Here is a 144,179-nt window from a genome sequence, read left to right on the forward strand (position 1 = left end):
ATATGACGACGTACATTTGTTTAATAAGCTCAATAATAACATAGAAGCTGGATATCCCAGTTAAATGGTCTCTTTGCTCCTCCTGTAGATGTACAGGCCCAGTCTGAGCAGGTGTATCTCTAAATGTGCTTTTCACTGTTGACCAACACTGGAAAAAGCATGGCATGAAGCCACAGGGAAACCCCACACTGGGCTCACAGCCAAAAGTTTCATTCCCGCATGTACACACAGATAGTCACACCCTGATGAGTATTACTAGAGGTAAAATCAATACACATTTCAAACTTGACTATAGTACATTTCATACTTGACTAAAGTATACACACTCACATTAATGGTTTTATTTATTTAGGCCTACTGTACATGCTCAAGTTTATCCTGCTTTGGTCTGAATTCACTTTAAAACTAGCTCAGCAGCTTTAGGAGAATTTGCATACTTGGCCAGAAATTAACTTTGGGATTTTGTAACGTAAAATTTCTACAGATTCATGCTGAAGAGCTTTAAGTATTTCGGTTAGTCATAAGAAAGCATAGACATGAGGTTACCTTGTAGAGAGTAACCTGCAGCTACCCTCTCAGTGTGGTTATTCCCTGTAATATAAGGGCAATGGTGGGAAGTGAGTGAGCGAGTACAAAGCATTGGCAGCTAGTAAGGGGCGTGGATATTGAAAGTTCCCATCTATAAAAATGCTGATTGAGGTAGTTGAAATGTCCTGTGTGGCCATACAACAATCCCCATATCTCCTCGTCTTACTCACACATCACTTACTGTATGTCCTGCAAATGTGTTTGAATGCAAATGAGAATGTGTGACATAACAAAGTCGACGTTTAACCTTTCCTCTCTCCACCTTTTCTGGTGTTAAAATGTAACCTGTGTGTGAGACAATTTGAATCTTTGTGACATGTTATTCAATATTTTTGTAGAATATTATAGAATTAATTTAAACTAGATTGTCCTAAATGTGGAATGATTAAATCATGTTGAAGGATGAAACTTAATTACCGTATAACAGAATTATAGGAGTGGAGTTTGCTATAAGGATGAGCCATGATTAAGCCTGGAAGTGGTACAACTTGACAGTTTCCTTTGCACTCTATTTTAGCAGACTCTCTACTGCCTCCTATTGGTTTCAGACAGGGTTGGGGAGAAACTGATTTCATGTGAGCCATTAAATGTAATCTGATTACAAACAACTGTAATCTGTCAGGTTATCAGAAAAAATATTGTAATCAGATTACATATACTTTTTAAAAACTAGACTACTTCATGGATGACTTCTACATTCCGATAGGATGTTTGCGAAAAAAAAATACATTGACGCCTTTCTTTTTTTCTCAATGACATTCAATTCAACATTGAAAAAAGGCCCAACTTTGTTCCCCCTGGGCAAGTCTGAACACAAGTCAAAGACCACTATGATGGATCCTTTTTGTCTTCTTCTAATGCCTCTTAAAGGGAAAGTAATCCAAAAGTAACTGAAATTAATCAGATTACGTTGCTGAGTTTAGGTAATCCAAAAGTGACGTAACTGATTACAATTTTGGACAGGTAACTAGTCAAACAGATTACATTTATAGGTACCTTACCCAACCTTGGTTTGGGATCACTGAATGTTGATGGCCCTACACAGTGGGACTTAGCAGCTGTAATCTATCATGGGCCACATGAACACAACCAGTCACAAAGGCTGCTCCAATTATTGCCAAATTAACAATCTGATTGTTCAAAAGACCAATTAGTGGCAAAATATCAGAATTGGGCTGGCTGTATAAATGCAGTCTATGGTGTTGTTGTGGTTTAGAGATGGCCTACATAGCTGTTTCTCTGGGGGATTCAAGGGGATTTTGGCCTGGTAGGCTGACTGGCTGATCGTTGTGTGGAAAAAATTAGCAAACAAGATGCTATCTTCTGAATTTAGCTGATTGTGTTGTCTCCCCCTGAACCACAATGGTTACAATAGGGGAAAAGTGTGAATGCAAAATGACTCAACCTTCATAATGAACAGTCCCTCTAGAACATGTATACCAAACATTAGGAACACCTTCCTAAAATAGATGTTATTTTCCTTCAGAACAGCCTCAACTTATCGGGGAGTGGACTTTGCAAGGTGTCGAAAGCAATTCACAGTGATGCTGGCCCATTTTCACTCCAATGCTTCCCACAGTTGTGTCAAGTTGCCTGGATGTCCTTTGGGTGGTAAGACCATTCTTGATACACGCATGAAAGTGTTGAGTGTGAGCAGTGTTGCAGTTCTTGACACAAACCAGTGCGCCTGGAACCTACTACCATACCTGTTCAAAGGCACTTAAATATTTTGTCTTCCCCATTCACCCTCTGAATGGCACACATACACAATCCATGTCTCAATTGTCTCAAAGCTTAAAAATCCTTCTTTAACCTGTCTCCCCTTCATCTACACCGATTGACGTGGATTTAACAAGTGATCATAGCTTTCACCTGGATTCACCTGGTCAGTCTATGTCATGGAAAGAGCAGGTGTCCTTAGTGTTTAGTATACTCAATGTATGTCATCACCTGTTGACTGTTTGATTACAATTTATTTTAGGTCTATCTTGTAAAACTAGAACTCTATAAACCGACCCACCGACCCAATTGTCAGTCAATGACATAGTGGAAACACGTACACTACCGTTAAAAAGTTTGGGGTCACTTAGAAATGTCCTTGTTTTTGAAAGAACAGTACTTTTTTTTTGTCCATTAAAATAACATTAAATTGATCAGAAATACAGTGTAGACATTGTTAATGTAGTAAATGACTATTGTAGCTGGAAACGGCAGATTTTTTATGGAATATCTACAAAGGCGTACAGAGGCCCATTATCAGCAACCATCACTCCTGTGTTACAATGGCACATTGTGTTAGCTAATCCAAGTTTATCATTTTAAAAGGCTAATTGATCATTAGAAAACCCTTTTACAATTATGTTAGCACAGATGAAAACTGTTGTTCTCATTAAAGTAGCAATAAAACTGGCCTTCTTTAGACTAGTTGAGAATCTGGAGCATCAGTATTTTTTGGGTTTGATTACAGGCTAAAAATGGACAAACAAAGAACTTTCTTCTGAAACTCGCCAGTCTATTCTTGTTCTGAGAAATGAAGGCTATTCCATGCGAGAAATTGCCAAGAACCTGAAGATCTCGTACAACGCTGTGTACTACTCCCTTCACAGAACAAACTAGCTATAAGCAGAATAGAAAGAGGAGTGGGAGGCCCCGGTGCACAACTGAGCAAGAGGACAAGTACATTAGAGTGTCTAGTTTGAGAAACAGACGCCTCACAAGTCCTCAACTGGCAGCTTCATTAAATAGTACCCGCAAAACACCAGTCTCAACATCAACAGTGAAGAGGCGACTCCGGGATGCTGGCCTTTTAGGCAGAGTTGCAAAGATGGTTGCTGATAATGGGCCTCTGTACGCCTATGTAGATATTCCATAAAAGAATCTGCCATTTCCAGCTACAATAGTCATTTACAACATTAACAATGTTTACACTGTGTTTCTGATCAATTTGATGTTATTTTAATGGACAAAAAAATAGCTTTTCTTTAAAAAAAAGTTACATTTCTAAGTGACCCCAAACTTTTGAACAGTAGCGTATGCATATAAGGGAATGGAACAAAGCACTCAATTCTCACATCTCGTCAAGTTCAAAGTAGTTGAGAAGCTCTCAAGTCACATATCCATATTCAAATCTATAGTATACTACAACACTGTCATTCCATTCACTATGTCTACAATCAAATCAAATAACTAAAGACACTGAACGAAGATTCTCTGAACGATGCTCCACACATTATATTTCACCGTTTATTGCTTAGTTTGCATACTGTGCATTCCCATCCTATAGACTCTGCCTGTGTAATGGCATAAAGACAGGTTTTTTTTTTTAAGTATGGGCCTATGGGGAAAACGAGTGCTATCATACATTAGATTTACAGTAAGGGTAATTTAAGTCTTTGGCATACAACATCGCCTATCCTTATAAGGTAAGGATGAACCTGTAGACAGATAATTGTTGCGAACTCCTACTTTGTTGCTAGGTAACTCCACCCACGGGAGTCCCCCAACTAACAGGGACTCCCCGCCCTACAAGTGTCTTAACCACACACCATTTTGTAATGGAAACCGTTACAGCGGACCTGTGTAGGCACACTGAAGGAGTCGAAAGCGAAAGCCACAAAAGAAACTGTGTTTACTGAAGACCCAAGCAGCTTATTTTTCAATAATATCATTGGCTCCATATAAGGGAATTCATAGATAAGGGTGTATGTGGTCTATCTGCCATTTAAGTGAGTTAAAGGGTGTGTGGTGTAAATAAGACGAAGTCCATCTTGCCTTATGGTCTTCGTAATCTCCCAAAAAGCACAAACAGACAGAGAGTGGGACAAAACACAAATTGCTATATACAAATTGTAATGAGAAAAACTAGCTTATTTGTTTAAGACTCAATTACTGTAGGCTATTGCCTGTTGTGTTTAGATTAATGACATGGGGCCTCATTTATCAGTCCTGAGTACATTTCGTACTAAAATCTGGCATAGGTGGAGATTGTAGGATTTGCGTGCGCAACAAATGATTGGGATTTATCAAACTGTGGCATGGAACATACAGGGCCTTCAGAAAGTATTCATACCTCTTGACTTATTTCCGCATTTTGTTGCCTTACAACCTGAATTCAAAATGGAAAGACTTGAAAATTGCTGTTCACCACCGCTCCCCATCTAACTTAACAAGAGTTTGAGAAAATCTTTACCGGCCCTTCTGGACAAATCAGTTAAAATTACACTTACTTACCTTACGGCCCATGACAATCACATCAGATCCGATGTGACATTACTTCGAATTCTGGATCCGGGCCCGCTCATGATCGGGGATCGGGTCTCAGGTATTCGGTACAGGTTTATCAGTTAAGACCTCTACTGCATATGCATGTTTTTATAGATAAATTAGAGCCATACTACACTGAACAAAAATATAAACGCAACGTGCAACAATTTCAAAGATTTTACTGACTTAGAGTTCATATAAGGAAATCAGTCAAATACATTCATTAGGCACTAATCTATTCACATGACTGGGAATACAGATATGCTGATCCAGAACATCCCAAACATGCTCAATGGGTGAAATGTCAGGTAAGTATGCAGTCCATGGAAGAACAGGTACATTTTCAACTTCCAGGAATTGTGTACAGATCCTTGCTACATTGATCTCATGCTGAAACATGAGGTGATGGCAGCGGATAAATGGCACGACAATGGGCCTAAGGATCTCGTCACAGTATCTCTGTGCATTCAAATTGCCATAGATAAAATACAATTGTGTTCGTTGTCCGTAGCTTATGCCTGCCCATACCATAACCCCACCATGGGGCACTCTGTTCACAACGTTGACCTCAGCAAACCGCTTTCCCACACAACGCCATACATGCTGTCTGCCGGTACAGTTGAAACTGGGATTCTTCTCCAGTGTGCCAGTGGCGATCGAAGGTGAGAATTTGCCCACTGAAGTTGTCTACGACGCTGAACTGCAGTCAGGTCAAGACCCTGGTGAGGACGATGAGCAACCAAATTAGATTCCCAGAGATGGTTTTTGATAGTTTGTGCAGAAATTATTCGCTTGTGCAAAGCCACAGTTTCATCAGCTGTCCGGGTGACTGGTCTCAGACGATCCCACAGGTGAAGAAGCCAGATGGGGAGCTCCAGGGCTGGAGTGTTTGCGGGTGGTCTGTGGTCTGCGGTCGTGAAGCCGGTTGGACGTACTGTCAAATTCTCTAAAATGGCTTATGGTAGAGAAATGAATATTCAATTTTTTCAATTATCTTTCAACAGCATTCCTGCAGTCAGCATGCCAATTGCACGGTCCCGCAAAACATCTGTGGCATTGTGTTGTGTGATAAAACTGCACATTTTAGTGGCATTTTATTGCCCCCAGCACAAGGTACACCTGTGTAATGCGGTTTAATCAGCTTTTTTGGTATGCCTCACTTGTCAGGTGGATGGATTATTTTGGCAAAGGAGAAATACTCACTAAAAAGGGATGTAAACAAATTTGAGCACAACATTTGAGAAATAAGCTTTTTGTTCGTATGGAACATTTCAAGGATCTTTTATTTCAGCTCATGAAACATGGGACCAACACTTTACATGTTGCATTCCTATTTTTGTTCAGTGTATATTTGTGCTCTTGTGAATGAGGATTACAACTCCACCTGGAAGGCGCAAGTGGTTCAATATAAAAACATTACTAGGTGCCAAATAAAGTAACAAGGTTGATGATTTGGAACCTTGTGTGCAACAGGGAGTGGCAAATGAATCCAAACTTCACAAAAACGTTGTACGCTCGACCCGCTCACTTTTCCACCACAAAATTGCCAAAAAGACTAGAACCAGCTCACCTGCTTTTACACTATGATTTGACTAACAGATGTTCAATGTTTCTTTTGAAATAAATATTTAAAAAGGAATAAGTTTCATCATATTAAAAAGTGAGTTCAGTTAACGCAACAGGGTTGACCTTAAAATGAGGGAGAGACGTAAATGAATAACTAAATAATTATCTTCAGATAATAATAATAATTAATTTGCCAAAGCAACAAAATATCTAGGGCTTTACAATGACGGAGGAACGGAGGGATTGACGGAGGGACACTAGCAAGCTTTTATTCAGGGGCGGCAGTGTAGCCTAGTGGTTAGAGCATTGGACTAGTAACCGAAAGTAACCGAAAGGTTGCAAGTTCAAATCCCCGAGCTGACAAGGTACAAAATCTGTCGTTCTGCCCCTGAACAGGCAGTTAACCCACTGTTCCTAGGCCGTCATTGAAAATAAGAATTTGTTCTTAACTGACTTGCCTAGTAAAAAAAATAAAAAAAAGATGTATTGACTTCTCCATGCGGTCTATATTAAAAGGGCACTTCATTTAATAACAGGCTTTTAAAATTCAATATTGGTGCACAATTTCCACTTAAAATATCAAAGGGATGCAAAAAGGCACTCTTTTCGTGGAACTACCTATTTGTTGTGTAGCAAGAATAAACCAGTCATGGCTGAAAAGGAGAGACACGTCCTGCAACATGACAATAATTTAGGCCTATAAAAAAAAATGTTAAAGCAAAAGAAACATATTAGGATTCTTGCTGCTATCTGATCTCCTGATGTATCCGTTTTACAATTAGACCTACATGTTTTTATTAGCCTACCATTATTACAATACACATGAATCAAACACCTCCATTGCCTCCAAAAATAACAATATTTGCTTGGAATACAATTGGTCAACCACTAGAAAATGTGAATCTTCTGCATATGGTATGAACTGTACCTGCGATACGCACACTTCCCCATTAAGTTCAACATTTATCAATACGGGAAAACTGCCACAAGCACGGTTTAGAGTATTTTTCCGTGCGCAAGCACCTTTGATAAAAGAGGCTCCTGGCTGTCTTCTATCATTCTTAAATTCTGATACTGAAAAACACTTCCATCTAGAGGATAAACTGGAGTATGGCAGTCTAGATTAGGCATCAAATTGTCAATAAAAACAAATCAAGAAATGTGAATATTTTATTCCTCAGACAAATGAGATATCACTGATCAAGGAAAGTCTCACTATCAAACAGAGGAATGGGGAATATTTACATCGTAACAACCCAGATGGAGATATATTCATGTTTGCTGCTGAAAAATAGAACCTGAATAAATAAGTGTCTTTCAATGGGACGAAGTGTCACTGTCAACAAGAAGTGACCTTAGTGCTCCTCAGAAAATGACCCTTACTTCTTCTCCACCAGCTGTGGTTCAGAGAGTTTCTGGATGGCCAGCTCCTTCACCAGGTTCTCCACACAGCTCTTGAACAGAGGCTCCGGCTCCTGGGACACAAAACAATAGAGTCCAGTGAGAGAGAGTATGGGACAGAGTAGATACAATCTAAAAATGTGTCGATATCGACCGTGTATGTTTACCCTGGCAGGGTGATTACTGAGTGACACCTGTTCTTATTGACTGAAACGATGCGGTTACCTTGTGCTCCAGTTGTCTCTGTTTCTCCACAGCCTCATCCACACTCAGGCCAACCCACTCAGCCTCCTCTGCAGGGATCTCAAACTGCTGCTGGGGGCAAGGGAAGAGGGGCGAGGACAGAATGAGAGGGAGAGATAATGTAATGAGATCTTTTAACTATCTACAGACTGACTTTATGAACTCCTGCATCATCTCCTATAGCAACTTGATGAACGGTCAAAACAAAAAAAAGTATGTTGATACTTCAAACTGTCATGGTCCAAAACATAACGAACCCACTTTGTACTTGGTGTAGATGTTCTCCCTCTTGGCAGGGTCCTCTGGGTAGAGCTGGGTGTCTTTAAAGGCCAGCCTCAGGAGCATGGCCCGCCTCAGGTCCATTCCTAGCTTGGAGTTCAGGTCCTCCTTTGGTGTCTGGAAGAGAATCAAATCAAGTCACTGGATGATGAAACCCATGTTAAGTATCATCTTCTCAAAACACTGCATGTTGGGGAATTTACATATATTCACACACAATAGCTAAAGATGACAACATGCAGCCTCCTCTCTCTCACCCTCAGGATGTAGTAGTCAAAGCCGTAGGCAGCATCAATGAGGTCTAGTGCGCGAGCCGTTACGGTGATGGTGAATTTGTGGTTGAGGATCTCACTGTACAACTCTCTGGTGAACAGCTGTGGCTTCCAGACTCTTTCCAGCCTGGTGGAGAGCTGAAGAAAGAGACATTGTTATGATACATGCTCAGATATAGAATAAAGTGTGTATGTGAATACAGGGAACAAAACAAATGTTAATTAATGCCCTGCATAGTACTCACTTTGTCATTGTTGGCATATCTGAAGCCTGATATCCATCCCTCACCTCCCCATAGGCCATCCTGGGACTCTGGGGGGTAGTAGATGGGGATGGGGACGTCTTGTACCCGCTCCTTGTGCCCTGTTTTGGGGTTGGCCCTGTACTTGATTCCCAGGGCCTTCCAGTGGACCGGGGTGGGCTGCGTGGTCTCCTCCAGAGAGCGGAGGTAGTGTTTGGGGAGGCGGGCATAGATCCCCTGCTTCAGTTTCATGGCTTCCCAGATTTTGGGGGGGTACTTGTGGAGAGGCATGGTCACTGAGCTGGTGTTGACACACGCCTAGTTAGGGAAACATAAAAATATCATAGGGCAAAGATTAGTCTTATTTACAGGTCCTTTCTTATTTCGTTAAAGGAATATCGTTGCATTTAAATGTGCTTGTGTTAAACTCGTTGTTAGACAACATCAAGGTACGGTCGGTGTAGCTAGCTAATTTAGCTATCTATGTTGATGCTGGATTGTCCGGCAGTCAACGGCGAACAATACCACACGTTGCTAGCTAGATAGCTAGCTAGATAGGACAGCAATGAAGCCATTTATAATAGAATTCCAAAATTGTTGCCAAATACTAGTTTCTACTCAGCTCAAATAGCAATTTACCTTTGAATTGGATAAGCGACAAATTACACCATCAGATGAAGCTTATTCCTCTCCACGTTACTTCATAATCAAGGACATGCACACATTTCCGTAAAAGATGGTTCCGCCCACTCACTCTAACAAGAACATTGATTGGTTAAGAAAAAATACGTTGAAGTGGTGATTGGTTTATCGGGCTTGCCAGTCATTATGTACATCCGGTCTGGTTCGTTGAAGGATGCAAACCATATGGGCCGCGGCGCGCGCAGCACCTGACTTTTGATTGACGGGGCATCTTTTCATCTCCTTTTAGTCATTTAGCAGAAGCAGTCAAGTGCTTTGCTCAAGGGTCGGGGATTCGAACCCACGGCCTTTCAGTAACTGGCCGAAAGCTCTAATGTGTGACAGCTAGGCTACCTTTCATCAATACGAAACTGTATTAGAAAGCATGACTATTTTGAAATAAAACCTTCCAACGAAACAACAATTGTAGCCATTTAATTTCAAGAGCTCTACAAGGTATGGATTTTTGTTGTTGCGTAGAATTCTCTTATTAGCGAACTGCGATGAATATTATAAGTGGGGGGGTCAAAGACAACACAATTTCGCGGTCAGATATCACGCCCGAAAGGTGGAATTGAACCACTCTGCCGCTAAGCAGCTACAGGTTTGAAGCCTGCACCTCGGACCACCGAGGCTCATCCGGGCATTTAAAAGAGAGTTTCCAGTGACAATTTATACCTGACAGTCTACATAAGTGTTTCAGTCTCGGTTTCCAAATTTTGTGTCGAAAGCAACCATACTATTTAGTATAGGGAATGTAAGGATTTGCTCAATTGAAAATAACAAGCGTTTTGCTGACTCTATAATGAAAGAAATACAAATATTAAACGAAGTTTGTTGTTAAAGGAGGGTTTTTCGAAATAATGCAAAATAGCTCAGATTTTATTGGCTGGTTGATAACAAAAGGGGTGGAGTTTCTATAGTCTGAATCCAGGGTCACCGTCAAATAATGTCTGATCCCTGGCTCTGACCCAACTCCCCAAGGGTGTCTCATGTGTAAAATAGGACCAATGTAAGCACCCACCTAATTATCTTACTTTATTATCTCTGTTGTGAGGTATCTTATGGAAAAATACTGTAAATGCAGGCCTATTACTGTATATGGTTGGCAGGACACTGAAGGTAGAATTGCCCATCATAAAGAGACATTTTGACAAAATGCACAAGTGGTTGCAGCAGTCTAGGGCACTGCATCTCAGTGTTAGAGGTGTCACTACAGTCCCTGGTTTGAATCTAGGCTGTATCACCGGCTGTGAGTGGGAGTTCCATAAGGCGCCGCACAATTGGCCAAGTGTCGTCCATGTTTGGCCGGGGTAGGCCGTCATTGTAAATGAATTTGTCCTTAACTTTTGTTCTTAACTGACTTATAAAATAAAAAATAAAAATACATTAGGCTATGTTAATCAGTGTCTCTAACGTAGGAAGAACATGACATTGGTTTTCTCATTTGTGGGTTCATTCATTTCAGACATGTTTTGTGCACAAAGGAAGCAGAATGTCTTTGGTTAAAATTATTTTATTCCAGCGCCTTTGGTGAAGATAGGCACACAACCTTATAAAAGCAATCCATATGATATTTCAGGATCATGCGTTGTATATTTGTATATACTAAACAGGGGTTCCCAAACTGTTTTGGCCCACCAACACCCAATTTTGATATCTGAAAAATCTTGTGACCCCAACAATGTGAAAGAAATTATGTAGCCTAATTAACAACCAATTTTTACTCTTTTATTTGGGGCTATGGCAGTCAATTGAAAAACATTTAAACAGTATTTCTGATTGTCGTCTCATCTCACCATCACATACTTTTTAATGTGGGGCTATGATAGTCAATTGCAATTTAGTCTGACATACTATCTCTTATCTCACCACCACCAATGAGATGAGTATGTCGCGTTGGAGCACCTTATGCCGCGTTTAAACCTACTGGGAACTCGGAACTGGGAATTAAGAAACATTGTTGTTATCGCTTTAGTACTATTTTCACAAGTATGTGGTACAATTTCACAACTCTTAGTACAAAACTCAAAACAGAGCATAAAAAAAACTAAAACCTTTAAGCATATTTACGATTGAATAAGTACACCAACACAAAATCACAGGGTAACTTTTTTCACCAAACCTAATCAGTGTTTCATCTAGAAATAACTTTCATACAAAGTATATTCCTTTCACAATGCAATGCTCACAATACTTTTCATATGATTCTCTTCTCATGTTTAAATACATTTGATCATCACTGCACTTGATGGTCAACCACTTAACCGTTTGGTAAACCTATAGATTTTAAACTGGTTTGTCTACTATATATGGCTTTTGAGAACTACAGAAATAAAATGTGTGTTTGTAAAGTATAAACATCTAAATTACATGTATGATACATGATAACCATACATAATGATTACTCGTTATTGCTAATTGATTTCAACATGGAGCAGGATAGACAGCAAGGGAGAGGAAGAAATCAAAGAGTTTGCGGACATGGGGCTGTCAGAGAGGTGGGCATGGGCCCCATCAAAGAGATGTGCATGGGCCCCATCAAATAGGTCAAAGAGGTGGGCATGGGCCCTGTCAAAGAGGTGGGCATGGGCCTTGTCAAAGAGGTGGGCATGGGCCCCATCAAAGAGGTCAAAGAGGTGGGCATGGGCCCCATCAAAGAGGTCAAAGAGGTGGGCATGGGCCCCATCAAAGAGGTGGGCATGGGCCCTGTCAAAGAGGTGGACATCAGAGAGAGGGAGGCAGATGGCAGGGAACTGTTGTGTCTAATGAAGTCCGGGCGACTGTCATTGACCATGTGGTAAACAGAGGCCTTACCATGGCAGAGGCAGCAGATTAGTTCAGCCCAATCTGAAAAGATCAACTGTCAATTCGATCATGAGAACATTTCGCCAAGAAAACCGTAAAGTCTGCAGGATATGCACTATGCTTTACTATTACATGTACAGTCGATTGCATATTGTAATGCATGTAAATTCACACAACATGTTACAGTATTCTTACCAGTGGAGGCTCCTCAGAGGAGGAAGGGGAGAACCCTCCTCAGTGAGTTTCATAAAAATGAAAATTGTTTAACATTTCAAAAGTGATCCTTTTTGGATAAAACTATTCTAAATATAATAATGTCAGCAAAAAATGTATTAAAACACATTATTTTGCAATGAAAGTCTACAGTAGCATCAACATCACTCTATAGGGTAGCACCATGGTACAGCCAGAGGAAAGCTAGCTTCCGTCCTCCTCTGGGTGCATTCACTTCAGTACGAAACCTAGGAGGCTCGTGGTTCTCACCCCCTTCCAAAGTCTTACACAGTAGTTATGACAATTTCCAGAGAACTTCTTCCAACCTATCAGAGCTCTTGCAGCATGAACTGACATGTCCGCATTGCAGTGCATAACATGTGGTGAGTAGCTGACTCAAAGAGAAAAATACAATAATTTAACAGTTTTTAACAAATTAATTTCTTACAAAATGAAGGACAAGCAAAAGAGTGATAGAGAGAGAGAATTCGTAATTATGCCTTGTTTCAGGAAACTAGGTATATGTCAGGGTCACTACTCCACAGGAGAGCCATTTGAACGTAAACAGTTTTTAAAAAATCTAAATGCATTTTTTGGGCAGAAATGCCTTCTGAAACATGTGAACTTTAATGTGCCTTAATAACAAACTTGTATGTAAATATGAATACAATTGTTAAATTACGAGCCTAATTGGTTTAGCCACAGAAAAAGGTAGCATCCTTCCATCTAGCCATGTTTGGCTGAGATAATGAGTCGGCTGGACATGTCGAAAGATGAGTTTGGATTGGTCTGCCATATAGCACGCTTCTGTCTATTTGAGCTGGTCAGTATGTGTGGGTAATCTTGTCTAATCCAGCTTTAAAAAATATACATATCTCGTAGTAGAACTGCATAAGTGTTGCTCTCCACTTTTCTGGAGGACAGTTTTGAAATCAGTGGAATTAGAGTACGAATTAGAGATACCTGTCTCCGGATTACATCTTCAAACTAAAGGCAACCATGGCATCCGTGACAGGGAGAAGCATCCATGATGTATAAGGTCTAGTCTAGCTAGCTACATTTTCAGATATTACACATTTCTAATTTTGACAAAAGTTACGTGTATGATCGTCTTATTCGTATCTCAGAGCCATTTGCTTTTCTAGTTATAGCCTAATGTTATCTAGCTAACATTGAACCTGGTTGGTTAGCTACCTGCAGATTCATGCAGGGTAGTAACGTCATGAGTTGGGATTATGGTTCATTGTTTAGCTAGCTAGCACATTTCTTAACAAGACTCCACTATGCAAGTAACCATTTCAACAGAATGTCACTGCGACAACTGTTGATAGACGTAGCTGGTAAATTAGCTCTGGTTATCTACTCTGATGTCAGAGCACTCTCGTCTGAGTGTGCCAGATCGCAGAATAACTGACAAATTTACGAACACTCAACACCCGTTGAATATGGCCGGTGTCAGTAAACGTTGGCAAAAAGTGTAAATTGTTGCCAGCAGCACAGTTGCAGTCACCAACGCTCTGGATAACATAAAAACAGCCTAACCAGCTCTGCTAGGGCGAGTAAACTGGTCAGTGAGCTGTTCTCTCATTTGTGTTTAGAAGTAGCTAGCAAGCTAGCCAACGTTAACCAGTTAGCTTGGGTGCTTGACTGCTGTTGTTAGGGCAGAACGCTCAGATCAACCCTTAAAGAGATGGGTTTGGCTAAAGCTTAAGAGGGTGTGAACAATCCTGAATGGGTGTAGAAAAAGACAAAGAATAGCTCTCAAGTAGGTACCAAAAAAGTTCAAAGGCCATTTTCTCAAAAGTGAGGTTACAAGTTTATCCATTTTCAAAGTAGATTTACTTTCCAATTGTTCCTCAAATGCAGTGAGGAACTACAATTTTGTAGTTCTGTGTCTCTGCTTTAATCCAATGTAAAGAACACAATTTCAAATTTTCCTACATAAAAATGAATCAAGGCGGTCGGTCACAATTTGTTTGACTTTTAGTCTCACTTACAGTACTCAGCTAGCAAATGCAGCTAGCTAGTTTAGCCTATTCAAACAGAAGGATGCTATGTTAGCTAGCCTGCTGACTATCCAACACAACACTGGAACTCTTCCAACTCAAGGTAAGCTTTTGGTTTGATAAATGCCTGCCAGTGTAAGTGCTAAACTGCATACTGACTGTACACTGTAACGTTACTGCATGATTGTAGCGGGTTTACTAACGCGTTAGTTCTATTAGCTATGTTGACTATGATGTTACTTAAGCAAATATGGTGACAACGATGTAGGCTGTGTATAGTGGTTATGATATGGTTTGGCTTGGAAAGTTTTTTTTGCCTGGTCACATATAGCTGATGTGTTGTACATTGAAGTCCACAAGCAAAGGGAAAAGGTACGAAGAGGAGAGCGCATAGATGCGAGAAGGAACACAACCTGCTTGCTAAGAAAGTGAACTGTGTTTACACGTGATCAGGGGTGTATTCATTCGGCTGATTCTTTTGAAATACATTTCATGAAGGGAAGCAAACCAAACGGTGTTAAACATACCTGAATTTGTCCAATAGAAACTCTCATTTGCAACTGTTGGACTAATGATTACACCCTATGTTAGTATTAGCCATGGATGAGGCATGCGACATCAATACAGACCAATGTCAAGCTTGGATTCGCCATGCCAAAAGGCTTTTCCCACGGTGCATGAAGAATGAGGACATTCACTGTGATGTGGATGATCATTTATGGCTAAATGCTCAAGACAGGCTTGATGCAAATGAATGTGTGCTTGTTTTATTTTCATTCATTTCATTTGTTTAATTTAATTTCTTACAGATAGTACACCTATGTTGGTATTATATATATATATTTTTTTTTTTGCATGAATGATTGTAGAGGATGTCTTCATTGATCACACGTTTGATTACACATTGGATAGATACTGTATTACGGAAATGATAGATTTTCTGTCAATTTCGTTGGGTAACGTAAGTGTATTACCTAATGTGAAAACGGTGTAATCTACTGTAATTTACAGTACTGTAGCATATTACTTTCAGCACTTCTAAGGGCGATTTGAAACATGTACTTTGCATTGTTTACTATTGGATTAGCTGGTAGTTAAAACGACTACATTGAAAAGATATAATGATGTTGTGTTACGGTGATAACTAACAGCACTTAAAGCTGTTTGTGTGTGTGTGTCTCTGTGTGTGAGAAAGTGTTAAACTTCGAGAACATTGATAAGAGGGAGTACTTAAACGCACTTAAAGGCCTACTTAAACATTGGGAGCATTAATAGCTAGCTGTATGTTTCCGTGACTTCTGTTGTTTATGGTGAAAATACTCCCAAAATATTCTGATACCATTAACTTGATTCATTCCTGTGATCGTTTGACACCACCTGAATGTTCAATGTACACAAAATGTGAATGACAAGACAGAACTATGTCATCAATGTGCAATAATGGAAGTGAAAATATGTTTGAAATGGCATTATTGAATAAATTCTTCATAGGGTGAGTGACTTGGCTTACAACCTACTGTGTCATTGGTATGGCACCGTGTTAATACAATGAAATACAATACCGGCATAATGATGTACTACATGCATAGATTATTCATTATATACAGTAAACATACAGGCACTTTCTGAGCACCCATAGGAATGATGTTAATTATCCCATCCCAAGACACACACACAAGCATAATGACTACTGTGATTTTTACTCTTTACCTGAGCGCCTAATTCTTACATTAGGCTATCTAGCTCTCTAAAATGACCTCAATGACATGGGGACGAAGTCTTTCAGAATATTCTGACAATAATAATATATTATATTCATTCCCCAGGCTGTATCTTCATTTCCCAAAGTGGTTTACTCCCCTTCAGTCCTCAACATCTCACATCACATTCATATGAAGGAAAGAAGGCAAGGAGCCCACTCTTCATTACTGAGATACATCCTAGGGCAAAGGTCCTTCCCTCAAATAAAGGCGTTCTCTATGATCAGCACGTGAGGCTCCTCAGTTTCCCCAGCAGGGGGTGCCAGTGGCTCTGTAGACCCTTCCTCCAGAGGAGCACAGCACATCCTCCCAACACAGCCCTTCCCACAGGCCAGGCTGCAGGCCAGGTGTGAGGGCAGTGGGTGAATCTCCCTATGGATGATGGTGCGGTTGGTGTTGTTGTTATCCATGTTGCCGTTGGCTGAGGGAGTGGAGAGGAGGAACTCTGGTTGTACAGTACAGCAGCTCACACCTACACTCTGTAACACCTTGGTGACCCCCGACATCAGATCACCACACCTGTGGGAATAGATGCATATTGAGGTAACTGTATTACGGACCTTCCAACACCATCTCCCCAACATCAACATTCATTGTTTTGTACTATAAAAACAGATAAAAACCTGTGTATCTGGAACCCAGCGTGGCAGTGGACATGTACAGACGCCACTAGGCAGCTCTCTGTCAGCTGCCACACGTGGAGATCGTGCACTGCCTGCACCCCTGGCACACTGGCGATCCGCCGGCCCAGATCAGACACACACACCTGGGATGGGCTGGCCTGGAGCAGCAGCCAACCGTAACGGCACACCTGGGGCAGAGCGGTGGCCAGCAGCACCACCACAGCCACCATGGAGAAGCCAGGGTCCAGGTAGATGAAGGGGCCACAGGCCCCAGAGCCATGCAGGCAGTCTGGGCCCAGGAGTAGCAGGGTAAGCCCGTTGGTGAGGGCCAGGATGGAGCCCAGCAGTGCCTGGGTGAGGGTGATGAGAGATGGGAGAAAGGCGGGAAGTTGAACCCTGAGCCTTGTGGGGCTTTCTAACTTTAGGGCTGAGACTGTGGTGGGGTCTGTCTGATTATCTGAGGAGACAGGATAAAAGGGGTAAGGCAGGAAGAACTAGACAAAACTGAAATAGTTAGTCTGTCTGCCACTCATTAAATGGCTTAAGATTATTAGCATAGAACATTTGAAAAATGTCTTAGTTTCACTTAAAAAGATTTCATTTTTGTATACCCAGTACCCAGTAGTTCTGAAAGTAGTGTTCACGAGCCAAAAATGTGCAGATATGTGCGCCACGTCATTGCTCTCTCTGTCGTGCTGCTGTGCGTGTGCATCATGTGCATCTTGCTAGCTGTCACTCATATGGCAAAAGTTCATTGGTTGAACTCGAATTAGTGGGGGGCTGGCCCAGGTGGGGGGAGAATGGTGCAGCACAGCTTCCAGAAAAAAAGTTGCTTTCAAACTAGGGATTTTGTGGCTAATTGAGTTAAAACAGTCATTCTGCTCATAGATTATGCATGTGTGAACTACACATTGATACTTCCAGCCCACTACTAAAAAAATACTTAGCCAAAGTTCTGGACCATGTCTCTAAGGTCCAAAAATTTGACAGCAATGCCATCAAATTAAAGTCAGTTGGGAACAGGTCTTTGATGTCCCAATACCTTGGCATCGGATCTATGAACTGATATGTGTAAAACAACAATTGACACACATTCATCCATTCATTGCAATCTTAAGATATTTTATACTTGCTACAAAAAGAATGCTCAATATATACACAACATTCCTCCGGTGCAGCCTGGAGGATACATAAGCAATAGAGCATATTCTAGTACTGTCCATCGGTGGCTGGCTTTTGGAGTCAGGTCCAGGAATGATTATGTCCTAATATCAGGGTTCAGATGGACCAAAATATTGTTGGGGGGGGATCTGAAAAATTACAATCAGTCAATGGGTAATACCATTGTAGTCTTCGGTAAAGTATTTATTTTATAGGGCAATATCGGTAAGGTTCAGAAGCCTCGTAAGACGTCGCAGTAAAATAGAGGGATGTAATTGCAAAAGGAAATAGCAAAATGGTAATATACTTGGAAAGATGGGTTAATCTGTGGACACCAGTGGGTTGGAGTTCAAATCAGATTTAATGGTTGATTGGCCGCTGTGATTGGCCATCCAGCATTTGCAGGAAGAGGAAATTAGGGACATACACGTATGTATAATCCTTTAACTACATGTACCGTACATGAGTGAAAATAGCTGTAAGTAGCAGTACAAGTATTGTTGCGTGTTAGTTTACTCTAATCAGGGGAGGAGTGTAGGGTTAAATAAAACCACAATAAAAGGGAATTAGAAATGATGCAAACAATTCAATTGAATAAACCCAAAATCTATCTGCAATATTAAAGTTGATCTACACCCTAGTCCTCCTTTTGATTTGCTGTTAAATTCCAGACTAGGGCAGCTAAGACCACAAAATGCAACATCTTCCCCAAGCATAGAAATGACTCATCTACCAAATACCAAAATGTACTGGGAAGGCCAAAGACAGGAAAGATAACATTTCTCACCTCTGTGTCCCACACACTTAGACACCTCAGAGTTGGGGTACTTTGGATGACAGCCACTGGCCTCTTGATTTGGGAAGTTGTTTGGTGTCTCTGCAGTTCTGAAGTCTGCAGGGAGTGTGTGTGAGTCTGCAGGGGGTGTGTGTGCTCCATGGCAGTGGTCTGAAAGGGGACCCTGAGGGGCCACGGTACGGAGTAGGGATGTCTGGGGTGGGTGCTGAGAGTCACTGTCAGGGTTCAGGACACTGGAGGTTCCAGGGTTACAGAGTACAAGTGTTCCATCTTGGATGGCACCATCCAGAGATGTAGTGAGGTTACTGAGGTCATTCTCTCCACCCACTCCAGTGCTGTCTTTGGTCTGGACCTCGGCCTTGACTGTGGTGTGTTGGAATGAAAAACAAACAGACGTTCATTGCTTATATTCCAGTTAACCTGCTAGAATAATGCAGAACTTGTACACAATTCTCTCCCACACTGACATTAATAATAAAAGCAAAAATGCTCTGTGCCTTTTCCATTCACACCAAGGACAGATCTCTCCTCCCCCTCCCAGGCAGCTCTAGTCTTGGTCCCAAGCCAGCTACCCCAGCTGAGCCCCAGCACCAGGAGGTTGTAGAGCAGGCTGACAACCCCCATCACCGTGGCCAAAAGAGGGCGCTGTATAGGGTGGGGCTGCAGGGTGTGGCTGAGGATATCCAGAGAGACAGAGACACACAGGGCAGCCAGCAGGAGAGCTGAGATCAGAGCCCCCAGGGGCTGGACCCTCGCTTCGCTGTAGGACAGACCACACAGGGAGGCCTGAGGGGGGAGGCGTCGGGGAAAAGGGTTGGCTGGAACAGACAGGGTGGGATGGGGATAAGAGGTTAGCTGGTTGGACTCAGAGTGGTCAGGGGAGAAACAATGGGTGGTTGTAGGGGTGAGAGGTTTGGAGGGAAACTGGGAAGTGGTGGTGAGGACAGGGGTTGAGAGGGGAGGAGAGGGACAGGAAGCTGAGCTGGAAGGGATGGGGGAGACACAGGAGATGGTTAAGGCATATGGGGGAGATTTGACAGGTGACTGAGTGGGGGTGGAGGTGATGGAGGTAGAGGTGGAGAGAGGGGAGGCAGGTGGCGGTTTTGGGGGGCCTCTGCCCAGGGTGGGTTGAGCAAGAGGAAGAGCCATGTGCATGAGGATGAAGAGGGTGTGGAAGACGTCCACCATGGTGATTAGGGAGTCACAGAGGCGGCTGACAACAATCTCACACAGCAGGAGCAGGAAGGTCAGGACCAGCATGCACCTGTGCAGGGAACTGCCGTGGGGGAGCCCCAACCTGCAAGCCATCTCACCTGTCAGTCGATACAGACACATGAAAAAAAGTAACATTTCGTGCTCAATATTGATGGAGCAGCCCATCAGATGCAAGTTAATGTAATAATTGTATAGCATTTTCTATCAATGTTCACTGTTGCAAAGGTACAACATACACTCTTTAAAAAATGGGTTCCTAAAGGGTTCTTCGGCTGTCCCCATAGGAGATCCCTTTTGGCTTCCATGTAGAACTCTCTGTGAAAAGCGTTCCACCCGGAACCAAAAAGGGTTCTCCATTTCTCCAATGGGGACAGCCGAATAATGCATTTAGGGTCTAGATAGCACCCTTTTATCTAAGACTGTACAGTTAAAAACAAAGTTACAGACCAGGCAAATCCTGTAACCTTTAGTTCTAGCTAATCTGCCCTGTGCTATAAATTGACAAATTTGATTTGAAATGTTTCAAAGGAGCTTTAGCACGTCTCTTGTTCAGTGGAATGTGTTACCTTGCAATGGTCCAAACCAAACTCAATAACACTCTAGCCTAGCTGATCCTAAAAAGTCATATAGGAATTAGTTTCACAGCATGAATAACCTGCTTGGAGCACACACACACACACACACACACACACACACACACACACACACACACACACACACACACACACACACACACACACACACACACACACACACACACACACACACACACACACACACACACACACACACACACACACACACACTCTGACTGAAATACATAAATCAAAATGTGAAAAACTATTACTGGTGGTAGCCTAATGCAATGAGCAATGATGTGCTTCTAAATCAGAGCAATTCAAATTAGGCTAGTCTGACGACAAAAAAAATCCCTGACAAATGGTTTGCCACTATCGCTTTTAAATAGTGTGAATTAATATTTATATTATTGTTTTAGAGTTTCTTTACCTTTGACGCGCGGTAGATCACAGGCGTCAAATAATCACCTGGTAAATGGTGGCGAGGCAATACGTCCACATTCGCGCTTCTGCGTGCCGAATTAAAACGTTTCCTCATGTGTTCTGCTCTCTCTCTCTCCTCTCCCTCTCTCTCTCTCTCCTCTCTCTCTCTCTCTCCTCTCTCTCTCTCTCTCTCTCCTCTCCCCTCTCTCTCCTCTCTCCCACGCCCACCAAACTCCCAGGTTATAATCGCTGTCATGTGAGGGGATTCGCTCTCATCATCCTTCATTATCCCCAATCTGCTGTCCCGTTCCCTTGTGTGGGTTAAGAGGAAAGCCCACCCACCCATTTAACCCGTTACTGCCAACACATCAAGAAAAGGTAATGCTGAGTGAAAGTAATTTAAACCTGACCAAAGATTATACTATAGTGAACAAAACTATAAACGCAACTTGCAACAATTTCAACGATTTTGTCTAGTTAAAGTTCATATAAGGAGATCAGTCAATTTAAATGAATTAATTCGGCCCTAATCTATGGATTTTACATGACTGGCCATGGGTAGGCCCTCCCACTTGGGAGCCAGGCCCACCAACAGGGCAGCCAGGCTCAGCCAATCAGAATTATTTTTTCCCCGCATAAGGGCTTTTTCACAGAGAAATACTCCTCAGTTTCATCAGTGGTCCGGGTGGCTGGTCACAGACAATCCTGCAGGTGAACAAGCCGGACGTGGAGGTCCTGAACTGGCGTGGTTATACATGGTCTATGGTTGTGAGGCCGGTTAAACGTACTGCCAAATTGTCTAAAACAATATTGCAGGCGGCTTATGGTAAAGAAATGAACATTACATTCTCTGGCAACAGCTCCGGTGGACATTCCTGTAGTCAGCATGCCAATTGCACACTCCCTCAAAACTTGAGCCGTCTGTGGCATTGCGTTCTGTGACAAAACTGCACATTTTAGAGTGAACTTTTGTCTACAGCACAAGGTGCACCTGTGTAATGATCATGCTGTTAAATCAGCTTCTTGATATGCCACACCTGTCAGGTGGATGGATTATCTTGGCAAAGAAGAAATGCTCATTAACAGGGATGTAAACAAATTTGTGCACAGAATTTGAGAGAAATAAGCCTTTTTTGTGCGCAATGGAACATTTCTGGGATCTTATATTTGAGCTCATGAAACATGGGACCAACACTTTACATGTTGCGTTTATATTTTTGTTCAGTATATATAGTATCAATAATAATAAAGCTGTGTCATAACGTCAGGGGGAAAGTTCCTAATAATGTCATATTCATCATAAAAACTCATTGTCATGCTTGAGCGACCACATCTTGTTCTCCAAGACCTGAGTGGATTCTTGTGGCCACCCAAATGGCAAGTTGTGATGAGACAGAGTATAAACAATAGACACTTCAAATTTTTTTTTTTTAACCTTTATTTAACCAGGCAAGTCAGTTAAGAACAAATTCTTATTTTCAATGACGGCCTAGGAACAGTGGGTTACCTGCCTGTTCAGGGGCAGAACGACAGATATGTACCTTGTCAGCTCGGGGGTAAGAACAAATTCTTATTTACAATGACGGCCTACACCGGACGATGCTGGGCCACTTGTGCGCCGCCCTATGGGACTCCCAATCACGGCCGGTTGTGATACAGCCTGGAATCGAACCAGGGTGTCTGCAGTGATGCCTCTAGCACTGAGATGCAGTGCCTTAGACCGCTGCGCCACTCGGGAGCCCGAGTCCAACTCAAGATTTATTGACAACCGGTCAGCAAGAGAAGCATATGAATAGCATACAATCTTCAAAATACATGTTAGATTACATCTTACATTCAGCAAGCTAGGGGACTTTCCTTGGTCTCAGCCTATGAACTTCATACAGGATTGTCCAGGTTTGTGTTGTGATGGTCATGCTGACATGCCATCATCATAAATAGGAGGCTTAGTCGTGCCCTGGACATATTATGCTATTACAAACAAAGGAGAACCCTTAGATTGAGAAGATCAATTCACCATCCCATGAGCGCCCCATACTGGATACATACTAACCCACATGAGCACCACATACTGAAAAACACAAACCTATCCCTCTGTAACAGAGTGAGAATTCCAACCTGACCTGGGTGCGAACTCACAGCCCTTTTCTTCCCCTCCATCCATGCCAGTGTAGATGCAGCGGTGCCAGGGCCCCATCTCAGACAGGTCCTCCCTGCCAGGAGCTTGGTGCAGTCCAGTGAGCCAACAGGCTAGATGAGGGTTGACACCACAGAAAAGTCCCTTTCACTCTTATACCAACACGCCTGCACATTCCTCAGGCCCAGGGAAAGGCCTGGCAAGGAAACATTGGATCACTTGCCACTGTCCTTAGAAAATAAACTCCTTATAAAGGTTGAATAGTTGGATCCTACAGATTTTATGATCCTTTAATAAAAGAGAATAAGGTATGCGTGACAACAGCCAGAGCAGTAGGTAATTAGGTAGCATGTTATCCCTCACATACCTTCTCAGGTTACAGCTGCTCTTTCAGCATTGCAGTCACACTCAATCCAATCTTTGCAAAAACACAAACTGAATCTGTGTCCAGAGGTTGGCTGACTGACAACTTGCAAAATATTACATAATACAAGACATACCATAATATATAATATGAACAACAACGTGGAGTATTTGTTCATCTATAAACCTGTAATAATCATCTAATAACCTATAATAATCTAATAACCTATAATAAACCTATAATACTCCACATAGCCTTCCCAGCACCTGTCGATTCTATGGGACATCTGTGGATGTGCATAATTTCCCTCTACCCTCTTTTCAACGTCTTGTGCTTACTCTGCATGTCATCACAGATATGAGAGTGCTGTTTGGGTATGTTGTCTGCAGTGGTGGAAAATGTACCCAATTGTCACACTTAAGTAAAAGTTAAGATACTTTAATAGAAAATGACTCAAGTAAAAGTCAAGCAGTAAAATACATGACTAAGTCTAAAAGTATTTGGTTTTAAATATACTTAAATATCAAAAGTAAACGTAATTGCTCAAATATACTAAAGTATCAAAATATAAGTGTAAATCACTTCAAATTCCTTATATTAAGCAAACCAGACGACACCATTTTCTTGTTTTTATTTATTTAAGCATAGCCAAGGGCACACCAACATAATTTACAAACAAACCGTGCTGTATCTATTATTTTCTTCAGGAATGTAGTGAAGTAAAAGTTGTCAAAAATATAAATAGTTAAGTACAGATACACCCCCCCACCCCCAAAAAAGACGACTTAAGTACTTTAACACCACTGGTTGCCAAAGGCAAACAATTGCCATAAGGGACACACGAGACTGAATGACTTTGGTCTGTGTACTGACACTCAAATAGTTTAATAGCCAACACTGCTGACCCTTAACTTTCCAAGACAACCACATTAGTTGATCAACTAGACACCAGATTGTTGACTTATTGTTATGGCACTCCTCTGTCCGACCTCCGGTTTCACTTAGTGAGCTGGGACAGAAAACTACAGCAGCGTCAACCACAACAATTGTACTAAACACAGCTGAGAGACACGGTCGACACTGTGCAGGTGGTCAATTGGGTTTCGGTCTTACAAATGCTACACAACTCACCAACACAACAACTGGGGCATATACAGAACATATAATGAATACATTGAAATATGTATAACGCTTTTCATTACAGAAACTCTAAATCAGGGAAAATAAATATAGATGCAATATACAATAACAACAACAGTGGGCAAGCAATCTAGGCTATGAAAATGACAGTCTGTAGAAGTAGGTTTTAAGGCCCTTTTAAGTTCTCATGGATGGAGTGGCTCTCGGATGGTCAGGGAGAGCATTCCATAGGCGAGGGGCAAGGCAGCATGGAGGCTCGGTCCCCCATAGTTTGGAGAGGTGGAAAAGATCCTAGCTCAAAGGGCAAGGCAACAAACATGAAACCAAGAGACATGAGAAATTAGGAAACCCTTTATTTCAACCAAGATTATACACAAAATCCATAAATGCAGTAAAACTTGAACCCAAATAAACAAAAACATGACATTGTACCTTCATAGATAGTTTAGAAGAACACATTATGAGATGTAGGTGAATCTACAAAAACACCACAGGTCACAATATTGCACAATATCATTGCTTATATGATTCTACCTCATAGTCTGCCTGTACTCTAAAGACAACACTAATGTATTTCAGGTGAGGTGTACTGAGAGCAGAAACCCACTGCACTACTTCTAACTTTACTGAAATGAAAAGGTGAACGGGGAGGCTGAGAAAAGCAGACTTAGAACTGAAGGTCACTTTTAATTAGTTTTCAGTGTTGCTTTCCTTGTGGATTTAAGCCTTTTCATGGGTGGCAGTTTGGGCTGGGGAAAAGTAGAACAAAATAAACACTTGCATAGATACAGTAGGGAAGGGACGAAACATGAAGGAAAAAGAGCTATTACATGTTAATGTTCGCATGGGTGTTGAGTTAAATTTATTCCAGTCGGTCCTGCCCTTAGTCTCTCTATCCAATCCAGATCACGCGTGTCTACTGTACAGAAAGAGAATGGTCCTTAAATGTATTTTTACCCTCTGTAATTCAGGGAGCTTTGGAGATGCTGAGTTTCGCTTATGAAGTTTATGTTTAAGGCTTTCTCTAGCCCCCTCTCCTCTCCTCTTTCTCATGATCTTTCTTCATATAAGCAGCTGGGGGGGGGGGGGGGGGGGGGGGGGGGGGGGTTGGATTAGTATTGGCTGGAATTCCTTCAGAACCAGATTAGTAATGAAAAAAAAAACAGAATTACCCCCCCCACCCCCACACACAATCCCCCACGCCCCATGAGCCTGTCTCTGAGGGTGGCGGTGAACCGCCTCACCCCTCAACGTCCCATCTTAAAGTTTGGTCACATTTTTGGAAAGTTCAGATTGAGCCATGCCATCCCAAGAAATCAGAAGAAAAGACAGACCTTTTTGAGTTTTAACATAGTAGGGAATAACAACATCCATACCAGAATTGTACTGAATGCTTGGCCAAGATGCCACTTCATACTTCAAGTATGCCATGTCATAGTAGGACACGATCGCTGATCCGAGTGGTCTAAATGTTTTTTTTTAAAGAACCATCTCTATATCAGTACACATGTCCTATTGGCAAAAAAAATGAGAAAATGATAGAAATCCATAGAATACATTGAAATTCGATAAAACAATGGCAAGCATCAAACAGATCCTGTTCTCTCAATACCTCTCTTGAAAGAGGGGTCACTAGTCTGGCCAAGCTATCGGTCAGCTCTTGTACTGGGCCTTGGACCTGGTATGCAAATCAGAATTCCACTACTGTTATTTGTAGTTCCACATTGTGTCCCGTGGATTCTGTGTGAAGTGGATTACTACTTTTGTCTTTTAGATCTCGGGACAGGTAACATGGTACCCTCTTACATTAAGCCTCTTAATTCCTTCAATACAAAGCAGTATCACCTTGCCTAATACAACTCAGACCAGGTCACATCCCATCCGAACGAAAGACGACAGGACAACACCCATTGAGATACACAGTATTCTTATTCCATATCTCTGACGCACCAGAGATCATCACACCAACCTGATACCAACAAAGGTGATAGTCATTTTGCATAGGCAGTCTCTCACTCCATCCATCCCTGCCTTCCTTCCTCTCTCTAGTCTGGTTCTAATGTCTCAAAGCTCCAGAACTTGTTAAAATGTGGGTTAGAACACTCTTGGAGCAGGCTTATGAAACACTACCAGCAGGCTTATGAAACACTACCAGCAGGCTTATGAAACACTACCAAAGGCCTACAAAGACCTTAAAAAAAAAAAAAAATTCTAAAACTGATGTGCTGTGACATTGTCAGTTAAAGCCATACCATTTCCTTCCTCGTATAGAAAGCCATTTTAGGTCCATGTCACCTTGACCAATAAATTATTCTTCTCTACATCTGAATAACTGGAATATGGCCATTGGCTAATTTGCTTAAACATACAAAAAGAAAAAGAGAAACATGGAAACACTAGCAGCATTTAACGTGCTTGTTGATGGGATGGTACTAACCAGCAGAATAGCAGTGCAAGATAGACTTTCAGACCTACAGTACTTTGTCCTAAATATGATGGTCCGTCAAATTAAATATTTTCCGAAAATTCCAAATCATTTCCACGCAGAACATCCAATGCAGTTCCCAAAGAGAGTATTTCCAGTGAAACACTCCGTCACTTCATTAGTCAGTACATGCATTTATTTGAGAGAGGAACAAGTGATTTGCCATACATATGTGATTACCAGCACATTTCGATTAATTTAACAAATAATTAAAAATGACTAAAAATGAAAGCATTACAAACAGCAGGGGAGGCAGCACAGACATGATTACCCGTGCTGAGAAACAACCTGGTTGACTAGGGGAGGCAGCACAGACATGATTACCCGTGCTGAGAAACAACCTGGTTGACCAGGGGAGGCAGCACAGACATGATTACCCGGGCTGAGAAACAACCTGGTTGACCAGGGGAGGCAGCACAGACATGATTACCCGTGCTGATTAACAACCTGGTTGACCAGGGGAGGCAGCACAGACATGATTACCCGGGCTGAGAAACAACCTGGTTGACTAGGGGAGGCAGCACAGACATGATTACCCGGGCTGAGAAACAACCTGGTTGACCAGGGGAGGCAGCACAGACATGATTACCCGGGCTGAGAAACAACCTGGTTGACCAGGGGAGGCAGCACAGACATGATTACCCGTGCTGAGAAACAACCTGGTTGACCAGGGGAGGCAGCACAGACATGATTACCCGGGCTGAGAAACAACCTGGTTGACCAGGGGAGGCAGCACAGACATGATTACCCAGGCTGAGAAACAACCTGGTTGACCAGGGGAGGCAGCACAGACATGATTACCCGGGCTGAGAAACAACCTGGTTGACCAGGGGAGACAGAACCGTGGGATTGAGACAAGGGGCTCTATTCAACCAAAACCTATATACAGAGGATCCCGCAGCTGAGACAAACCTGTCTTCTTCTTGCACTGTAAGAAAGCACCTTTTTTTGCCTTACCCTGGAACCTTCTAGATACCGGTTGAATAGGGCCGTTGGTACCTGGCCCATAGGTTCACAGTGGTGGGCATTCAGGCTCACATATGTCCCAAGATGGTATAAGACAGAGGTACCCCTGTGTTCACTCAAAACTTTTACCCACCTGTTTGTGTTCATATCAATGTCCTCCTGGCCTACAAGGAAAACACCAATATCCCCAGCGCTCCCAGGTGGCCTTAGCACAGTGGTGTTTAAGATGTCAAGTTTCAACACAGGAAGCCTCTCAGTCAGCACAGGAAGTCTCTCAGTAAACCATCCCTCACGTAGCTCCTCCTTAGGAAAACGTTCATTTTCATAACTGCACTCTCCCCACCTCCTTATTGCCATATCCGTTGATACTGCCACCCAGCATACACTTATCTACCCCCCCCCCCCTCCCCCCCAAAAACCGAAACATAATAATTGCTCTAATTTGAATCTGAAATATACACCAAAATGGGGAAATCTTTAGAAGCAAACCCCACGGAAAATAACTAATAAAATGAGGAAGAGAAGGAGAGAAAAATAAATCACACGAAGAAAAGGCTCATACAACTATAAAATAAATACAAAACGACTGATTTCTCCAAGCAGCAAAACAAAAAGAGATGGAATTAAACCTAGTCGAGTCAAAGGCAACATTTATCCTGTGTTGAGTTGGGAAATGAGATGGCACAGTGTTGTACCTGCAAAATACAAAGAAAGAGGGAGAACTTGGAAGGAGAGAGACGGTCAGACCTGCTTTTTATTTATACTCCTATTGAGTGTCACACTACATTTAAATCACTCTGGTCGGAGACCCAAAAAAAAATATCCATCTGGAAAAGAACGTCTGATAACTGTCCAGTCGAGAGAGAAAAAAAAAGAAAAAAGGGTAGACTTCCTCCGTAATGAACGGCATTACTCCGTCAAGGCAGACATTTTGTTTTCCAACATTTACAGAGGTTTCCAGAAAGCTTTAGATTGGAGTAACTCCGCTATCTGATTCTTAAAGGAAACCCAACATAATTTGTGACTGAGACCGTGTGCTTTTGGCAGATGACAGATGGTTTGGGTGTTCCCAGGGCGTTGCTGGAGAGACACTGGAGGGGACGATTCCTGAGGGGGCCAAAGCCAACGGAGGGGAAGGAACAGAAAAGAAAGTGATCACTTTGGCAGAGATCCCTTACGAGGTGGTGGTGGGGGGCAGGTAAAACTGTAACACACACATTCCTTGGTTATAAAACCATCTGTGCCCCACTGTCATTGTCAGAGAATGACACACAAAGCCAGTGGGTCCTCTTGTCTGAGTCCCACACAGCTGTGCACACTCTTTCGTCCAGCAGAGGGCAATAGTATGGTTTTGTGTCAGTGTGCAAACCCACGACACTATGAAGAACACACGTTGGGGTGGAGCTGGGGGTGAGCAGAGTGTGTCCTGTGTCTTTGGTTAGCGCAGTGATAAACCCCCTCCGTCCCTCTCTTTCCCCCCCCCCCCCCAGCATGAGCGTGGTTTCCTGATTGACGGAATGTAGTGACAGGCAAAAGGTTAGTGTGATTTTCTTAGTGTCCATTCTTGTTTATTTTGTTAAACTTTCTTTACAATACAGTGTGCGCGCGTTTCAGTTGAAGTGAATTCCTTATATGCTGTGACGAAGCTCAATGATTATTGTTTTGGGTCTTTTTTTCTTTTTACTTAGATGACAACTGGTCCTCTGTTTTCATAGAGAGGGGGTGGTGAGGAGTTCGTGGTAACGACAACAAAATCGGAGGAGCAACAAGCCGATTCACCGAGACAGAGACGAGTCCTGTGTTCCTCTCTCCTAAAGAACCACTGCAGAACAAACAGATAAGACCGACATTAGAGCACACATTGCATTACTTGATATAGATCGGCCAATCTATTTTTGGGGTGTGTTACCACAAATGTGTCTAGTGTGTGTGGACTGTACATTGTAAAGAGATCCAGGAGATTGAATAAGTGTAGGTGTACCATGACACAGCTATGGTGCGTCTCTCCCAGTCTCCAGGCTGGCCTCCAGCAACAGCTCCTCCAGGTCCTGACCACAGCTCAGCTCTGCTGTGACACTCACTGCAAAATACACACACACACACACACACACACACACACACACACACACGTTCTGTCAGACTGTGTGCGTGTCTGCGAGTGTACCACGTGTATACCGTATGCATGTGTCGGTCAAACCCGTTGTCCCACTACAGTCAGGGTGTTCCCTCAGAGCCTGTGACTCACCGTGCTCCATCACACAGCTGCCAGGCCCAGGCTTGGGGCCCTCGGGGTCCAGCAGGTGAAGGGCGAACTCTGGCTTCAGGCCATTGGGAAGGGCCGAGCCCACCACCTCCTCCACCTCGTCCGTGGAGCTCTCGTCTGGAGACTCCTCTGCCTTGGGAGGGGAGCTACGGCCCTCCACCTCCAGGGAAGTGTCTGTGTCGGCTGGAACAGGTGAGGGCTCAGCGGGAAGAGTGGTCTGTGATTGCTCCTCTGGTTGAAGCTGCCGCTTCTGTAGTTCCTCTAGAACAGGATGTTGTTGTTGCAGTTCCACCTGCACAGGAAGTGCCTGTTGTGCTAGTTGCTGCTGTTCCTCCCACAGATACAGTTCTTGTTCAGTTTCTGCTTCTGCTACACTCTCCGTTGCTCCCTGCTCCGGCGGACTCTCTGGCGCCACCTGTCGCTGTGCCCGTGGAAGTGTCTCTGCCGGTTCCTGTTGTGGGGGCAGAAGCTCAGAGTCTGGCTGCACTGTTTCAGGCTGTGACTGGAGCGGTGCTGTTAGAAGCAGACTCCCCAGGGGCTTCGTGTTAGTCTGTGTAGCTAGCTGAGGTGCTAACGGTTGCGGCGCTAACGGTTGCTGAACTGTGTCACGAGCCTGTTCTGGACTCTGGTCCTGCTGTGGAAGCCGTTCTGACTGCATGTCATCTTCTTCCTCTGTGTCGGTTTGAGACTCCGCCTGTTCACAAAGTATCTCTTCTACTGGGTTCTGACTCTCCTCCTTTTCCACAACCACCTCCTCCCCCTCCCCCTCCTCTTCCTCTTCCAGCGCAGCTTCAGTGGACTGCTGCTCAACAGCAGACTGTTCTAGCCGGGGCTCTGTAGTTGTCTCTACCATCTGCTCTGTCTGTTGGGGTGATGCTAGTGTTGCTGCTGCTATTTCTGTAGGAAGGGAGGGTGAGTGTGATGTCTGGGCTGCTGTTAACGGGTCATTAGGAGTCTCTACTACTGTCTCCTCTGAAGGGGGTTGCTCTGGCGCAACAGGACTCCGCTCCATCGGTTTAGGGTTGACTGTCTGTGGGTCGTCTGAACTCTGGACCAGCTCCTGTGTCAGTGGTGTGGGCGCGGCCTGGGGTTGTGTTCTCACCTCCTCCTGTGGGGGTTGTGAACCAGGATGTGGTTGCTGTGTGGTTTCCTTCACTAGTGACACCACCGACTCTTTGGAGACCTGGGGCTTGGTCAGGCCAATCTTCCCCAGGACCTGGAACTGCTGTTGGTCAGATGGGCTCTCTACTCTGGTCACCATGAAGATCTTGTGGCCCCTCCCGGGGCTCGACACAGAGATACAGCGGCCCGGCGAGGGGGGTGTACCGGGGGCCCCCGTGGACTCTGTGACGGTGATCCCTGAAATGACAGACCCCGTAGCAGGTGAGGCAGAGGGGACGGGGGGTGTCTGTGAGGCATTGAGGGGGTGCTGAGTTGTCGCCGCCCGGAGTGAAGGACCAGTGTGTTTGGGGGCGGGGGAGACGGAGGGAGCTTTAGAGAGAACCACCTCTTCATCCTCTTCTTCGTCCGTGTCCGAGTCGGACTCCAAATGCAAAGGCAACACCACTCCCTCAGAGCTCACTGCTAATTGGCTTTCAGTCAGGCGCTCAGTGTCTTTCACTCCTTCCTCTCCTCCCTCACACTCACTGTCTTTCCCATCGTTATCAACAAGCTCGCCGGAATCAGCTCCGTCCTCCTCTATGGTTCTGTCCTCGGTGGCGATCTCGGCCATGGAGGCCGAATGCATCTGCTGCTCGGTCTCCTCCTTCTCCTTGGCTAGGATGAAGTTCCGCTTGCAGCCATTCTGGATCTCAGCCAGCAGGGAACGCTGCGTATCGATGAAGCTCTTCACCTGGGAGGCAGAAGGAAAACAGAGGAATGAGAACTAGGTGAGATCAGGGCTTTCTATATTGATGTTCCCTGTCTACTCCAACCCTACTCCCCCCTTCCCTACAAATTCATTTGACCATTTTTTCCCTCTTGGACAACAGAACTCATCTTGACAATGTATTACAAAGGACAACTTGCATACAGTCCCCACTTCTCTCTGTACATCTCCTTTTCCCAATTTCCCCCCTCTCTCTCACAGTCTCTTTCTTGGGCTCTCGGTCCAGGTCGAGGCGTAGGAGGGAGGTGTTGACTTTGAGGGCCAGGGAGAGGGCCATGAGGCCCCCCGTCTTGATCTCATTCTCCCTCAAGTCCAGACGCAGCAGCCGGGGGCTCTCGGCGATGAACTCAGCCACCGCCACGGCACCTGACATACAGCACAGGGGGAGAGGTGGTGGTACAGGGGAGAGGTGGCGGTACAGGGGGAGAGGTGGTGGTACAGGGGGAGAGGTGGTGGTACAGGGGGAGAGGTGGTGGTACAGGGCTCAGCTCAATGCCCTTTCACACACTAACAGCTCCGTTTACATAGACAATGAGGGTTTTTATTTTAAATAGCTGTAAATAGCTAAATAAGGACACACACACCCTCGCAAGACAGCTTGGTGGACGCCAGGCCCAGCCGGAGCACCGAGCGGTTGGCGATCAGACTGTCCTTCAGCTTGTGGACCCCCTCGTTCCCCACAGAGTTATGGCCCAGATTTAGGGTCTCCAAACTCTGGGTACAGGGCTAAAGAGGGAGAGAGAGAGGAACAGATTTTAAACATAGCATGGGATAGGGGGCAGCAAATATACTGTGACGTATGATGCAAAGTACAACACACTACAAACAGAGGGCTGTATCCATCACCTTGAAAATGTATATGTACACAGCGCAGTCGGAAAGAATTCAAAACCCTTCCTGTTTCCACATTTTGTTACGTTAGTCAATTTTCTAAAATGTATTGAATAAAAACAAATATCAATCTACACACAATATCCCATAATGATAAAGCTATTTTTTTTTGCAAATGTATTTAAAAAAAAGAGAACAGAAATACCTTATTTACCGTAATTGCTGGACTATTAAGCGCACCTGAATATAAACCGCACCCACTGAATTCTTAAAAAAATATGTATTTTGTACATAAATACGCCGCACATGTCTATAAGCCGCAGGTGCCTACCGGTAACATTGAAACAAATGAACTTTACACAGCCTTTAAAAGAAACACGGCTTGTAACAAAAATTAAAACCGTAGCCTACCAAGAAAGTCATTGGTCACTATCTTCCTCCTCCTGTGCACTGAAACCTCCTTCGGTGTCGGAGTTGAATAGCCTCAGAATTGCTTCATCCGATGTTGGATCGTTTTCATTGTCGCTCTCGTCACTTTCATCCGGAGGCAAATACCCCGCTGAGCTCATGCTGCCCCTTCAACACGCAGCAGTCCAGCCTTTCGAAACCCGTTGATGATAGTGGATTTTTTGACAATGCTCCACGCTGTCAGGACCTACTGGCAGACTTGACCATAAGATGCTCTTCGCCTGCGGCCCGTTTTAGTTAAGGATTTCTCCCCACTTGTCATCCAAGCCTCCCACTGAACAAGGAGCGCCACCTTAAATGCACGATTTACACTGATGTCGAGTGGCTGCAAATACTTTGGGCCATCTGCTTTTCTTCCCTCTGAAAGCTTTTGTTGTCTTTCTGCACTGAGTCAGTTCCTCACGCTGCTGTTTCCAACGTCTTATCATCGACTCATTAAGGCCAAGCTCCCGTGCAGCAGCTCTATTTCCTTTTCCAACAGCCAGATTTATCACCTTCAACTTGAAAGCTGCATCATATGCATTTCTCCGTGTCTTTGCCATGATGAGGGTGACAAAATGACTACCGTAATCAGAATGATGGGAAGTTTGAGCGCGCTCGATTTACGTCACATTATGTGACGGTGCTCAGTTTTTTGGCGACATGAATCTTGTGAAAGAGGGAAAAATCCATAAATTAGCCGCGTCATTGTATAAACCGCGAGGTTCAAAGTGTGGGAATAAAGTAGCGGCTTATAGTCCGGAAATTACGGTACATAAGTATTCAGACCCTTTGCCATGAGACTCGAAATTGAGCTCAGGTGCATCCTGTTTCCATTGATCATCCTTGAGATGTTTCTACAACTTGGAGTCCACCTGTGGTAAATTCAATTGATTGGACATGATTTGGAAAGGCACACATCTGTCTATATAAGGTCCCTCAGTTGTGCATTTCAGGGCAAAAACCAAGTCACGAGGTTGAAGGAATTGTCCGTAGAGCTCTGAGACAGGATTGTGTCGAGGCACAGATCTGGGGAAGGGTACCACAAAATACATTTTGCAGCATTTAAGGTCCCCAAGAACACAGTGTTCTTTCTTAAATGGAAGAAGTTTGGAACCACCAAGACCCGACCATCCAAACTGAGCAATCGCGGGAGAACAGCCTTGGTCAGGGAGGTGACCAAGAACCCAATGGACACTCTGACATGGCTCCAGAGTTCCTCTGTGGAGATGGTTGTCCTTCTGGAAGAGTCTCCCATCTCTGCAGCACTCACCAATCAGGCCTTTATGGTCGAGTGGCCAGACGGAATCTACTCCTCATTAAAAGGCACACGACAGCCTGCTTGGAGTTTGCCAGAAAGCACCTAAAGGACTCAGACCATGAGAAACAAGATTCTCTGGTCTGATGAAATCAAGAACAAACTCTTTTGCCTGAATGCCAAGCGTCACGTCTGGAGGAAACCTGGCAACATCCCCACGGTGAAGCATGGTGGTAACAGCATCATGCTATGGGAATGTTTTTCAGGAGCAGGGACTGGGAGACTAGTTAGGATCGGGAGACAGGGAGACTAGTTAGGAAAGAAGAACGGAGCAAAGCACAGAGATCCTTAATGAAAACCTGCTCCAAACCGCTCGGGACATCAGACTGGGGCGAAGGTTCACCTTCAAACAGGACAACGACCTTAAGCATACAGCCAAGACAACACAGGAGTGGCTTCGGGACAAGTCTCTGAATGTCCTTGAGTGGCCCAGCCAGAGCCCGAACTTAACCTGATCAAACATCTCTGAAGACACCTGACAATAGCTGTGCAGCAACGCTCCCCATCCAACCTGACAGAGCTTGAGAGTATCTGCAGAGAAGAATGGGAGAAACGTCATACCCAAGACTCGATGCTGTAATCGCTTCCAACGGTGCTTTAACAAAGTACTGAGTAAAGGGTCTGAATACTTACGTAAATGTAATATTTCAGTTTAATATTTTTCATGAATTAGCAAATATTTCACAAAATCTGTTTTTCTTTTGTCATTATGGGGTATTGCGTGTAGATTGATGGGGGAAAAAAAACAATTTAATTTCAGAATAAGGCTGTAATGTAACAAAATGTGGAAAAAGTTGAGGGGTCTTGGTTACTACATGATTCCATGTGTTATTTCATAGTTTTGATGTCTTCACTATTATTCTACAATGTACAAAATAGTCAAAATAAAATAAAAACCCCGGAATGAGTAGGTGTCCAAATTTTGACTGATACTAATAATATATATATATAGTAAAAACAAATGAATTGTACGTGGTGCCTATATGTACATGTCTATCCCATTATGAGAGTGTATCGGAGGCAGTCATGGGATCTCGTGCATGAGCGTTAGATGAATGTCCAGAGCGTGTGTTCTGCACCACTAGATCCAGTCCGTGATGGGAACGCTAGCCGACAGGCCTCTCTGAAGACCCGGAATCTCGTGTCTATGTGCCAACATTCCCAGAAGGCCTCAGTATTCCAGACACCCCTCAACGTCCCGACAAAGGGACATCTAAAAAGGGACATCATTCTAGGTTCCTCAGTTCTTAAAGAGCAGCTGCTGCGATTTCATTTCTGTATTTTGATATGACAAGGAAGTATCAGTCGTACCAAACCTGACCACCTGGGGGTCCGACTAGACTTCATTCTAGTTGGGTGATATACAGTATATTCAGAATATCATCCACCCAGCCCAAAAAAACACTTTCCCTCAGGCCTGCTGACTAAGTCCTCCGCGCGGGCAAAACAGTATCATTCTCTATGTCAAGGATAAAAGGACTGTTGGGAGCACCACTACTATGTGTATGAGCCACCCTCCCACTGACCGACAGGCCCGGATATAGACGTCACCACCATGCTTAACTAAAAAAGGCCCCGTGCTAAAAGACAGGCCCAGTGCAGCCGTTTTGATCTTGGAATGTTGACTGCACTGGGCCTTCAAAGCTAGGCCCAGTTCTCCAGGCAACCAGATCAGTGATAATGGCCTGTACCCAGCTTCTCTGTCCTGATAGGACGAGCCGAGACAGGCTGGGAAGGGGGAGATAGCAGTGGGAGGGAAAGGACACACCAAGGAGTTACATTGCACAGCTGCTGATATCACTGGAAGTAAAACTTGACTCGACATCAGTCACATTAGCCATACGAGTGGGATTCTTCAGAGCGAGTTCAATTAAATGTACAACTTGCAGTGTTATGAACCTCATGTACAGAATGGTGTCCAATGTAACTGCCAACGCATGTCTATGGTTCCACAGGGAACCCATAGGGATTCATTGTCTGTTTTATACATCGTTTCTGTGGGAGAGATGTGAGGCAGGCTCCAGACACAAAAACACAGGACTGCTTAAATCAGCCGAGTCCAGATACCCAGGCAAACCACAGTTTCCTCAACCCCATGGCTGCATCTCATTTTGTGGCGTGTGTGTTTACCAGTGCAGCTGCGAGGTAGCCCATGCCGTTGTGTGTTAGCTGGTTGTTCCAGAGCACCAGAGTGACCAGGCCTTTCCTCTGTTCCTTCAGGCCTTCACAGACATAGGCCAGACCTGCACACCACACAGAGGGAGAGGTAGAGAGAGAGGTTAGGGGTAATGGCTGAGCGTGGGGTTAGTTTGTGATTCAAATGACATGTGTGGTTAGAGAATGCGGTTCTTCCGTTCTTTAAAACGTGTCCAGATGATTTGTTACAAGGAAACAAGAGACGGAGAGGCACTCATTTTGTACTTTGGACTGCAAGACGGAAAACTCAACACTGGTTTATGAGGTTGTCATGACGTGATAGAGAAGGTGAGAGAGAGAGCGAGATGATAGCAGTGAGCTGTATCCCTACCAGAGTCCAGTATGTGGTTGTTGCGGAGGTCCAGTATCTGGATGTTGCAGTTGAACTTGAGCAGGTTGCCCAGCTGTGCAGAGTCCTGCAGGCCGTTCAGCTTGTTATCAGCCAAGTACAGCTCCCGTAGGTTCATGTTCATCTTCAGAGCCGTGGCTGGAGAGAGGGAGAGATGAGAGATAGGGAAGGAGAGGCAAATGAGTGAAGGATGAGGAAATGGAAGCAAAAACTTCTCGGTTAACACAGTGATGACGCCCTGCCTCCCATCGTCCCGCAGCGTTACCCAGCAGCATCAGTGGTCGTCCAGAGAGCCCAGCGTTCTCTAGGTGCAGCACAGCAAGACTGCCGCTGATGCGGAGCGCCCGTGCCACAAACGGGGCAGAGTGATCCAGCAGGGGTGTGTTGCGGGCGTCCAGGTACTGCAGAGAGCTCGTCTGGGGGCAGAAAACACATGCAGTAATGTTTAATTCTAGTTAAATGTATTTTATAAATCCCTTTTCACATCCGCAGTTGTCAAAGTGCTTTACAGATACCCAGCCTAAAACCACTTTATTTGTATGAATTGTGAGTGCAAAGAAAGGAGCCTCATTCTCTAGATCTCATACCCACGTCGTCATGAGTCACTGGCACATTCTTCTTACAATCAAAAAGGTAGAGAGAAAAAAAAACATGGTCTCCTCCGTGTAGACATACTAACCCATAACGACAGACAGTTTTGCTTGTGCCTTCGGGAGGCCTGCGATCTGCAGCCCACGTACTGTCAGCTGTGGCTAATATGGACGGCAGGTAGTCTAGCGGTTTGCGCATTGGGCCAGTAAACAAAAGGTTGCTGGTTCGACTCCCCGAGATGACATGGTGGGAAAAAAATATGTCAATGTGCCCTCCAGGGGCGCTGGCCGTGACCCCGGCCGCGACCCCATTCTCCAAGGGTGTCTCAGAGAGAGTTGAAATATGCAAAAACAAAAAAATCATTTCAAATTTGCACATAATACACATTTGTGAAATAGGACAATTATAAGTGCCCACCAAATGATTATATCTGAACACCTATGTGCTCACAAACAGACTTGTGCAGAGGATGTCTTTGGAAAATATATTGGATAATCCTCCCAGCATCCCTGGGAATGGGAACACCCCCCCCCCCACCGGGTTTAACTGTGACCTGACCTCTCTTCCATAATCCAGGAACTTCCCGTAATCTGTAATCGGAGCTCTGATAGTGATGACTCACGTCACAGCGCCAGTTAAGAGCATTACACCTTGCTGTCACTGGAAAGAGACATTATTCTCTAACAAATACGTGCTACGCCCAGCCTAGCGATGATGCATAGCCATATATCCAGACACACCTGTACACACAACCAGGAATGTATAGTACCCACTGCAAACGCAAAGGACGTCAAGCGGCTTGCTTCGAGAGTACTGCTTCCCCGTGATTTGGCTCAAAGAGGCCTCGGAACTCAGGACCTCTGCCTTGCAAACACATGACCTCGCTCCTGAAGCGTCTCTACCCGTCACGCTATTGAAAAAGGCCTTTTAACTGCGCAGGGGGCTGAGGACTGAGTTTCACATATCCCCATCTGCTACACAAACACACAAGCCAAAAAGCACACTTGTGTACGTACACTAAACCTCCTGCATGCCCGAGCGCCCGATTGCAGCCCCAGGGGGTGCTTCAGTGGAGACCGCAGGCATGTCTCATCCTCACACATACCCAGGGGAGATTGTCTTTCTAAACCCACATGGGTTTAGTGTTAATGAAACAGGGGATAGGCTACGTTGCAAATCCAGTTGATGGAAATGCATTCAATACCCTAAACATGCTGCTGGATTCTACTCATTGTCCTTTAAAAAAACACCCATCACTTGCATATTATGATGGCTAAATACTGCACAATTTAAACACCTGACCCGTAATCCTCAAAAGTCTAAATATTGGACTATAAAATGGTGCCTTCCTGTACTATACTTATGCCATAAAATGTATTCTATTCTACATGGGCCATTTACTTTATGTTCCTATTTTATTTCTTCTCATCTTTGTTTGCATTGTCTAGAAGGAACCTGCAAGTAAGCACTTCTTTGGACGATATCTACCACGTGTACATACGACTTAATAAAACGTGAAACATTTAGAAAATCCCTATCAATTAGTAGTGACAACATCACGCATCACATCCACTATTTTGCCATTGATTCATCGCTCGACAACCCCCTGCCCAGCGGTCAAGACCTCTCACCTTTCTCATCATGTGGGCTGCGGCCTGCCAGCCGCGGGTGCCGATGTGCTTGTTGAAGGAAATGTTGAGGTGTGTGGCCGACTCATAGTACTCAATCATGTCAAAGAGAGCGGACGCACCCTGGGAGGAAGAGAGGAGAGAGAGGAAGATCAAATGTTAGGCCACACTTTACACTGGCCTTACATCCCAACTACTAAGATAAGATCATGAAAGAGAAATATTCCCTACAAGTGTTGCCATACGTTCTAAATGGGAGGAAGGGCCGACAGTGTTGTGCACAACCTCCGCTACTATGGAAACGGCCAACCGCCTCAAGGGTGAGACCACTGGTTGGTTGGTGCGAGAGACGGACCAAAGGAAAATAGAGAAATAGGCCTATATGGTAGAAGCTGACACTACTACTCAGTCATCAACACTCCAAAAGGTCTGGGATTTTTACCCAGGATACCTACACCCAGCATACTCATGAGCAGGCGATCATTGTGAGTAGAAGGGAATCTACACACACAGGCAGAGGCCCCATTTGCCTGAAACAGCAGAAATAGTCAAGTCATGAGCCCGGTGGGTAAGTATCTGGCTGGCTGCAGAATCTGCATGCCGACCTCAATCTAGGAATCAGCACATGACTGGGGCCAGGACAGCACAATCTGCACAGGGAACCTTTCCTCAACCCTCCAGAAATCATTAGAAACTGTGGAATCATTCATGCAAATAATACCGTGCCTTTGGAATTAATTCACGCAAATCAAACAAAACAGGGTCTTCGAATTAAATAAGTAGACAAAACAGTCGAGCTAAGACGATGTTACCTCAGGTTCTATTCGACCAGAACCACGACCGTCCAAAAGTAAAGAAACTGAATGCCCCTGGCTGGCTGGTGTAGCTCCAGTAAGTCACATTAACAGAGAGCCTGATGTAGTGAGGCAGCTGGAAAAGGGTAACACAAGCCACTACACAGAGACTGGGCTGATCCATGGCTCTGTCTCAACCACTGCCTCTCATTCACCCACTCCTTCGCTCCCATTCCCTCTGTCGCCCAGGTAGGGCCATCGACAGCCAGCCCGACAAACCCACTGTCCCCATCTAAACTCGACCGTCTCTCCCCTATAATGCCCCCCCCCCACACCGAGAGACTCCGTGAGAGAGCCACTAAAAAATAATGTCTTTAACGAGCGAGTGTGAGGGAGCTCAGCAAGTCAGTTCAGTGACATTTTCAGGGCAGTCAGTGTGTGTGTGGGGGGGGGGGCGCCTGCACTCGTACCACGATGTATTTGTTTAGTACTGTCGGTGTATCTTTGCATGCATGAACATGCTTATGTGGATAGCAAATGGGGGCATGCACCGTCCTCTCCGCGTGCATGAATGTGCACTCATGTATAGGTCTACAGTATAGTCTGTGCAAGCATGGACAAAAAGTGTGTGCATTTACAGCACTTGACTGAGTAGCACATGGAGCCAAGCCTACAAAATGTGTGTTTGAGGAAATAAGAAGGTCAGAATAGGCAGCGTCAGTTTGTGTCCCTCTGGCCTACAGCATAGCTCCGGTTCTGACCGCCTGGTCTGTCTGCGTCTGACCGCCTGTCTGTCCGCGTCTCAACCCAACCTCATCTAATGGTGTTTACATTCACAGAGCTCTTAGACTAATCGCGCGACCCTGGGAGACACTGCACATCCTGCCAGAGGAGAGCGGGACAGGAAACAGACAGGGGGAATGAGAGGACAGGGAAATAAGAGGGAAATAATGAGAGTGAGGAAAAGGAGTTGAAGAGAGGAAAGAGGGTAAAAAAAATATTTTTTTTTAAAGGAAGATGGGAGGGGAAAACCAGGAAGGGAGAAGAGGGGGAAGGAGAGTGAGAGAGGTGGATAAACGTACATCTTCATCCAGGCTGGTCTGCTCCAGGTCCACCACTTTAAACTGGACCCGCTTGAACACCTCCTCCAAGGACTCACACGCCTTATAGTCCAGCTTCTCACCTGGAGGGACACAAGCAGTCACGCCTTGAAGACAGACCTGTGTGCGCGCGTGTCTGTTGTACGCGGTGCGTGTGTATTCAGTATACACTTACCTTTAAGGTCCAAGCATTCATTTCGATGAGTTAGGTCTTTCAGCTCCTAAGAAAACGAAGGGAAACAGAACAACCCTCAGTAAGACACACAAAGCCAATCACTCAGAGAGACAACACAGTAGGACAATGTCACCATAGAGACAGACTTTGACTTTCATCACATAAAAAGGGGACCAATATGAACCCACGTAAATGGAGAAAAAAAAACTCCTGTGTACACAGACCTAAACCGTTGATACAAAGAACAGGTCGGCAGGACACGATTGCTCAATGGGGATTAAAGTGTGTGTGTGTGTGTGTGTGTGTGTGTGCGCCCGCTCTTGCGTCAGCAGAGTACAACATCAAGCCAAGACCTGCCTGAACAGACAGAAAAACAGCAGACAAAGCATTTCTTCTCTTATCTGAACCAGTGTCATAGTAGGATGGCCAATAATAATATCCAGCATTTTATCTGTTGACCGTCCCAGATCCCTACATAGGTAAAGGTCGACTCTTCCCGTTCAAACTCAGTGTGTCTGTTACACACACACACACACACACCTGGCTGAAGCACGGCAGCCATTTTGTGCCAATAAGATGCACGAAATCAAAGGGAAATAGTGCCATCTAAAATGTAGCAGGTCCATGAAACCTGAGCTGGACACATTGTGATTACAGTGTGTTAGAGAGGCCTGTGGCGGGTATTGCCCTCAATCACATCTCTATACGACCCACAAGTCTGTTTACGCAAGTGTCCTCACTCCACAGCAACCAATTCTATTCTGCACAGTTAGTGTCATAACGCCGCTGCATTCAAAGGGGGGGGGGGGGGGGGGGGGCTATTCCAATCTACCCTTCCCCAGCCCACCCTCCAACCCCGTCGCCCTCCCTACCACCCCCCCCAGCAAATCCCACTGCACTACACGATGAACATGAACTCAATAACCTCACCTCCCCCACCGGCTGCTTGTCAGATAGGTCTGTTTAGCTACTGTTATCAACGGTGACTATGTCCTCATATCAAAAGCAAAGTACACCGAAGTGTATTTTCAGGGTATGTGATCTACACAACCAAGAGCAACATTAGGGCCATCCGTTCGTAGGTTACGGTCAATACTTAAAAATTGCAGATGAGAAATACAGCTAAGTCAGTGTGAAACAGTGTGAGAAACTACAGACAGCAGAAAAACAATGGAAAACAGACCAAAGTAAATAGTCCCCTGGCCCTATAGCCTTCAGGTGGTTTTGACTGTCTGCAGGCGATACTGACAGACACTTCAGCCCAGACAAACACACCCTTCTGGAGAAAATTAAAAAGTCATTGTACTTTAAACTACAGCTGGTTTAGTCACTTGCCATGAAGAATACACAGCCATTAGCACAATATACCATGTTACCAGAAGCCTACAGCAGATGCATGTGAATGCGACAGTGTGAGAGGAAAGACAGACCTATTCAGGTATGTGAGAGTGCGTGTGAGCAGCACACAGTGAAGACGCGTAAGACCCACTGAGGTACTGCATAGTGTGTGTGTGTGTGTGTGTGTCACCCATTCAGGTACAGATACATTCATCTGAGTGAGCGACTTTCTGGGGCTGATGGTGTGTGACCCTCCGTGGCGTTCTGGGATTGGCAGAGGTCCTCCACTCTTCTACCTGGGGTGATTATGTGTGTGTGCGCGTGTGTGTCTCTCTGAGAGGGGCGAGCGAGAAACTACGGAAAGGGAACACGATACGGCACTGCACAGGCCTCCACAATAGGATACAATAGGACTGTGTGGCCGCAGGTATGTCTGCCCCTGAATAATGAGTAGTCCTATACACCTGAATGAGTCACGAGCACGCCAAAGTGAACATCTGTGGCCTTATGAGTGTGCGTATTCTTGAGCGTGTGTGCGTATGTGCGTACACATCTATAGTTGTGCGTGTGTGACAGAGGGGGAGATTGAATGTCCTCGTGCCGACGGGGAGCAGCGGAGACAGAAATGTGACACAGTGCTGCCAAGCGTCTAAGCCCAGGGGCTCTGGTTGGGGCTACTGAGGCTCAGGTATTCCACACACAGACGCTGAATAGGCTAGAGCCCCTTAAACACACACACACTTAATGTAGGTAACCTGTAGGCCCCTGGCAGGACACCACGTGCACAGTACACACTAAATAAAAAAGTGTATTTAATGGCAGCCATTTTTTGGGGGGGACGGGTATGTTTATACAGCCGTTTCTTTCAAGGATGACTAAGCAGAAAAACCGGGCCGTGGATCAGAGCAGACCAGCAGCCAACACACTGACGACGGTGTATTCACTGGCTGTTAACCCCACAGTGGAAAGTTACCCGGGCTTTATTTAAGGCACGAGCAGAAGGCCAGTTTAGCACAGTGATGAGTCTTTCCACAAGTGTGCGCGATGTCACCCTCTCGCTCACCAATGACTAAACGCCGCCTGAGTGGGGTGACGGGAGATTCCCTGAGCCTCCGTCACACACACACACACACACAAGAGAGAGAGAGAGGAGGCGGATTGAGCAAGGTTTTTCTTGCGAGGAATGCGCGAGGTAGAGAGGTGCAGGAGGGGTAGACAGGCGACAGACAGTACAAGGGGTTGAGAGAGAAGGAAAGGGAGGCAATTCTTCCACCGAGAACATGTGTGTTTGCACAGTACGTGTGTGTGTGTGTGTGTGTGTGTGTGTGTGTGGGCAGTGCGAAGCGCAAACATCCAACAGTGATAAAGGCTTGTCAGTAAGCATTTCGCGGTAAGGTCTACACCTGCTGTATTCGGCGCATGTGACAAATACGACAACACTTGATCACGTGTAGCTGCACTCACCATCCCACTGCCGGCCCCTTCTGTCACTCACCCTCTGACTCTTCCCTATGAGCTCATCCTCACACAACTGCGGATTTAAACCGCCATCCCACACGCACACACCCTGACGCCCATTGTCTTCCTAAGACGAGACACACAACAGAGAAAGACAAACCTGCTCAGGAGACTTCAGGAAGCTACAGAGGGTATTTAAAAAAAAATTAAAAACACGCCCATACTTCTGTACGCAAGCAACAGGGTGTGTATTGACCACCAACAGAAGGCTATTGACCATCGACAGAACGTTAACAGTAGGCTGCTTTAGCTTATGCATGTGTGTGTGTGTGTGTGTGTGTGTGAGTGTGTTAAGGGAAGGTGGATGGGCGGAAAGAGTTCTGGGGTGGGTCTTGAAGAGTAAATATATATATAAATAAATGTAACCTTTATTTAACCAAGCACTTCCGCAAACACTCAAACTTTCCAATGACACGGCACAGCAGACGGAGACATGCTGGAGTGTGTGGTCGCTGGACAGGAAACCGTGGCAACTTACAGTAGGAGTCACACACACCCTCTCTTATGCTACTTATGGCTGTGCCTCGGTCTGGCTCTTCATTTCCATCTGTGATTGCATTTTTGTCCATTTTCTCTCTCGTTCTTCACAAGCAAACATCATGGTATCAATGCGGCATTGATCGACCTCTCACGCGAACGGAAAGGAAGGAAGACTACTGGACAGTAGAACGACAGCGATAAGCCCAGTACAAACAGCCATGAGCCCTCCCCTTGTTCTGCCCAGACACTTGAGGTGAAAAAGGCCTTTCACGGGTTTCTCCATTCATTCCTGTTGCCAAGACAAAGTGTCTACATAACAGGCTTTCAACTGAAAGAAAAACAAACAATGCCCACTCTTGGATTAACACGTTAATGTGTGGACACACACACACACGGCACCAGTATTTTTAAAAAGAAAACGGAGTCGAGGCATTCCCTATCAGACACCAGGAGCTACTTTTTATTAGGGATTAGAGCACAAGACCGAGCAAATGGAAAACAACAAACATCAACAAACCAGACAGACACAGCACATAAATCCCCCTGCTGCTGTCAGCAAAGCCCATCTAGCTCCATGACAATCCCCACGGTGGGTGTGAGTGAGCTGCCCCAGCAGGGTGGTTTGAGGTCAGGTGGTGTTTGATTGGGTGCCAGGGTGAGAGAGGGTTCCACTGGTACCAGATTTTGATGAGGTCGTGATGGTGTTGGGGATTTAAAAGTCCAGATGCAGGCTTAATCCAGCTCCACGACAAGACTAAAAGCTAAGAAAGCCTGAATTAAGTCTAGTGTTTCAATGCTGTTATTAGTGGCATGGAGAATGTGTGAGAGAGTGAGTGAGTTGAGTTGAGTGAGTTGAGTGAGTTGAGAGAGTGAGTGAGTTGAGTTGAGTGAGTTGAGAGAGTGAGTGAGTTGAGTTGAGTTGAGTGAGTGAGTGTGTGTTACTGTGGATCCACAAACTATTAAAAGCCTACACTTTGTTCGGGCTAACCTGAGTGGGTTTCTTCTTTGGATATGAGCTCTATATCTGTGTGTGTGTGTGTGTGTGTGTGTAAGTGTATTTCATTCAAGTTTACCTGCATCTGTTTAAGCACTTTGGGGATGGGTTTACAGTTGAGTTTCACGCAGGCCTGTCTGTAGGCAGAGAGAATCTCATCCACTGTCACATTCTGGGCTGAAAAACAAGAGAGAGTTAGACCAACAAGGTGACAACATGATTACACACACGTCGATACTCAAAAGGTGGCCTGTTGACGACATCAGTTTGCGTCACAGACATTATAACACAGTACGATTGACAACATGGTGACATAACATCCTCCCATTTACCTGGCTACCTTCTCACCTCATATATATATATATATATATATATATATTTTTTTTAATACATGCAACTGGCGAGTGAAAATCTGTCAAAAACGTTCAGCGATATCACACATTAAAAAACATCTCCCTTGGTGGCTGAGTGAGTCATACACAAGGAGAGCATGTGGTATTTTGAGACACAGTAAGTATATGGGATTTGCAATCTGCTTAGCTAATGGACAGGAAACGAAGCCAACCGGATCCCCTCGCTATAAATGGCTGGTGAGTATTCAGACTGCATCTGGCTCATCTGTGGAGAGAGGGGCACACCGTGGAGACCCTCCGAGGTGCCTCTGTACTGCAGCTTTCTACAGAGTCCAGCGCTTGTGTGTGTGTGTGTGTGAGAGACCCACTGCCATCCGCTCTCAGGACTCACTGCTCAGACGACTGAGGTGCAGATTCAGCCCTGTTGTTTCAGCTCAGATAGACTAATGAGAGATGCGCAGACAAAGAGACAGGTGTGTGTGTGTGTCTCAAGTGTATGCATATGCTGCGAGTCTGTGTGCGCACACAAGACATAAAGGTCTGATATTTTGTCCTGCCATCAGCAGTTTGGCTACTTACGCTAAGGTGAGACAAAATGTCCCCTCTCTTGCCTTCCTCCCGCTCTTCTTCCCCACCCTTCATCTGAATCCCGCATTGTCATTCTAGTCCCGCTCCCGAGTGGCAGGACGGTCATCCTCTTAGCCTAGGTGCCAGTCTGTTTCTGCTCTCCTGCCAACTCCTAATGGAATTGTCATGTTCAGCTTGCCAATGATGATGGATCACGCAAAAGCACAAACAGATCTGGGACCAGGCTAAGGATTGTTGAAGACGGTGAACGTTGAAGAAAGAAATTCAATGCACAGAGACTCCGTGCTGTTCGACTCCATACAGTATGGTTCAACCATAGACATTCAGGGCGGTGCCGTGGTATTCTTGTAGCTTGGGATCTTCACCCATCAAAGCCCTCTGAAACGCATCCACAACACACAGATAACCCTTTGTCCTTAGTGGCTTTGAAGAAACCTGAGGATTTTATCAGTCATTCTAACCCCTCCATGGTCAAGTGACACTCGAAAAACAGCAATGAGTATCCAGGGGACATCCCACAGTTAGGCTTACTGTGTCTACAAGCATGTGTATGTTAAAGAGACCGAGAGAGCACGGATGTGTGCAAACATGTTATTCGGCGTGTCTCCATATTCTCCAAATCACAGCCCAAATAACTCATGACCAGGGAGCACCATCAACGCTGTGTGTTACAGAGATAGAAACACAGGCACTGGGGTAAGTGTTCATGTGTGTATATATACACACACACAGATGAAGTCGGAAGTTTACATACACTTCAGCCAAATACATTTAAACTCAGTTTCACAATTCCTGACATTTAATCCTTGATGTGAAATGTCAGAATAATAGTAGAGAGAATTATTTATTTTAACTTTTATTTATTTCATCACATTCCCACTGGGTCAGAAGTTTACATACACTCAATTAGTATTTGGTAGCATTGCCTTTAAATTGTTTAGCTTGGGTCAAACATTTCAGGTAGCCTTCCACAAGCTTCCCACAATAAGTTGGGTGCATTTTGGCCCATTCCTCCTGACAGAGCTGGTGTAACTGAGTCAGGTTTGTAGGCCTCCTTGCTGTTGTTCTGGGATTGATTTGTACTTTTCGCACCAAAGTACATGCATCTCTAGCAGACAGAACGCATCTGAACGATATGATGGCTGCATGGTGCCATGGTGTTTATACTTGATTACTATTGTTTGTACAGATGAACATGGTACCTTCCGGCATTTGGAAATTGCTCCCAAGGATGAACCAGACTTCTGGAGGTCTACAATATTTTTTTCTGAGGTCTTGGCTGATTTCTTTTGATTTTCCCATGATGTTAAGCAAAGAGGCACTGAGTTTGAAGGTAGGCCTTGAAATACATCCACAGGTACACCTCCAATTGACTCAAATTATGTCAATTAGCCTATCAAAAGCTTCTAAAGCCATGACAATTTTCTGGAATTTTCCAAGCTGTTTAAAGGCACAGTCAACTTAGTGTATGTAAACTTCTGAGTGAAATAATCAACAATTGTTGGAAAAATGACTTGTGTCATGCACAAAGTAGATGTCCTAACCGAATTGCCAAAACTACAGTTTGTTAACAAGAAATTTGTGGAGTGGTTGAAAAACAAGTTAATGACCCCAACTTAAGTGTAAGTAAACGTCCGACTTCAACTATGTGTGTGTGCACGTTTCTCGACACCTAGTAGTGCAGTTGTTAAGCTTTCCCTCGAACGCATGCATTCAAAACATATAGTCCATTTCAGATAGAAGCAGAACTAAAGCTCTCCTGCAGGCCAGACAGGCCCAACCAGTGATCAGCATCATGAGGCTCTGCTCTGCCTGCCATCAGACGCAGACTGAATGAACAACAGACTGGCAGGCTGCTCTAAAAGGGCCCTGGAAAGCACACAGACAGAGCCAGAGCTGCGCTGCTTATGCAACACACCTACCACTCACTCACACACTGAGAAAAAGGCTCAGGGCATCAACTGTTAGGCCCAGGCTGTGCTATATCAGGACTGATCTGGATACGGCGGAGCAGACGACAGAGGGATAAGGCTTTAAAAAGCAGTCAAAACAAAACGCGTCTGAAAAGAGGGTGAGTGAGTGTGCAGTGTGTGTGACAGTGCGAGAAAGAAAGAGTGTAGGCTACGTGCGTGTGCTTGCCTTGTCTACCTCTGTGTGTGTGTGTGTGTGTGTGTGTGTGTGTGTGTACACACCTGTTGATCCAGGAAGGGCTGTATTGTATTAGAATCACCTGGCTGGACATCCAGGGAAGGTAGCAACCCAATAAAGCAGTCTCTCTTATGAGATCTCCTCAAACTGACAGAGATCGAGAATCTCCCTTCAAAAACAAATATCCAGAAGCAGATTGTGAAATCACCTTCACCATCCCTCTCCCTCACATTAAGACCATTCCTTAACAGAACACACCCAAAACACTCAACGTCCATCATAGAACATATCGCTTGCTTTCCTTCTACAAAGTGTAGCCTCCTTGTGTGTGTTCCTCACCCCCCCCTCCCCCCAACATTGTTACAGCAGATTCAAAGACATATCACACATCCTCCAAATGGTCAGGACAGTGAACATTTTCATGTAGACTTAATACTGCTACCTGCTTTTTTAAATGTTCAATTGTTAACCCCAATTACACCCTGCACACAAACCCTTTCAGTTCAGCTCTACCTGTGGCTCCTGTTGCAACAGCCCTGAGGCTCATGTCAGCTCCTGTCAACGCTCTGTGTGTGTGTGTGTGTGTGTGTGTGTGTGTGTGTGTGTGTGTGTGTGTGTGTGTGTGTGTGCACGCGTGTGCGTGCATGCTTAGGTGTACAACGTGTCCTTGGGAAAGCATTAGGCCTAGCTTGCAGGGTTGTCGTCGAGCAGGAGTGAGTGTACACTCTTTCCAGAGGGGGGAAAGAGAGACGTGAGTCGCAGGAAGGTAGCACATTCCAACAGCCCAGAGGTGGAGAAACTCCCCTGGTTCTCAGAGCACGCCTCACACACGACATCATCACTTCGTTACCTATTCTCAGTCCTCTAGAAAACTAGTTCTCAGCAAGTAAGGCACTGGAGTAGGAGAGTGTGTTCTGTTGAGAAGCCAGGGCCACACTGTGTACCACACAGCTTCCCTGGCCGGAAACAGCTCAAGGTAAATAGCAGCAGGTAAAGATGTGCTATAAAAGCTACAGGGTCATAAAGTCTGGGCTGCTCCCATCCCCCAGTAATCTGAGAGTTTTACTGCAAACAGCATGGAGCACTAATTCACCTTTAAGCAGCACAATAGGGTTGGTTGATGCCTGGAATGACACGTCACCCCATCGACCTGTCCAAACATCGTTGATATACGATTGTATCGTCTATTTTTTTTCCCTACCCGGGGCGGGGGGGTAGATCGTCCTTGCCTAGCAACGCAGTAAACAATCTGTAATGCAGCCTGTCACTCAAACCACCGATTAAAGTCTAAATAATTAGACTACAATGTGAAAATCGTCTATCCAATATTGTATTTTCTTGTGGGCAAATAAATAAATAAACCAATCATATGGTGATATGTGGTAACGATAACTTTGAACGATGATTTGGTACCAAACGTTGTAAGCCGACAGTGTGATACGAGACCCTTTCAGTGGTGATTAAGAACAATTTCAACTGAGATCGAGCGTGCATGTCGACCACAGAAGACGTAACTGGGCAGTCTCTTGGGAGAGCTAAGCAAAGTTATACTAAAATGGAATCGGAGGAGATGATGACCCACTGGCAGGGTAGTGAGGGAATGAGGGTCGCTCTCCGCTCTTGGCCAGCATCGCCCTCAAATACCATACACATCTGTGGAAAACGCATTCCGTCTGAACTTGTTTTCAGTAGACCTCACAGCAGGTAATATGGTTACCCCACTCCGCAGTCTATTAAAGACAGAAAAAGGTGAACATTCTTGTGGTCCGTGCCAGAAACTTTAGGTAGGTTCATATAAAATGACAAGAAAAACAGTCCAAATGGTTCTTTAGTGCACTTTCGGTTTCATTTTCAAAGCCTCTATTCACAGATGCGTCTTATTCTAAATAAATGTAGTCAGGCTAGAATATTCTGTTGTGTCTTAACCAAATAAATTAGTGAAAATAAGTTTGTCAGACATATTTTGTTAACTTTATTATTATTTTTTATAGGCAACATTTATTTTTTGTTCCCATAAGCGCTGCTGTGAGAGCTTATGTAATGCCGGTTGCATAATTGAAGGATATGAATAAAACACTTCCACAATAAATCCACATCTGTTTAACTTGTACAAGTAACGTTAACTGCACATTTTATTGACAGTAGTCTAGTCTTATAATTCTGGCTGTTTGGTTTGCAATGATTTTCCTAAAACATTGGTCAGGTGGAGGCCAGAAACTTGTCACATTTGTTTAAACTTCCATTCGATTTTTCTATCTTGCAATTGTTGGTTCTCTCTCATTATTACCATATCATGTTTTTATTTGGCCTATTCACAAACACAACTTTCTGAGATATAAAACTCTGTTACGGTCATCCAAATTCATTTGAATGTTGATCATGAAAGATATGCTTGGACCAACAAGTCAACATTCAAATAAAATGGCGACAACAAGGGAAAATGCATCTTTTGGCACTCTCCGCTGTCTACAATCTATATTGTAGGCCTACTTATTGCATTAATAGTAGACTAAGTCTACCTACATATTTATTGAAAAATAAATAGGTAGGCCATTTGGCATGTCGCCCAGCTGTGAGCTGCCCTGTTGTGCGCTGCCTGCTGCCCAACTCTGGCAGTGCCAGTCTAGTTTAAATAGGTTAAACAATCATATATATATATATATATATATATATATATATATATATATATATATTTTTTTTTTTTTTAAATGATATGTTCTAACATCACCACTAGATGATGTTGGAACATTGCTGCGGGGACTTGCTTCCATTCATTGCAGTCAACGATGTCTGTCAAACACAGTTGATTTCCAATTAGATGGTAATATCGTCCAATCCTACAGCACAAACGGAGAGAGTGGGGGTGAGCTGTATTGCACAATTCCTGGAGCTAAACAAGACTTCTAAAACCAACATACAGCTTGAAAGGGAGATGCTGTCTGTCTGAGCTCTGAGGACAAGCCAAACTGTGCTAAATACACCATTTTACCCCTCCTTAAAGACAAAAAAAATGTGCAGGCAGCAGGCACAACCCAAACAGGATTACCTATAGCCGGCATTAATAACCTGTTTGCACCAAGGCCATAAAAAAAAAATACCTGTGGGATTTGTTGGCGCTGTTGTGAAAGATAAATTATTTGTCAAAAAAAGGAGGACATTTGCGTTCTTATTCATTATTCTTATTTGTTACGCAGTTAGGCTTATTTAAATGTATGCCATCAGGAATAATGTAGCCTATAATGTTCACCACAAATGCAGGCATTTGAGCCATTGAACCATATTTTATGAGCTCAAGCTAACGTTGTTCATCAACAGACGGCCCCTGATTGGGATACATGTTTTAAAAAATGACAGAATTCACCTCGGTGGTGAGGTGGCCAGGCGAGGCGTGAACAAAAGATATGAGAGAACCTGTACAGTCAGTCTCTGGGGCTGCTATGCGATTACAACACTACTGTAGGTATTGGCCAGCCTTCATAAAACCGTCAAGTTTTGCTGCCAAACCTCCTCTCCCAGCTCGTGAGCTTAGCTTGCTGATTCTAATCAATAGGCCTACAACATGTAAATTAACACGAGAAAGGCCTTGAGGGACCCCTTCAAGCCATTGACATATTTTGGACGTCAACATTCAAAACAGTCAAAATAATTTCATATATGCTATTGCAAAAATAATAATTTGGTTGTGTTTATGAAGCTCGTGTTACGAATTTGGATTAAAATGGATGTATTTTTTATCTACACGAAAAAAACAAAAAAAACAAAAAACACTACATGACCAAAAGTAAGTGGACATCTGATTCCAACATAATGGGTATTAACAAGGAGCTGCCCCCCCCCCACCCCTTGCTGCTATAAGAGCCTCAACTCTTCTGGGAAGGCTTTCCACTAGATGTTGGAACATTGCTGCAGGGACTTGCCTCCATTCAGCCACAAGAGCATTAGTGAGGTAGGACACTGATGTTGGGCGATTAGGTTTGGCTCGCAGTCGGTGTTCCAATTCATCCCAAAGGCGTTCAAATGGGGTTGACGTTAGTTCTTCCACACCGATCTCAACAAACCATTTCTGTATGGACCTCGCTTTGTGCATGGGGGCATTGTCATGCTGAAACAGGAATAGGTAATTCCCAAAACTGTTGCCACAAAGTTGGAGGCACAGAATAATTTAGAATGTCATTGTATGCTGTAGCGTTAAGATTTCCCTTCACTGGAAATAAGGGGCCTATAGCCTCAAGCATAAAAAACAGCCCCCGACCATTATTCCTCCTCCACCAAACTTTACAGTTGGCACTATGCATTCGGGCAGGTAGCGTTATCCTGGAATCCGCTAAACCCAGATTCAGAGTCCAATGGCGGCGAGCTTTACACCCCTCTATCAGACATTTGGAATTGCGCATGATGATTTTAGGCTTGTGTGCGGCTGTTTGGCCATGGAAACCCATTTCATGAAGCTCCTGACAGACAGTTATTGTGCTGACGTTGCTCCCAGAGGCAATCACTACAACTCAGTAGTGAGTGTTGCAACCGAGGACAGACGTTTTAAGCACGCTATGCGCTTCAGTGGTCCCATTCTGTGAGCTTGTGTGGCCTACCACTTCGCAGCTGAGCTGTTGTTTCTCCTACATGTTTCCACTTCACAATAACAGCACTTACACTGGGCAGCTGTAGCAGGACAGAGATTTGACAAACAGACTTGGTAAAAGGTGGCATCCTATGACTGTGCCATGTTGAAAGTCCCTGAGCTCTTCCGTAAGGCCATTCTACTGCCAATGCTCGTCTCTGGAGATAGCATGGCTGTGTGCTCGATTTTATACACCGGTCAGCAACGGGCGTGGCTGAAATAGCAGAATCCACTCATTTGAAGGGGTGTCCACATACACTATATATACACACAAAGGTATCTTGATTAGATAAGTCTTCAACCCCGAGTCAATACACAGAATTCAGGGGGAGAAAAACAGGGGGAAGGAGGAAAACAGAGGGTAAGCAGATGTGGAAGTGAGGCAGGGGTGAAGAATGGAAGGAATACAGGCAGGGCACTGAGAAAGAGGGTAGAAGGCGGCATTTCTACCGAGGGTGTGGCATAGAATTAGCCTAGAAAGCGTTCGACACTTGGCCCTGATCCCGTCGCACCGTGGTGGAAAGCAATTCAGTAAAAATACTTGAAAGTACTACTTAAGTAGTTTTTGGAGGTATCTGTAATTTACTATTTCTATCTTTGACTTTACTACATTCCTAAAGAAAAGTATGTACTGTTTACACCATACATTTTCCCTGACACACAAAAGTGCTCACTACATTTTGAAATGCTTAGCAGGACAATAACATGGTCTAATTTATACAATTATCAAAAGAACATCCCTGGTCATTCCTATAGCATCTGATCTGGTAAACTCCCTAAACACGTTTCATTTGTAAATGAAAACGATGTAAACAATGTCAGTGTTGGAGCGGGCCCCTGGCTATCCGTAAATACTTTTTTGAAACAAGAAAATGATGCTGTCTGGTTTGCTTAATATAAGGACTTTGAAATGATTTACACTTAAGTATATTTTAGCAATAATATTTACTTTTGATACTTACATTTAAAACCAAATACTTTTACTCAAGTAGTAGTTTACTGGGTTACTTTCACTTTAGTACGTTTCTATTAAAAAGGTATCTTAAGCTTTTACTCAAGTATGACAAATTGGGTACTTTTTCCACCACTGCCTTTGCACTAACTAGCCAGGTTGGGAGAACTAGAACAAAAGCACAGGCCAAAAGGGAGAGTAGTCTCATAAGATTCTTCTTTTACTTTACGATTTGGCGTCAACAAGCACAGGAAAATGTGGCTTTGAAAATGTGCCTCTGAACACAACTGAAGAGGAGACATAAAGCACACAGCAAAGAGTCAAGCTGAAAGTCAAATATACTGTGTCGAATATGGGACATAGCTTGTCATGTTGTACTGACGTAAAACCCAAAGTGGTCAAACCAACCAAAGGTCAGCCTTTCCCACACCACCTACCTCACCATTTGTCTTTAAATTACATGTTATATTTAAATGTCTGTTAATGTTTGAAATGGATGAAAAGTATTTTTGTCTGTTTTTTTGTCTGACCCCAGTAAGACAAGCCGTCGCTATTGGCGTTGGCTACTGGGGATCCTAATCAAATCATAACCATCCGATCATATTGTAAGGGCTACCTTATGAGTAGGCCAATCCACTGACGCGCACACACCTTAGCTAGGGATAATCCTTGACATATGAAGAGGACAAACAATTAGAGGCCATTAAATTGAGATCTGGTGAAACAGGCAGAACCCGCTCGCTTCTCTTGGGGCCTGAACAGAGAAGTCGTCGTCCCTATTGTGTTTCTGGTCTTGGTAGGGCAGCAGGGAAGGGCCAGCAGGGAAGTTTCAGAATACAGTGCATTCGGAAACTATTCAGACCCCTTGACTTTTGACATTTTGTTACGTTACCGCCGAATTCTAAAACGGATTAAATAAACTTTTTTCGCATCAATTTTAGAATAAGGCTGTAACGTAACAAAATGTTGAAAAGGTCAAGGGGTCTGAATACTATCAAAATGCACTGTACATGGCACTGGGCCAGTCTATGTGGTCATTTTATATTCTGCAGTAAACCTAGTTCCTTCGGAAAGTATTCATATCCCTTGACTTATTCCACATTGTGTTACAGCCGGAATTCAAAATAAAGAAATAAAAAGTTATTTCTCACCCTACACACAATACTGCATAAATACAAAGTGTAAACATGTTTTCATTTATTTTTGGCAAATTTACTGAACATGAAATACACCCTAGTCAACACGTTAGAATCTCCTTTTGCAGGGATTACAGCTGTGAGTGTTTCTGGGTAATCCTCCATGAGCTTTGCACACCTGGATTGCACAATATTTGTACATTATTCTATGAAAGCTCTTAAGTTGATTGGTGATCATTGCTGGACAGCCATTTTCAAGTCTTGGCATTGATTTTCAAGACGATTTAAGTCAAAATTGTTACTCGGCCACTCAGGAACAACTCCAGTGGCCTTGTGTTTAGGTTACGGTCTTGCTGAAAGGTGAATTTGTCTCCCAGTGTCGGTTGGAAAGCAGACAACCAGGTTTTTGCCTGTGCTTGGCTCCATTCCGGTTCATTTTAACCTCGAAAAAAAATTCCCTAGTCTTTGCCAATGACAAGCATACCCATATTATGACGCAGCCACCACTATGCTTGACAATATGAAGAGAGGCACTCAGTGATGTGTTGGATTTTCCCCAAACACAACGCTTTGTATTGTGGTTGAATCGGTGTTTGAAATTCACTGCTCGACTGAGGGACCTTACAGATAATTGTATGTGTGGGGTACAGTGATGAGGTAGTTATTCAACAATCCATGCAACTTATGTGACATCAGCAAATTTTGGCTTGCCATAACAAAGGGCTGAATACTTTGACTCAAGACATTTCAACTTTTCATTTTTAATTAATTTGTAAGCATTTCCTAAAAAAATATTTCCACTTTGAAATTATGGGGTAGTGTGAGTAGACCACTGACACAAAACCTAAATTTACATCTATTTTAATTCCGGCTTAAAAAAAAAAATCAAGGGTGTGAATGCTTTCAGATGGCACTGTAGTGGTCATCTAAATAAGGCTGTAAACAAATTTGACCTTTAAGCCGACAGTAATGCCTCCTTTTACCTCTAGATACAGCCTAAAGCTCCCCACAGAATATTTTTACAGAGGGGAAAATGGCATTTCTGGAGTACGTCTACGCGACTACTCATTCAGAAGGGTTTACTGTGCAAGCTAGCTGCATCCTAAATGATTCCAAGTGCAGTCTGACCCCAATTTCTCCCTATGTGTCAATCTCCCCTTCCCTTCCTTCCTCCTCTGCGTTTTCCCCCTTTCACCACAGCGGCTGGGAGGAGCGTCGAGGGGAGTGTGGAGACACTTATCAGTGCTGAGAGGGACAGTCTCTGGGTGCCATAGAATTAAATTTGGTAGATTCAAAGCAATGTTCTGTGGTAGGTGGACCGGCCGTGTCAATGTTTGAATGTTAGTTGATCAAACACCTGTAAGAATTGGGCTGATTCTCAGAGTTCTACACGTGGAGCAATGCTTTTCTATTGAGCAGACAGTGAAATCCCCTGTAGATTTTTAGAGCCATGTACGTTCTACTCATTCTATGCTGGGCACGGTGTCTGTGAAGGGACTAGGACTGGGTCCAGGTGTCCCTGACTCAGCCAAGCTACCACAGATGAACATAGTCTGCACTAGCAAGAGCATCCGAGTCATCTGCGGACCGCATGTAGGACTGAGACTTCAGAGGATAGCGTTGTTTTCAATCAAATGGGAGGGAGGAGGAGTAAAGAAGGCGAGGGGGAACAACTGAATGCTGCTTTGACGATAACAGCATATTACTTTGATGTTCTGTGGTAAATCATCTGTTCTGAAATATAACTTTGATCTCGGATGTCAATTAATATTACCGTTCTGCAATGACCGACACAAATTAACGTGGTAGACAAAGCATGGAATGACTGATAGTCAGTGCATGATGGAAAGTGAAGGTCACCTGAGCTAATCATTTGTGGCTGAAGGGTCACTGACTGACTCAGGGTGTTGATGACATGGTGACACAGACATGCTAATCCATGCCAACCGGCATGGTGGTCTTTAATGATCAAGGTTGACAAAAGACGAAAAGGAGACTAGGAGAGGAAGAGGAGAGCCATGCACACCTGATGAGGAACTGCACTTGTCACTCAAAGAAAATCCATGCAACACTGCGGCATGCAACATCACAGGTTCTTTAATAGACACTCCATTTCATTCTGTGACCTGTATCGATCGGCTCCCGCATTGAGGGTTACAAGGAGAAGTAGAAAAGGCAAAACAGCCATTTTGTAGGGTTGAGAGGTCCCCAGGCCTGGGCGTAGGGTTCAGAGGGAAGCGACAGGAGGACTGGGCCTGGTGAAGCAATCAGTCAGCAGTCACAGGCCATTGACTGTGTGGAATGAGGGGAGCCCTCTGGACGAACGGAGCAGGGACTGGACCTGACGGCCTACTTAACAACTGAGTGTTGAGAATCTTAAATAGCACCCTGCTCCCCCGTCCCCATCCCTGCCATTTCACACCACCATGCTGCACAGGGTGGCAGCAGCGTCATTCACACATGACAGCTGACACTGGTCACAGGGGGCGAGGAACGCATGGTCCATGAAAGAGAGAAAGGCCTATGCTACGGGGCAGAGCTCTACTGACAGTCGCCTGGATGGATGCCTGCTGGATAGGCCTGTTCCCGACTAAACAAAATCTTGTTCGACCTAGAGTCATCTGTTCTTTCGACCAATCGATTGTTAAACATTTTTAAACATGTATTTTTTTAAATGTATTTTTTAAAAGACACAAGAGTGAGCAAGAGATAAAGATAGCCTAACCAGAAGAATAAAAATAACCTGTTCCCGATCCTCCTCCAGATTCTGCCATTAATCTAGGGGTCGGCAACCTTTTCCATTTGGAGTGCCAATTTATCTTACCATTTCTACTGATCTGCATGCCAGTTCTGATTTTCATGAGTACATTTTCGTGGAACAGTTTCATTTAATTTATAATTAAGTCTTCGTATCTCAAAATCCTTATGGTTAATCAAAATTCTAAAACTAACATCTATAGCCATTGGCAACTATGTAAAAACAGCCTACATAAAGCCAACAAATACAAAACAATGCCGCCTACAGGTAGAAAATATCCTGATAAAAATAAATCTATCCTAGAAATCACATTGGCTACTAATGGCTTGTCTGCAAAGAACCCGAAACACTATCAACTATTTACTTGGGCCTGGCAAACTTGTGCTAGCAAACAATGTATGAAATATTCTGAGTCCTCAGTTTCCCATGCCAGTGAGCTCTGGACAGACATAGCTGTAGGCTATTTCCGCAAGGGATAAGACATAATCAGGTAGGCCTATTTCATTACGTTTCCACCGAATAAGAGCATGACATTTATTGCCCCTTTTACACCTAGTGGTTATCAAAAGAGAGCTGGAAATATTTTTTAAATAGGCCATGTTGAGGAACTATTGCCATTCTCAATGATGTAAAAACAGACTTGTTTACATGCTGTTTGAGGTGAAGAAAAACATACTTTGTCTTAACTCACCACCACCGTGGAGCTTCTCAATCAGAAATACTATCAAGGTCCCCAAATGGGCACATTTATTGGCCTAAATTTGCACGCAGGACAGGTAGCCTAGGCTTACTTCTATGCATAATCAGTTGTCATCCTTACTCAAGATTGACAGGAGGCTACAAACAAAAGACAACGAATAAATTGACAACTCGTCAATTTACGTTATGCGGTCCTCAAACAATGAGAACAATAAAATACTAATAATAATATTGAAGGCATTAACAGAAATGACTGTAATCAAACAAACACTGTAGATGAGAAATTATAGGAATTAACGGTAAATGTACTACTGGTGATAGTGGAGTGCCATCACAATGGATTAGTCCAGACAGGAATGAAAGAGAGGTCTCGTGTGCATTACAAAATATATATAGTTGCAACTGCTCGTCTAAAAAAAATCTTTGTCGCCCAACAGCCAAACAACCGACCAGTCGACTAAATGGGGTCAGCCCTACAGCTGGGGGAGGGTCAGGGTGGACAAAAAATCTCACAAAGCAGAGAGCCCCCTACAGCTCCACATAGGAGGAAAAATAGGTGGATGGATACCTGAATCCATCTGAAACACCCGTTGAGGTAGTTAAGTACATTTTACATAATAGAAACTAGGGTTGGGTTTATCCAGATTTTCAAATTGTCCTCTCATCGTAGGGTTTACGATATTAGTGGTTTAGTACAGAAGGGGGCGCCATAAAACAGGGGAAAGCCCATTAGACGTCTACTACAAGAATGCTACAACAAGAATGCTAACAAAATGAACGCAAGTAAGAGCGAAAATCCATGAGGCTGCTAGCGAGTGAACGGGTGAAAACTAAAAACGAACTACAAAGACAGGTAATCAAACTCCTTGACCTTAACCCCCAAAAATGTACGTTACAGCCTTATTCGAAAATGTATTGTTTTTCCCCCCCTCAATCTACACACAATACCAAATAATGACATTTTGAATTGTTTGCAAATGTATAAAAAAAAACAGAAATATCACATTTACACAAGTATTCAGACTCTTTACTCAGTACTTTGTTGAAGCACCTTTGGCAGCAATTACAGCCTCGAGTCTTCTTGGGTATGATGCTACAAGCTTGGCACACCTATATTCTCCCATTCATCTATTCAGATCCTCTCAAGCTCTGTCAGGTTGGATGGGGAGCGTCGCTGCATAGCTATTTTCAGGTCTCTCCAGAGATGTTCGATTGGGTTCAAGTCCGGGCTCTGGCTGGGCCACTCAAGGACATTCAGAGACTTGTCCCGAAGCCACTACTGCGTTGTCTTGGCTGTGTGCTTAGGGTGGTTGTCCTGTTGGAAGGTGAATCTCCTCCCCAGTCTGAGGTCCTGAGCAGGTTCTCATCAAGGATCTCTCTGTACTTTGCTCCGTTCATCTTTCCCTCATACCCGACTAGTCACCCAGTCCCTGCCACTGAAAAACATCCCCACAGCATGATGCTGCCACCACCATGCTTTACCGTAGGGATGGTGCCAGGTTTCCCTCAGACCTTCTGGAAGGTTCTCCCATCTCCACAGAGGAACACTGGAGCTCTTTCAGAGTAACCATCAGATTCTTGGTCATCTCCCTGACCAAAGCCTTTCTCCCCCAATTGCTCAGTTTGGCCGGGCGGCCAGCTCTAGGTAGACATTCAATGCTGCAGACATTTTTTTGTACCCTTCCCGAGATCAGTTCCTCAACACAATCCTGTCTCGGAGCTCTACGGACAATTCCTTCGACCTTACGGCTTGGTTTTTGCTCTGACATGCACTGTCAACTGTGGGACCTTATATAGGCAGGTGTGTGCCTTTACAAATCATGTCCAATCAATTGAATTTACCACAGATGGACTCCAATCAAGTTGTAGAAACATCAAGGATGATCAATGGAAACCAGATGCACCGGAGCTTAATTTCAAGTCTCATAGCAAAGGGTCTGAATACTTATTTAGATAAGGTATTTCAGATGATTTTTTATAAATGTGCTAAAATTTCTAAAAACCTGTCATTATGGGGTACTGCGAGTAGATTGATGAGGATTTTTTAAAATTTAAAATCCGTTTAAAAAATAAGGCTGTAACGTAACAAAATGTGGAAAAAGGGGGCTGAATACTTTCCAAACGCAGGAGCTACCGAATGTCATTTTTGGTGAGTTAGGACATTTACAAGTGAATGTGAACGAGTCACATTGTGCAAATGAACAAAGTTTTGACTCATGCTTTATGACGGAGGAACTGGCTCTGGAGCAGAATGTGTACACGCTGTGTCTGTGTGGAGTCGATTGGGCAAAGGGCCCGTCTGCTCTGCTCGAAGACGATGGGGGAGGAGCAGACGGGCCGAGAACAGAGGAGAAAAGAGGAAATCAAGATACAAATAACTCATGCAAAAGGGATTTGAATTCTCAAACACTGCAGAAAGATAGCACAATGATGCCCCGTCACCTTATTCAATTCTGCCACTTAGAAAACTAGCAAGTTAACTTTAGGGGTCACGTTAATGCGGAATTCAGCTTTTTTTTTTTTTTCACGCAGCAAAATTATTATTATTTTTAAAGACAAAACTCATAAGAAATATCTTGCTGCGTTTTGTAGACGCAGATCTAAAATGCTTCTTATTGTCATTTCTGCTAGACATCAGACAAACTCTGTGCTTCAGTTGCACCTCTCCATTCGGATAAGAATTCACTAACGGCATTCCATCAGCAGACAGCGCTCTGACTGACGGTGTAGCTACTTTTCTTGGTGTAGCCAGCATACATTTCTCCAGTAAAATGCTATATTAACTTTAAGGCAAACAATAGGAACTGTACACTAAACAAAAATATAAATGCTGCAACAGCCAAAAATGTCTAAGATGTTATTGAGTTACAGTTCATATAAGGAAATCTGTCAATTGAAATAAATTAATTATGCACTATGCCTCTATGGATTTCACATGACTGGGAATACAGATATGCATCTGTTCACAGATACCTTAAAAAAAAAGGTAAGGGCGTGGACAAGAAAACCAGTCAGTATCTGGTGTGACCCCCATTTGCCTCATGCAGCGAGACACATCTCCTTCCCATAGAGTTGATCAGGCTATTGATTGTGGCCTGTGGAATGTTGTCCCACTCCTCTTCAACGGCTGTGCAAAGTTGCTGGATAGCGGCGGGAACTGAAACAGTGTCATACGCGTCAATCCAGAGCATCCCAAACATGCTCAACGGGTGACATCTGGTGAGTATGCAGGCCATGGAAGAATTGGGACATTTTCAGCTTCCAGGAACTGTGTACAGGTCCTTGCGACATGGGGCCGTGCATTATTATGCTGAAACATGAGGTGATGGTGGCACGACAATGGGCCTTAGGATCTCGTCATGGTATCTCTGTGCATTCAAATTACCATTGATGAAATGCAATTGTGTTCATTGGCCGTAGCTTATGACTGCCTATACAGTAACCCCCCCCCACCCCCCCCGCCACTATGGGGCAGTCTACTCACAACAAACCGTTCGCCCGTGGCTCTCAAAGGTGAGCTTTTGCCCACCGAAGGTGGTTACGACACCGAACGGCAGTCAGGTCAAGACCCTGGTGAGGGTGACGAGCACACAGATGAGCTATCCGGAGACTGTTTCTGCAAAAATGATTTGGTTGTGCAAACCCACAGTTTCTACAGCTGTCTGGGTGGCTGGTCTCAGAAAATGCTGCAAGTGAAGAAACTGAATGTGGAAGTCCTGGGCTGGCGTGGTTACGCGTGGTCTGCGGAAAATGTATTTGTTTTCCCATTGTAAACTCATTGCACTTCTGCTGTCATCTGATGAAAACAAAGCTATTTTCTGGCGAATGTGGTTCGATAATGCATTTTCTGTGAAGGAAAACTATAGTTGCATGTCCCTGATCACTCAATTGACGAAAAAAATACATGGTTGGCTTTCAAACGCAAACCCTTCAATAAACAGCTGGACTCACATGCTCCCACTTTATCCCATTGTGCTATTTACAAAATACGGTAAGCTTCATTACGTAAAATAATGTGACAGGTGAAATGAACACGATCTGCTTCATCGTATTGCACAAGTAAACTGAAGGTATTTACTTAAAAAGAAGCAACAAATATAATAATTGATTAAATAGCTAACGGTATTGCGTGTATTGAAAAAAACATTGTGGCTATTTCCAAATACCCCGGTATACGGGGTAGGAACCCACCCAACACACACATCATTTTGTTTTGGTTATTTTAATCCAATCTTAACAATGAGGAAGATTAACTTCTAACCCCCCCCCCCACCCACCCACACACACACACACACCTGGGCTGACATCCTTGGGCTGATCCAAGGCCAGCAGCTGACTGACCATCTCTGAGTGCTGCTTTTCCCCCTGGACCACGTCTGGCCCCACTCACTCACTCAGGGACACATGACTGTGAGAAACAAGAACAGAATGTCCAGGCCAGGCTGTCTAGAAGAAACCAACACAACCACAATGACGCCTCAGGAGGGAGAAAGTTGGAGGGGGGCCTGAGAAGTCAGCAGTCCTGGATTTGGTAGCGATGTGAATCTAGCAATAGCAGGGAATCAAGTGCTCCATGGAATGTGATTATGAAACGATTCCGTGCTAATTCAGAGCTAGCCTGCTGGTCAATAATTAACAGAGGGCACTTAACGGAGAGACTAATGTTAGGGAAATGGACAAACTTCTGTTTTTCTCACTGCCTGAGTGAGAAAGTGCCCATATGGGGCGATTTCACCTTCAGACGCAGGCAAACTGTTGCATTTGACATCAATTTAAAGTTCATAACATCCGTTATAAGTGAATTAACATGTGTCATTATAACAGGTCATAAAGAGCCATCTCCTCCTGAGGAGGCAAGAGAAACCTTTTCTTCCATCTTAGTGACTTGTTGATCTGTTATTAATTGTGGTGACAACAAGCGACATTTCAATTTAAAAGACGGCTTCACGGTAATTGTGATGCCACTGAGCCTCAACGCTGTAGCTGAGGCATTGTCAGGCACAGACAGATTGTGATATCCTGGGCTTAAAACAGTACAACTGAACTGGCTCTCCACAGGGCCTTGTCTATTTATAAGTGAGCAGGCATTTTGTGACGAGCACCGGCCAGCACTGTTTAAAACAGATAAGGGTGATAAGTGTTTTATGTGGGAAGCTAGTCCTCCTCAGGCAACAACAAAAAAATGTAATAGGTAAAAATAATGGAGGTGGCTGAAGAATACAGTTTTTGGGACAATAACAAGGTTGTCAGCTTAAACACTGCAAACTCCTAGAGGTAGAGGTCGACCGATTATGATTTTTCAATGCCGATACCGATTATTGGAGGACCAAAAAGGCCGATTTTTATTTATTTACCAGGAACACATCAACAGCCACGCTCGAAGCATCGTTACCCATCACTCCACAAAAGCCACCCTCGAAGCATCGTTACCCCTTGCAGAGCAAGGGGAACAACTACTCCAAGTCTCAGAGCGAGTGACGTCACCAATTGAAACGCTATTAGAGCGCACCCCGCTAACTAGCTAGCCATTTCACATCTGTTACACCAGCCTAATCTCGGGAGTTGATAGGCTTGAAGTCATAAACAGCGCAATGCTTGAAGCACAGGGAAGAGCTGCTGGCAAAACGCACGAAAGTGCTGTTTGAATGAATGCTTACGAGCCTGCTGCCCACCACTGTTCAGTCAGACTGCTCTATCAAATATCAAATCATAGACTTAATTATAACATAATAACACACAGAAGTACGAGCCTTTGGTCATTAATATGGTCGAATCCGGAAACTATCATTTCGAAAACACAATGTTTATTATTTCAGTGAACTACGGAACCGTTCGGTATTTTATCTAACGGGTGGCAACCCTAAGTCTAAATATTCCTGTCACATTGTACAACCTTCAATGTTATGTCATAATGTTATAATAATTCTGGCAAATTAGTTCGCAATGAGCCAGGCGTCCCAAACTGTTGCATATACCCTGACTCTGTGTGCAATGAACGCAAGAGAAGTGACACAATTTCACCTGGTTAATATTGCCCGTTAACCTGGATTTCTTCTAGCTAAATATGCAGGTTTAAAAATATATACTTCTGTGTATTGATTTTAAGAAAGGCATTGGTGTTTATGGTTAGGTACAGTCGTGCAACGATTGTGCTTTTTTCACAAAATGCGCTTTTGTTAAATAATAAATATATATATATATATATATTTATATATATAATAAATTATATGCAACGCAGGACATGCTAGATAAACTAGTAATACCATGTGTAGTTAACTAGTGATTATGATTGATTGTTTTTTATAAGATAAGTTTAATGCTAGCTAGCAACTTACCTTGGATTCTTACTGCATTCGCGTAACAGACAGGCTCCTCGTGGAGTGCAATGAGAGGCAGGTGGTTAGAGCGTTGGACTAGTTAACTGTAGAGTTGCGAGATTAAATCCCAGAGCTGACAAGGTAAAAATCTGTCATTCTGCCCCTGAACAAGGCAGTTAACCCACCATTCCTAGGCCGTCATTGAAAATAAGAATGTGTTCTTAACGGACTTGTCTAGTTAAATAAAGGTGTAATTTTTGGGGGGCCAAATCGGGTGTCCAAAAATACCGATTTCCGATTTTTATGAAAACTTGAAATCGGCCCTAATTAAATCGGCCATTCCGATTAATCGGTCGACCTCTACCTAGAGGTACGTTGTTTTCATAAGTGGAGGAGAGCAGCTCCCCCGTGTAAACACGCTGGTCAAAATGGTGTCCTCTGAGCACACTGGCTACAGTCCCAATATCCATGACTGAAGTTCAGACATACACAGTTAAAAGGGCAGGGTTCATGTCATGACCTCAAGCTGCAGGGGCAGAGCAGGACAGACAGTACAAACAGTACACAAAACACACTACAAACTGCAGCCAAGTAAAAGCGTTGGCCCAGGCTCAACAACAAAGCGTTTAGGCCTGTCAGGTCCAACTCTGGTCCAGAGGCACATCACATAGCCTAACGTCACTAAAGAGGATAATCAGACTTCAAGGGTCAGTTCATTACTGGTGCCAATTTCCAAGTGGGCCTTCTTTGTTTTGACATGAGATCCAGCATTCAATTTATTATTTTCTTCAGGGGAAAATTGCTTTCACTTATAACAAAACACAGTGTAGCTAACAGAATCAGAATATTTACAAATATCAACTAATCTCATTTGTATGATACGTCAATGGAAGAACCAACAATAGCCCACATGCTTCTAGCATAATGTAAGGCGGTACTTGGCCTAACCACAGGGGTAGTTGAGAAGACTTATGAGACCGTAGGCTTACTGGTAAAAATGTTAATGCACTTGAGGGGGTACGTCAGGGGTACTCCGGGCAGAGCTAAACTCAGTTGGTGGTACAGTAAACAAAAAAGGTTGGGAACGAACCACTGATGTAAGGAGTCAGCACATGGTTTTCCCACAAATGCCCGAGAGAAGGAGAAAGGATGGACGAAAAAGGGGAAGGATGAGAGAGGGAAAGGGAGGGGGAATAAGGAGGGAGGAGAGGAAGCAAAGCTGCTAAGAGTCATGATGGGAAGTTCAGGAATCTGGAGGAAATTATGCAACGTTCAATCCCCAGCCAGGACTGGGGAAGTGCTCCAGGACAAAAGAGGCTAGGACTCCTTGTACAATCTCACTGCAGGGTGACACTATGCAGGGAATAGTTTCATCTATCAATTTGTTCAGATTAAAAAATTCCCTTCAATATTATCAAGGCTAGTTTCTACAACACCCAGTGGATGTGTATTTCAATTAGAGGTTGACCGATTATGATTTTTTTTTTTTGCCGATCCCAATTAAAATTAAAATTAAAATATATATTTTTATTTGTAATAGTGACAATTACAACAATACCGAATGAACACTTATTTTAACTTAATATAATGCATCCATAAAATTCCATTTAGCCTCAAATAAATAATGAAACATGTTCAATTTGGTTTAAATAATGCAAAAACAAAGTGTTGGAGAAGTAAAAGTGCAATATGTGCCATATAAGAAAGCTAACGTTTGAGTTCCTTGCTCAGAACATGAGAACATATGAAAGTTGGTGGTTCCTTTTAACATGAGACTTCAATATTCCAAGGTAAGAGGTTTTAGGTTGTAGTTAATATAGTATTTATAGGACTAGTAACCAGAAGGTTGCAAGTTCAAACCCCCGAGCTGACAAGGTACAAATCTGTCGTTCTGCCCCTGAACATGCAGTTACCCACTGTTCCTAGGCCGTCATTGAAAATAAGAATATGTTCTTAACTGACTTGCCTAGTTAAATAAAAGGTAAAAAATAAAAATAATACATCAGACTTAATTATAACATAATAACACACAGAATAACGAGCCTTGGTCATTAACTTCTTGATGCTACCCATCCCTGTCGCAAATAATATTACCAAAAAATATTCATATTCATGAAATCACAAGTGCAATATTGCAAAACACAGCTAGCCTTTTGTTAATCCACCTGTCTCAGATTTTGAAATTATGCTTTACAGCGAAAGCAATCCAAGCGTTTGTGTAAGTTTATCGGTAGCCTAGCATAGCATTATGTATACTTAGCATCAGGACGCTTGGTCACGAAAATCAGAAAAGCAATCAAATTAACCGTTTACCTTTGATGATCTTCGGATGTTTGCACTCACAAGACTCTCAGTTACACAACAAATGTTCCTTTTGTTCCATAAAGATTATTATTTTTATTTAATTCTTTTGTTCAGAAATCCACAGGAAGGAGCGGTCACGACAACGCAGACGGAAATTCCAAATAGTCTTCATAATGTCCACAGAAACATGTCAAACATTTTTATAATCATTCCTCAGGTAGTTTTTAAAATATATATTCAATAATATATCAACCGAGTGTGTAGGTTTTTCAATAACAGCGGGAGGAACAATGGCGGCTTCACTCTGTAGCGCAAACACTCACTCTGAGAGCCCCCACCTATCCACTTACGCAATGTGATCTTTCACGCTCATTTTTCAAAATAAAAGCCTGAAACTATGTCTAAAGACTGTTGACACCTTAGGGAAGACAGAGAAAAAGGAATATGGTTGATATCCCTTTAAATGGAGGATAGGCATGCATAGGAACAGAAGGGTTTCAAAATAAGAGACTTCCTGATTGGATTTTCCTCAGGGTTTCACCTGCAATATCAGTTCTGTTATATTCACAGACAATATTTTGACAGTTTTATGTTTTTCCAAACATAAAAATTGTGCCCCCTATCTTCAAGAGGTTAATATGATTTTAAGGAAGGCATTGGTGTTTATGGTTAGGTACAGTCGTCCAACGATTGTGCTTTTATCACAAAAGCGCTTTGTTAAATCATCCCCCTGCGTTGCATCGATGCAACGCAGGACATGGTAGATAAACGAGTAATATCAACCATGTGTAGTTATAACTAGTGATTATGATTGATTGATTGTTTTTAATAAGATAAGTTTAATGCTAGCTAGCAACTTACCTTGGCTTCTACTGCATTCGCGTAACAGACAGGCTCCTTGTGGAGTGCAATGAGAGGCAGGTGGTTAGAGCGTTGGACTAGTTAACTGTAAGTTTGCAAGATTGGATCCCCCGAGCTGACAAGGTGAAAATCTGTCCTTGAAAAAAAAAAATCTGCCCCCTTCTGCCCCTGAACAAGGCAGTTAACCAGTGGGGTGCCGTGGGCCTGGGGCCTGGGCCTTCAGTGAGGTCCTACACAGTCCCACACAAATTAATCCACCTCTTATTATCATCGTTATGATACCATGGCTCTGGACACTATACATTTAGACAGAAACGCAGTACAACCAGGCGTTGCGTCGCACCCAAAGCAGTTTCACCATGATAAAGACATAACTATTCACTGAAAATTAAATAAAGAAAACTAATAATTTGCAACATAGGCTATTTGCCATTTTATTTTGTTAATATATAGACTATTTAATATTAACGAAAATGCAAAACATACATACACATTTAATAAAAAATTAAAATGCATTGTATGCCTACTCACCAAAGACTGACTATTTGAACACAAAATCCATCCTCCTTTCTTTCCTCAAGACTTCAATGACTCTGTTGTACAGTCATTCTGTGCGTTTTAGTTCCACCAATAAGTCATTTTCTATCGACATGGAGGCTAATTCTGAAAGCCGAGTCTGTCCAGTAGCATTTCTGGAATACGTTTTCATTCGCTTTAAGGCCGAGAATGACCGCTCGACAGAACCCAGACACAGGGATAGTCACTGTCACACATGCCAATGTGTAAAGTTGCCCCATGTCCTCATTCAGATATTTCTGCTTAAGGAAATCAAGGAGATCAGAGGGACTTTTCCCTTCAAAATCAGTCATAGCATACATTACAGTCAGTTCTGTTTTTAGCTTGGATAGGTCGAACAGTGTTCCGTGACTCTCTGGTAAGCTGGAGAAGGCTGTTTGCGGGAAAACCCCCTGGTAGGTCTGAAAGTACTGGGGGTCCAGGAGGGAGAGAAACATGCATTTTTCTTGAAACCTGTTTCGTATCTGGCAAAGAATGTTGTCCAGAATATTGCTGTGGAGTTGTTGGTAGTATGTGCGAGGGTCTCCTTGTGCTGGGCCTCTGCGTGCGCTCGGTGAACTTGAGATGCGCGCTGTGTCATCGTAGATTTGACTGAACCTGCACCTCTCTCGCTCAATTGTAATAATAGGCATTCCCAGCAGTACAGATTGCAGTGCTTCTCGGAGCCTGTGAGCCATTGATAGCGCTCATAGTTGGAACTTTGAAAGTGGCAAACGAACCCCTTTCCCGCCTGTGACAGGCTTTGTAGCGTCGGGCGACCTCTCCTTACAATGTCAAACTTTTCTTGAAAAGTTCGTCTTGAGAATGGCGTTATAATTATATCCTCGACCAAATCGATATCTTCTCCTCCTTCCGCCATTGTGGGTTGAAAAAACAGTTTAGTAGTACGCAAATTAATTTATCAAATTCAGATTCCTAGTTCTGAGGTTCTGCATAGACCTGCCTCTCAATATTGGTAATCCAATCAAAAGACGTGCACGCACTACGCCTGCTAGCTGGCTCCTGTGTAACACTGGAGCCAGCCAGCAGGCGTACAATAGCCAACTCTAAAGCTGATTGGTTGACACTAAATTTTCATTTCCATTCACTTTAAGCTACAAGGGCCCGCACTGTTGATTCTGAAGGCCTGAGGGCAGATTTTAGACCCCTGGCAACACATGATGGCTGAATATGATTGGATAAAAGATCTAACAAAGACCAGCCCTCCAAATCTCAACCTGGGGCTGGAAGCAGTGCAACCAAGAGGAAAGCTATGAAATGAAGAGTACTCTCTGGGGAATAATTTAATATATATTTGTGGGAAAATATATATATATTTTTAAGTATATTCTGATGATGTTTAGGCCAGCAGAGAAGGCTTTGCTGGCCCTGACAAGCCACCACTGCAGTTAACCCACCGTTCCTAGGCCGTCATTGAAAATAAGAATGTGTTCTTAACTGACTTGCCTAGTTAAATAAAGTTCTTTAAAAAAAAATAATCGGCACCCAAAAATACCAATTTCCGATTGTTATGAAAACTTGAAATCGCCCTAACTAATCAGCCATTCCGATTAATCGGTCGACCTCTAATTTCAATGGCAAACTACATTGTGACATCTACCTACATCTATCCACAAGCGCCGCAGAAACTAAACAGACACCATCTCGTAAGGCATCTTGTATCCTAGAAGCCACAAACTATGACCATTCTGAACATGTCAGCATGTGAGACAACAAAGAAAGGCTATACAAATTCATGACTTGTAGCTACTACTCCAAACAGGCCTAACTATGGAAATAAGAGCCGACAGTTTGATTGATTTGATTGATTTTGTATATAACACCTAGTGAATTCATCTTATGCCTACCTCTAGACTAGCACAGTGTGAATCAAATGGAGAAGCATCCCGTCTCTGGGTCTGCTCCAGGTGGAGAGAGCAGCACTAAGCACTTGAGGCCAAGTTTGTTCCTCCTGACTGCTTAGATGAGGTTTGGGCAGTGAAGAGCTGATCCTAGACCTGTGAGTCAAGGAAGTCTCCAGGCCGGAGCCATGGTGACGATGATCGAGTCCAAGTGAACCATGAAGAGGCTCGGGGGGGGGGGGGGGGGGGGGGGGGGATACGTTTCATTTCCTGGGCCACGGTTGGATCAGTCACTGCCCATAACACCCGCTCAAGACACACTTCTCCATGAGTGAACATGACCCTGGGAAAGACAGCTGAACCAAGAAACGCACAGAGACAGAGAGATCTAGGCTAGGCCTACTCCTTCATGCAATATCAAGGAAGAGGAAGGAAAGACAAAAGACAGACAAGGATACTGGATGGGGATCGAGGACACTGCATGCTTGTTATGAATACTAGGCCCATGCCTCAAACTTCCTGGGATGTCTAGATCTGGATGTTTCAGATGGTGAAAATGGAAATTATGAACGTGTTGAGGGAGTACAACATGGGTAGACAACATCGCTCAGTCTTCTGCAGCACTTACGATAGACGGGTTATCATCATGATTAAAACTCATTTAACATTGGCCCGAGATATCTACCACTTAGGGCTGGGTGGTATACCGTATTTGACTCTATACAGTTATTGATGCACTGACAGCTTTGAGTATTTACTTTACCTTCTATAACGGTATTTCAATGTTTGTTTTGTTAAATGTGATACGCAGCTCTGGCGTGTAATGTCAGTTTCTATAGTTTACGCTATTTGCTACTTCAGTCATCTCTCCCCCTCTGTTGCATGCCACTAACCACACCAAGCCCCTGTCACTCGAGGATAGAGCAGTTGCTCGACAACGGAGTAACGAGCACTTTCTTGCCGTTCCCTCTGCATGGTCAGACCGACGGGCTCCTGAGTGGCACAGCCGCCTAAGGCACTGCGTCTCAGTGCTAGAGGCGTCACTACAAACACCCTGGTTCGAATCCAGGCTGTATTACAGTCGGCCGTGATTGGGAGACCCACAGGGCAGCACACAATTGGCCCAGCGTTGTCAGGGTTTGGCCGTCATTGTAAATAAGAATGTTCTTAACTGACTTACCTAGTTTAAAAAAAAACTTTAATAACATTTTAAAATAAACACGCAACAATGTTGGTGGCGTGCTACTTTCCACAAGGGTTCTATACACCGGCTATTCCCAAGCTGGGTAGGCAATGCCGTCGCAGGTACATCAAATAAAACTGTGATTCACATTTTCAAACCGTCCATTTAGATTTTCTAATGGGGCTATACATTTGAGTGAGGTTTTTTAGCCTCGTTTCACTGCCAAAAATAAAATTGAACCATTTAGTGTTCAGCGAAATAACACAATGTCAAATACAGGTAAGGTAGCCTCGTCAAACAATAAACATCCAATCACATTGACCGTTACTCTCTCACGACATTTTGAAAGGAAACATGTCCATTTGAAAAATAAGCCACCCGAGTTTTTTTTTTTGCGAGAATTAATACAACTTTCGAGTAGTAAGACATGTATAAAAGCAACATACCGTTAATAAGAAGGGGCTAGAAGCGTCTTATATGGTGAGCTACCGAGTGGCTGGGACAGGCAAGCCCCATATTATTGTGGAGGACTTCCAGTTTTTCCTGCTGCTGCAGATAAGGCTGGGACAATGCTGGGGGAAAAGGTCAAAAAAGCTAGAGAGGCAATGCCTTCATCAAACAACACTGTTTCACGACGCATCAGTGACATGGCAGGAAATGTTTTGAAATAATTACTGCTTCGCATACAAGCCAGTGAATTATATTTGTTACAGCTGGATGAGTCAACAGACATGGCGGGGCCTGGCACAGCTCCTGGTATATGTCCGTTACATTTATGTGGAGTCAATTAAGGAAGACATCCTCTTCTGCAAACAAGGACAACAGAATAATATATTTTTAAAGTACTGGACAGCTTTGTGACATCAAATGGACTTTGGTGGTCAAGATGCGTTGGTATCTGTACTGACGGAGCAAAAGCCATGACAGGGAGACATAGTGGAATGGTAACACACGTGCAAGCAGTTGCTCCCGACGCCACTTGGGTATACTGCAGCATCTACCGAGAGGCTCTTGCTGCCAAGGGAATGCCTGGCGGCTTGAAAGACGTTTTGGACACTACAGTGAAAAAAATTGTTAACTTTGTTAAAGCAAGAAAACTGAACTCGTGTATTTTCTGCATTATGCAATAATATGGGCAGCGACCATGTAACACTTTTACAACATACAGAAAAGTGAGCTGGTTATCAAGGGGCAAAATATTGACACTTTTTTTAAAAAAAATATTGAGAGACGAGCGCCGACTGTTTGCATGATAACAAGTTTCTCACACGACTGGCCTATCTGGGTGATGTTTTTTCTCGCCTGAATGATCAGAATCTAGGATTACAGGGACTCTCCGCAACTATATTCAATATGCGGGACAAAATTGGGGCTATGATTAAGAAGTTGGAGCTCTTCTCTGCCTGCATTAACAAGGACAATACACAGGTCTTTCCATCAATGTATTATTTGTTGTGTGCAAATGAACTCAAGCTTACGGACAATGTCAAATGTGATATAGTGAAGCATCCGAGTGAGCTGGGTGCACAATTACGGAGGAATTTTCCAGAGAAAAAAAATACTCACACTCATTCTAGTGTTTAATAAATATTGTCAAAAAACATTTGAGAGTGCGCTGACCCTGGTGCTAGAGGGGGTATGCAGCTGGAGGTTGAATGTTTGAAGGGGTACAGGACGATAAAAAGTTTGGGAACCACTACTATACACTATTACGTTTGTGTATCTTATGGTCTGCAAACTATCTGCTGGTTTGTCTTTTCTTTGCAAGGTGTTGCTAAAAAAATAGTGATTGCCACTAATGATAATCACTAGTTAGCTGGCTTTCTAGATTGCTAAATGTTCCAAGAGTCAGAGCAAACGCAGCTAACTAATAATGTAGGCCTAGATAAGCATGGTTGTACAACGATATCTTATCTTAGAGAGGAATAGGCGAAGCATGAATGTTAGCTAGCTACACAAAGTAAGAAAACATGTCATGTAACATTAATTAGGGTCACATGGAAACACTGACCAAGACAATCGTTCTTACCCTGTCAATAATTCCTCCCGGGTTTATTCCAAGATGCTGACCACTATATTCTAACTATTGATGGGTTCTGACTTCTAAACTTGAAATATCCTTATTCATGTTACTGTGGGAGACGGAAATGCAGAACATTTACATTGTCAGAACATATTGTTAGACATCCTATGGAAAGGAGAAGGGCCACAGTCTGGTACAAGTCAACAGGACAGCCGTGAGTTTGGGAAGAGTGAGGAATTTAGGCAGAGGTCAGATGAAGTGAGAAAGAACAGGCATCGCTAAAGTCATGTCTAGCAACAGATATGTATTGGCTGGCCAGATTTGTGAGGAGACTCCGCATAGGAGGAAAGTTTAAATACCAGTGCTTGTGTAAATATGTCTGTCTTATGCAGCTGCATGGTCCAGTGGGTGAATATACTTGGTTTGAGCTTTACTCGTCGTCCGTGAGTGTTACTCTGCTTATTTAGAACCTAACACTATAGAATAAGAATAATTATTATATTTCCATGATTCCAATAGTTCACCAATTAACTGGGCCTATATTGTTTGTCCATATCATACTTCGTGGCACAGCGTGGAAATGATCATTAAAGTGCAGGAAATGCAGAAATTTATGAAAATGATTTTTGTTTGGAGTAGGCTTGAACACTATAAATGGAGAAAGGCCCATTGAAATCACTTAAGTTGTGTTTTGCCCACCTAGGGTCATGAACTACGCATAAAGCATATTTACAACTATTATTAAAAAACATAAAATACCATCATAAATGTCAAAGACATCGTGGTGTGATATTTTGTCCATATCGCCCAGCCCTACCACCATTTTGTCCTATTTACTGTTGGCAGTGTAACTGACATGACTGATGGTATTGTATTGACAGAAATATAGGAATGCACACACTAATCAAGATATCAGTCATGCATCTACCCTAGATGGCAGAATGTTATCGTGAATCATGCGATGTCCCTGGCACCCTCCCTCTCCGGCCACTGGACCTTTGAAACTGATAACTTCTTGGCGGCCATGTCCGTAACCTCAGGAACTGCCGTGATGTAACGGGGGGGGGGGCGTTGCCATGGATTTTTCCCATGAGTAAACCCATCGAGATAATTCCTGTTTTGATGTGAAATCTAATTGCACGAATTAGGGTATTTCTATTCCTATCTGGGAACTCATGTAAAACAAACCCACTTGACCCTCATAGGACCCAATTGTCTGAGTAGTTTTGTTTTGGTGTTAAAGTACAATGAAGCTATCCAGATAATTTCAAGTCAATTGAACATTGAGATTGAAAATGTATGTCAACCTTGTTGCTTTTTTTTGCATCCCCTGAAATCTCCCCACCCACACCTGACCCTCCTACATTAAAGAACCTAGTCTGCAAGTGCTTGGGGTGCCTACAGGAAATGTTCAATCAAGAGAAACTGCAGCATCCTTATAAAAATAAGCCCACATGCATACAAACACTTGACTTGTTCTGTATGCAAAACAGAATGACAAATTGTCCATTAAGAATTAATACACCTCTATCCACATAGCAGATGTAAGGAATATCACCACAAGCCACATACAACAACACAGGCTAATACTGAGGCGTTTTCCCTAAATAAACAGTGCCCACTACTAAAACGGCATGCATTTAAGGAGTGCCTGGTCTGACTCATGAGGAAGACACACAGAGATGTCTAAGGGAACTCACTTCATTTTGAGCTGGTGGAGAAGCCCATGTGGAACCATTACCCACCTTGTATTCTCATATGTCAAGCCATCTGTGTAAGATGATTAAATTCTTCATTTTGACAAGGGAGTCAGATAGATTTATATAAATCCTAGGTATTGTATAGGCCCTAGGTACTCACTACCGTAAGTTGCTCTGGACAAGAGCGTCTACTAAATGACTCAAATTGAAATGTATTGCCTGGGGATGAAATTGACAATGGTGTGACTGCAGATTGGGGTCTAATGGTTGCTATGGAAGGCAGAAGAAAACACCAAATTAGACTGAACTCCATGACCCTATAAACACCTAATAGCTTGCAAAATAAACAAATGTAACTCTAGGTGACAACATAATGCTGTTTGTTATTAACATTAAGACTGTTCTCATCAATAAATTATATCCACTTCATGTTTCAGAGTATCATGCCAACCCTACAATCCAACACTAAAAGTGCAAAGTCTAGTGAGCGTCAAAACCCTCTATTAGGCCAGGGACAACAGAAAGGTACACTGTGACAGTGTCCCTCTTTGCCAGTCAGAGTTCAAGAGCACCAGTCTGCACTGTATGGCATCCCCAGCTTGAGGTCACAGCAAGGCTAAGGACGCCACACATACAAGGCCTAAACATATGAGTAATATAAGCAGATATAGCTTAGAAAACAGTGTTAGAAATTACCATGTCTCCAAGGGTCCTTGGGCTCCACTGCTCCAGAGACAATATCCTCATCTGAAGGAAAAGTCACCCTCTTGCCATTTTTGTGTTTATCATCCCCCTCATCCAGGGCTGGAGAGATGACCTCTCCTGGGGCAGTGACAGGTGGCGAGTCCTCCTGTTCTGAGGGTTTCTCAGGATCCTTGTCGGTGACAGCGTCTGGAGTCGATGAATCTGTATTGGTACTGCTTGAGGATGCCTCCTCTGCTAGGGATGGTCCCTGGTCTGTAGGTTCTGACTCCAACATGCCACTTTCATCCAGACTCAAATCCACACCAATGTCCATATCCCCACCATCATCCCCTTCCTCAATAGCAAACATGAGGGACAATGGTGTTGTATCCTTGATACTCTCATCTTGGCGTTGGTCGTCATGATAAACGTCAAAGTCAGAACTGACTATTGCAGAGGTATCTGGGACGCTGTTGTTCTTATTCCCATTCACTTCGTCGATTTCTAGTGTCTCTTTTGACCGGTGGTTGTCCTCCCTTCGCGGGTTGTCTGTGAGCTTGACTAGAGAGGACGTGTTGGCGGCTTCGTTGCCAATGCCTTGTTTACACAAATCTCCATCCATCAGTTCCGAAAGCCGGGGAATGATCTCTTCCGAGTTATTGGTAGTATTGTCACCAACATTATTCTTCATTTTGACATTGCACAAATCCAGAGCTTGCTCCTCGACATTCATATTTTCATTTCCAGGAAGACAGTGTTGGCAATTGACTGGATTCGAGAACTCTGTACTTGACACAAGATATTTAAAGTGATGCCTTTGAGTAGATGTCAGTCTAACCTTTGAATGTTGGTCTTTGATCCTTCAATAGCTAACATAATTTGTAAAATAAATGCTTTCATCAAGAATGTTTACAACTTTGTCAATGACAATATAAGTGCTTTTTGAGTGTTAACGTAATTGATTGACAAAAGAGCTATTTGTGCCCACACACAGAACTATTTCAAAAGATAATTTCGCACATTATTGACAACTTTCAAGCAAGCAAATTTGACTGGTTTGACACGTGATGCGTGCCTGCAGTTCAGGATATTTATAGCCTGAAATTGTAATTTCAGAAACCCTTTGATAAATTGACCATATCACATGTCCAGGAACGGTAAATTGTTGTGAAATGATCAAGAGATAAAGGCAACACCTCGTGTCAAACGACCGTGACAAATCCTCCTAACCGAGAAACAATGTATTCTGCTGCTAGTCTCAATCTAGTTTATACTTGTTTGGCTAGCTAACTTAACGCTAGGTAACCACGATAGATATCGATAAAGTGCATGGATAGCCGTTTTATGTTACAGTATTCTGTATTTTGTTGGTCAGCACACTCTAAAAGTGGATGTGGAAGCTAGCTAACGTTATAGCTATATTTTGGGTGACCAGCTAGCTAAAACTGTACCCACAGTGCCTCCATTACGTTAGCAAAATACTATTTCATGTGCATGAAGCTAGCTAAAGTAGACCGGTGTAGTTTTATGCACCTTTCGGTAAACCCAAATGCTTTGTTTTTGAGTCAATCATTCTAGTTCAAGAAAAATAATTTCCGAATGTCGTTCGTGGTCTCACCAGAGCACCTCGCATCACAATCCTCGACTAGGCAAGGAGAAAAACAAGCGTCATAGTCCGGAGCATGTTTCGTCCTCGTACCCAAATGATTTAACTGTTGAACAATAATCTCCTTTTTGGTTGTTATTTTAAAACAAAGACATGCCGCTTATTGACGTTCCCCGAGAAGCGCTTGAATGCAAAGACGCTGTTTTCTCTCCTCGTCCTTGTGCTAGCTAACGTAACGTTAGCTTACTCGAGTCCAACAACTATTTGTTGTCCATACGTCATCGCATATCCAGGGGCATGGAGTTTCCACTAGTTACCACAGCCACAAAGTTATGTCAAAAACATTGAAACCAAAATTATATTGTTGGTTCTAATTTAAGGTTAGGCATAAGGTGTGTGGTTAGGGTTAGGTTTAACATCAGATTTTAAGAAGACAAATTGTAGAAATAGACAGTTTTTATTACTTTGTGGCTGGGGTAACTAGTGACGACCGGGGGGGGGGGGGGGCATGTTCAGGACACGTTACGTCGCAGGACGCTGCAAATAGAAATGTAATACATAGAACGGTCGTAGGATCGCTAATACGTTTGACACAGAACACTTCTAGTGCCTATATTCTATTTCTATTTGCAGCGTTATAAAATGCAATAATTATTATGCCCCTTGCTGGTCATTTGATGTAAGTACTTTCGCATAAAACATAATCAGTTGAATCATAGATATTTACTGTCACAATATATGCTACACATATTTGTGTGCTGATGTGCTGTCTGACAAAAACATTTTCTGAGGGTTAGGAGAATATTCCATTAACTCCATTAACACCAAACATACACAGGACATGGTTGCCAATGTTCTCAGAACACGTCACCTGATGGTCCCAAAGAAACATTCTCCCCCCCAAAATGTTTTCATTACACATCACACCTTCTTACTGTTGCAGAGCCCATCAAAGGCCGTGATTAGTGAACCACTGATCCATTCATAGTGCTCAGTCTGTTGCCAAGGTTAGGGACAAAAGCAGTGCTTTTAACATACAGTGTTTTCAATTGACTTAACATACATGATTGCATTGTGGGTGGCAGGTAGCCCAGCAGTTAAGCGTGTTGGGCCAGTCACCGAAAGACTGTTGGTTCAAATCCCTGAGCTGACTAGGTGAAAATTCTGTCAATATTCCCTTGAGCAAGGCTCTTAAACCTGAATGACTGGAAATGTTCATTTATACAGTAATTATTATTCAGTATGTCTTCACCTGGGATTTGAACGCACAACTTCCTAGGTTCACAGCATTCCAATCTTTTTGCTCCGCCACCATGTCTGCATCAGTTAGCAGTTCATCTGACTATTCTCTCATCATTGATGTGATTTACTTATTATAGCAATGTTAAGGCTTTCTGTATAGTGGTCTAATGTTGGTGGGGCATTTCACCCTGTTTTAATGTTAATCCTGAATCACCATGATCAATAAAACATTTTTATTGAGTACTTTTAACAGCTGAGATTTACTTCAATGTGCATTCACCCTGTTGCTTACACCTATCCAGTTGTTTCAGATCTACACAAGTACCTAGGGAAAAGGGGTTGGTGTTTGCTTCAGGACAGGCCCTTACTATGCTGGCCTGATAAGCACATTCCCTAGAGATATCCCTTATTGGGACAGTGGTTAGGGCATCTGTCATTGGTGCTAGTGACCTGGGTTTGAGACCTGCTAAGGTACTCACACTACTCAGACATTCTAAGCAATATATGTTAATGTTGTTATATGGCAACAAGGTACAACACTCCTAACTGATCAAATTAAAATCAGTTTCTCATTGAAAGATGGGAATTTGTAGGATTACCCCTTGAGCATGAATGTCACGCCCTGACCTGAGATATCTCTGTTTTCTTTATATTTTGGTTAGGTCAGGGTGTGACTAGGGTGGATACGCTAGTTGTTGTATTGTCTAGGGAGTTTTGTATTGTCCAGGGGTTTTGTATTGTCTAGGGTTTTAGTATGTCTAGGGGTTTTGTAGGTCTAGGTATTTGTTTGTTTATGGTGGCCTGATATGGTTCCCAATCAGAGGCAGCTGTTTATCGTTGTCTCTGATTGGGGATCATATTTAGGTAGCCATTTCCCTTTGGTGTTTGTGGGTTCTTGTTCTATGTTTAGTTGCCTGTCTGCACTATTCATATTAGCTTCACGTTTTGTTTGTTTTGTTAATTTGTTCAATGTTCATTCTTTTAATAAATTAGAATGTACGCATACCACGCTGCGCCTTGGTCTCATTCGTAGGACGAACGTGACAGAAGAACCCACCACAAAAGGACCAAGCAGCGTATTAATGAGGAGCGGACATCCTGGGCCCGGGAGAAAGATGGGTGGAGGACATCCTGGACCTGGGAGGAGGTAATGGTAAGGGACAAGACCCTGCCATGGAAGCAGGTGGAGATAGCGCAGGAGGAACGGCGACGATACGAGGGGACACGGTTAGCACGGCAGCCCCAATAATTATTTTTGGGGGGCACACGAGGATATTGGCTGAGTCAGGTTGGAGACCTGAGCCAACTCCTCGTGCTTACCGTGGGGAGCGTGTGACTGGTCAGGCACGGTGTTATGCAGAGATGCGCACGGTGTATCCAGTTCGCATTCATAGCCCGGTGCGCTCTATTCCAGCTCCTCGCATTTGCCGGGCTAGAATGGGCATCCAGCCAGGACGGATGGTGCCGGCTCAGTGTGCCGGCACTGTGCACTGTGTCTCCTGTGCGTCTGCACAGCCCAGTGCGTCCTGTGTCAGCGCCCCGCACTTGCCGGACTCAAGTGAGCATACAGCCAGGACCCATTGTGCCAAGCTCTATGCTCCAGATCTCCAGTGCGCCTCCACAGTCCAGTACGTCCTGTCCTGCTCCCCGCACTCACCCTGAGGTGTGTGTCACCAGCCCGGTACCACCAGTGCCTGCACCACGCATCAGGCTTCCGGTGCGCCTCCACAGTCCGTACGTCCTATAGCTCCTTCCCGCACTAGCCCTGAGATGCTTGTCTTCAGCCCAGTACCACCAGTGCCGGCACCACGCATCAGGTCTCCAGTGCGCCTCCACAGTCCAGAGCTTCCGGCGACAGTTCCCAGTCCAGAGCTTCCGGCGACAGTTCCCAGTCCAGAGCTTCTGGTGACAGTTCCCAGTTCTGAGCTTCCGGCAACGTTTCATAGTCCGGAACCTCCAATGACTGGCCACAGACCGGAACCTCCAACGGCGATCCCCAGTCCAGAGCCTCGCCTCCGGCGACGGTCCCCAGTCCGGGGCCTCCGGCAACGGTCCCCAGTCCGGGGCTTCCGGCGACGATCCACGGTCCGGTTCTACAAAGGCGGAGGGATCAGCGTAAAAGGGGGGGAGGGCGGCAGCCAGAACCAGAGCCTCCACCAAGGCTAGATGCCCACCCAGACCCTCCCCTATATGTTCAGGTTCGCGGCGGGGAGTCCGCACCTTTGGGGGGGGGGGGGGGTACTGTACCTTTGGGGGGAGTACTGTCACGCACTGACCTGAGATATCAGGTCGGGGTGTGACTAGGGTGGATACACTAGCAGAGGCAGCTGTTTATCGTTGTCTCTGATTGGGGATCATATTTCCCTTTGGTGTTTGTGGGTTCTTGTTCTATGTTTAGTTGCCTGTCTGCACTATTCATATTAGCTTCACGGTTAATTAGTTTTGTTCGTTTGTTCAATGTTCATTATTTTAATAAATTAGAATGTACACACACCACGCTGCACCTTGGTCTCATTCGTACCGTTTGACGAATGTGACAATGAATTATGACCACATTTCCACTACCTCATACATTATCAGTACTTAATCATTTTACATAGCTGAGCATCTCTACACTGTCTTCTTAAAATCCACACATCTGCGTTTACACAGGCAGCTCGGTTCTGCATTGCTTTTCTATTAATTGGTCTTTTGACCAATCACAGATCTTTTCATATCAGATCTTTTTCGGAGCTAATCAATTATGGAAAAAATACCAGATTTGAAACAACGCCAGCACAATAACTGTTCGTTGGGAGCTTCATGAAATAGGTTTCCATGGCCAAGCAACAGCACACAATCCTAAGATCACCATACGCAATACCAAAGCGTTGGCTGGAGTGCTGTAAAGCTCGCCGCCATTGGACTCTCGAGCAGTGGAAACGCATTCTCTGTAGTGATGAATCCCGCTTCACCAAATCAAATCAAACCAGATGTTATTTGTCACATGTGCCGAATACAACATAACTTTCACCTTACAGTGAAATGCTGACTTACAAGCCCTTTACCAACAATGCAGTTCTAAGAAAAATAGAAATCTAACAAACAATTAAGGAGCAACAATAAAATAACAGTAGCGAGGCTACAGTGCCTTGCGAAAGTATTCGGCCCCCTTGAACTTTGCGACCTTTTGCCACATTTCAGGCTTCAAACATAAAGATATAAAACTGTATGTTTTTGTGAAGAATCAACAACAAGTGGGACACAATCATGAAGTGGAACGACATTTATTGGATATTTCAAACTTTTTTAACAAATCAAAAACGGAAAAATTGGGCGTGCAAAATTGGGGTTCCGGTACAGAGTCAACGTGCGGGAACACCGGTTAGTCGAGGTAATTGAGGTAATAAGTACATGTAGGTAGAGGTAAAGTGAATATGCATGGATAATAAACAGAGAGTAGCAGCAGTGTACAAATGGGGGGTGGGGTGGGGACAATGCAAATAGTCCGGGTAGCCATTTGAGAAACTGTTCAAGAGTCTTACTCTTATAAGAGTCTGTTAAGAAGCCTTTTGACCTAGACTTGGTACTCCGGTACCACTTGCCGTGCAGTAGCAGAGAGAACAGTCTATGACTAGGGTGGCTGGAGTCCTTGACAATTTGTTGGGCCTTCCTCTAACACCGCTTATTATAGAGGTCCTTGGAGGCCGAGCAGTTGCCATACCAGGCAGTGATGCAACCAGTCAGGATGCTCTCGATGGTGCAGCTGTAGAACTTTTTGAGGATCTGAGGACCCATGCCAAATCTTTTAAGTCTCCTGAGGTGGAATAGGCGTTGTCGTGCCCTCTTCACCACTGTCTTGGTGTGTTTGGACCATGACAGTTTGTTGGTGATGTCGACACCAAGGACCTTGAAGCTCTCAACCTTCTCCACTACAGTTCCATTGATGAGAATGGGGGCGTGCTCGGTCTTGGTTTGGCAGATGCCAGGAAAACACTACCTGCCCCAAAGCATAGTGCCAACTATAAAGTATGGTGAAAGAGGAATAATGGTCTGGGGATGTTTTTCATGGTTCGGAATAGGCCCCTTAGTTCCAGTAAAGGGAAATCTTAATGCTACAGCAGACAATGACATTTTAGACGATTCTGTGCTTTCATCTTTGTGGCAACAGTTTGGGGAGGGCCCTTTCCTGTTTCAGCATGAAAATGCACCCGTGCACAAATTGAGGTCCATACAGAAATGTTTTGTTGAGATCTGTGTGGAAGAACTTGACTGGCATGCACAGAGCCCTGACCTCAACCCCATCTAACATCTTTGGGATGAATTGGAACGCCGACTGTGAGCCAGGCCAAACCACCCAACATCAGTGCCTGACCTCACTAATGCTCTTGTCTAAACGGAAGCAAGTCCCCGCAGCCATGTCCCAACATCTAACGAAAAGCCATCCCAGAAGAGTGGAGGCTGTTATAGCAGCAAAGGGGGGACCAACTCCAAATTAATGACCATTATTTTGGAATGAGATGTTCGACAAGCATGTGTCCACATACTTTTGGTCATGTAGCCTATGGTGCAGCAAAATGCTTATGTTTCTAGCTCCAACAGTGCAGTAATACCTAACAATATAAAACAATACACATAAATCCCCAAAATGTTATTAAATAAATTAAGAAATATCAGAATGAGCCATGTCAGAGTTAAGGAATATAAATACACACGGAACAAAAAAAAGTGTTGGTCCCATGTTTCATGAGCTGAAATAAAATATCCCAAAAATGTTCCATACACACAAAAATCTTATGCATGCCAGTCTGTCTTGGCTAAGAGTTGAGGAGACACTGACTGCATCACTTCTTTTAATGAGAAACATTAATGTGTTGAAAATTCCAAATGGTTTGCATAGTCAACTTACAATACTGACACAGATACTTACCCCACCAGACATGTCTTTTCACAGTCCCCAAATCTAGAACAAATTAAAGAAAGTGTACAGTAATATATAGAGCCAATATTGCATGGGACTCCCTTCCATCTCATATTGCTCAAATGAACCGCAAACCTGGTTTCAAAAAACAGATGAAGCAACACCTTGCAGCACAACATCTCTCTCCAATTTGACCTAGATGTTTTGTGTGTACAGTATACATTGATATGTAGGCTGTGTGTGCCATTTTTAAATGTATTCTGTCCTTGAGCTTATCTTGTCTATTAATGTTCTGTAATATGTCATATTTCATGTTTGGTGTGGGCACCAGGAAGAGTAGCTGCTGCTTTCGCAACAGCTAAGGGGGATTTTAATAAAATAGCAAAATACCAAACTCAGAAAACTGGATTACCAGGTAGGCTGGGTGATGCTTCGGCGACTGTAAAAGTGCCAGAAAAGACCACCACACCTTGAAAGTAGTCTGGAACAGTCTCCAATGAGTCGAGCCTCTGCCATTCTCTCACACTGCAGTCCACATCCTGCAGGAGCCGGGACAGGTGGAACAAAAAGCTGGTGAAATGATGTGTCATTCAAATACCATTGGCCAGCTAGCTAGCAAATAAACATGACTTAAACTCCATGAGTTACCATCCATATATTTCAGTTCAACCCTCAAATATTTGGTATTAAAAACATACATAATATAAACAAATAATGAAAATATGTCAAATATTTTGCAGAGCTCTCTGCCTAGGCGACCTCACGGTGCCATGGCAATCACGGAACCTAAGCATGTAACCTAAGCCACCCATTGTGGAGGTCTTATCAGGTCTTAAAAGTTGGACCCGCACCCGAATGGACACAAGGACAATCAGACCCAGACTCAAAAGGACCTATCATTAAAAAAAGATGGCCCCTGAGTCAAACGGACCATAGAACAATCAGACCTGAACTCCGAATGGACCCGACGACAATCAGGTCTATCAGCAGTAGTTACATAGACTAAACCCAATGACAATCAAACAAGACCCAACCCTGATGTAAAAGTTAGATTTTTGGACCATTTTCGGGTCAGCATTGGCATGTATTCATAGATCCCAAGGGAAGCCAGGGGAAGCAAAGCTTCCACAAAAAATGTAGCAAGAAAAAATTAAACATATACAGTACCATTCAAAAGTTTGGAAACTCCTACTCATTCAAGGGATTTTCTTTACTATTTTCTACATTGTAGATAACACATATGGAATCATGTAGTAACCAAAAAAGTGTTTAACAAATCTAAATATATTTCAGATTTTAGTAGCCACCCTTTGCCTTGATGACAGCTTTGCACACTCTTGGCATTCTCTCAACCAGCTTCATGAGGTAATCACCTGGAATGCATTTCAATTAACAGGTGTGCATTGTTAAAAGTTAATTCATGGAATTTCTTTCCTTCGTAGTTCGTTTGAGCCAATCAGTTGTGTTGTGACAAGGTAAGGGTGGTATACAGAAGATAGCCCTATTTGGTAAAAGACCAAGTCCATATTATGGCAAGAACAGTTCAAATTCGCAAAGAGAAACGACAGTCCATCATTACTTTAAGACATGAAGGTCAGTCAATACAGAACATTTCAAGAACTTTGCACATTTCTTCAAGTGCAGTTGCAAACACCATCAATCGCTATGATGAAACTAGCTCTCATGAGGACCACCACAGGAAAGGAAGACCCAGGGTTACCTCTGCTGCAGAGGGTAAGTTCATTATAGTTCACTGCACCTCATATTGCAGCCCAAATAAATGCTTCACAGAGTTCAAGTAACAGACACATCTCAAAATCAACTGTTTAGAGGAGACTGCGTGAATCAGTCCTTCATGGTAAAACTGCTGCAAAGAAACCACTACTAAAGGACACCAATAAGAATAATAGAGTTGCTTGGGCCAAGAAACACAAGCAATGGACATTACACCAGTGGAAGTCTGTCCATTGGTCTGATGAGTCCAAATTTGAGAGTTTTGGTTCCAACCGCCGTGTCTTTGTGAGACGCAGAGTAGGTGAACAGATGATCCCCAGCATGTGTACCTTGAAGGATGGAAGAGGAGGTGTGATGGTGTGGGGGGTGCTTTGCTGGTGACACTGTAAGTGATTTATTTAGAATTTAAGGCACACTTAACTAGCATGGCTACCACAGCATTCTGCAGCGATACGCCATCCCATCTGGTTGGCGCTTATTGGGTCAGGACAATGACCCAAAACACACCTCCAGGCTGTGGAAGGGCTATTTGACCAAGAAGGAGAGTGATGGAGTGCTGCCTCAGATGACCTGGCCTCGACAATCATCCAACCTCAACCCAACTGAGATGGTTTGGGATGAGTTGGACTGCAGAGTGAAGGAAGCAGCCACCAAGTGCTCAATATAAGTGGAAACTCCTTCAAGATTGTTGGAAAAGCATTCCTCATGAATCTGTTTGAGAGAATGCCAAGAGTGTGCAAAGCTGTCATCGAGGCAAAGGGTGGCTACTTTGAAGAATCTAAAATCTGAAATATATTTATTTGTTTAACACTTTTTTGGTTACTACATGATCCTATATGTGTTATTTCGTAGTTTTGATGTCTTCACTATTATTCTACAATGTAGAAAGTAGTAAAAATAAATGAAAACCCTTCAAATGAGTAGGTGTGTCCAAACTTTTGACTGGTACTGTATATACATATTTATCTTTTGTCTCTCTGTGTTTCATAATTTTCCTACAAATCACAAGAGGCTGGATGTATTTAACCGGAGAAAGCATACGAAACAGCGCTCCTCTGTCTCTGTATGTGTAGGCCATCTATCTGATGCGGTCTGGTCCAAAAGAGTATGACATCGTTGCCGCCCATAGCATTTAATGCAAGGGAAGCCAGCGAACATTTTGGCTCCCTTGATTTAAAAAAAGGTTCAAATAATAGCCAATCAGCATTTAGCTAAACTGAGTGAGCTCAATGGTGAATGGTCCTGGCGCACCAAAATAAAGTGTCAAGGGAAGCTCGTTAGGATCATTGACAGAAACAACTTAAATTGTTGCATCTCTTTGTGTTGTTGTCCTCCGGTAGCTAGCTAGCTAGCCACAATTGGCACTTTCCTAAATTAGTCATGGATGGAGATAGGGATTTGGACTTGGAGGTTTACTTATTTTTCTGTACTGGTCAATGATTATAACGATGATTCTGATCTATCCATAAATTCATACATTGTTGTGACCCTGGGCTGAGAGGATGGAAGCTAGATATGTAGCTAGATGTAGAAGACTAATGTTAACTAGTTAATTTTGTCCATGAAAGGAAGTTAGGCTAGCGAGCAAGCATTTTAGCCAGGTAGCCTAGAACAACAACAAAAATAAAAGCATGTACTGTATGACCGTTTTGTCAACATGAATTAGGATGGCTTTCCCATTTCTCAACAAGTAGGGTGAGTTAACATGTTTTTCTACATGCATGAACGGCACGCACACACACACACACACACACACACACACACACACACACACACACACACACAAACAGAACCATGGATAGCCACATCATATTTAGCTTGCGTTGATTGGACTAAATTGTTTTTGGCATCTTTTACTTGTCACTGTATTAGACTAAGCAGAGGTGATTTGATGATGTTGAAGAGGAAATGTCGGAATAGTGGAGCCAACTCCTGTTGTTGTCTTTCCGACGTGTTAACTCTCCGTGGTTCTAAATCAATAGTTGTTTAGTGGTCCGAAAATGTCAGAAACGTTAACTTGCTTGACCAAGCTGTAGGTCATGTAATTGTTTGTTACATGCTAAATGCTTTGTGGACAGAGGTTGCTATCTGTGTCTGGGATGAAACAAAGGTGTGGTTAAATCTATTCTTCCACGATCTTCTTATTGTCTCAGCCTTAGGCCTATATATCACTGTGTCAAGGCATAACAAATCAATTATCGCAACCCTTAGGTTTTAATATGGCTTTTATCTCTGGCTTGGCTTCCCCAGTAATTTTAACCACGCACCACTACTACGGTTCAGGTCTTGGGTATTCAGGTTTGGGTGGACCCATGAAGACCTCTAACCCACTGGGCACAAACAGTTTGAATCAGCATTGTTTTAATGTAATTGGTCAGTGTATTGTGCTGTGGAATCCACATAAAAAAACATTGGATTTGAAAAAAGTCATCAACTGTTGTTTTGAGAGTGAAATTTCAAACACAGCATTATGTTATCGTGATAACAAACCTTATGTAAAAATAGGTTGAATTTGTACCTTTAAACAAACTAATGTAACATCTAACCTTAAAATGAGTAACACATCGAGGTCACATTGAGGTTACTGAAACTAAAAATGCATTCTTACAGTATGTAAATCATAGAAAGAGTGCATGTTCATGATAGCATGCAAAGCATAGGTTGTAACAGGTTTGTGGAAATCTCAACAAATGATATAATAATCTGCCTAACGTCTTGAAAGGCATTAACCAAAAATCAGACATTGGTTTTTCCATTGGAATGTGGTTGTGCTTTTAGATGGTTGAAAGCAGAGTGATAACACATTGGAAATTCAACTAACTTTTAGCTGCTTTTTGAGTGGTTGAACATAGGTTGTAATGTCATTGATCAATGTCTCAACCAAATGGTACCCAGTTATCCACACTGAAATGACGTGGTGTGCCCAGTGGGAAGTGTAGGGTTCTTCCTAAAGCAGAAAAAATACATTATGACTCCTTTCTGTTTCTCATTGACATTCAAACTCAGCATAAACAAAAATATGCAAGTTTAAGTTTGTTCCACCTGAGCGCTATGATGACACAACAAATGCGTTTGATGCATCTTTTTTGTCGTCTTCTCATGCCTCTTCGGGGGAAAGTAATGCCAAAGTAACTAAAAGTAATCCAATTATGTTACTGAGTTTGGGTTATCCAAAAGTTATGTTACTGATTACAATTTTGGAAAGGTAAGTAGTAACTAATGGAATCAGATAACGTTACTCAGTTTGGGTAATCCAGAAGTTAAGTTACTAATTACAATTTTGGAAAGGTAAGTAGTAACTAATGGAATCAGATAACGTTACTCAGTTTGGGTAATCCAGAAGTTAAGTTACTAATTACAATTTTGGAAAGGTAAGTAGTAACTAATGGATTACATTTACAGAAGAATGTAACCTATCCAACCCTGATTGACAGGTGTGCCTATTCTTGAGATATTCACACCGTGTCAAGGTACACCAACAACTGTATGTGAAACATTTCCTGCATTTTGTTCCAACTTTTCTCATTCATCTTGAAATACAATACATTATACCAGTAGTTGTATTTTGACCACCCTGACAGCAGAATGATTGTGTGTTAACCAATCCTCACACAAGAGGGCAGTAAGTAGCAGGGCGCTTTTATGCCAAGAAAAAGAAAGAAACATTTATGGTGAAAGTGAATATATGTAGCCTAATTAATTCATATGTAAAGACACTACAGACACTCATGGCTTTATTGACCTTTTTCATGGTGTGTGTAATCACAAATCAGATGCTGCAAGCTCAAGTACACAGTACAAATATGATACAAATATAAACATCCTATAAAAAAAAACTGTAAGAATAATGCTTGAAATGTAGTATAATCAAATTATAAAACAACTAACTAAGATTTCACCTTCCTTATAACTGTTAAATATACAGTATTTAGAGAAAATTATAAAATGTGCATATTTTGTAAAGGCCTTTCTTGATCAAAGCATCTGCCCCCCATCACTGTGAATGTCACACAGCTCTAGCATGGCTTCCTGAACTCGCTAGGAACTCGCCTTTCGTCTCATATTATTGTCCGTCTATAACAAACAGAAAGTGTTTTTTTGTTTCCAATCTATGAATTATTTAATTAATGGCTGTAAATCGATCTCTGAATGTGCTACAGTGATGAAGCTGCTGCGTTATGATGTAAGGATTGCAGGCATGTGTTTTGACAGTGGCTGTGAAGTAGGGTTCAGCCAGGAGTTGATGGACAGTCGGAAGAGCGAATGAAATAGTAGGAGGGACATCCCAGCTTCAAGTGGATTCAGATTTCACATCCTACAGTGTGTCACCCAGGCTAAAAAAATATACTACTGTGTCCATGGGAACCAGGGCTATTGCTCAATACAAGCCATTTCGATCTAAGGTATCCACAGATCGACTTATAAGTGAGAGTGCCTTTCACAAGCTCCCCCCTAGAGCTTCACATATTGACTCACATCATCTGGACCATTACCAGTGTGAAGCACTGAACTCAACACAGACAACTCTAACGGAGAGGTGCTGAGAATTATTGCCTAATATCTGTTACTATGCAAGATATCGAGTATTGGACATCCCTCTGTCTTTGTGATGGATGCATGCCTCACTTTGAAGGAATAGGCCTATATACATGAATGAGTCTAAAACAGAGTTTCAGAGCTATGGTAATATCACCATGGTCTGGCCACATGGTCGGGCCAGTGTATTACCCCCATATTAGAACAGTTCACTAGATTTGTCTCCGAAACATAAACACCATCTGACATGACGTGCGTGACCCCCTGCGTTTGCATGAGGACTGAAAACAGTTACCAGGCTGCTCTAATGTGTCTGGGATTCCAGATTAATGCAACAAACAAGGATTTAATTTACCGCTGGCGCGCAGAGACAGAGCAGGACGGGAAACCGAGACCTCCCACGGGTGGACAAAAGTAAATATTTTAACATCAAATTGGAAGCCCTTGAAGCAGCTTGTTTTTTGAAGTCATTTCTGGACTTTCTCTATTTCCTCTGCAGTCATTAATGGCTTGCTTTGTCACTGCCAATCTCCTGGTTGCCCAGTTTGAGGAAAACCAACTGTATCCGCTGTGCGTTTCCCCCTTCCCTAAATTCTAAAAGAAAAAAGGTGGAGGGGAAAGAGAGATAAAGAGTGAGAGAGGACGTTTTGAGTAAAAGTTCAGATTCACTTTAAACATGGCATTAGGCCAATGGCTGCACCGCGGAAAGACAAATTAACCTCTGACTTTTCCATAGGTTGTCCTTGGACAGATTTGATCTGATTCTATTCAATCTCTCATTCTTTTGGCAAGTGGGAGATAGGGGAGGACTCACTAGCTGCCACAGACAGGTGGCTAGCTACAGATCCGCCTGGTCTTCCTGTTAGGTGAGTGAGTGTGTGGAAAGTGAAGCCAGCCATCATGCTATGCGAAGATCCCAACATAATTTATTTGCACACCGTCTAGGTTTTCATAATTTGAGATGTCATGGTTGGGACCAGCCATTTGTTTTGTCTGCATCTTGTGACAGTCGTCCTCAGGATAAGGGCAGAAGGCTCTTTGTATTTATTAGTGACAGTAGCTGGTCTATTTATTAGTGACAGTAGCTGGTCACAGTGACCTGCGTGACGAGTGAGGAGAGAAGATGGAGAAGAGACGAGGGGACGTAGAGTGAAAGAGTCTGATCTCACATTTGGAAAGTTCAAAAGGTCAGGAGTAACAAGAATACTCATGCAAACCATATTGGAGTAGTCGTGCATTTTCCTCCAAGCAGACCGAAATAGGTTTATTCAGATCCCCATGAGCTTTTTCCCGAAGCAGCAGCTATTCTTCCTGGGGTCCACACAATAACAAAAACAAAAAAAGTATTCAGACATAAGTATTCTGACCCTTTACTCAGTACTTTGTTGAAGCGCCTTTGCCAGCGTTTACAGCCTCGAGTCTTCTTGGGTATGACGCTACAAGCTTGGCACACCTGTGTTTGGGGAGTTTCTCCCATTCTTCTCTGCAGATCCTCTCAAGCTCTGTCAGGTGGGATGAAGAGCGTCTCTGCACAGCTATTTTCAGGTCTCTTCAGAGATGTTTGACCGGGTTCACGTCCTGGCTCTGGCTTGGCCACTCAAGGACTTTCACAGACTTGTCCTGAAGCCACTCATGCGTTGCCTTGGCTGTCTGCTTTGGGTCATTTTCCTGTTGGAAGCACTCAGGCCTGAGGTCCAGAGTGCTCTGGAGCAGGTTTTCATGATGGATCGCTCTGTACCTTGCTACGTTCATTGTTCCCTCGATTCTGACTAGTCTCCCAGTCCCTGCCGCTGAAAAACATCCCTAAGGAATGATGCTGCCACCACCATGCTTTACTGTAGTGATGGTGCCTGGTTTCCTCCAGATGTGACGCTTGGCATTCAGGCCAAAGACTTCAATCTTGTTTAATCAAACCAGAGAATCTTGTTTCTCATGGTCTGAGAGTCCATCTGGCCACTCTACCATAAAAGCCTGATTGGTGGAGTGCTGCAGGGATGGTTGTCCTTCTGGAAGGTTATCCCATCTACACAGAGGAACTCTGGAGCTCTGTCAAAGTGACCATCGGGTTCTTGGTCACCTCCCTGACCAAGGCCCTTCTCCCCGATTGCTCAGTTTGGCCGGGCGGCCAGCTCTAGGAAGGCTCTTGGTGTTTCCAAACTTCTTCCATTTAAGAATGATGGAGGACACTGTGTTCTTGGGGACCTTTAGTGGTGCAGACATTTTTTTGTACCCTTCCCCAGATCTGTGCCTCGACACAATCCTGTCTCTGAGCTGTACGGACAATTCCTTCGACCTCATGACTTAGTTTTTGCTCTGACATGCACGGTCATCTATGGACCCTTATATAGACAGATGTGTGCCTTTCCAAATCATGTCCAATCAATTGAATTTACCACTGGTAGAGATGATCAATGGAAACAGGATGAACCTGAGCTCAATTTCGAATCTCATAGCAAAGAGTCTGAATACTTATGTAAATAAGGCATTTCAGTTTTTATTTTTAATACATTTGCAAACATTTCAAAAAATATTTTTCACTTTGTTATTATGGGTTATTGTCTGTAGGTTCCTGAGGGAAAACAATGAATTCATCGATTTTAGAATAAGGCCGTAACAAAATGTGGAAAAGGGGAAGGTGTCTGAATACTTTCCGAATGCACTGTACACTGAGTATACCAAACACTAGGAACACTTTCCTAATATTGAGTTGCACACATACACACTCCACATCTCAGTTTATAACCGGTCTCCTCCCCTTCATCTACGCTGATTGAAGTGGATTTAACAAGTGACACCAATACGGGATCATAGCTTTCATCTGGATTCACCTGGTCAGTCTATGTCATGGAAAGAGCATAATGTTTTGCACATCCAGTGTACTGTACTTATGTCAGTACCTGTATATGCACACTGAGTGCACAAAACAGTAGGAACACCTGCTCTTTCCATGACATAGACAGACCAGGTGAATCCATATGATTATCCCTCATTGATGTCATTTGATAAATCCACTTCAATTGGTGGGACATTTCTCCTCGCTCTGCTGATGAGTATTTTGCTCTGCTCCGTTCGTACAGGAGTAATAAAGGACCAGTGCACTAATTTGGTGGGCAAAAGTTTCCCCCCCTACATGTTTTTTATTGTTATTTATCTGGAGGTGCTGCAGCCCCCTCAGCAGCCCTACTTCCCGCGGCTACGGGATAGTGTGCACTGCTATGGCGATTGCATCATCCATGGATCTGTTGGGGCGGTATGCTAATTGTAGTGGGTCTAGGGTGTTGGGTAAGGTGGAGGTGATAAGATCCTTAACTAGCCTCTCAAAGAAATTCATGATGACAGAAGTGAGTGCTATGGGGTGAAGTAGTTCATTTAGTTCAGTTACCTTTGCTTTCTTGGGTACATAAACAATAGTAGACATCTTGAAGCATGCTCTGAGGACGCGGCCTGGGATGCCGTCTGGGCCGGCAGACTTGCGAGGGTTAACAGGCAATGTAAAGCCATAGCTAGTGAGTTTCTTCAATAACAATTTATGATCAATATCAACAGGACCCAGCATCTTCAATGAACGATGGAGATTAATTCGGTTTTCTTCCCATGTTATAATTTAAGGTACTCCAAAGTCTTTTTCCATTGTGTTTTATGTCATTTATCTTGATTTGAAATATAATTTCTTCTTCTTTTTGTTAAGTTTAGTCACAAAACGTCTCAATTTACAGTATATCAACAAATCAGCTGAGAGGCTTGTCTTGTTGCCACCTCTTTTGCATAATTTCTTTAAACCATCCAATTTTGAAATTCATCAACAATAGGAGCCAATGGCGTTAGCATATCTGGGTACAACACCTGTCATCACAAACCGCCACCTGCCTGCCTTAGGTGTGTAGCTGTGGCTTACACAGGTGCAGTGCAGGGAACGGGAGCGTGACCTGCTCGAGTGCAGAACTTCCATGGATGGGAGTCAGTCAGGGGGGGCCTCTCCCACTGGTTGGTCATAAATCCTGGAACGTGGCGACTAGGAGGATTGCGTTGTTACTTTGACTCATGCCTTTTTCCTCTCCTCTGCTTTATGGAGATGTCAGGCGAGGACTGGGGGAGGTCGGCCCTGGGTCCCGAGGAAGGAATCAATCTTCTAAATAAACCAAATCCAAAAGTCAATCTCTGATCTGTTTCACACACGCAAGGAATGGCTGCTAGTGGAATCAAGGGCCTCCACGGTGTAGCTAAAAGGGTATAACCCTCCCCGAAAATGACCAAGCCGCTACACATTTTAGAGTATCGTTGGCAATGGCTTTCATCATGGACAATTTTCTACAACCGACAGTATTTCACGGATTCACAGACAATAGGGATAATAATGTAGTAACCATTACGACGAAACAGATAATGAGTCCTACTTGCCTGTAATTGGTGGTAATGACCCAATTACAATTTCCAAAGTTTGGCCGATGAGTCACTAACAACAATATCCATGGATAGTCTTTATGGCAACCCACAGTGGAGCCTGTGTCTCTCAAGGACACTTGGTCCTTCCGGGCCCTTCCACTGGTCCCTTTCTCCCACGTCCCCGAAGGGATAATGGAGCCTGGCTGCTAATGATTGGTTTACCATGGCTTCTTTCACCGGGTGGAGCTGTCCTCCCTCCCACTAAACATGATAAACAACTAATGTCCCCGATGTTTACTGTTTTTACTGCACTGCACCCAATGTATTGCCCCTGTACTGTCTTGCCCCCCACATTCATATTGTCTATTTCCCTTCGTGTTGTTTTGTGTCAATGTAATGTCTCTATGTCTGTTTCTCAGTATTTTAAACTTGTTTTTTAATTGTAAAGTGTGTGGAGACTGTATAAATGGACTTGTGATTGTGATTTGATTTGAACTAGGGCCGAACATTCAAACCTGATCGCCTGACACCAGATACCAGAATTGTATCGCTTTGTACCAAGGCATTAAATAAAGAGAGAATTAGGGGCAACCAGAGATGGAGAAAGTTACAGAAATTATACTTAAAACCTTGCTCACCGGGGGATGCAACTTGATCTATGACCTCTATGTACACAAACACACTGTAAACTGTCTACTGTAAACTGTTAAGAATAAACTCAGACCATGCACATCCGCATACTACAGACTAAAATACATAGTTGTTTACACATGCACGCAAGCACACACACACACACACACACACACACACACACACACACACACACACACACACACACACACACACACAAATAAACTCACATGTACGCTTGCACATAAACACACAAATATTCACACACATGAACACTAACATGCAAATACACAAATACACACATGAATGCTTACACATAAAAAACACACTTATACATGTGTGCACATTGCACACACACAGATCCAGGCCATATGATGGGGAGCGTCTCAGTTCCCAGGCCTTGATGTGGAGGCCAACTCTGGCCCTTTCAGCTGGCTCCACCCACTGGGCACAGACGTCAATTCAATGTCTATTCAATTGAAATGACATGGAAACGACGTTGATTCAACCAGTGTGTGACCGGTGGGCAGTCCTTTCAACGCACCACTGGGATACTCAACAGAACTGGAGAAACACACGGACGCTCACAGAGCATGAATGAAAATGAAATATAGTGGAGGAATGAGATACACCGAGATATCCCTGCTGGAAAAAAAACAGCATGGACCAGCATATCAGGGCTGGTTTTGCTGATGACCAGCATTCGCTGTGTTTTGGACACTGGTGACAAGCGTACCAGCTAGAATGAGAAATGTATAGTATTTATCTTCGGGTAGCATAAAATGTGTTAATCAATCAATGTACATGCAAAAACACAACAAAGAACATATTATACAAATCTAACTTCCATAGAGCATGCTGGAAAATATGATGGGTGTGGTTTTGGAGACCAGCATTGACCAGCTTGGTCACCAGCATACCAGCACAAGCTGGTCACCAGCATAAACTAGTCACCAGTATACCATCTGTGCCCAGCTAGACGGCCAGCCTAACCAGCTAGACCATGCTGGTCAGACCAACTTGACCAGTATCCAACCAGCACTGACCAGCATAGACCAGGATGGACTAGTTTGACATTTATGCTGGCCTATAGCGTTTCTTTCAAAATACATTTTTACACTACTCTTGTTTCACTCTGCTTTGATTAAGATTGCTGTCTCTGGCAGAGGTTTACTCTTACTGGGGGATGCTCTGCTGCTTCCCTAAACTATGTCTGTCTGTGGAAGTACAGTAGTTCTGAAAGTCATCATGTTAAACTGGGACTACTATTCCTCCATCCTGGAAAATAGGACCAGTCTCGTTCTGGGAATGTAATATCTGTATGCGTGCTCTGTCTCCAGAGTTGGTCTTTCCTTTGGAACCTATTTCTGGATCTCTTTTGTTTTAGGGGAGTCTGGAGAGAGGAAGCCTCAGTCAGGCAGGTTAGCATAGGGGTGGGTACAGGGGCGTTAGTGATGCTAGCCCTCTCAGGTCTTCAAGGTGCACTATGCAGACATCGCTCCAACCTTTCCTGGTTGCTAATATTCTAATAATTTGCCTAATTTCAGTTTATCTGACAAAACAAGCAAGTATAGTGTGGAGAGTCATTGTACCATCTAAACAGCTGTGAAATGTATTTTCCAGCTGTTTGAAGCTGTACAAAACCGAAAGTAAAAGATGCAAAAACTAAACAGAAAAACATGAAGCATAAAAAAAGTGCACATAGAATAGATCTACTGCTTCTTAGACTTGGTTTCAATGAGAATGAAAGATCTGTAACTCACATTTCTATGTGAACTTAGTAGCGTCGCCCAAAAAGTTACATATTACAGCTTTAAGCCAGCTTTGATGGCTACCATATGTCCACCCGGTTTCCCAATCAAAACGCTTTTCTCTTTAAACATTATGAAAATACAGGGCGGGCCCTGGGAGATATAAAATCAAAGGAGGATTTGATCTGTCACTGAGCACCTGTGTGTGGGGACTGACAGGAACAGAGATGGGCTTCGGCTCCACTGCCACGTCATTAGAAGAAAAAGAGGGAGAGAAAGAGTGGGAGGTTTTCCAGCACTGCAATCCATCCAGCCACCCATCCGTCCATCCCACCTGTGCTAAGCCTCCGTCCGCTCTTGCCTTTTATTCCACCATCTGTTTTTTACATCTCTTCCTCTCTCTCTCTCTATCCATAACTCGTTGCATCTCTCCTTCACACCCCATGTCTCTATCCCTCAATCATTTTTCTTGTGTAGAGATTTCTCTAGTGTCCTGCCTCCCCTGTCCCTCCAGCACACACACACACACACACACACACACACACACACTCCATTTAAATATTCATTTCCGTCTGACTGTGATGTGCTCTGAAGGGTTTCCTGTTCCCAGCGTTCTCACTTCCCTGAGAAGCAGACCTGGCACTGTGTTCCTTCCCATCCTGTTCCAGTCCCAAACCCCGTTTTCTTCCTACCCTATTCCCAGCTAGAGAATAGGGTCAGGAAGTGAGAATAGGGTCAGGGAAGTGAGAAAGTGAGTCCCCATCCATACAAGTCACTGTTAATTTAGCATTAGTAGCCTTGGGATTCTGTCAGGGAAAAGTTGTTGTGCTAACCTCTTCCTTCTTACAGACACTATCCCCTCATCACCAGGACATCTTCTATGGCTCACCTCTAACATGCTAGACATATTGGTCTATTTCACAGCTGGATATTTCAGAGAATTTGTAAGGTATGATTCCTCGGACAGGAATCAAATAGAAAGAGTCAAATAAGATTTGAACCAGCCACGTACCACCGTTGTGCTGCCAATCACAGTCGTTCCATATGTTTTCATCGATCAACACTACTTCTGCATTGCTACAAAAATACTGTTAGAAAAATATGAGAACGGAGATTTAGATGTATTATTACTTAGGTAAATCTTCTATGGTCTCAGATTTGTAATAGATTTACACGCTGACGCCACAAAGCCACAAACAGACAAGAAAACCGGGCATTAAGGCGACCACAAATCTCTGTTGAGGAAGAGCCCAGATTCTCAGAGGTGGTCCAGAACAGGCGATGGGCAGACGAAGGGAGAGAGGAGGGAAATGGGCGACATGGACGTCTGTGGAACTGATTTGGTTCTGTGGTCGATTGTTTTCACTCAACCTCCCTGTCTGCCATCACATAGAGGAAAGAGAGGTACTGGTACTTTCACATCCCCAAACATTTACTTGTACGCTTCCTCCTCTTCCCTTCTCCCATTACCTCCTCTCCTCTCTGCTCATCTCCCCTCCCATAACCTCCTCTCCTCTCTGCTCATCTCCCCTCCCATTACCTCCTCTCCTCTCTGCTCATCTCCCCCCATTACCTCCTCTCCTCTCTGCTCATCTCCCCTCCCATTACCTCCTCTCCTCTCTGCTCATCTCCCCTCCCATTACCTCCTCTCCTCTCTGCTCATCTCCCCCCCATAACCTCCTCTACTCTCTGCTCATCTCCCCCCATAACCTCCTCTCCTCTCTGCTCATCTCCCCCCCATAACCTCCTCTCCTCTCTGCTCATTTCCCCCCCATAACCTCCTCTCTTCTCTGCTCATCTCCCCCCCATAACCTCCTCTCCTCTCTGCTCATCTCCCTTCCCATAACCTCCTCTCCTCTCTGCTCATCTCCCCTCCCATAACCTCCTCTCCTCTCTGCTCATCTCCCCTCCCATAACCTCCTCTCCTCTCTGCTCATCTCCCCTCCCATAACCTCCTCTCCTCTCTGCTCATCTCTCCCCATAACCTCCTCTCCTCTCTGCTCATCTCCCCCCCATAACCTCCTCTCCTCTCTGCTCATCTCCCCCATAACCTCCTCTCCTCTCTGCTCATCTCCCCCCCATAACCTCCTCTCCTCTCTGCTCATCTCCCCTCCCATTACCTACCTCCTCTCCTCTCTGCTCATCTCCCCCCCCCATAACCTCCTCTCCTCTCTGCTCATCTCCCCTCCCATTACCTCCTCTCCTGTCTGCTCATCTCCCCCCATAACCTCCTCTACTCTCTGCTCATCTCCCCTCCCATTACCTCCTCTCCTCTCTGCTCATCTCCCCCCATAACCTCCTCTCCTCTCTGCTCATCTCCCCCCCCCATAACCTCCTCTCCTCTCTGCTCATTTCCCCCACCATAACCTCCTCTCTTCTCTGCTCATCTCCCCCCCATAACCTCCTCTCCTCTCTGCTCATCTCCCTTCCCATAACCTCCTCTCTTCTCTGCTCATCTCCCCTCCCATAACCTCCTCTTCTCTCTGCTCATCTCCCCTCCCATAACCTCCTCTCCTCTCTGCTCATCTCCCCTCCCATAACCTCCTCTCCTCTCTGCTCATCTCCCCCATAACCTCCTCTCCTCTCTGCTCATCTCCCCCCCATAACCTCCTCTCCTCTCTGCTCATCTCCCCCCATAACCTCCTCTCCTCTCTGCTCATCTCCCCCCATAACCACCTCTCTGCTCATCTCCCCCCCATAACCTCCTCTCCTCTCTGCTCATCTCCCCTCCCATAACCTCCTCTCCTCTCTGCTCATCTCCCCCATAACCTCCTCTCCTCTCTGCTCATCTCCCCCCATAACCTCCTCTCTGCTCATCTCCCCCCATAACCTCCTCTCCTCTCTGCTCATCTCCCTCCCATAACCTCCTCTCCTCTCTGCTCATCTCCCCCCCATAACCTCCTCTCCTCTCTGCTCATCTCCCCTCCCATAACCTCCTCTCCTCTCTGCTCATCTCCCCCCATAACCTCCTCTCTGCTCATCTCCCCCCCCATAACCTCCTCTCCTCTCTGCTCATCTCCCCTCCCATAACCTCCTCTCCTCTCTGCTCATCTCCCCTCCCATAACCTCCTCTCCTCTGCCTTCCCGCATACCCCCTCTAGCATACCTCCTCTCCTCTCTGCTCATTTCCCCCCCCATAACCTCCTCTCTTCTCTGCTCATCTCCCCCCATAACCTCCTCTCCTCTCTGCTCATCTCCCTTCCCATAACCTCCTCTCCTCTCTGCTCATCTCCCCTCCCATAACCTCCTCTCCTCTCTGCTCATCTCCCCTCCCATAACCTCCTCTCCTCTCTGCTCATCTCCCCTCCCACAACCTCCTCTCCTCTCTGCTCATCTCCCCCCATAACCTCCTCTCCTCTCTGCTCATCTCCCCCCCATAACCTCCTCTCCTCTCTGCTCATCTCCCCCCCATAACCTCCTCTCCTCTCTGCTCATCTCCCCCCCATAACCTCCTCTCCTCTCTGCTCATCTCCCCCCCATAACCTCCTCTCCTCTCTGCTCATCTCCCCCCATAACCTCCTCTCTGCTCATCTCCCCCCCATAACCTCCTCTCCTCTCTGCTCATCTCCCCTCCCATTACCTCCTCTCCTCTCTGCTCATCTCCCCCCCATAACCTCCTCTCCTCTCTGCTCATCTCCCCTCCCATTACCTCCTTTCCTCTCTGCTCATGTCCCCCCATAACCTCCTCTCCTCTCTGCTCATCTCCCCCCCATAACCTCCTCTCCTCTCTGCTCATTACCACCCCCCATAACCTCCTCTCTTCTCTGCTCATCTCCCCCCCATAACCTCCTCTCCTCTCTGCTCATCTCCCTTCCCATAACCTCTTCTCTGCTCATCTCCCCTCCCATTACCTCCTCTCCTCTCTGCTCATCTCCCCCCATACCTCCTCTCCTCTCTGCTCATCTCCCCCCATAACCTCCTCTCCTCTCTGCTCATCTCCCCCCCATAACCTCCTCTCCTCTCTTCTCATCTCCCCTCCCATAACCTCCTCTCCTCTCTGCTCATCTCCCCCCATAACCTCCTCTCCTCTCTGCTCATCTCCCCCCATAACCTCCTCTCTGCTCATCTCCCCCCCATAACCTCCTCTCCTCTCTGCTCATCTCCCCTCCCATAACCTCATCTCCTCTCTGCTCATCTCCCCTCCCATAACCTCCTCTCCTCTGCCTTCCCGCATACCCCTCTCTAGCATACCTCCTCTCCTCTCTGCTCATTTCCCCTCCCATAACCTCCTCTCTTCTCTTCTCTGCTCATCTCCCCCCCATAACCTCCTCTCCTCTCTGCTCATCTCCCTTCCCATAACCTCCTCTCCTCTCTGCTCATCTCCCCTCCCATAACCTCCTCTCCTCTCTGCTCATCTCCCCTCCCATAACCTCCTCTCCTCTCTGCTCATCTCCCCTCCCACAACCTCCTCTCCTCTCTGCTCATCTCCCCCCATAACCTCCTCTCCTCTCTGCTCATCTCCCCCCATAACCTCCTCTCCTCTCTGCTCATCTCCCCCCCATAACCTCCTCTCCTCTCTGCTCATCTCCCCCCCATAACCTCCTCTCCTCTCTGCTCATCTCCCCCCATAACCTCCTCTCCTCTCTGCTCATCTCCCCCCATAACCTCCTCTCTGCTCATCTCCCCCCATAACCTCCTCTCCTCTCTGCTCATCTCCCCTCCCATTACCTCCTCTCCTCTCTGCTCATCTCCCCCCCCCCATAACCTCCTCTCCTCTCTGCTCATCTCCCCTCCCATTACCTCCTTTCCTCTCTGCTCATCTCCCCCCCATAACCTCCTCTACTCTCTGCTCATCTCCCCTCCCATTACCTCCTCTCCTCTCTGCTCATCTCCCCCCATAACCTCCTCTCCTCTCTGCTCATCTCCCCCCCATAACCTCCTCTCCTCTCTGCTCATTACCCCCCCATAACCTCCTCTCTTCTCTGCTCATCTCCCCCCCATAACCTCCTCTCCTCTCTGCTCATCTCCCTTCCCATAACCTCTTCTCTGCTCATCTCCCCTCCCATAACCTCCTCTCCTCTCTGCTCATCTCCCCTCCCATAACCTCCTCTCCTCTCTGCTCATCTCCCCTCCCATAACCTCCTCTCCTCTCTGCTCATCTCCCCCCATAACCTCCTCTCCTCTCTGCTCATCTCCCCCCATAACCTCCTCTCCTCTCTTCTCATCTCCCCCCATAACCTCCTCTCCTCTCTGCTCATCTCCCCCCATAACCTCCTCTCCTCTCTGCTCATCTCCCCTCCCATAACCTCCTCTCCTCTCTGCTCATCTCTGCTCATCTGTCCCCCATAACCTCCTCTCCTCTCTGCTCATCTCCCCCCATAACCTCCTCTCTGCTCATCTCCCCCCCATAACCTCCTCTCCTCTCTGCTCATCTCCCCTCCCATAACCTCCTCTCCTCTCTGCTCATCTCCCCTTCCATAACCTCCTCTCCTCTGCCTTCTCGCATACCCCCTCTAGCATACCTCTTCTCCTCTCTGCTCATCTCCCCTCCCATAACCTCCTCTCCTCTCTGCTCATCTCCCCTCCCATAACCTCCTCTCCTCTGCCTTCCCGCATACCCCCTCTAGCATACCTCCTCTCCTCTCTGCTCATCTCCCCCCATAACCTCCTCTCTGCTCATCTCCCCCATAACCTCCTCTCTGCTCATCTCCCCCCATAACCTCCTCTCCTCTCTGCTCATCTCCCCTCCCATAACCTCCTCTCCTCTCTGCTCATCTCCCCTCCCATAACCTCCTCTCCTCTGCCTTCCCGCATACCCCCTCTAGCATACCTCCTCTCCTCTCTGCTCATCTCCCCTCCCATAACCTCCTCTCCTCTGCCTTCCCGCATACCCCCTCTAGCATACCTCCTCTCCTCTCTGCTCATCTCCCCCCCATAACCTCCTCTCCCCTCTGCTCATCTCCCCTCCCATAACCTCCTCTCCTCTGCCTTCCCGCATACCCCCTCTAGCATACCTCCTCTAGCACCAGGGTCAGCTCACTCTCAAATGTTGTTTTTTGGCATCATTTAAAGCCTGCCACACACACACTATACAATACATGTATTAAACATATGAATGAGTGTGCGTTTTTATTACAACCCAGCTCGTGGGAAGTGACAAAGAGCTCTTATAGGCCTAGGGCACAAATAATAATATTATAATAATCAATCATTTTCTCTTTATTTAACCATCTTACATATAAAACCTTAGTTGTTCATCGAAAATTGTGAATAACTCACCACAGGTTAATGAGAAGGGTGTGCTTGAAGGATGCACATACAGTTGAAGTCAGAAGTTTACATACACCTTAGCCAAATACATTTAAACTCAGTTTTTCACAATTCCTGACATTTAATCCAATTAAAAATCCCTGTCTTAGGTCAGTTAGGATCACCACTTTATTTAAGAATGTGAAATGTCAGAATAATAGTAGAGAGAATGGCTTGTTTCAGATTTGATTTCTTTCATCCCATTCCCAGTGTGTCAGAAGTTTACATACACTCAATTAGAATTTGGTAGCATTTCCTTTAAATTGTTTAACTTGGGTCAAACGTTTCAGGTAGCCTTCCACAAGCTTCCCACAATAAGTTGGGTGAATTTTGGCCAATTCCTCCTGACAGAGCTGGTGTAACTGAGTCAGGTTTGTAGGCCTCCTTGCTCGAACACACTTTTTCAGTTCTGCCCACAAATTTTATATGGGGTCAGGGCTTTGTAATGGCCACTCCAATACCTTGACTTTGTTGTCCTTAAGCCATTTTGCCACAACTTTGGAAGTATGCTTGGGGTCATTGTCCATTTGGAAGATCCATTTGCAACGAAGCTTTAACTTCCTGACTGATGTCTTGAGATGTTGCTTCAATATATCCACATCATTTCCCCCCCTCAAGATGCCATCTATTTTGTGAAGTGCACCAGTCCCTCCTGCAGCAAAGCATCCCCACAACATGATGCTGCCACCCCTGTGCTTCACAGTTGGGATGGTGTTCTTCGGCTTGCAAGCCTCCCCCTTTTTCCTCCAACCATAACTAACAATGGTCATAATGGCCAAACAGTTCTATTGTTGTTTCATCAGACCAGAGGACATTTCTCCAAAAAGTAAGATCTTTGTCCCCATGTGCAGTTGCAAACTGTAGTCTGGCTTTTTTATGGCGGTTTTGGAGCAGTGGCTTCTTCCTTGCTGAGCGGCCTTTCAGGTTATGTCGATATAGAGCTCGTTTTACTGTGGATATAGATACTTTGTACCTATTTCCTCCAGCATCTTCACAAGGTCCTTGCTATTGTTTTGGGATTGATTTGTAGCTTTTGCACCAAAGTACGTTCATCTCTAGGAGACAGAACGCGTCTCCTTCCTGAGCGGTATGACGGCTGCGTGGTCCCATGGTGTCTAGAATTACTTTTGTTTGTACAGATGAACGTGGTACCTTGGATGAACCAGACATGTGGAGGTCTACAATTTTTTTCTGATGTCTTGGCTGATTTCTTTTGATTTTCCCATGATGTCAAGCAAAGAGGCACTGAGTTTGAAGGTAGGCCTTGAAATACATCCACAGGTACACCTCCAATTGACTCAAATGATGTCAATTAGCCTATCAGAAGCTTCTAAAACCATGACATCATTTTCTGGAATTTTCCAAGCTGTTTAAAGGCACAGTCAACTTAGTGTATGTAAAACTCTGACCCACTGGAATTGTGATAGAGTGAATTATTGTAACGGCGTTCTTCGTTTGTCGAGAGTCGGACCGAAATGCAGCGTGGTGGTTATTCATGATCTTTAATGAAGAAATGACGATACATGAAACAACTATACAAAAATACAAAACAACAAACGGAACGTGAAACCTAATTACAGCCTATCTGGTGAAACTACACAGAGACAGGAACAATCACCCACGAAATACAAAGTGAAACTCAGGCTACCTAAATACGGTTCCCAATCCGAGACAACGAGAATCACCTGACTCTGATTGAGAACCGCCTCAGGCAGCCAAGCCTATACTAGACACACCCCTAATCAACCACAATCCCAATGCCTACAAAAAACCCAATAAGACAACACAATAACCCCATGTCACACCCTGGCCTGAACAAATAATTAAAGAAAACACAAAATACTAAGACCAAGGCGTGACAATTATAAGTAAAATTATCTGTCTGCAAACAATTGTTGGAAAAATGACTTGTGTCATGCACAAAGTAGATGTCCTAACTGACTTGCCAAAACTATAGTTTGTTAACAAGACATTTGTGGAGTGGTTGAAAAACATGTTTTAATGACTCCAACCTAAGTGTATGTAAACTTCCGACTTCAACTGTAACTCTGCAATGTTGGGTTGTATTGGAGAGAGTCTCAGTCTTAAATAATTTTCCACACACCAGAATCCAGAAATCTGGCAGTGGCTTCTGATAAAATTCAATTTTCACAGAACCGCTTGTTGCAATTTCGATGAGGCTCTCTTGTTCAGATATCGGTAAGTGGACTAGAGGCAGGGCATGAAAGCGCTAACGAATCCAGTTGTTTGTGTCATCCGTTTCGGGAAAGTACCCGTGTAATTGCACAGCCAATTCACTCAGTTGCTTTGCTATATCACATTTGACATTGTCCATAAGCTTGAGGTCATTTGCATACAAAAAAAATCATACAATGATGCATCAGATTCACAACTGTCAGTATCCATGCTAGCTGGTCTAACAACAAATTTAGAATTACTGATGCTGGCATTGGGTGTGCTTGTGGAAGCAGAACAACTTGTGTCGTCGACAGGTGCCGGTGTAATACTGCTGGTATGTGTCTCTAACGACGCGGCCCTTTCTTGTTTTGAACCATTGCTCAATTTTTGAGCAAACGGAATGAGCAGCAGCTACGTTTGGCTACATATGGACAGTTAGTGGAATTCCCGTGAGAGAGGTTAATGGTTCATGTGATTGGATGTTAATTATTTGACTAGGCTACCTGTATTTGACATTGTGTTGTTATTTCGCGGAACACTAGATGGGTTTAATTTAGGCAAGAAAATAACCTCACCCAAATGTAAAGCCCATTTGGAAAATATAATTGGACTGTTGAAAATGAAAACAAAATCATTTTTTTTATGTATTAAAAAAAAATGTGAATCGCATTTTTTGGGGTGTACCCCCGACAGCGTTGTGCGTACCCCATTTTGGGAATACCTGGTCTAGACTTATTGTTCTCCTTCTGGTGACGAACAGATTTGTGATTTATCTGACTGTGCTGTTGCTCAGGCCAAAACAGGAAGTAGGGAGGGATTGATGGATGAAAACAGGTGTTAATTGCTCAATCACAGTTTTGCAGGGCCTTACGTTTTTGTTGAGTGCTGGTCTGGTGTCGGTCCAGAGTCAGGCTGACATTTTGGATTGTGTCTGGCCCTAGTAGCAGCCAGGAAATGTGTAGTATATGAACCAGTCATCGCCATGTTGACAATGTCACTTCCTCCTTGGTATAGAGAGCGGAGGGAAAAAGTTATTGAGGGTGGATGTTTTGGTGTTCTCTTGCCATAATCAACCACAATCTTTTTCCCTATGCAATGAAACACAATACAGTCACATATTAAATGGAAACCGTTGTAGTAATGTTTTCATCGAGCTCTGTGCCAGGTGACTGTGAAATAAGGACAATCTGGTCATGGCGCGCTGTTATAACTCTCATTGTTAAAGGAGACTTTGTCCATAACGAGTGAGCGTTTTGGATGAAGCGCACACTGAAGTAATGGGGTTTCCTCTCTTTCTCTTCCTCCCCAGTTGAGCTCTGAGTCTGAATCACCCACGTGAGAACATGGGGGCTAGTCGGCTATACACCTGAACGTGGTTCACGCTAAGTTCCCGGAAAGCAGAGACCATGTGATTGATGTGTTGACAGAGGATCTTTCCCATACATGTCTCCGATAGTAAAATGTGGTTGGAAAGAGATTTGTATTTGACACATGGCGGTACCATATGACATTTGGATTTTCTGTCACCACATTTGACATTTTAGTCATTTAACAGACACTCTTATCCAGAGCAACTTACAGTGGTGAGTGTAGACATTTTTATTAGTACTGGTCCCCTGTGGGAATCAAACCCAAAACCTTGGCATTGCAAGTGCCATGCTCTACCAACTGCCCCATGGGACCATCAGATCAGTCGATCTGCATCCACAGGCATCACCAGATCTTGGGGTGAAAAAATGCTTGACATGTCAGTCATCCATCTCCTTGTTGTTGAGTCTTCAGTCCGTGGAGGAAGGAGAGAGGAAGAGAGCGAGAGAGAGAGTGCTGCATTTCCAAGTACAGCAGTGGCTAGCAGACTGAGTCTACTGGCCAGCGAGGATACGGTACGCTGCATTTACAATAACTAGTTTGGCGTGGAGACCGGGTCTGGGCATCCAGGGAGGGGTTTTGCTTTGTCTTCATGCCGTACCAACCCTTCCTACCTTTGGAGTTGCAGCTCAGTGGTGCTGGAAGCGAGGTCGTAATTAAAGGGAAAGGAATGGCGTAGGTCGCTCCAAACCAGGCCCACGCCTTCCCTGGGTTGGGGGGGGGGGGGGGGGGGGGGTGTTATCCTTCCCACCTTCTCTCACCAGGATAGATGGTGCTGGAGAGGGTGTTTAGCATAACATAACATTATCATGCCTTAGGTCTCTGGATTTCCATCACTGCCCCGGAGGCAGGTGGGAGTGTTGATGTTGTAACACTCCATGAGGCGAGCCTTGTGAACTGTATGGTAATAATGAGACACTCGACAAGTCCGGTCCCCTTCATGGGAGGGGGTGGTTAGTGATGGGCTTGGTGTTGTGTAAAAATACAAAATTCAACTGATTATTAGGGCTACGCTTGAAGTAGTTAATTGTACATTATTGGGCTATGCCATGAGTATAGCCTGTGTAGTGTCACACAGTTTCTTATATCAGGGGTTCCCAAACTTTTCTGTCCCGTGACCTGTTTATGATATATATATTTTTAAATCTTGACCCCATCATATAAAAAAAAAAGTTCTGTGAACAACGACCGATACTAACTTTTTAAATAATATAATAGTATTTAAATCTGAGGAAGTACGGTTTGAAATTCAGGAAAACTTCATGGAAGATCATCAGGCAATAATTGTGTATGATCTTCTGTGTAGAAAAGAACATCACGTTCTTCTTTCACCAGTCTATCACTGGCTGGTTCTTTACACTCTGTTCTAGGGTTTCTAAGGGAAACCAGGTATGTGTTCCTGGGAGTCTTATTTTTCAGGAATGCGGTCATAATATTTTGTAGCATAAACCATTCAAAAGTGAGAGACAAATTTCTAGGAAAGGAACACTCTTATTTACAACCCAATTTAGTGGCTCACGTAACCCTGGTTCTATGAACCAAGCACCCCCCCCCCCCCCCCCCCCCCCAGTTTCTCCCGCGACCCCTAGGTTGGGAAACGCTGGCTTATACGGGGACAAGAGGCACTAAACGCATCCAACCATTGTGTGCTCTATGCTCTGTACACATTTGTTTTATATAAGCTGTACCCAATTTAACATTCGCTGCTTTGAGATGAATGACCGAAGGAGGGCGAGAGTCGCAAAAAGCAACAAACACACTCACACAGTGAAAAACAGAACAGACAAACCACAACAGAGGGGGATGAGGGCGGTGGAGGGGGGAGGATGGAGGGAGGGTGGGCGGGCGGAGGAAGAGAATGCATGATCGGGCCCAGATCTGTCGGGAAGCGGTAGCTTGGGCCGGACGAATTCACAGATGTTTTTAAAGTACTAATCTAATCTCTATGCCAGGCCTTTTCCCCCTCCCCTCTCCCTTCCCTCCTTTTTTCATCCTTCTCTTCCTTTTTAACTCGGGATGGGCTGAAGCCCATGTTAATGTTCCTCAGGAGCACCATGTACTGCTCAGAGATCGCCTGCAGTTATTCATGCGCCTGTTATCGGCCCTGTTCTCAGGCTTAGACACATGTGCTAATGCAATGAGGGAGATTTGCCTGAAAAAAAGGAGATAAAAAAAAAGATCCCTACTCTGGCAAAACACAAAGCCACCTTAAAAAAAGGGAAGAAGTGTTTCTTGTTTGGTTATGTCACCCCTGGTGACCATTCATCACATTCGATGAACTCAATTTTTTTACTCAAGCAGTTGTTTTATTCAGCTTATCCTTGTCTCGTTTACCCATATTCTGACGATCAAAATGTTACAATTTTGCTCCCAGTAAAGAACCAAGGGGATCGTATTGCCATCGCATAGTAACATATTGGATATGTTTAAGGGCATACTTTGAATTTTGACTACCGACTCCCTCTCTCCCCCCGTCTCTCCCTTCCTTCCCCTTTTCTCCTTTCCTCGCCACAATTCTCCCTTTCATCCTTCCTTCAATCTCTTGCCAGGGAGGAAGAGTATTCTGTGTAGTACAGTAGCCACATTGAAATATAGTCACAGCTCCCCCCGACTCAACGGATGTACATGTACATACTCTCCTAATGTGACAGCAAACATCAACCCTGTGGCTGAACCTGTATCACCCCAGACATGCAAGAGGAGAAACAAAGAAGTACTATCAGAAACGTCCACAAGTAATATCAATGAAGTAAGAGGCCAATGAAGTGTATAAAAGTAAGTGGGAGTGGAGTATCCTATGACGCATTAATTGTACAGTACTGCAGACAGATTCGATATGCAACACAATGACATCTATCATATGTAGGCATATAAAAACAAACACAACAGTGAATTCATCAAGAGGAGCAGCTGCACAGAGAAACTTTGTTTGGTTGTTGTGTTGCTGGGCTCTGACTATATGTTTGCCACAGACCGGGGCACCTGGGGCTGGGCAGTCCTACTGTTGACCCTCAGTACCTGGCCACGTAGTGCATTGAATGATGATTCTATCCTGGCAACGATCCACAAACACCCCCCTCCCCCCAACACTCCCTTTCCTCTCTGGGTTTCAGAACATCTGGAGAAGAGTGACATCCTGCAAGTAAACAGACCAACAGCTGTCCTCCACCGGCTCCTCTCTCTCTCTCTCTCTCTCTCTCTCTCTCTCTCTCTCTCTCTCTCTCGCTCCCTCTTTCCCTTTCCCTTTCTCTGCCTCGCTATTTCTATCTATCTCTGTCTGTCCGTCTCCTTTCCCTCCCTCTCCATAGCACCCTCTCTCCTTGGATGTGGTCCCACTAGGCAGTTGTTGATGGATATTTTTATGCCATTGTTTGGTCAGTTTGTAGGGCCAGATCAAGGTGAAAGCTGAATATGGCAGATAGTTGAATCAGTCAGTTAGAAGAGATGAGGAGGGTGTCAATGTGGCTCGTCTGAAGCCCCTCTTTCTGGGAGTCAGGGTTAGAAGAGGATCAAATCATTATTAAGGGGGCTGTTCCATAGAGAGACGATAGTCTGGTCTAGATGGGTGGTGGGTTGAAGGGATGAGGAGGTGAGGAGTTTAGGTAACGACAGGATTCAAAACACTGCCTTTATTGTCAACAAGTTGCTCATTAAAGCAACACTCAGGGAAGATCACCTCCCTCCTCTCAACTCCAGTGTTGACAGCAAAGCAAAAGTCGGTAGAGGGGAGAATATGGAGGGGCGAGATGGAGGGGAGGGACGAATGCGATTTCCAGTTGAGCAAGGACAGCATTTGCATCGTGAGACACCTGTAAAAACATCATTTTTTAATCCGGGACTGTGGGGGACTGAGGGCAAAACGGAGGGGGAACGGGAGCATGGCGGGCCGGAGGGTGGGGATTGGGGGGGGTTCATGTTTTTCTCTCACCCCTAAGTTGTTATCCAGCCTTGAATTTCCATGGCGAGGACTCTGATTTAAGACTGTGATAGGGATTCCAGGAATAAACGGGATACAGAGATGCAAGCACGAACAAAAACCACCAGCTGGTCCTAACTCACCCCCCAAACAAACCGCCATAATCCCCATTTACACACAGCATCACCCCCCCCCCCCCCCCCCCCCCCCCCCCCCCAATTCCATAAAATGACCCCAGCCCCCCCATACCAATCACACCAATCACACCCCAGCATTCCCGGTGCTCCGGTCTGCTTCAGGATTGGGGTCAGCCTTCCCAGCTTTATTACAGGCTGGCTTCTGGTCAGCCTAAAGGTTTGACGTGCCGCAGCCCCTGCCTCATTTTGCGACCCTCTCACTCATCCAGGTTTTGTTGTTCCTTCCAGAATGGGTCCATCTTCGAAACTCAAAACCCTGGCAATCTGTTTTATGTGTTCCAGACCAACCATCAACTCAGCAAACTGTATTCAGTTAGCACATGACGTTCTGAGAACCATATGTTTCTAAGAGCTTGGTGAGAGCATGGTTATCGTATGGTTATTTTGCATACAATCTTTCTACAATTTTCTGGGAATGGTGAGGGATAGTTACTTGACTTTGGAACCATCTCAGCACATTGAAGGAACTTGACAAAATAATGTTATTTTCTTGGTATTTCATTCCTTTAACAGAACATTTCCTGAAGATCAAACATGGTTACATTTCATTTCAATTTCGGTAATGTTTTAGGAATGTTCTACAGCTGGTTTGAACTTTGGAATGTTCTCAAATAGTTCTGAGAACATTAGGAAACAACGTTCTTCTGTGGGAATTTCAATAATTCAGCATAACGTTTTCTACAGATTCCCTCATGGTTCTATTTAAAGTCATGTTCTCAAAACGCTCAGAGAACATTAAGAAACAACATTCTTCTGTGAGAACTTCAGGACTTCAGCATAATGTTTTCTACAGGTTTCTTCATGGTTCTATTTAAAGTCATGTTCTCAGAACATTAAGAAAACGTTCAATAATCAACACAGGAAAACAGTAACGTTCAAAGAACGTTCTAAAAATGTTATTTAAGGCAAAAAAGGCAAAAAAAATATGGATATTTCTGCAAAATAATATTTTTACTGTCAGGTCTACTCCCACTCATCCCCTCCAGCATTGGATATCGCTGGCTGGGCAACCATCATTGTGCGCACCTGCTCCTCATGATTAGGCTCACCTGGACTCCATTTCCTCTCTCATTACCTCCCCTATATCTGGCACTCTCTAAGGTCTAATTCCCTAGGCAGTGTTAATGTTGTTCCATGTCTGTTCGCTACACTCGTGTCTTGTATTCTTCTCTGTTATGTTTATTATTAAACTCACTACCTGCACTTGCTTCCCGTCTCCCAGCGTCATTGTTACATTTACGTAGCTGAGTGCCCACTTCTCTGCCTACATAGCTACTGTGCTGAGTGCTCTACTGCTGCTCCTCTCTCCCAGATTGACTTTGTCTGGTCACTAGTGTAGCCTACAAACTTCATGTTGTACACAAAACTGTTCAAACTATTGCATTCAATAACTCAGTAAGCATAAAACCAATTAAATTGTCTTTTTTTCCAGGGGGATGTAGGCTACATGCAACTGTTGCCATGTTTTACACAAAATACATTATCGGCATGTCCATACAAATTTTGTTGTCAGTATTGCAAACATAAGCGCGACACAAACAGGCAGTCTAGCAATTTCATGTTCTTCTTAGCTATTGAGTTACACGCTATTATATCAGTATATATCGCATAACTAAGGCACCGGGGGATGCAAAACTAACCCATTGTCAGACTCTTTTTTTCCTGATACAGGCTGGGCTGTCACACCCTGATCTGTTTCACCTGTCTTTTGCTGGTCTTCAACCTCCACCAGGTGTCTCTTATTTTTCCCCGTTATCCCCTGTGTGTTTATACTTGCGTGTTCTGTTTTTTTTTTGCTAGTTCGTCTTGTTTTGTCAGGTCTTAACAGCGTGTTTCTCGTTTATATAGTTCTTGTTTTCTAGTGTTCCCGGTTCCGACCTTTCTGGCTGCCCTGACCCTGAGCCTGCCTGTCGTTCTGTACCTTTTTGACTCTTGGATCACAAACCTTTGACTCTTGGATCACAAACCTTTGACTCTTGGATCAACCTGGCCTTTTGCCTGATCCATTGTTATAATAAATATTCTGAGAACCGAACCATCCGTCTCCTGTGTCTGCATGTGGGTCATATCCTGAGTCGTGATATCGGCTGCCTAGAACGTTTGGCTGCCCAGAGGTGGAACGCATCAAGATACAGACACTTGGTCTAATTAGCGATTCAATTCGATTTTTTTCATCATTGCAAACATTGGCTAAGCTGCACAGGAGGTCGACAAGCAGTCAAGTAGTGTTTTTTGGACACACAAAATGTGTTCAAAGTGTAGGAACTGCGTCCTGCTTGTGCAACTGCAATATCCGTTACAACAGACAGATCGAGAGGGTTGTAGCCTTCATTAATACACTGCATTCTGTAAGCATTCAGACCCTTGACTTTTTCTACATTTTGTTATGTTAAAGCCTTATTCTAAAATTGATTATATAGTTTTTTCACCTCATCAATCTACACACAATACCCCATAATGACAAAGCAAAAAAAAAAAAATGAACATTTTGCAAACACATTTTTTAAAAACCCTGAAGTATCACATTTACATAAGTATTCTGACCCTTTACTCAGTACTTTGTTGAAGGACATTTGGCAGCGATTACAGCCTCGAGACTTCTTGGGTATGACGCTACAAGCTTGGCACACCTGTATTTGGGGAGTTTCTCCCATTCGTCCTCTCAAAGATCTGTCAGGTTGGATGGGGAGCGTCGCTGCACAGCTATTTTCAGGTCTCTCCAGAGATGTTCAATCGGGTTCAAGTTCTGGCTCTGGCTGGGCCACTCAAGGACATTCAGAGACTTGTCCTGAAGCCACTCCTGCAATGTCTTGGCTGTGTGCTGTCGTGGAAATATTGAATCAAATATTTCTCAGATACCGGAGCTTCTGAATTAAAATAGACTTTATTCCAAAAAGTAACAAAGCCGAGCAATTCCATGGAACAACTCAATTATCTTGCCACAGACCTCAGGCCTTATAGGGTTCTACCTTCAGATAACACACATGGTCACTCCCCTCTTTGTAGATGATTAACACCTCTTGGCCTCTCGCCACCATTATCTTTCTGTCTCAATTCTTGCTTGTTTACAGATTCTATTGGTGGCGTATCCATAGCAATGATACAAAAAATAAGACACACACATAATGTAGGTGTCTGTCCAATGATACTCATAGGACTACACAATGGCTCTCCCCAAGCCTGTAATGGCACAGACATACATATACTGTATAATACAACTACATGCCCTAAAGCCAGTCACAGGACCAGGCAATGACTTCCCTCAGGCCTACAACAGCACAGGCATACATTTTCTGTTTACTTCTGTTTTTACATGTCTGTTCATTCACCTGGCCTCAGCCTTTATTCTGCTTACACATGTCTATTAATTAACCCCGTGTTGATTCTGCTCACTACTTCTGGGAGAACAGTCCAGATACTGTAAAATCACCCATAGTCAGGAATTTTCTCCTACAGTGCTTAGGGTTGTTGTCCTGTTGGAAGGTGAACCTTCTCCCCAGTCTGAGGTCCTGAGCGCTCTGGAGCAGGTTTTCATCAAGGATCTCTCGGTACTTTGCTCCGTTCATCTTTCCCTCGATCCTGAATAGTCTCCCAGTCCCTGGTGCTGAGAAACATCCCCACAGCATGATGCTGCCACCACCATGCTTCACCATAGGGATGGTGCCTGGTTTTCTTCAGACTGCTTGGCATTCAGGCCAAAGAGTTCAATCTTGGTTTCATCAGACCAGAGAATCTTGTTTCTCATGGTCTGAGAGTCCTTTAGGTGCCTTTTGGTCAACTCCAAGCGGGCTGGCATGTGCCATTTACTGAGGAGTGGCTTCCGTCTGGCCACTCTACCATAAAGGCCTGATTGGTGGAATGCTACAGGGATTGTTGTTGTTCTGGAAGGTTCTCCCATCTCCAAAGAAGAACTCAGGAGCTCTGTCAGAGCAACTATCGGGTTCTTGGTCACTTCCTTGACCAAGGCCCTTCTCCACTGATTGCTCAGTTTGGCTGGGCGGCCAGCTCTAGGAAGAGTCTTGGTGGTTCCATACCTCATCCATTTAAGAATGACGGAGGCTACTATGTTCTTGGGGACCTTAAATGCTGCAGACAATTTTTTGGTACCCTTCCTCAGATCTGTGCCTCGACACAATCCTGTTTTTGCTTGGTTTTTGGTTTGACGTGCACTGTCAACTATAGGACCTTATATAGACCGGTGTGTACCTTTCCAAATCTTGTCCAATCAATTGAATTTACCATAGGTGGACTCCAATCAAGTTGTAGAAACATCTCACGGATGATCAATGGAAACAGGAGCTGAGCTCAGTTTTTCAAAAATGTCTATAAAAGCAACTTGTGTAATTACAGGATCATTTATACCATTTATTACAACCACTAGCAAAAATGATAATGAGTACTTGCGGAAAACTGGACCAAAGCTATTGTACACATAATCGAAGAATATTGTACAGAACAGAAGGGAAAATAAAGATACTCTTTCCCTCTGCTCTCAAAACAACACTGTATACCAGGAAGAAGGTCACAATGACACAACGCTAATGACAAAGCATCACAATGCTTATAGTGGAGCGGAGGGGGAGTGTAAGCAGAAGCTACGTTAGAAAAACAAATGTGTGAGGAAAATAACACATGCGCAGAAATAGGTTTCCCAAGGGGCGGGAGGGGGCGGGCGTGGGCAAAAAACTCTGTATCCGTAACCACGGACTATTTAAAAACGTATACATTCTGTTCTCAGCTTGAACAAAATCCTCTATCTTGCTAAGTGAGTTCAGGTGTATTGGTCATGCCCACTAATTGGTCAAACCTGATCTTTAAGAGTGCTTGTTTCCTTTGAAATGTGGTCTGTTTGAATAGACTAAAATGAACAGCTTCATATACGTAAAAAACAACAAAAACATGGCATTCTAGCTCCATCCTGATGGTGCAGTGGACTAATTCCATGGATAGAGAACAGAAAGCTTGAATCTCAATGTCGCTGAGCCACAATAAAAAATGCATGTGTTTGCATGGTTATTGCCTCAGCAAATGAATATTTCCATGTGTCCTATCTCTGCTTGGAGTTTAAAACAGTTAACCTAAGCCAGCAGTGTTATTAAAAGTCTTACTGAAACATGTTCTCAGAACGTTATTTAATTACCTTCAAATCACCTAACATTTCCCTTCTCAGAATGTTAATAAAACCTCCCAGGAAAACTTTTGAGGAAACAGAGTAAAATGCTCTCAGAACCTCACAGCAACCTGACATTTTCACGTCCGTTCTCATAACATTTAAAATACGTTCAGTTTTACCGTTCAGGAAACTTATGTCTTCGTTCCCAGAACCAAATGGGAAACCAAAAACGTACGTTCCCACCACTTCCAAGGAACCAAATGTGCTAACTGGGGAGGCTTTGACCACAGCTGCTATGGAGGTTTTATCTTATGACAATATGTATCATATATTGTACACGTGGGGGGATCCACGATTGAAAACCGTGTCTGATATAGTACATGGAAACCTTTGAAGCTGAGACATATATTGCACGTTTGTGACCACACTGAACTGCTGTTGTGAGTTTTATTGAAATCACAATGACCTCAAAGACCTGGAACACATACATCATTTTGGAGCATGTACTGCTCTTACCTACATCCCTGATGTTATCCCACTACAGAGTTTTAATCTAGTCTGAAGCATATTTTGGGCTATTCGAAATATAACTCAAGCCCAGTGTCACGTTCTGACCTTTATTCCTTTGTTTTGTCTTTATTTAGTATGGTCAGGGAGTGAGTTGGGGTGGGCAGTCTATGTTAGTTTTTCTATATTTTCTATTTCTGTGTTTGGCCTGATATGGTTCTCAATCAGAGGCAGCTGTCTGTCGTTGTCCCTGATTGAGAACCATATTTAGCGAGCCTGTTTTCCTTGGTGTTTTGTGGGTGGTTATTTTCAGTCTTTGTGTGTCTGCACCAGATAGAACTGTTTCGGTTGTCACTTTATTGTTTTGTATTTTTTGAAGTGTTCAGTTTCTTATTAATAAGATGAACACTAACCACGCTGCGCTTTGGGCCTCTCCTTCTTCCACCGACGACAACCCTTACACCCAGAGCTTTTTGCTTGGTAAGGTCACCATATCCTGTAGCCAGACTAGTCAGTCCACTGGTTCTGACGCTGAACCATGCTTTGGGCCTTGTGGTCCTAAACGTGGCAAGTCTAGGGCCGGGATTCAATCCAATTGTGGATTTGGATAATGAGCCATTTAAAGGTTATTTCAGGTTGAGCCGACATATGCATCGTTTACCGTGCATGTGCTTTCCGCGAACGTGGGAACACTGCCTTTAAAATGTGCATTGCTGACAAAATGCGCTCTGATTAAATCCCAGCCTAGGTTGGCACGTCGCAATTTCCAACATGGTAACTTGTGTGTGCTTTGTGTGGGAGTGTGTGAGCAAGTGTGTGTGGTTGGGCGGATATGGACAGTGGGTGGGCTGTACAGGTGAACTGGCGGTGGTGGGAGTTATTCCCGTATTACAGGGAGAATGGGGAGAAGCCTGTCAGTTAGTAGGGCATACCAGGGATGGGGCCTGCTCTGTTCTGGGCTTACCTTGGCCCTGCCTGTGTGGCTGGTTGGATTGGCATGTTGATGGAGACGGAGTTCATTTCCATGAACTCCACACTCCAACATGGAGGCACCTCTGGGCCTATCCCTAGTCCCTGGATCCCATGAGCATTCTACTAATGCTCTAACACTACTGAATGTTCCAATTAAACCTCCATCTGCACGTAGCACAGACTTTGAGTTCCATAACCGAGGTTATAATCACAACCGTACTATCTGAACGTTCCAGGCATTTGTGGCTGGAACTGCACTGGGCCTCTTGAACGCGGCTCGGTTCCTGTAAAGCGGTTCTCGCAAACTTTTCACTGAATGCGGCTATCTTCTGTATGTCAGAAAGAGGGCTATGTAATGTGAGAAATGTGTACTCCCCTGTCTATCTGGGGTCCATCGCAGATACATCCAGGCACCTGGTTGGAGGTGCGGCCCCGCGGCCCTGTCTCTGTGGGCCGGGTGGGTTTGGAAGCCCCCAGTAGCGTGTGATTTAGGGCTGAGGGAAGGTGTTCCACGGGGTTGACTGGGTCAAGGCCATTGCTATCCAGGCTCACAGAGCCTACACACCTGACAAAATAAACTGGCCATATCCTGTCTCCACTCCCCAGTCCTGCTCCACCCACCTGATACCCTGAACCACAGTCATAATCCAGCACCTGGGAGAGAGGAGGGTTTGGGGTGAGGGAGGGGTTACGGGGGGTGAGAGAAAATGGAAGGGTTGAGGAATGGGTTAGGTGGAGGCAGGGGGCAAGGGAGGGAGTGAGTAGTCTTGGCTAGGGGTGAGACGGGTGATAAGGGAATGGGCTGAGAGGGGGGAGAGGGGAAGGTGGGATGAGGATTGGGTCAGGGGGTGAAGGATGGGTTGGGTGGTGAGAGAAGATGTGTGAGGGATGGGTTGGGGGGGAAGGGTGGCTTAAAGGGGAGTTAGGGGAGTTAGGGCAAAAGGAGAGGTTAGGGAGGATACAGACCCTCTGTGGAGCAAAGGTTATCCTCCTGCCAGTGCATGGCTGACTCATGCTGTGTGTATTTCATGAGATGGTTTTCACTACTTACCTAAACACACAAACACATTAATGCTCTCTCGCACGCATGCAGACAGACAGATGCACGCACGCGCACACACAGGAGCCCCGTTGGCAGTGTGCTGCTGTTGACAGCTGGAGAGAGGCGATATGTAAGAAGAATCTGGACAGCTCCAGCTGCAGCCAGTGAGCTCTGGACCACGTCCAGCGTCTGACAGGAGGGGAGGAGGGTCGCCCCTCCCCGGGATGGAGCAAAGCGGCTGTGGGTTTCACACTGTTCACCTCCCAATACTTCACAAGCAGTGAGCCGATCCATCTGGAGGAGGGGAAAGGGGGGGGGGGGTAGTTCCTTTCAACACACAGGAATGCGGGATCGAGAAAGCTGTTGAGTTGGTTTGACCCCCACATTCACGACGTGAGGAATGACCCGTTGCCGAGCACACTGACTGCTGCGAGCTCAGAGGCGCAGTAGCTCTCTGCGTAACATCTGGCGATCAGAAACACATGTGGGCTGCATCACAGGCCGGGTGTGAATTGACAAGGTGGTGCAGTGGTTTTGCCAGTAAGGGATGTGGATCTGCCCCATGAATAGCCTTCTCCTCATGCCCTTCTATCACAGGCCTGTGTGTCTCATTGGGACTATATAGGTACTCGAGGCCTACAGCCAAATCTGGTTTGTTCTGGTTTCATCAAGGGACCACTGGCTTCCTTCCTTGGCTCAAATGTCTATCTAGAGGCAATTTGTGATTGAAAGAGATTCTGACCAATGAAAGGATGTCACAGTCCCCCTCTGCTCTCCCCTTGTCTTTGTGCATAGACTCAGAGCAATAGGTCCTCAGAACACTAGCAGAGGAGGAACAAGGAAATGTGGTTGATTTTCAAAACCCAATCATGTGACAGAGGTGCTGCTTGGTCTGTTTATTACAGGTGTCATCACGTCTTCAGACAATGTCAAACATTTTACAGACTGTTGTTTAAATGCTTCCATTTAAATAGAGGGAAAAGCAAAATGCTGGAAAGATACTCAAAATACTCAACTCATAACAGGAGAACACCTGCAAAGCCCTCGTCCAAAAGGCACTGGAAATCAACTGCTTTAACATTAGCCGTTCTTTTAAAAAAAACACACACCTCCAGCAAAGACATCTGTGTTCGACGATGACATTGTGTTCTTGTTACACGATTCAGTAGAATACAATACACAGAGCCTTGATATGTGGCATTTCTTGAGCTTATGACTGCGTCATTACAACACTGTGTTTTTGTATGTGTAGTACACCAAAAGCCACCATAACTTGCTGTACCAAAGCTACTATAAGGGACGCAGGTTTTAGGTGTATTACGGTACTGTACATGTGGCTTTGTAGAGAACAGATATCTGAAATATTTTCAAGGTTAAATACACCATATGTGGTTGCTATTTAAATACCTAATGTGACTTGTTAAGTTAGATTTACCATTTAATGGAATCACTTTGATGACAACGCTTTTCTGAATTTTCTTCATCTCTGCAAAGGAAATGTACAACAAAAAGTTATCTTTAAATAATAATGATAGTAGTACATTCAAACAATAGCATAATAATTCCTCTGTATTATTGTTGTGGTTTAAAAAATATATATCTCATGACGGGAAGATTCATGTCTGTCTGTCTGCGAAAAATCCATATCTATTCAGTCTGCGAGGAGTGTGCGTCAACGTCTCTCTTGATGAGAGGTCAGTAGCTGTCCGTTGGCCCAGACAAGTTAGCCGAGTTAGTTTGAGGATGATGTCAACTGATGCAAAGGCTATATGTATCATCCTCCTCATATGGGCCACATGACAGCTTTCTCTGTACTATAAGCCACTCTTGATATCCAACCATACAGATAGTATACTCTGGCACTGATATCTTCATCTCTTGCCAGTCCCCTTCCACTCCACTGATTGAGTGCGTCTCCTTTACAGATTGATGCTGGAAGGAGGTGAGCGACACACTAAGCACGGAGAGACACAGACACAGACACGTTACAGACATGTAGAGGGCTGGCGAGGGAGCACTGAACAAGCACAGGGCTGTCAGCGAGTGGAGTGCTATTGAAGGAGAGGAGGTGGGGCTAATGGGAGGATTCTCTTCTCCTCTACTCCTGGCTGTCATTCCCCTCTTCTCCTGTCAGCAGCATCCTCTTCCCCTACCGGGATGTGGAAGACTGCTTCGTTATTTCTCTCCCTCTCCGTCGTTCCCTCTGTCTTCTCTTCATACTCTCACTGTGTGGTACTTTTGAAGCACTGCACTGTGTGTCCTAAGGGGGCTCCTCTGTCTCTGTTTTTCCTCTCTCTCTCTCTCTCTCTCTCTCTCTTTCCATCGCTCTCCCTCTCTCTTTCTTCTCCGCTCTTTCTACTCCTCTTTATTTCCACTACCGACAGCTGTGGCCCTCCGACACCATGCACTTCTTAGAAAGCACTTGTTCCTGCTGGATTGGGTTCTACATTCCCGTCTCTTCTCTTCCTGCCTCATCCATCTCTCCGGTCCCCCGCTAGTCCTAGTATTTGCATCCCTCCGCCACAAGATCCAGGTCCTCTTGTTTCACGTGGTCCTGCTGGGCTGGGTTCTGTCCTTGCCCTCTGTCTTTACGCCATCAATCTCTCCTTCCATCTCTCTCCTCCCTCCCGCTCTTTTGTTTCCCGTCACCGGCATCCACAGCCCTCCACCACCATGTCCTGGTAGTTTTTGAGCACCACGCGGTCCTGCGGATCCAGGTAGAGCATGGCGATGGGGCTGAGGGCGGTGGGCACGCAGCAGGCCCGCGGCACGGCTCCGTTCACCGAGTTCACCAGCGTCTGCACCATGGCGTGGCTGGATGAGTTCATGTGGTCGGCGAGCGGGAAGCGACACTCCCCCAGGCAGAAGAAGGCGTCGTAGCCGCTAGGCGCCACGATCCACTTGTTCCAGCCCACGTCTTTGAAGTCCACGTAGAGCGGGTGGCGGCGGCAGCGGGTGCGGGACAGACGCTTCAGCTTTGCTGCGCGGCCACCATTACGCTTCACTCTTCCACCCTCGTCCCAGCTACCGCCCCAGCCAGGGCTGGCACTCCGGTCCCTGTCCCTCTCCCTGTCCTTGTTTCTGTCCCTTCCCCGGTTGCTGCTGCTACTCCTGCCCCTTTCTCTGGCCCCCTTCCTCCCCCTCATCCTCTGGGCAGTGCCAGAGGTTCTCCGGACATGGGCGGCTAGTGCCTCCCCACGCCCGTCATGGCTGTAAGTAACCAGCAGGGGTCTCTCTCGTGCCCAGCTGTGTTCGTCCTGTCCCAGAGATCTGCGCACCCTCAGGTGTCCCACTCTTCGTCCTTCCTCCCCAGTGGAAGGTGGTAGATGGTCAGGGGGGGTGAGGAGGGTGGTGTTACCCAGAGGGGTCACCTCCAGGAGGAAGGCCAGGCTCCCAGTCTGAGCATGGGCCCCCAGGAAGAGTTCGGTGCTGAGGCTGAATGCCTCCCAGGAGACAGCTGGCTTGGTGTTGGGGGCCCGTGTGAGGACCCGTGACTCCAGCAGAGTGGGCTCAGACTCAGAGTCCCCAGGGTTTCCAGAGAGGAACAGGCTGACCCTGTGGGCCCCAGGGCCCGGGCTGGGTCCACCACCCCGGAAGAAACGTAGCTCTGCAGACACCACACGCTCATCCTGGGGGATGGACGACACGTTGAAGGAGATGGGGACCCTGTTGTTGCTCGCGGTGGTCTGCCTCTTTTCAAGGGGGAGTGAGGGACTGGTAGACTCTGAGAGAGGGAGGGAGGGAGGGAGGGAGGGAGGGAGGGAGGGAGGGAGGGAGGGAGGGAGGGAGGGAGGGAGGGAGGGAGGGAGGGAGGGAGGGAGGGAGGGAGGGAGGGAGGGAGAGTTTAAGATAGTTCAGAGAAGAAGGTTCGATTTGTAAAACAAAACTGATGTTCTCTGCAGTTCCATGGTCTCTCTTGTAGGATTTCCTATATCAAACATTGTAATCTCACAATGTCGAATACAAGGTAAATTGACCTGTCAACCCTTAACTTTAAATGTCAGACACATTGAGTGCCATAAACAGCTAGATAAGCTTTTCATTGAACACACTAGCATCAGAATAGGACCTCCACTTGTTGCTGGTTAGCTTGTGACTGTTATGGAAACATCCACGTTATCAAATGGAAAATAGAGGGTCTGACTTTGGAGCCTACTGACTGCCAAGGTGGAGTCATAACAGAAACAGACTGGGTATCACAGCCCTGTCGCCATCAATGCCATCTAACCCGGACTGAAACTACAAATGGGATGTGTAGAACAGTGTCCATTAAAAAACATGTTGTGGAACTGATCCCAATCAGTGGCAGGACAAGGTAGAACAGCGTTGCAAACTATCCACACAGAGCCTCAGATTAGGAGTGCTGATCCAGGATCTGTCCGTATGATCTTATTCATTATGATCTTAAAGGCTAAACTAAATTCAGACGCTTTGGGGATATTGGGCCCAGACCACATGTGTAATGTTACCTGTGTGGTGGAAGCTGCGCACGGTGTTGGCCTCCTGGACATGCTGGCTGGGGTAGCTGAAGTGTGGATCCTGGACTAGGTGGTACTGCTGGGAGTGGAAGCGATAGAGGTCCACTATGTACTGTGGGACGGGGGCACCTGGCCGGGGGTTGGGGTGGGACTGCAGGCCCAGGCGGCTCAGCAGCAAGTTCTGGATGGTCTGGGCCAGGCTAGGGTCCAGGGGGGTTGGTGATGACGATAACAACGACGACACACTACCATCGGGCTCGGTGGCTCCGCCCTGGCGACCAGACGAGGCTTGAGGTAGCAGCAGGACCATCAGGACCAAGAGGTTAGCAGGGAACATGGTGGATCTGCATGAAGGGAGAGAGGGGGAGGAGTGGGGGAGGAGAGGGTGAGGAGAGGAGTGAAGTTAGGGTTTATTTCAGGGAGAAGAGGAAACGGAACGCTTAAGTCGTTCACTTCTTGACGCTTCCAGTGGTGCTCTTTAAAGTCCCATGTTGTTCATTGAAATTCCTATACCATATGTTTAACGTCTTTCAGTAAATTGGAGTGTGGGGGTTTGAAACACCACTACTCATAGCTTAAATCCTTCGAGAGAACGTTTTATGACATTCGGGATATGTCATTAGTACTACACTCTTGTGAATGAATTGATGCATCTTGGTGACAAATGTACCTTTTTTTTTTGGTCCGAAAGACAAGTCGGGACACCTGAGAAGAGGCTGAAATACGAGACGCAAATACAGCTCTGTCTGTGCGGAGCTCATCAACTGTGAAACTGTTATGTAAGATCCACTAGCGTGCTGGGACCAAAGTTGATCATGTTGCAGGTTTGCTCGTGGGTTGGACCCAGTCGATACAATGTTGCAAGTTCGCTAGCAAAAGTTCAAGACAGAGCGAGCCAGAGAGACAGGGACAGAGAGAGAGAGAGAGAGAGAGAGTCCTTAAAACGAACCCCAATCGACTTTCACTGGCCTTAAAACCGTGACAGGGAGGTGGGGGTGTTCGTTTCATTTGGCATCATCTTTTATTTTCATATTTACCACTGTAGCAGTACAAAACGTGCTGTTTAAACAAATAGGAGAATGGTTCAATTAGAGACCCCTCCCTCCCCCAAAGCACCCCTCACGTAATTCACACACTGCTTGTCGGGCTATCATGCAGTAAGTCTGGCGCAATATCAGGAAATGTACTGCTGAAGTCCATGTGAAGTTGTTTGCTGGATACACATGGCTGTAAAAACAGCACCACTTTGTTTTCCTTATTGTCCATTTATTGTTATGTGTTGCCAAGGACCCATCTCCTAGGAAACTCAAGCACAGGGGGATAACAGTGATTAAGCAGAGGATATATTCAGTGTGTGTGTGTGTGTACATGCGTAGGAGAACCTTAATAGAGGTCCTGATAAAAACCACCAATGAGCTATAGCCAGTTGACTTTACTGGAGAATAATAACTAGTGGAGCTACTGTACTTTGTATCTCTATTGCTCTAATTTACTTCCAACAGCTTACCTCTACAGGAGCTTCAACCAAATAATGAGACCATAGTTGCTAACTGGCCTGTCTGCTGCGCGGGGAAAAAGGCCCAGTGCTGGAGGTCATAGCGTTAACGCCCCATCCAGCCGGGTTACCACCCCAATGAGTGACTAATTACAAACTACAGGCCTTAATGGCCTTGTGCCCTCTGGAGTCAGGAACTAGAGGTCAGAGTGCGGTGTCTGACCTGTCTATTGTTCAAAGTAGGATGAAGTTGGCACTTAACTAGCGAGTCAGTTTGCCGTTAGGATTGGGGGAGGGTAAGCTGACCCTAGATTTGGTTCAAAGCATTCAAAGTTTGGAGGTTCATGTAGAGACTGAGACCTGGGCTGGGCCATGACTTCTCTCCTCTCAACCGGTCTGCTTTACCATCATCCTACAACGAAAGAAATGACAGATGTCGTCATTATTCTATGAAGAAAAGATACGTCTCGATGAATGTAAACGACGTAGAGCTCAACGTCCTAGTTTTCCCTGCAGACTTGACGGAAGTGTTTTCTAATTCTGCACTTCTGCACTCTCCCTATCTCATCTCGGTACTGAGCTGAGAATCGATTAAGTCCGACACAGCTAGATAACTGAGGCGTTTATGGCACAACGAACACATAACGACGCCCTAATGACAGCTAATCATGCTATAGTGTCAGAGTAGGGTTTACAAGAAGTTCACAGGCTGTGTGTGGGTTTGTGTGTGTGTGCGTGTGTGTATGCGTGTGAGTGAATGTGTGTGTGAGTGTGTGTGTGTGCGCGTGCATGTGAGTGTGTGTGTGTGTGTGAGCAAGAACAGACACAGTAATACCCTGGGAAAATAAGCTGTGAGCGTGGGACTCTGCTCACTAGCCATTAACTCAGGCAGCCCCACCCAAAGTAATGTCCTTCCGCCCGATGCCTCTCCACTTGAGGCAACGCTACAGGACAATTAGAGTACGATTAGAGATTAGAGAGCCACAACTGTACAGCCTTTCCCGTGGCGTCCCAAGGCTTGTAAACTAGATTGAGGTGGTGGTTGTGGGGGGGAGTCAGAGGATACCCTGCCATACATCCATCTACAGTACGTCCCCCATCTCCCTGTGTTTCTCCAGCTAATCTAAACTGGGAGAGAAGCCACTAAACTCCATTTGGCCTCATTATCTGCCATCCTCTCCGTCAAACCGCCCCCCCCTCCATTCATCCTGGATGGTGACATCCCTGCATTAGCTCCCCCCCCCCCCCCCTCTCTCTCCGCTGAAATGGGACTAATCAAGTCTTCCGGGGGAGGTGAGTGGTGAGGTGGGGAGAGGGGGTGCTCTCAGACATATTAGATGATGTCTGACCCGGAGCAGACGGTAGAGTGACCCCATGCACACGAAGACGACGAGAGATTTGTGTGTGTAATCAGGCAGGGCGGTCTGCTCGCTGGCCCTCTGAACCCACAGATCAAAACAGACCAACAGAAGTGTCTCTCTTTCCGTCTCTCTACGTCTCTTCACGCTCTGTCTTTTAGTCTCTCGTTTTCTTAGTCCCTCTTTATCGCCTTCATTTGTCGCTGCATCAATCCCCCCCTTTCTGTTTATCTGTCCCCCCCCCATTCTCTCTTAGTCCCTCTCCATTTCTTTCCCCTCTATTCTCTGTATATCTCCTCTGGCGGGGAGAGGAAAGACATATGGACAAGGACAAGGGGTGATAAAGAGACAAGAGTTAAAGAGAGAGAAGTGAAGATAGACAGAGATATACAGATATATACAAAGATATACAGATATATACTCTGTATATACGCTCCCCTTCTCTCTCTTTGACTCAGTCTCTCTATCACCACTTGTCCTTTTCCATATCTCTTTCCACTGCCCCCCCCCCCTCCCCCTGTGTTCCCTGTCTCTCCATTCTTCTTTATCTGCATGTCCCTCTCTTTCCCAACCTCTGTTTTTCATTTTCTCCCTATCTTCATTTCTCTCTCCCCCCTCTCCCTTATGTTGGTATTTTTCCTAAGCCCTCTAAATGAATGGTGTTTTTGCGGAAGAGTGCTGCCGAGTGTTGCCGGGGCGAGAGGGCCCAGTGTCACCGCAGCCGGCTGATTTATCCGCGGCCGCTGTCTTCGTGTTACGCCTGGTCCCGCCACTTTCGTTTCCTGTTGTTCTTCCCGTGTTTCTTTTCCCCAGATTCCTTCTCTCCCTCTCCCTCCCTCTCTCTTGCTCTCTAACACACACACACACACACACACACACACACACACACACACACACACACACACACACACACACACACACACACACACACACACACACATTCACACACACACACACACACACACACACACACACACACACACACACACACACACACACATTCACACACACACACACACATTCACACACACACACACACAAAACATATCTGTTCCTCTTGGTATGTACATGTTTGCACTCAGTCTGCGTGGTGCGTACGCGTAAAGGTTTGTTGAAGAAGGTTGAGCGGCGGGCTGAAAGTCTGGGGCCGCCCGCGTCATTAGCTTCTTAATCGCCCCAGCTGGGATAAATTATAATACACTCTAATAAAAACCACCCAGCAGGCAACCAGGAATATTATTCTAATGATTTCATCTGTCACGCTTCGAGATAAAACATTTTTTTGTCCTCCTAGCTTCAGCCTCATACATTAAATCATAAAGCAGTGAATGCCGTGGTCATCAGAGAGTTCCATCGTGTGTTAGCGATGTATAGAGAGGGGTGAGGAACATTCCAGATGCATTTGGTGTAGGTGTGTCGGTTTCAGGTGATTATGAGAATGGTCCACACAGGTGCGTTAGTGGAGCAAGTTAGAAAGAAAAAACAAACAACGTTCTTGCGATGTGTGTAACGTGAGCTTGCACAAGTTGGTGTGAGTGAGTTGAAGATTTCCACGACATACAGTCATTATGACATGGGGCAGCCAGTCTGTGTGTGTGTGTGTGTGTGTGTGTGTGTGTGTGTGTGTGTGTGTGTGTGTGTGTGTGTGTGTGTGTGTGAATATGCGTGTGATGGACAAAAGCCAATGGATTTGAATGTTTTTTTAAGGCATAGCGCTGCGCATCCATCATGCACACGTACAATCACAACAAAAATATGCTTACACACACACACACACACACACACACACACACACACACACACACACACACACACGGAGGAGAATGCAGACAGGGTTAAGATGACAGCAGACGATGAGGCTCCCTAAGGAGAGGTGGAGTAGACCAGACACTTTCCGGCTACTGGGGAATCAACCAACTCTCTCACAACATCGCCAGAATCTGCTACTGCGAGGCACCTGACCGCAAGGCCCTTCAAAGGGTGGTGCGTACGGCCCAGTACATGATGTACTGGGCCGAGCTCTCTGCCATCCAGCACCTCTTTACCAGGCTGTATCAGAGGAAGGCCCCAAAAAATTGTCAAAGACTCCAGCCACCCAAGCCATAGGCTGTTCTCTCTGCTACCACACGGCATGTGGTACCAGTCTGGAACCAACAGGACCCTGAACAACTTCTCCCCCCTGAGCCATGAGACTGCTAAAGACGACTGCTAAAGAAGACTGCTAAAGAAGACTGCTAAAGACGACTGCTAAAGAAGTCTGCTAAAGAAGACTGTTAAAGAAGACTGCTAAAGAAGACTGCTAAAGAAGACTGCTAAAGAAGACTGCTAAAGAAGACTGTTAAAGAAGACTGCTAAAGAAGACTGTTAAAGAAGACTGCTAAAGAAGACTGCTAAATAGCTAATCAAATGGCTACCCGGACAACCTAACTCTCGTGCACTGACTGTTGGCACACTGGACCCACACACTCACACATACTTACACTCACACCCCAACACACACACACACTACATACGCCCACACACACATGCGTGCTGACACTCTCACACACACACATTTTCACACTCCAACACACCACATACACTGCTGCTACTGTCTATTATCTATCCTGTTGCCTAGTCACTTTACCCCTGCTGTACCATACTGTATGTACATAGTAACCTCAATTACCTTGTAGCCCTGCACATCGACTCGGTTCCGGTACATGTTTATAGCGTGCTATTTTGACTCGTTATTGTTCTCCGTTATTCACTGTGTTTCGTTCCTCTTGTCCCTATTTCTATTATAATGTTTTTATATAAATGTATCTTTAACTCTGCCTTGTGAGAAAAGGGCCCCGTCAGTAAGCATTTCGCCGTTGGCCTACACCTGTTGTTTGCGAAGCGTGTGACAAATAACATTTGATTTGATTTGGGACTTGAGCTACCTGGTCCTTTGGAAAGACATTAGACAGACACACAATGTACAGTATAGTAGTCACTACTGCCAGGGCTTTCGTTCCCAGGTACATTCTCACAAGAGTCTATAAGAAGCACATAAGGTGCAGAGCATCAACAAGTCAACTTAGTCTCCATTCTATTTCAACCTGAACTGTAAGTCACCCGGAAAGGCGTTCGGCTCTTGTACCTCTTCATCTAATTTCAGCTCGGACATTCACAACTGCACGCCTCCGTTTTCACACTTTTCCCCCCCTCGCCGTGATCCACACGTTTCCTTCCGAGCTACGTTCAGACGATCTGAGAGTCAGGGAGCTAAGTGACCGGCAGCAGGAGGCTATGTTTTGGTGAACAGGGGGCTCGCCGAGGGCCGAACATTGCAGAAGCATTTGGTGGAAACCGTGACATGTCCGACACGTGACATCAGAGAGTTCAAAGACTTCACGCGTCCGGTCGACACAGGACCCGAGGTGGAAAAGACAGAAACAACACTGAAAAGCTGGATTCTCCGTTAACACAGAGGAATAATTCATGCCTTTACGCTCCTACAGAGGAGTCACGTTATGTCTTCTGAAAACATAACAGTCACATTGTTCTCGGACCTTCGGCTCCCAGGCGTTTGATTTAGAGCAACACAGCATGCCAGCCTCTGCGGGCGTGTGAGCATGCGTTTGTTCTCCCTAGAGTGGCTAATGGTTTGAGCAGTGAAGTTCCCGTGGCCAGGCAAAGTTGGCTTGGCAGACATGGACAGTATATGTGTGTGTGAGAGAGTGTGTGTTTATGGGTGTGTGTGTGTGTGTGTGAGTGAGTGTGCAGTACTCACGTCCAGGCGTGGTAAGAGGTGTGCAGAGTCCATGGTTTATCCTTGAGCTCCAGTGTTACGAACCCTCGCCTCTCGCTCCCACTCGGTCGGACAGAATGGACAAAGTAGACTCTTTCCCTCTCTTTCTTTCCCTCTATCTCTGCTTCTCTCTCTCTCTCAGGTTAGCCTGTGTCTGTGTGTCCTCTGTGAGTGGGCTGTGAATGAGGACGGTGTACTCTCCATGGTTCTCCCCCTGTACTGCTGGGCTCTCCCCCCTCACTCACCCTCTCATCCTGTTGTCAGTTTCAGATAAGCGGCCTCTTAAAACATATCCACTGGCTTTCCCCTGCCTGCCTGACCTCTTCAAACAGGCAACTCCCTCTCTCTGTCGCCGACACTTCCACCTCTGCTCAGACACAGAGAGACAAATATACACGCAATTTATCTACTGTATGGACCTGCACAAGACAAATTAGTCTGGAGACTGTTCTGTAACCGGCAAAAAATTCCCTCTGGTCCCCAGCTTCCGAAATGTGCCTCTTTCCCTTCCTCTCTTTCGTTGTCTCTCATTCTCTTTTTGTCTCTCCTCCCCTTTTTCCCTTTTCCTCTCTCTCTCTCTCTCTCTCTCTCTCTCTCTCTCTCTCTCTCTCTCTCTCTCTCTTGTGCTATACAGAGAGTCCAGCTGGTAAACTCAGTGTAACTCTAATTGACTTTCCTGGTCATTTCGATCCTCCCTGATGGTGATGTCACTAAGTCAGACCACCCCCACTACCATCAAACACACACACACACACACACACACACACACACACACACACACACACACACACACACACACACACACACACACACACACACACACACACACACACACACACACACACACACACACACACACACACACACACACACACACACACACAGTTAGAGATAAGGTCAGGGTGGACTGGCTAATTATTTTCCTTCATTACTTTTACAAACCCACCCACTGATTTTCATGGACACCGTTTTCATTATCAGCTAACATGCTGAGATGATCACAGACAATACAATCTCCATGATCAATTCATTAGTATGTTACTGAATAAGACCAAACATATTCTCTTACCAGACCAATGTATGAATGGATGACTCATAGGGGAGGATAAAGTCACTACAATTTGGGGGATGTGATTGGATGGATCGAGCCAAAAAAAGGTACATTGTAATTCCCCGCCGCCTTGTTCAAGCAAGGGGCAATCGTCCTTCCAGCGGCGGCCACCAAATTGGTATTCATCGGGCAGGGCTACGAGGAAACGTCTCTTTAGCATGCATCGTCTCACATATTAGATTTCATCTGGAGATTCACTCCCGAACACACACTCAACCCAACTCCCATCAATTCACCCAGTCTGATGAATTACCCTGGGCCAGAGGGACAACACACACACCTTCCCATCTGTGAGCTCAGACAATTTACAGGACCGTTATCTAATGTTATCCGCATCATCTGAACAATTCCACTGTAATTATTTGTACTTCACAGCAGTATTTGCTTTGATCATGACGTACAGTATTTTTCCTTGTACATCTGGATTGGTGAGGACATTATTATCCAATAAGAGGCCACTAGGAAGCAACATGTGCTGTGACCATAACATGAACCAGTCCAGTCTCTCAATGAGTAGCCTACTGCATGTACCTTTCAGTGAGTAGCCTACTGTACGTGTCACGTTCACTGTCTTCAACCTCCCTGTCATAAATGAGCCAAGGTGCAGTGTGCATGTAATTCCACATCTTTAATAAAGTGAAACCTTCACAAAAAAACAGGTAAACAGAAACCGAACATGGCGCAACCATGGCACACACAAACACACAGAAAATACATAATTACCCACAAACACAGGTGGGAAAAAGGCTACCTAAGTATGATTCCCAATCAGAGACGATAGACAGCTGCCTCTGATTGGGAAACATACCCGGCCAAAAACAAAGAAATAGAAAACATAGAATGCCCACCCAAATCACACCCTGACCTAACCAAATAGAGAAATAAAAAGGCTCTCTAAGGTCAGGGCGTGAGAGTATGTACCTTTCAGTGAGTAGGCTAATGTATGTACCTTTCAGTGAGTAGGCTACGGTATGTACCTTTCAGTGAGTAGGCTACTGTATGTACCTTTCAGTGAGTAGGCTACTGTATGTACCTTTCAGTGAGTAGGCTACTGTATGTGTAAAGCGAGTAGGAGTACCGCTCCCCCTGATTCAGCTCTTACCAAGGCTCAAACCCAGGACCTCTGCCTTGCAAACACACATGACCACCCTCCTGAAGTGTCTTACCCGATTGCGCCACCGAAATTACTCCAGGCTGAGGAGTGAGTTTCATAGACTCCCTTCTGCTACATATGGAACCTTCAGTTAGAGTAGGCTACTGTAAGGACCCTTCATCACAAGAGCAGTGGTATAACTCCACTTCTGCCCCCAGGTTTCCCGTCCTCTGGAAAAGACGTCCGCTGTCCCACGTTCCCCCCTCCACATTCCGACGGGGGTGGAGGAGCTTTTAAAGTAATACCTCACCGCTCTCTTAACAAGCCGACCGGAGTCTTCCCCCCCACCACCCCCCGATCCATTTCCTGTCCACTGCACTGACTGGAGTCACATTTGGAGAAGAGGGGACAGAGACTAGGGCCCTTGATCCCTATGTACCCTTCACTTCAAATTGTTACCTATATCATCATCATGGCGTACTTTAGTTTCCAGCACACACACTTTATGTACAAATATTGTACGGTATGAACATTGTTGCCCCTTTGTGTGTGTCTGACATAGGAAAAGTCATCAAAGAAATGGGCCGTACACACAAGGGCTTAATTCTGTTATGGTTTGATGAATTGAACTTCAACACGGCTGACAACCATCCAGAGACATCGCATCCATGTCACTGCTCAATTAATCGCTGAATTAAAGACGTAATGGATTGTAGAGTCAGGTGGGACTGAAAATAGCATAGCCTAGGCGTGAAAGCAGGAAGTGAGGTGAGGAGAAGAGCAGTAAAACTGTATTGACGATGGCGTATCTTGGGTCTTAAGTGATCCTTGGCCTCAGCAATAACACAAACGGCTGAAGTGGAGCTGTTCAGCGTGAGTATAAATGCTTCTCAGGCGATAATGGGAGGATTTACGAGCCACTTTATATCTGTGACAAAGTTCCAAACTCCTTATCTGTTCCCAACTAAACATCTGTTTGTTCAGGTAACCTCATTAAACTGAGAACTGCACACACATGATGCATAACACACGTTCTTTTGATGTCACTCTGTCAGTATATGAGATGGCTGATGGTGTGCTCTAAAGCCTATTGTGCACTGGTATTTTTGTAGCGATATTGCCTGAAAAAAGTTCAATTGAAAATAGGCAACTTGTACGTACAGATGTAGGATCTTAATTTGATCACTCTTTTGTTGCTGAGAATTTTCCTGCACGGTAGGAAATGCAAATGTGTAGCGTATTCGAGGTTTAAAAGGCTTCTAAAGTTTGTCATTTTCACTTTAAAATGTCAGACTTGATTTGCCCAAACAAAAAATGTCAACACTCTAAAGAAATGTCCATTAATTATAATACACATAATAATTCACATTTCCTGTTGCTGCAAGATCATTTTCCTGCTGTAGCAAACTTTACCAAATGAATATCCTACATCTGTATCTTGTGAAATGTACCTTAATATGGTATTCAAAAATACATTGAAGATCAAATTAAAGTATTCATCTTTAATCGTTTGAAGGAAAGATAATTGGAAGTGCACACAGTTGCTATTCAAATGTTGAGAACAAATGATACTGGGTTTGGCCTCTGAAGGAATGACACTGCGAGAGAAAAAAGTGGAGTGGATGATTTGTGAGTGTTGCGTGCTGGGAAGGACAATTTGATCTTGATGTCCGAGAGTGGACTGCAGTGTGAGGGATGAGGAGGAACAGAGGAAGACTTTCACATGAAAGAATTGGGGTAACTCATGGCCCACAAAACACACACCATGCACAGACTCTCGTGCACACAAACCACACACCAATAGGCACACACTCTCACACGCACATGGTTAGACAAACACATGCTCGCATGGTCAGACAAATGCACTCACACACGCACACAAGGAGCTGATGTTTTGCATTCGCTGGTGATGAATTCCAAAGTGCATTTTTGCAGAGATAAGATTCCATTCTCCTGAGCTCACTGTTTTCAAGACAGAGTAAGGGAGAGGGAGATGGTGGCAGGAGGGGGTCACTCATGGCAACACCCCTCTGGCCTCCCTCCCCCTCGTTCATTCAGACTCCCCCTCCACCACCACCTCGCCGGGAGACTATGAGAGCCAACAGGTTTCCTCTCTGTGTCCTATTGACTGAAACCTTCCTGCCAATGCAGGACAAAACCTGCTGTACCAACACTTTCCTTTCAGGTTATGATGACTCACTTTTACTTTCTCCCTTACACACACACACCAACGCACAGAAATACGTGCACACACACGTGCATGCGCATGCACACACACACACACACACACACACACACTGACTGTCCGACATCCTGCCCCTTCCTCCCTCAGAAACACATTCCAATTATCATGCAAATGCAAGACAAGGTCGTTGAGCAGGCAAACGTGGACCAGGGTGTGTGTTGAAGATTGTGTGGGTGTGTGTATGCGTGTGGGGGAGTGTTCGTCCTTGTTATCAAGACAATAATTTATAAATGTGTACGGAGGTTAGAGGAGTGGATGTGAGAGATAAACAGGGCACGTATAAAACTCTCTCTCTCTCTCGCTCTTTCGACGTGACAGTTCACGCAGCTTTAGTATTCGGATCATAGAGTTCTGATCACGGAATTCCAAATGCTTCGTACATCTACATTTAAATGTGTCATACATCTACATTTAAATGTGTCTACCGTGTCCACAGTGTGGCCGGATTCCCCTTTCCCGCGCTATATTCAAATTGCAGCATATATTCTACAGACGGTGGAATAGGCAGAATATGATAATAACACAACACCAATTGAAGGCAGTTGTTAGCTGTAGCTAACTAGCCAGTTAACTTCTGTAGCTTTCCAGCTAGCTAGCTAGCTAGCAAGCAACGCTAAAGATATTGTAAACGGTTTAGCATATCTCTAGCCCAAAAAATATATATATTCTAAATATTAGCTAGCTAGCTAGCATTTACGAGGCCAGCTCACACGTATTTCTTCCAACACTATACTGAAAAGGTGCCTCTGTCCCAAAACACACGTTTTCTGGAGACTTGTGGGGGAGCGCTGATGTCGTCGCCCACTTTCAGTAGCCTGATTGCGTCCAGACAGAGGAGAAATCCGTATGCAATGCCTCCTTGAGTACCTCCTAAAGTGGTAAGCCAGATCTGAACACAATCAGATCACAAAGTGACTTTTGTGCATCTAGACCCGTCTTTTCAATGCGATCTTCGAGTCACGTGTAAGTGTCAAGTGTAGACACGACCTCTGTGATCCCCATGACCTCTCAGAAGCGTGGCAGTCAGACCGCACTAATTCCACCACAGGGGACTTCCCCACTAGCAGCATCCAAGCTGTCTAGAGCAAGCCAAGACTTTTTATCATCCATCTGGTCAAACTGTCTATGCAACACACACACACAAATGACTGCCTGCATAGGACAGTGATCTCTGAGAGGAGTAAAGCTTTGGCTTGATCGACTTCTCCAAAACCTGTCCACTCTCATCAACAATCGTCAGCAAAATATCTCACTGAACATTGAAATATCTGATAGCTTCTTCATTCAAGGTTATACACAGTTCTGTGTTGCCTTGACGACGACCCCAAAATTATGCCCTGTGTCTGGGGTGACAGGGCTGTGGTACTTCCCCTTCCTGTGTCTACTGTAATACATACAGCTCTGAACCAAGGTCAGCTATTTATGTTTGAGGTATTTTCAGACTTCCAAGATCAACAAACTGCATGTGTGAAGCAGTGCCAGAGAAGAGTGGGTGATGAACCATTGATACATTAGCTGTATACTTTTTAACGCAGGTGCCAACACCACCGTTGAGGCCAGACTACGTCTCCCTTCCTTGGCAAGCTGAGCACACAGTGAGTAGCGTTATCAGCAGTGGTGTGTCTTAAGAGTATTTTCAGAGTCAGTTTGACTCACCTCACCCGTAAACGTTTTTTTCCCTTGGTCCTCTGTTCCATTCTCATTTTTAAGGGTAAATGGGATATATTATATATCTATGATAATAATAGTGACACAACAATGGCGAGACAAAAAGATATTATACATTTCAATTACACAAGATTAGTATGTGCTACTTTTATATTTTGTACATTTGGGTGTGCTAGATTGTATTTTTCTGAAGCATCTCCAGATACACAGTGTGGTCTTTGGCAGACCAGGCTTCGTATACACAAAGCGTCAAAGAGTAGGAGTGCTGATCTAGGATCTGTCCATAAAATCCTATTAATTATGATCTAAAAGTCCAAACTCATGCTAGATCAGCATTCCTACCCTGAGACGCTTTGTGGAGACGGGCTCGGGACTATGTAAGCTTCGTCACCCTCCATTTCCATGGTGCCCATGATGTTTGTTCTCACAGACAACATTCAGCAGTCAGTCAGTCAGTCCGGCCATCAATGCAATCTCCCCATCTGTTTATCTGTAGTGGGAACGACAAGTACATTAGCCGTAAACATAACTGTCCTTAACAGACAACCAGGGATGAGGAGAGGGATGTTCGCATCTCTGTGTGTTTGTGTTAACTGGTATGTGTATGTCTGTCTGTGTAGCTGTATGAAACATAATTTCTCTCTCTGTGTGTGTAAGCACATGTAGAATGCGTGTTTGTGTGTGTGTGTGAGTGCTTGCATTTGCACAGCCTATGTGTACAATGTGATGCCCATGCCTCAATTCATGGAGTTGTGTGGGCATTTCCTTATAGTATATATTTGAGTAGTGTGTGTGTTTGGAGGGGCTGGAAGGAAGGCGGGGGGGTCTGTAATAACAGGAAGCTGGTCCTCTGTGTTGATATAAACCTGTCTGTTTGACGGGCCATCTGAAATAAATAAATAAGAGCCCAGAACCCAAACTAGCGGAATGTTCTTTAAAAAAAGAAACTTGAGGGCTCCCTCAAACCCAAACAGGAACACCTGCAACTCGCCCCGAGCTTGGTCCGTTGTCACGACAACCACTCGCATTGTGTGTAAACAGTTTACAGTAGAACAGGGTTGGGAGCAGGGAGAAGAATGTACAGAAGTGGGGGGGATTTGGATGAGAGAAAACAGTGTGTGTGTGTGTGTGAGAGAGAGCGAGAGAGAGAAGCACAGGTTGAAGAGTTCTTTGAGTAGGAGTGGTGGTTGGGACTGAATCAGGTGGCCTTGTAGCGGGACAAGGGAAACGCTATACAGTACCAGTCAAAAGTTTTGACACACCCACTCATTTAAGGGTTTTTCTTTATTTTGACTATTTCCTACATTTTGAAATAATAGTGAAGACATCAAAACTATGAATTAATACATATGGAATCATGTAGTAACCTAAAAAGTGTTCAACAAATGAAAATATAATTTTAGATTCTTCAAAGTAGCCACCTTTTTCCTTGATGACAGCTTTGCACACTCTTGGCATTCTCTCAACCAGCTTCATGAGGAATGTTTTTCCAACAGTCTTGAAGGAGTTCCCACATATGCTGAGCACTTGTTGGCTTTTCCTTCACTCTGCGGTCCAACTTATCCCAAACATCTCAATTTGGTTGAGGTTGGGTGATTTTGGAGGCCAGGTCATCTGATGCAGCACCATCACTCTCCTTCTTGAACAAACAGCCCTTACACAGCCTGTAGGTGTGTTTTGGGTCATTATACTGTTGAAAAACAAATGATCGTCCCAATAAGCACAAACCAGATGGGATGACATATCGCTGCAGAATGCGGTGGTAGCCATGCTGGTTAAGTGTGCCTTGAATTCTAAATAAATCACTTACAGTCTCACCAGCAAAGCACCCCCACACCATCACACCTCCTCCTCCATGCTTCACTGTGGGAACCACACATGCAGAGATCATCCGTTCACCTACTCCGTGTCTCACAAAGACACAGTGGTTGGAACCAAAACCCTCAAATTTGGACTCATCAGACCAAAGGACACATTTCCACCGGTCTAATGTCCATGAACGCCTGGTTCACGCAGTCTCCTCTGAACAGTTGATGTTGAAATGTGTCGGTTACTTGAACTCTGTGAAGCATTTATTTGGGCTGCAATTTCTGAGGCTAGTAACTCTAACGAACTTATCCTCTGCAGCAGAGGAAACTCTGGGTATTCCTTTCCTGTGGCGGTCCTCATAAGCGCTAGTTTGATCATAGTGCTTGATGGTTTTTGCGACTGCACTTGAAGAAACTTTCAAAGTTTTTAAATGTCTTAAAGTAATGATGGACTGTCGTTTCTCTTTGCTTATTTGAGCTGTTCTTGCCATAATATGGACTTGATCTTTTACCAAATAGGGCTATCTTCTGTATACCACCCCTAACTTGTCACAACACAACTGATTGGCTCAAACGCATTAAGAAGGAACATTTAACATATAACACCTGTTAAGTGAAATGCATTCCAGGTGACTTCCTCATGAATCTGGTTGAGAGAATGCCAACAGTGTGCAAAGCTGTCATCAAGTCAAAGGGTGGCTACTTTGAAGAATCTCAAATATAAAATATATTTTGATTTGTTTAAAACTATTTTGGTTACTACATGATTCCATGTGTTATTTCATAGTGTTGATGTCTTCACTACTATTCTACAACAACAACAAAAACATTGAATGAGTAGGTGTGTCTGTATATAGACGAGAAGAATGCACAAATAAGAACAACAAGGTTCCCAAAAAGGCTAAATTAGCAGTTCTTTGGAAGATGGTTTGCCCCCTCATTTGACCTTTAAATGGTACAGAGGGCAAGGGAGGGGCGAGAGCTCACCTGAGTAGCGTCATCCATCCAACTCAGGGTTAGATGAAAGTTCAGCGGTGTCATAAAGTATGACCTTCCACATACAGTGCCAGTATAATTAGTTACAGACCCATAGATATACAGTACAGCCAGATATCAGTTTTTTCATTTGGGTGAACTATCCCTTTAACTCTATGGTTAGTTCTATGGTTGTGTAGTAGTCTGGTTGCCAGTCTGGAGCAAGACATGATATTCCTCTTGTCCCTTGTCACATATGGGCTCCCTACACTAGAGCCCGTTTTCACAAATGGTTGTTCCATTTGATTTTAATCACTTTTTGACCATTTCACTTTTGATTTGAATGAAACCTTCCATACATATTTGCCCATGGTAGAAGTGTGGTCAGAAAGTAACTTTGTGGACCTGAATGCCAAAACATTCAGGAGATCAAAGTCCACCCATTTTGCATACCCCACCATACCATGAGACATCCATGTCTTCATCACTGGAAAAGATTAACGGGGGAGTTTGATATCATTTAAAAGTTTACAAACAGGGTTGTCAAACAATTAAATCATTTCTTTAAAAAATATGTTTTTTAATAAAAATTGTCTTTTTTTTTAACCTTTAACATCAATTATCTAAAAACGTATAAACTCAGATTGGTTTCATTTTCGCATATGTTGTAGCTTAAACCCTAATTTATAATCTGAGATGAATGTGTTGTGCCTGCCATCAGTTGAGACAGATCATGCTCTTTAATACAGGGTGGTTGTCATTTCAATTATAGAAATATAATTCACAGAATGGAACTATACCTTCAGATCACTGCAATTTAGCTTGTACACCATTGAAATTGTAATTTAATGTAAAATTGAACATCCAATTACTACCACAAAGATGGCCGTCGGCCCACCCAACGTTGAATGTCAATTTAAATGCGAATATCTATTCTATTATCTATATTTCTATGATTTCAATAGGTTTCTATGGAAAATTGGCAGTGTAATTTAAAACTGATATTCCCATTCAAGTCAACATTCTCTGATGGGTGGACCTCCAACCATCTTTGTAGCACCATTTGAAAGTAAAAATTTATATTTTATTCAACAGATGGTGGGCACAACAAAAACACCTCAGATTATGTAAATAGGGACTAATCTACAACATATGCAAAAAAAAAAATTAAATAATTGCCATTAATAAAAAAATAACCATTTTCATTCCATTAAAAAAAAAAAAGATAAAATAAAATAGTACCCTTTTATAAACCCTTTTTTAAAGCTTTTAAATTATTTCAAACTCAACCGTTTCCATTTTCCATTGATGAAGACATGGATGTCTCATGGTATGGCAGGGTATGCAAAAAGGGTCATCTTTGGGCACCTCTAGGTCCAAAAAGTCACTGTCTGACCACTTCTAACATGGGCAAACATGTATGGGAAGTTTTGTTCAAATTAAAAGGGTTGCAGTCAAAAATGATTGAAATCAAATGGAACGACCCCAACGCTTCCCAGAGTAGGAGTACTGATCTAGGATCAGGTCTCCTCCACCTGTCCATATAATGGTATTCATCTTAGATCAGCACTTCTACTCAGAGGTTTCGTGGATATGGGCTCAGATGGTCTCAGATTCCTCTATTAAAAAGAATTGATTGAAATTGTATAGCTCTTTTCATGACAGAAAATAATCTCAAAGTGCATTAAAAGCAAACAAACAACACATTTAAATTGAGATGATGAAGATGGAGATGGAATGTCTCTAGTTGGGTTCGGATGATGGAAAGTCCGGGAGACAAACATTCCTGGAGCTCTTCTTCAGTGCACCACACCAGACCTGCTTTTCTGACGGTCAGTTCCTCCAAACGTCGCTCCTCCTTAGATACTCCACCACATCTTGGCAGTTGTTAAGAACAGTCCCCGAGCCTCCTCTGCCATCAATGGACACAGCATACAGTCCTTGTTGTGGTTCATCCTGACAGATGAAACATAAAAAGCAACCGGGATGAAAATATACTTTTCACCCCAATTCTGCAAATTTGAGAGTCAAGAATGTCAGGATGTCTCTACTGACAGTGACATGCCTCTGCTGCCTGTAGGGAAGCTGCTGGGTCAGAGAGGACCAGGGGATGTATGCTCCTGCAGTATCAGTGGGGTCCAGTGGGTAGTAAAAGTGCCACTCAGAAAGACAGAGCAGGTGATCATATTTCTCCCCCAGATTGTGGGATAAAACACAAGCCTCATCTGATCCATAAAATACAACAGCCAAGCTCACAACTCATGAGGCTGAAGGACACACTGGATACAGAGTGTCCGTGTGTGTGAGTATGAGTGTACATGCCTGTCTGTGTGTTTGTATACAGTATGTGTGTGCGTCTCAGAATATGTGTTTCAGAATGTGTGTGTGTGTGTGTGTATGTGTTATTTCACTCAGTCAGAGCCCTAGCTCCAGATGTGTGGGGGTCACAGGAGGAGTTTAGCTCTCCCAGATGTGGCCAGGTGTTGCCTGTGGCATCACGCCACCAGACCCATGGCTTCCCTCCACACAGGTCTTCATCTAGCGGTCACAGGGTCATGTCTGTCTGCCGGTCTGTCCAATCAGCACTCCAGAATGGGAGGAGAGGAGCACCAGGGTAGGACAGGGCCAGGCTGAGGTCCAGCTTCGCTGTGGCAGGAAAGGGACATTGAAGTTCTACACCACACACTAGGGCTGAGGAGGGAGGGAGGGAGAGCTGGGCAGGTTACGAGGAAGGGGAGTATTAGTAGAGGTTTGGGACCAGTCAAATCAAATCAAACTTTGTCACATGCGCCAAATACAACAATACAACCTTACCGTGAAATGCTTACTTACAAGCCCTTAACCAACAATGCAGTTTCCAGAAAGAGTTAAGAAAATATTTACCAATTAAACTAAAGTAAAAAATTATAAAAAGTAACACAATAAAATAACGAGGCTTATACAGGGGGTACCGGAACCGAGTCAATGTGCGGGGGTATAGGTTAGTCGAGGTAATTTGTACATGTAGGTAGTGGTAAAGTGACTATGCATACATAATAAAACAGCAAGTAGCAGCAGCGTAAAAACTAATTGGGGGGAGGTGTCAATGTAAATAGTTTGTGTCGGCATCCCGAATGGTGCAGTGGTCTACTGCATCGCAGTGCTAGCTGTGCCACTAGAGATCCTGGTTCGAGTCCAGGCCGGCCGGCCACGACCGGAAGACCCATGGGGCAGCGCACATTTGTCCCAGCATCGTCCGGGTCAGGGGAGGGTTTGGCCGGCAAGGATGTTCTTGTCCCATGGCGCAATAGCGACTCCTGTAGCGGGCTGGTCGCAATGCACGCTGACACGGTCTCCAGGTGGTACGGTGTTTCCTCCGACACATTGGTGCGGCTGGCTTCTGGGTTAAGCGGCCATTATGTCAAGAAGCAGTGTGGCTCGGGGGGGTTGTGTTTCGGAGGACGCACGACTCTCAACCTTCGCTTCTCCCTAGTCCGTATGGGAGATGCAGCGATGGGACAAGACTAACTACCAATTGGATAAGAGGAAAGAAGACTTTTTGTCCTAGAATTGGTGCTCTGGTACTGCTTGCCGTGCAATAGTAGAGAGTTTATGACTTGGGTGACTGGAGTCTTTGACCGTCTTTTTGGGCTTTCCTCTGACACCGCCTAGTATATACAGTAGGTCTTGGATGCTTGGTCCCAGTGATGTACTGGGCCGTACGCACTACACTCTGTACCGCCTTACAGTCAGATGCTGAGCAGTTGCCATACCAGGTGGTGATGCAACCGGTCAGGACACTCTTGATGATGCAGCTGTAGAACTTTGAGGATCTGGGGACCAATGCCAAATCTTTATTAGTGTCCTGAGGGGGAAAAGGTGTTGTCGTGCCCTCTTCACAACTTCCTATAGTCCACGATAAGCTCCTTTGTCTTGTTCACATTGTGAGAGAGGTTGTTGTCCTGGCACCACACTGCCAGGTCTCTGACCTCCTCCTTATAGGCTGTCTCATCGTTGTCGGTAATCAGGCCTACCACTGTTGTGTCGTCAGCAAACTTAATGATGGTGTTGAAGTCGTGTTTGACCACGCAGTTGTGGGTGAACAGTGAGTGTAGGAGGGGACTAAGCACACATCCCTGAGGGGCCCCAACGTTGAGGATCAGTGTGGCAGACATGTTGATGCCTACTCTTACCACCTAGGGGCGGCCTGTTAAGAAGTTCAGGATCCAGTTGCAGAGGGAAGTGTTTAGTCCAAGGGTCCTTAGCTTAGTGATGAGCTTTGTGGGCACTATGGTGTTGAATGCTGAGCTGTAGTCAATGAACAGCATTCTCACATGTGTTATTTTTGTACAGGTGGGAAAGGGCAGTGTGGAGTGTGATTGAAATTGCGTCATCTGTGGATCTGTTGGGGCGGTATGCGAATTGGAGTGGGTCTAGGGTATCCGGGATGACGATGTTGATGTGAGCCATGACCAGCATTTCAAAGCACTTCATGGTTACCGTCGTGAGTGCTACGGGGCGGTAATCATTTAGGCAGGTTACCTTTGCTTCCTTGGGCACAGGGACTATGGTGGTCTGCTTGAAACATGTAGATACTACAGACTCGGTCAGGGACAGGTTGAAAATGTCAGTGAAGACACTTGCCAGTTGGTCAGCACATGCTTTGAGTACACGTCCTGGTAATCCGTCTGGCCCCGCGGCTTTGTGAATGTTGACCTGTTTAAAGGTCTTGCTCACATAGGCTACAGAGAGTTATCACACAGTCGTCCGGAACAGCTGGTGCTCTCATGCATGCTTCAGTTTTGCTTGCCTTGAAGCGAGCATAAAATGCATTTAGCTCATCTGGTAGGCTCGCGTCACTGGGCAGCTTGAGGCTGGGTTTCCCTTTGTAGTCCATAATAGTTTTCAAGCCCTGCCACATGCGACGAGCGTCAGTGCCAGTGTAGTAGGATTCAATCTTAATCCTGTATTGATGCTTTGCTTGTTTGATGTTTCGTCTGAGAGCGTAG

The 144,179-nt window shown here is 44.5% G+C and overlaps 4 protein-coding genes across 7 annotated transcripts; all 4 read right to left on the reverse strand.

The window, feature by feature from the left end:
- Window positions 1-7,574: 7,574 nt before the first annotated feature.
- Window positions 7,575-9,652, reverse strand: mrpl28 (mitochondrial ribosomal protein L28). Of its 2 annotated transcripts, none has more exons than XM_020502768.2 (6): window positions 9,494-9,652; window positions 8,858-9,172; window positions 8,598-8,750; window positions 8,323-8,457; window positions 8,044-8,130; window positions 7,575-7,892 (listed from the first exon to the last, which is right to left on the reverse strand). In XM_020502768.2, exons 2-6 carry the CDS (start codon window positions 9,143-9,145, stop codon window positions 7,797-7,799), a joined length of 759 nt encoding a protein of 252 aa, XP_020358357.1. In that variant the 5' UTR covers window positions 9,146-9,172; window positions 9,494-9,652; the 3' UTR covers window positions 7,575-7,796. The 2 variants fall into 2 exon arrangements, with proteins under 2 accessions (XP_020358357.1, XP_020358356.1); XM_020502767.2 differs by having other exon boundaries at window positions 8,044-8,133; window positions 9,494-9,627.
- A 5,763-nt stretch (window positions 9,653-15,415) lies between these two features.
- On the reverse strand, window positions 15,416-20,210 carry LOC116353703 (zinc transporter 1-like). Its single transcript, XM_031791413.1, has 4 exons — window positions 19,475-20,210; window positions 18,894-19,265; window positions 16,946-17,402; window positions 15,416-16,841 (listed from the first exon to the last, which is right to left on the reverse strand). The coding sequence occupies exons 1-4, from the start codon at window positions 20,208-20,210 to the stop codon at window positions 16,523-16,525; spliced, it is 1,884 nt and encodes a 627-aa protein (XP_031647273.1). The 3' UTR covers window positions 15,416-16,522.
- A 4,885-nt stretch (window positions 20,211-25,095) lies between these two features.
- Window positions 25,096-78,738, reverse strand: LOC109905413 (protein phosphatase 1 regulatory subunit 37-like). 3 transcript variants are annotated; one of them, XM_020502770.2, is made up of 14 exons: window positions 78,480-78,737; window positions 76,874-77,644; window positions 46,200-46,297; window positions 41,791-41,836; window positions 41,598-41,698; window positions 39,725-39,844; window positions 37,768-37,918; window positions 37,485-37,640; window positions 37,088-37,200; window positions 32,946-33,087; window positions 32,561-32,727; window positions 30,456-32,325; window positions 30,192-30,290; window positions 29,045-30,032 (listed from the first exon to the last, which is right to left on the reverse strand). In XM_020502770.2, exons 2-13 carry the CDS (start codon window positions 77,592-77,594, stop codon window positions 30,202-30,204), a joined length of 3,774 nt encoding a protein of 1,257 aa, XP_020358359.1. In that variant the 5' UTR covers window positions 77,595-77,644; window positions 78,480-78,737; the 3' UTR covers window positions 29,045-30,032; window positions 30,192-30,201. The 3 variants fall into 3 exon arrangements, 2 of the variants coding, with proteins under 2 accessions (XP_020358358.1, XP_020358359.1); XR_002257269.2 differs by having other exon boundaries at window positions 25,096-30,032; window positions 30,151-30,290; window positions 76,874-78,738; XM_020502769.2 differs by having other exon boundaries at window positions 25,096-30,032; window positions 76,874-78,737.
- A 41,326-nt stretch (window positions 78,739-120,064) lies between these two features.
- On the reverse strand, window positions 120,065-130,945 carry LOC109905415 (bone morphogenetic protein 4-like). The gene is made up of 3 exons (XM_020502772.2): window positions 130,274-130,945; window positions 123,655-124,007; window positions 120,065-122,909 (listed from the first exon to the last, which is right to left on the reverse strand). Exons 2-3 carry the CDS (start codon window positions 123,998-124,000, stop codon window positions 121,831-121,833), a joined length of 1,425 nt encoding a protein of 474 aa, XP_020358361.1. The 5' UTR covers window positions 124,001-124,007; window positions 130,274-130,945; the 3' UTR covers window positions 120,065-121,830.
- Between the last annotated feature and the right edge of the window lie 13,234 nt (window positions 130,946-144,179).

This window comes from Oncorhynchus kisutch, linkage group LG15, assembly GCF_002021735.2.
Source record: "Oncorhynchus kisutch isolate 150728-3 linkage group LG15, Okis_V2, whole genome shotgun sequence".
NCBI classification, from domain to species: Eukaryota; Metazoa; Chordata; class Actinopteri; order Salmoniformes; family Salmonidae; genus Oncorhynchus; species Oncorhynchus kisutch.

What these genes read in the sequence shown, in the direction of transcription:
- mrpl28 (XM_020502767.2), bottom strand. Translation starts at nt 9,145, where the DNA reads ATGCCTCTCCACAAGTACCCCCCCAAAATCTGGGAAGCCATGAAACTG. An exon ending in GATATGCCAACAATGACAAA is followed by an intron (nt 8,751 to 8,857) that starts GTGAGTACTATG and finishes CTCTTTCTTCAG; the next exon opens with CTCTCCACCAGGCTGGAAAG. An exon ending in ACATCTACACCAAGTACAAA is followed by an intron (nt 8,134 to 8,322) that starts GTGGGTTCGTTA and finishes CCTTGCCCCCAG; the next exon opens with CAGCAGTTTGAGATCCCTGC.
- LOC116353703 (XM_031791413.1), bottom strand. Translation starts at nt 20,210, where the DNA reads ATGGCTTGCAGGTTGGGGCTCCCCCACGGCAGTTCCCTGCACAGGTGC. An exon ending in GGTGCTGGGGCTCAGCTGGG is followed by an intron (nt 19,266 to 19,474) that starts GTAGCTGGCTTG and finishes AACACACCACAG; the next exon opens with TCAAGGCCGAGGTCCAGACC. An exon ending in TAAGTGTGTGGGACACAGAG is followed by an intron (nt 17,403 to 18,893) that starts GTGAGAAATGTT and finishes CTGTCTCCTCAG; the next exon opens with ATAATCAGACAGACCCCACC.
- LOC109905413 (XM_020502769.2), bottom strand. Translation starts at nt 77,594, where the DNA reads ATGAATGTCGAGGAGCAAGCTCTGGATTTGTGCAATGTCAAAATGAAG. An exon ending in GCTACCTCGCAGCTGCACTG is followed by an intron (nt 33,088 to 37,087) that starts GTAAACACACAC and finishes CTCCCTCTTTAG; the next exon opens with CCCTGTACCCAGAGTTTGGA. An exon ending in GAGAGCCCAAGAAAGAGACT is followed by an intron (nt 32,326 to 32,560) that starts GTGAGAGAGAGG and finishes TCTGCCTCCCAG; the next exon opens with GTGAAGAGCTTCATCGATAC.
- LOC109905415 (XM_020502772.2), bottom strand. Translation starts at nt 124,000, where the DNA reads ATGTTCCCTGCTAACCTCTTGGTCCTGATGGTCCTGCTGCTACCTCAA. An exon ending in GCGCAGCTTCCACCACACAG is followed by an intron (nt 122,910 to 123,654) that starts GTAACATTACAC and finishes TCCCTCTCTCAG; the next exon opens with AGTCTACCAGTCCCTCACTC.